At 39.7% G+C, this 144,179-nt stretch overlaps 5 protein-coding genes across 7 annotated transcripts; all 5 read left to right on the forward strand.

Annotated features, from left to right (window-relative positions):
• Window positions 1-727: 727 nt before the first annotated feature.
• On the forward strand, window positions 728-17,858 carry LOC142204708 (calpain-5-like). 2 transcript variants are annotated; one of them, XM_075276019.1, is made up of 13 exons: window positions 728-881; window positions 2,114-2,505; window positions 2,744-2,878; window positions 12,473-12,687; window positions 12,771-12,960; window positions 13,787-13,980; window positions 14,067-14,144; window positions 15,771-15,966; window positions 16,114-16,236; window positions 16,322-16,518; window positions 16,978-17,099; window positions 17,173-17,306; window positions 17,686-17,858. In XM_075276019.1, exons 2-13 carry the CDS (start codon window positions 2,350-2,352, stop codon window positions 17,854-17,856), a joined length of 1,911 nt encoding a protein of 636 aa, XP_075132120.1. In that variant the 5' UTR covers window positions 728-881; window positions 2,114-2,349; the 3' UTR covers window positions 17,857-17,858. The 2 variants fall into 2 exon arrangements, with proteins under 2 accessions (XP_075132120.1, XP_075132121.1); XM_075276020.1 differs by lacking the exon at window positions 728-881 and having other exon boundaries at window positions 2,036-2,505.
• A 118-nt stretch (window positions 17,859-17,976) lies between these two features.
• LOC142204709 (uncharacterized) lies at window positions 17,977-29,987 on the forward strand. Of its 2 annotated transcripts, none has more exons than XM_075276021.1 (4): window positions 17,977-18,058; window positions 19,515-19,853; window positions 26,975-27,086; window positions 29,325-29,987. In XM_075276021.1, exons 1-4 carry the CDS (start codon window positions 18,007-18,009, stop codon window positions 29,956-29,958), a joined length of 1,137 nt encoding a protein of 378 aa, XP_075132122.1. In that variant the 5' UTR covers window positions 17,977-18,006; the 3' UTR covers window positions 29,959-29,987. The 2 variants fall into 2 exon arrangements, with proteins under 2 accessions (XP_075132122.1, XP_075132123.1); XM_075276022.1 differs by having other exon boundaries at window positions 29,328-29,987.
• Window positions 29,988-48,403: 18,416 nt separating this feature from the next.
• On the forward strand, window positions 48,404-54,247 carry LOC142204711 (2-acylglycerol O-acyltransferase 2-like). Its single transcript, XM_075276023.1, has 6 exons — window positions 48,404-48,532; window positions 51,288-51,466; window positions 51,716-51,920; window positions 52,104-52,278; window positions 52,372-52,571; window positions 53,742-54,247. The coding sequence occupies exons 1-6, from the start codon at window positions 48,439-48,441 to the stop codon at window positions 53,894-53,896; spliced, it is 1,008 nt and encodes a 335-aa protein (XP_075132124.1). The 5' UTR covers window positions 48,404-48,438; the 3' UTR covers window positions 53,897-54,247.
• Window positions 54,248-57,974: 3,727 nt separating this feature from the next.
• Window positions 57,975-82,897, forward strand: LOC142204712 (diacylglycerol O-acyltransferase 2-like). The gene is made up of 9 exons (XM_075276024.1): window positions 57,975-58,082; window positions 59,815-59,888; window positions 60,388-60,483; window positions 60,615-60,722; window positions 62,011-62,081; window positions 62,761-62,965; window positions 64,028-64,202; window positions 64,368-64,570; window positions 82,627-82,897. The coding sequence occupies exons 3-9, from the start codon at window positions 60,411-60,413 to the stop codon at window positions 82,779-82,781; spliced, it is 990 nt and encodes a 329-aa protein (XP_075132125.1). The 5' UTR covers window positions 57,975-58,082; window positions 59,815-59,888; window positions 60,388-60,410; the 3' UTR covers window positions 82,782-82,897.
• A 25,295-nt stretch (window positions 82,898-108,192) lies between these two features.
• On the forward strand, window positions 108,193-134,140 carry NAT16 (N-acetyltransferase 16 (putative)). The gene is made up of 4 exons (XM_075272481.1): window positions 108,193-108,291; window positions 128,142-128,502; window positions 131,845-132,069; window positions 132,247-134,140. Exons 2-4 carry the CDS (start codon window positions 128,305-128,307, stop codon window positions 132,796-132,798), a joined length of 975 nt encoding a protein of 324 aa, XP_075128582.1. The 5' UTR covers window positions 108,193-108,291; window positions 128,142-128,304; the 3' UTR covers window positions 132,799-134,140.
• Window positions 134,141-144,179: the final 10,039 nt, after the last annotated feature.

Raw genomic sequence — 144,179 nt, forward strand, 5'->3', positions numbered from 1 at the left:
TATGCCTCTGTTTTGCTTTGCTCAGCAGTTTTGGAGTAATTCTGGGTATTTCTCCTCATTATACACATATGGCGTTACGCTTATTCTTTATCGCGCTCTTTAGATGTCTGCGCTCGGAGAGAACAAAAAAAACCAAACCTCGATCCTTAAGGAATTGCCGACCATTTCCGGATAATTTAGCTGCTGATTGTGACACTTGTGTGTTCCCGGAGGAAGATGCTCAACAGGATGCTGCTAATAACTTTCTACCGAGCCTTAAAAGCCAATCCTTAATGTTTAATGAAGTGTCCTCTAGGGGTTCGGAGTGGGCCAGAAGGTCTCCAGTGTACAGCCCCGTTCATGTAGATTCCTCGTCTGAAGATGTATCCAGATCTGAAGGAGGAATATTGTCTGATGATGCCGACGCGGTAGACCGAGAGGAATTCTATCTATGCTGTAAATCAGTCAGGGATATAAAGTTGCGGAATCTCAAGTTACTTTATGTTGTTATGACTAAATGCAAGTCAATTCCGGGCCGTCCAACCTTAAGGGATTTTTAGGATTTCCGAACTGGATGAGACTGGGAGATACATGACAAGATATTGGATGTGTAGTAAGATGATTCCTGGTATTAGTGACTTCTACGGTCTAGTCATTCCCCGGACATGCGTCCTCACTACAGGTGAATCACAGTTGGGTGTCGCCCTGCCCAGACCTGATTTTTTTCTTTACGTGACAGCTCCTCGTGTCACTCGCCTACATGATGTTTGGCTGTTATTGATGTGTGCACGTCCTCTGCCGCCATCTCCAGAATGACCTCCTCTGGTGTCCTCACCAGCCTGAGCTGTTCCTGATCATGACATCTCTGTATCTCTTCTATCTGTCCATCCTGTGGGGTTGCTGTAAGTCTCCATCACGTCTTATTAGCCTCACTATCCAGCCGTGTCTTTGTTGTGTTGTCTCTGCATGTCCTATGAGTATACATATCTCCTCACTTATACCTCTACAACTGTGTAGTAACCTTTGTCCAGGCGTCTACATTCTCCCTTCCTCCACAAAAACAAATAGTAACGCTGTAAAAGTAACCTGGTGAATATCTCCATACTGCTTGTCTCTGCACGCTGCAGGTTCCTTAGCCTCCTCCTGTATGTCTTCATAGGCACTGTCCACCTGAACCACTCTACAGTTTTTCTGAGTGGACTTCTCATCTGTCTTTCTTTCTTCAGGTGGACTACTCTTCAGTCCAGTCTTCGGTGAACTGCTCTTCCAACTTTCTTTCTTCAGGTGAACTACTCACCTGTCGTTCTTCCTTTGGGTGGACTACTCTTCTGTATTTTTTCCTTCGGGAGGACTACTCTGTCTTTCTTCCTTTGAGTGGACTACTCTTCTGTCTTTCATCCTTCAGGAGGACTACTCCTCTGTCTTTCTTCCTTTTGGTGGACTACTCATCTGCCTTTCTTCCTTTGGGTGGACTACTCTTCTGTCTTTCATCCTTCGGGAGGACTACTCCTCTGTCTTTCTTCCTTTGGGTGGACTACTCCTCTGTCTTTCTTCCTTTGGGTGGACTACTCCTCTGTCTTTCTTCCTTTGGGTGGACTACTCTGTCTTTCTGCCAGTCTTTGGGTGAACTACCCTTTGGTCTTTGTTTGGGTGGAGTTCCTCCCATCTATCTTTCTTTGGGTGGGCTACTCTTTTATCTTTTGGCCTTTCTTCAAGTGAATTACTCCTTTGTCTGTCTTCCTTTCTTTGCATGGATTACTCCTTTGTCTGTGTTTGGGTGGACTACTCCTTTGGCCTTCTGCCTGTGGTTGGGTGAACTACTCTTCGATCTTTCTATGGGTGAACTACCATCTGTCTTTCCGCCTGTCCTTAAGTGGACTACTCATTGATAGTTTAGTCTGTCTTCTGGTGGACTAAGTATGTATCTGTCCTTCAGGTGGACTTTTTAGCTGTCTTTGTGTCTGTTTTACGGTCTATCACTCATCCACCTTTCTGCTTGTTTTTGGGTGGACAGTTCATCTGTCTTTCTACCTACTTGGGTGGATGGCTCTTCTCTCTTCCTGATTGTCTTTAGGTGTTTCTGATATCTCTGAAGAACTGGCTTAGCAAGTTCTCTTTACCTTCACACCCACAGACTTAAAGAATGGCACAAAGCATCAAGGTCTTATAGCTTTGAAACAAAAATGAAGAAATCTTGAACCTTAGGCTGGCATTGTCAAGCTAATGCATTGTGTTATTGACATCTTTAAAAGAATCCAAGGAATTTATCTTCAAAAAACGTCATCTCAGGACTTGGCCTCACTTGACCCGGCGCAGGAGAGTTCCTGGTAGAAGATTTCCATAACTATATGGTGGGGGATTGTCCCCACAATGGTGGTTCATTTCCAAGATCAACGCTATGACATTCTCAAGAAACAATGCCGTCAGCGAGGAGGTCTCTTTGAGGACCCCAGCTTCCCTGCAAATGACAGTTCCCTTTACTATAGCAGGAGTCCTCCAAGAGTTGTGGAGTGGAAACGACCCCAGGTAGTTATGACATTGTTTTATGGATGCTACTATGTCTCTATCTCCCTTTACAACTTGCTTGTACTGTTCCCAAGGCCTTTGCAACAATGGTGGTCCTCTGGTTCTTCTTCTACCCAATACCAATAAAGTTCAACCTCAAGTTGTTGGTGGAAACAAGTCTACCCACGAGTCTACTCATCAGATTTGGGAAAGCTACCTCGTAGATACATCTTCTACTAATGTTATCTCTTTTCTCCAGGATCTTGTTCAGTCACCTCGTCTGTTTTCTGAAAGTGGCATCAGCCCACGGGACTTGCAGCAGGGCAGTCTGGGTAACTGCTGGTTTGTAGCAGCAGTTTCTTGTCTGGCTGGAGATCCATCAATTTGGAAGAAGGTAAGATACTTCCCCGGGGACGTCATCGAACTTCAGCAAGTAGGGATCAGCTTACCCTTTGCGAGCCCTCCATTCTCTCCCATGATCTCTATAGGACATTGTCAAATGATCCCTGATTTTGGTAGGACAATTCCTATGTTATTCTATCTACTAGAACATCATGAAGGTTTCACTCTTGCATCATGGTCATCATGATATGAGACAGTTTGGGTGGCAGGGTAGTTGCTTGGTCTGAACAATACTTGGAAGTGTTGGTAATAGATAATGATGTGTTATATTTTCACAAACCAATTATTTAAAGGAGATGTCCGGGAATAAAGAAAACTTGGCCGCTTTATTTATAAATGGCTACACCCGTCCATGGGTTGTCTCTGTTATTCCACCTCAAATACAATGAGGTGAACAGAGCTGAGCCACAACACCGTACTTTCTACTCTTGCCCACCATTGGTGAGATTTTTCAGAACCTTGGTTCCAGAAATGTTGAGGACACTGGGTACAGTGGGAATTCTGGGACCTCCCAATAATGGGGCATGGTGGTCTAGAACAAGAACTTGGAAGTTCTCTAGGTCTCAGAACAATGGCGCCCTGACACTTTGGGGTATCTTATAATTGGGGCACAAGGGTGGATGGATATCTTTGATCCTTTGAAACTTGACTTTTAGATCAAGAACCTACTGGAACTTGGGTCCTCAGAACAATGGCGTATTTATGTCCAAGACCAGATGTGTAACTACCGATAGTTCTTGAGGGCCATTTAAAGATCTCCTAAAATGATGTACCACTTATAATCTTGATGTCTTCTTATTTCGCACATGATGTACCAGGACCTTGGTGAGATTGGCTATGTTCCTGATTTTTATGAATTCCTTTAAGGCTGGAACCCTAACAGGGTCTGGACTGGCTTTTCACATAGATATAGCTTTTGGTGGGACCTAATGTTAGACACCCCTTGACCTTCTGCCATGACCAGGTGGGAATTTTCTGCCCTTGTTCTGTTCCGTCTTCTAAACTGAAAGCGTATTTAGAAATTTTTCAATGTGTTGGAGATGCACAGTGCGGGAACTGCAAAATTGTTGAGAAACTGGTTCCCCGGTTCTGTCACATGTAATGACTCGTCATGCACTTGTTGGGTGGGATTCTTTCAATATATAGACACTGTCGCAACATTTAATAATAATGCAGAGATACCCTATAAAACCGCTGCTCATCACAGCAAATAATGAAGTGGATAAGAAATGGAACGATCTCACCAACATGTGTAGATGGGAGTCTCACTGTGCCGGCACATCACAAAGGAGAACAGAGGTCCCTATATTTACCTGCCAATTCTGACCCTCAAACCCTCACACCTCCTCCATCCACGTCACCAGTTTTAGGCCGGTTATACAACTCCTCCCCCGCTGACATTCATCCACCATAACATTGCTAAACAATCACATAGCGATCGACAGTTCGGCCCTAAAGGTGGCTACAAAGGGAACCCCATAATAGATCCCCCTACTAGAACACCACTCCCAAGTATTAGGGCCAGATTACCCCGGAACAATAGTCCCATATAGAGTCAAATAATAGATCAAGGCATCATAAATGAAGACCCCAGAGAGGTTTAGGGTCATACTGAGGGTCAGTTTGGTACTGCTCTTGTAAGGGCGGAGTGTTTTGGGGTTTGAGGGTCAGCTTTGGAGGGTGAATATAAGGACCTCTGTTCCCATTATTTGCTGTGATGACCCCTGTGTTATAGGGTATCTCTGCAGGGACCGGTGCCTGTATATAGATCATGTTATTTCTACAGCGTATCAGTGAGTATTCTGTACTCCGGGTACAACGATGATGCTAGAGATCTTTGCTGGTTTATTTATGGGATTCTTTGAAAAAGTCTCAGAGTCCCACTTGTATTCCTGAAAGGTCACTCAAGGTCTTGTTTACTACATGTCATGATGGGAAGAAACCAGGAGACCGCAGGATCTAATAATATAGAGCATGCCTGTATATACTGTATATAGTTATATATGTACAGCTGGTATAACCTGGGTATATACTGTATATAATTCTATATGTACAGCCAGTATAACCCGGGTATCTCCTATATATAATTATATATGTACAGCCAGTATAACCCGGGTATCTCCTATATATAATTATATATTTACAGCCGGTATAACCTGGGTATATCCTACTAATATTATAAATGTGAAAGTTTGTGTGTTTGGATGTTTGTGAGTTTGGATGTTTGTTCCTCAATCACGCTAAAACGCCTGGACGGATTTGCGTGCAATTTTCCACAAACATAGTTTTCCCTCAGGATTGAGTCACAGGCTACTTTTGGTGCCACTAAACAACATGGCTTCCTAGCAGGAGACTCACAAAAGCAGGACTCCTAGCCCCAGCTATAGACTCACACACACTGCCTGGCATTTCCTGCCTCAACCTGCCTGCACACTCCTTACTGTCTCCTCAGGAGTCGCCCTCACTCTACTCACTCACATTTACATATAGCTTTCCACTATACATACACAATACAACACATCACATTGTAATTACATGTATCTCCTATCACTGCTATATACAGTACCTGATACATATATACTCCTGTACACAGGCTGTATATAATATATAATTACATGTATCTCCTATCACTGCTATATACAGTACCTGATACATATATACTCCTGTACACAGGCTGTATATACTATATAATTACATGTATCTCCTATCACTGCTATATACAGTACCTGATACATATATACTCCTGTACACAGGCTGTATATACTATATAATTACATGTATCTCCTATCACTGCTATATACAGTACCTGATACATATATACTCCTGTACACAGGCTGTATATACTATATAATTACATGTATCTCCTATCACTGCTATATACAGTATCTGATACATATATACTCCTGTACACAGGCTGTATATACTATATAATTACATGTATCTCCTATCACTGCTATATACAGTACCTGATACATATATACTCCTGTACACAGGCTGTATATACTATATATTACATGTATTACCTATCACTGCTATATACAGTACCTGATACATATATACTCCTGTACACAGGCTGTATATACTATATAATTATATGTATTACCTATCACTGCTATATACAGTACCTGATACATATATACTCCTGTACACAGGCTGTATATACTATATAATTACATGTATCTCCTATCACTGCTATATACAGTATCTGATACATATATACTCCTGTACACAGGCTGTATATACTATATAATTACATGTATCTCCTATCACTGCTATATACAGTACCTGATACATATATACTCCTGTACACAGGCTGTATATACTATATATTACATGTATTACCTATCACTGCTATATACAGTACCTGATACATATATACTCCTGTACACAGGCTGTATATACTATATAATTATATGTATTACCTATCACTGCTATATACAGTACCTGATACATATATACTCCTGTACACAGGCTGTATATACTATATATTACATGTATTACCTATCACTGCTATATACAGTACCTGATACATATATACTCCTGTACACAGACTGTATATAATATATAATTACATGTATCTCCTATCACTGCTATATACAGTACCTGATACATATATACTCCTGTACACAGGCTGTATATACTATATATTACATGTATTACCTATCACTGCTATATACAGTGCCTGATACATATATACTCCTGTACACAGGCTGTATATACTATATAATTACATGTATCTCCTATCACTGCTATATACAGTACCTGATACATATATACTCCTGTACACAGGCTGTATATACTATATAATTACATGTATCTCCTATCACTGCTATATACAGTGCCTGATACATATATACTCCTGTACACAGGCTGTATATACTATATAATTACATGTATCTCCTATCACTGCTATATACAGTACCTGATACATATATACTCCTGTACACAGGCTGTATATACTATATAATTACATGTATCTCCTATCACTGCTATATACAGTACCTGATACATATATACTCCTGTACACAGGCTGTATATACTATATATTACATGTATTACCTATCACTGCTATATACAGTACCTGATACATATATACTCCTGTACACAGGCTGTATATACTATATAATTATATGTATTACCTATCACTGCTATATACAGTACCTGATACATATATACTCCTGTACACAGGCTGTATATACTATATAATTATATGTATTACCTATCACTGCTATATACAGTACCTGATACATATATACTCCTGTACACAGGCTGTATATACTATATAATTATATGTATTACCTATCACTGCTATATACAGTACCTGATACATATATACTCCTGTACACAGGCTGTATATACTATATAATTACATGTATCTCTTATCACTGCTATATACAGTGCCTGATACATATATACTCCTGTACACAGACTGTATATACTATATATTACATGTATCTCCTATCACTGCTATATACAGTGCCTGATACATATATACTCCTGTACACAGGCTGTATATACTATATATTACATGTATCTCCTATCACTGCTATATACAGTACCTGATACATATATACTCCTGTACACAGGCTGTATATACTATATATTACATGTATTACCTATCACTGCTATATACAGTACCTGATACATATATACTCCTGTACACAGGCTGTATATACTATATAATTACATGTATCTCCTATCACTGCTATATACAGTACCTGATACATATATACTCCTGTACACAGGCTGTATATACTATATATTACATGTATTACCTATCACTGCTATATACAGTGTCTGATACATATATACCCCTGTACACAAGCTGTATATACTATATATTACATGTATCTCCTATCACTGCTATATACAGTGCCTGATACATATATACTCCTGTACACAGGCTGTATATACTATATAATTACATGTATCTCCTATCACTGCTATATACAGTGCCTGATACATATATACTCCTGTACACAGGCTGTATATACTATATAATTACATGTATCTCCTATCACTGCTATATACAGTGCCTGATACATATATACTCCTGTACACAGGCTGTATATACTATATAATTACATGTATCTCCTATCACTGCTATATACAGTGCCTGATACATATATACTCCTGTACACAGGCTGTATATACTATATAATTACATGTATCTCCTATCACTGTTATATACAGTGCCTGATACATATATACTCCTGTACACAGGCTGTATATACTATATAATTACATGTATCTCCTATCACTGCTATATACAGTGCCTGATACATATATACTCCTGTACACAGGCTGTATATACTATATATTACATGTATCTCCTATCACTGCTATATACAGTGCCTGATACATATATACTCCTGTACACAGGCTGTATATACTATATAATTACATGTATCTCCTATCACTGCTATATACAGTGCCTGATACATATATACTCCTGTACACAGGCTGTATATACTATATATTACATGTATCTCCTATCACTGCTATATACAGTGCCTGATACATATATACTCCTGTACACAGGCTGTATATACTATATAATTACATGTATCTCCTATCACTGCTATATACAGTACCTGATACATATATACCCCAGAAGCACTGCAGATCCCCTATATTCAGTAGACACAGGGAGACCTAATGTGTATGTGTGTCACAGTCATTTTCTACTTTGAGGGCAGGTTCACACCAGCGTTCAATCTCAGTTATGCAGGTTTCTGTTTCCTGCCCGAGAAACATTCATGGGTTTGAAAAGTGTCCGCCGGTGAGCATCTTCTGCTCTCCGCATTGAAACCGTTTTTTTTTTTTTTTTTTTTAGTCGGACATGCAGGACTTTGTGTCCAGTAAAAAACAAAACGGTTTCGCCATGGGCAGCAGAAGACGGCTCACCCACAGACACTGAATGTCGGTTTCTGTCTTCTGCTGACAGAAAACGGAAACCTGCATAACTGAGATCAGGTGCTGGTGTGAACCCGCTGTTAACTTTTATTTATTTTATTTTTTATTATATTTTTTTAAAACTTTTTTTAGCCCCCCTTGGGGGACTTGAACCTGCAGTCATTTGATTGCAAGTTCCATAGACGGCAATACAAGTGTATTGCCGTCTATGGGAGATTCTCTGCATTACTATTACGGCTGATCATAGACCAGCCGTAATAGTAATATAGCGATGACAGGCCTGGGAGCCTTCATTAGGCTCCCGTCTGTCGTCGGAACAGGTCGGCTACTGCGATATCGCCGCGCAGGAGCCGGCCTGCAACTTTAAAGGTACGGGGCTGGCCGGAGGGGGGAGGACATCTCCGGAGGGCACCTCCGCTGTAACGCTTATAGCGGAGATGCCATAGCTTATGCCTACAATCAGAGATCGCAGGAATAAGCTTCAGCATCTCTGTTGTAAGCGTTACAGCGGAGGTGCCGGATTCTATGGCGACCGCTCTGCAGAGCAGCGCCATTACGTTTACAGCCCGGCATCCGGACCCGGCATCCAGACACCGGGGCGGGTGCCGGGGCCCACAGCATCCCCACGCTCCTGCCAGGAGCGCGGCGATGCTGTACATTAAAATCTGCAGAAGTACTTACGGTACTTCTGCTAGCAGGCCAGGAAGCAGCCACACGCCGGGTGCGGGCCTGAGTTTACGTGGCTACGTCACCCGGCGTGTGATGGAGCGGTGGGGGGGCGGAGTCTGCTATCTTGGCCTGCTACCAGAAAATTACCGTAATGACCCGAATATAAGCCGAGGAGCACTTTTTCAGCACAAAAACTGTGCTGAAAAACTCGGCTTATACTTGAGTATATACGGTAATTATATATGTACAGCCGGTATAACCTGGGTATATACTGTATATCATTATATATGTACAGCCGGTATAACCCGGGTATATACTGTATATAATTATATATTTACAGCCGGTATAACCTGGGTATATACTGTATATCATTATATATGTACAGCCGGTATAACCCGGGTATATACTGTATATAATTATATATGTACAGACGGTATAACCCGGGTATATACTGTATATCATTATACATGTACAGCCGGTATAACCCGGGTATATACTGTATATAATTATATATGTACAGCCGGTATAACCCGGGTATATACTGTATATAATTATATATGTACAGCCGGTATAACCCGGGTATATATTGTATATAATTATATATGTACAGCCGGTATAACCTGGGTATATACTGTATATAATTATATATGTACAGCCAGTATAACCTGGGTATATACTGTATATAATTATATATGTACAGCCGGGATAACCTGGGTATATACTGTATATAATTATATATGTACAGCTGGTATAACCTGGGTATATACTGTATATAATTATATATGTACAGCCGGTATAACCCGGGTATCTCCTGTATATAATTATATATGTACAGCTGGTATAGCCTGGGCATATACTGTATATAATTATATATGTACAGCCGGTATAACCCGGGTATCTCCTGTATATAATTATATATGTACAGCCGGTATAACCTGGGTATATACTGTATATAATTATATATGTACAGCCGGTATAACCTGGGTATATACTGTATATAATTATATATGTACAGCTGATATAACCTGGGTATATACTGTATATAATTATATATGTACAGCCGGTATAACCCGGGTATATACTGTATATAGTTATATATGTACAGCCGGTATAACCTGGGTATCTCCTGTATATAATTATATATGTACAGCTGGTATAACCTGGGTATATACTGTATATAATTACAGTCCTATGAAAAAGTTTGGGCACCCCTATTAATCTTAATCATTTTTAGTTCTAAATATTTTGGTGTTTATAACAGCCATTTCAGTTTGATATATCTAATAACTGATGGACACAGTAATATTTCAGGATTAAAATGAGGTTTATTGTACTAACAGAAAATGTGCAATATGCATTAAACCAAAATTTGACCGGTGCAAAAGTATGGGCACCTCAACAGAAAAGTGACATTAATATTTAGTAGATCCTCCTTTTGCAAAGATAACAGCCTCTAGTCGCTTCCTGTAGCTTTTAATCAGTTCCTGGATCCTGGATGAAGGTATTTTGGACAAACAATTCAAGTTCAGTTAAGTTAGATGGTCGCCGAGCATGGACAGCCCGCTTCAGATCATCCCACAGATGTTCAATGATATTCAGGTCTGGGGACTGGGATGGCCATTCCAGAACATTGTAATTGTTCCTCTGCATGAATGCCTGAGGATTTGGAGCGGTGTTTTGGATCATTGTCTTGCTGAACTATCCATCCCCGGCGTAACTTCAACTTCGTCACTGATTCTTGAACATTATTCTGAAGAATCTGCTGATACTGAGTGGAATCCATGCGACTCTCAACTTTAACAAGATTCCCGGTGCCGGCATTGGCCACACAGCCCCAAAGCATGATGGAACCTCCACCAAATTTTACAGTGGGTAGCATGTGTTTTTCTTGGAATGCTGTTTCTTTTTGGACGCCATGCATAACGCCTTTTTGTATGACCAAACAACTCAATCTTTGTTTCATCAGTCCACAGGACCTTCATCCAAAATGAAGCTGCCTTGTCCAAATGTGCTTTTTCATACCTCAGGCAACTCTATTTGTGGCGTACGTGCAGAAACGGCTTCTTTCTCATCACTCTCCCATACAGCTTCTATTTGTGCAAAGTGCGCTGTATTGTTGACCGATGCACAGTGACACCATCTGCAGCAAGATGATGCTGCAGCTCTTTGGAGGTGGTCTGTGGATTGTCCTTGACTGTTCTCACCATTCTTCTTCTCTGCCTTTCTGATATTTTTCTTGGCCTGCCACTTCTGGGCTTAACAAGAACTGTCCCTGTGGTCTTCCATTTCCTTACTATGTTCCTCACAGTGGAAACTGACAGGTTAAATCTCTGAGACAACTTTTTGTATCCTTCCCCTGAACAACTATGTTGAACAATCTTTGTTTTCAGATCATTTGAGAGTTGTTTTGAGTAGCCCATGATGCCACTCTTCAGAGGAGATTCAAATAGGAGAACAACTTGCAATTGGCCACCTTAAATACCTTTTCTTATGATTGGATACATCTGGTTATGAAGGTCAAAGCTCACTGAGGTTACAAAACCAATTTTGTGCTTCAGTAAGTCAGTAAAAAGTAGTTAGGGGAATTCAAATCAATAAAATGATAAGGGTGCCCATACTTTCGCACCGGTCAAATTTTGGTTTAATGCATATTGCACATTTTCTGTTAGTACAATAAACCTCATTTCAATCCTGAAATATTACTGTGTCCATCAGTTATTAGATATATCAAACTGAAATGGCTGCTGCAAACACCAAAATATTTAGAACAAAAAAGGATTAAGATTAATAGGGGTGCTCAAACTTTTTCATAGGACTGTATATATGTACAGCTGGTATAACCTGGGTATATACTGTATATAATATATATGTACAGCCGGTATAACCTGGATATATACTGTATATAATTCTATATGTACAGCTGGTATAAGTTATACATCTTCTTGTACGTTGTCATATTGATCATGCTGGTCTGGTCTTGTTTTGTATTCTTCTACCACAGGTTATACCTTCTCCTACAGAACAAGATTGGCCTCACACTGATGGAGGTTCCCCACATTCCGGCATCTTTAGGTTTCGATTTTGGCGCTTTGGCCGTTGGATAGAGGTCGTCATTGATGACCGTCTGCCAACATCTGGAGGGGAGCTGATATTCTGTCGGCCTGGTCAGAAGGGTAATGTGTTCTGGTGTCCTCTACTTGAGAAGGCTTATGCCAAGTAAGTTTTTCTTTGCTCTTGTGGTCTCTGGTCTCTTGACCCATCCTGGTTTCTAATCTGTGTATTATTGGGATCTCTTATAGACTCATCGGAAATTATGAAGCCTTGGATGGAGGAAGCACGGCTGAAGCTCTCATTGACTTTACTGGTGGAGTCTCCGAGGCCATTAGTCTTTGTGAGGGGAATTATGGAACGGATGAAGAAAAGAAGAAGCTGTTTAAGTCTCTTATGAAAGCCCACTCTCGGGCATCTCTCATATCGGCCGCCATTAGGGTAAAAATACTCATGGTGCCATCTTGGCCAGGTTGAGCAAAGACAATGGGTGCTTCCAATGATCAGGCCAGATTTTGGTTGTGGAGATGGATGAGGAGATTCGATAGGATGACCATTAGTCTACGTAGTTGGGAGACATGATGCTCCTAAGATTCTGACTATTTTAGTAGAAATCTTAAGAAGTCTCCATGATGGTTGTGGAGAATTGGGCAATGGTCGGAAGGGTAATAAAGACTTTCAGTGATAGGGTTGAAAATAAAATTGGTAAGAGAGCATAATGGATGATCGCCATGAAAAATTGGGTTTGTAGATGGACATAATACGTTTTTGATCAGACTGAAAATTGGGCCCATTAGAAGAAGATAATGATGGCTTCAGATAAGGTTTGAAGGAAAGGTAAAGATCAGGCCTGAATTCCAAAAATTGAGCTGAGTAGGAGATGATGATAACAGCCAACAGCAGCTATGGACATATAGATAGAGTTATAGATGGAAAAATTAGGGTTAGACCCGAATCAAGTCATAGAGAAGAGATCATGAGAGATCCTGAACCTCGAACCAGAATGAAGTCATGGGAGATACAATAACAAGAGTGGGTAGTCATCCATGTAGAGGAGATGATGAGTACTTAATGTTGAGTGTTTCCAAATGAAGCTTTGTAGGAAGTCCCAAATGGAATGGATAGGTCCAATGATAGGGACAAATAATGAGCATTCCCAATAATCTGGTCAAGAATCCAGGGATCCAGGGTCCTCACGAAGACCAGATGTCCTCATACTATGACCTGATTGTTTCCCTGGTAAAAATAGCTTTTTCTTTCAATTCAGCCAACCTCAAGTCAAGCTTTTGAAGAAGTCCTTTCCAGTGGCCTCGTCACAGGTCACGCCTACAGTGTTACCGCCATTAGGAATATCAACTTGCACTCTGGACTGTTCTCCCTCTTTCGGACGCATAAATTAAGGCTCATTCGTTTACGAAATCCCTGGGGAAGCGGAGAGTGGAAGGGAGCCTGGAGTGATGGGTGAGGGCTAAACTGAGCCACAGAATAAATCTATGGACTGTAAGTCGAAATCATTTGATGTGAACACAAACTATCTGTTTTTGTAGGTCAGAAGAATGGAAGAAAGTGAGTCGAAGAGAAAGAGAAAAGTTGGGAGTCACTGTTGATGATGATGGAGAATTCTGGTAAATGTTGACTGTCAATGGGTGGCTCAGTGGCGTAAGTACTGCCGTAATGGCTGCCACAGGGCCCGCAAATTCAGAGAAGCCTGTGGGCCATTGCTACTTTTTTTTTTTTTAATAGGCCGTTACCTGCTCAGTAGTAAAGGTAAAGGTCCCACTTAGGGGACCTTTACTACTCATCCTTCCTCGACTGTTTCTTCTGACTTGATAGTGATTTTAATGAGAATTAGTTGTACAATGAGTAGAAAAGGAGCCCTCAGCTCACTAACTTGTCATTCATCTTGTAGACCTTGTGGTCACTATGTGGGTATAGTGTATACACTGGTCACCTCTTGAACCCCCACTTCAGGAAACATGGCTCATCTGATGGTTGTTTATTGGTTGTATCCAGCAGAGAACGTGGAGATGTTGCCATGTATGCATATTGTCCTATATGGGTCCTATATTACCCAAGCTACTGGTTAAAGTGCGGCGCTTAAGCTCCCACTTTGGTAAGTCTACAGTACCTGGAGCTAGCCGCAATACACTCCATCAACGCCTACATCTACCTGAAGCAACTACTGTTGTGCGAGGTCACCACACGCTCAAACCCTAGATACCGTATGTTGAGCAGGGTGTGTGAGCAGCAGAGACCTTTGATGAAGTTCCATCTACAAAACCCAAGGGTTCCTCAAAGTCAGCTCCCTCAGTTTCTGCACCATGAGTTTCCATGGGTGGCAGAGTTATGGCTAGAGGCACAGGCATGGATAGGGGTAATGTGTAGGGGCAAAAGCAGTGTGGATGTGGAGGCAAGCTAAGCAGCAAAAACTGGGGGTACAAGCAGAGGCATGGACTGGGGTGATGTCTAGGAGCAAAAGCAGTGTGGATTTGGAGGCAAGCTAAGCAGCAAAAACTGGGGATACAAGCTGAGGCATGGACTGAGGTGATGTCTAGGGGCAAAAGCATTGTGGATGTGGAGGCAAGCTAAGCAGGGAAAAAGGTGGCTAGAGTCAGAGGCATGTCCAGAGTCACAGGACAGCTGCATGACAGAAGCTAGGCCTGAGCCAGCAAGGCCCAAGATGCTCTCTTTTCTAGCCTCTTTAGAAAAACTCCCCCATCAAGTCTAAGGAAGACATTGGCTTGGCAGCCCTTCATAACTCCCATTGACCAATGGAGAAGGCCTGTGGGATCTCCTCTTTTTGAAATAGGGAGTCAAGTGGGGAAGTTCTTGAATTTTGTGGTGGTTCCATCTCATGGTTCATCTTCCACCCATGCGATGAAGATGTGGTGAAGTGAAGTATACACTGGTCACCTCTTGAACCCCCACTTCAGGAAACATGGCTCATCTGATGGTTGTTTCATGGTTGTATCCAGCAGAGAACGTGGAGATGTTGCCATGTATGCATGTTGTCCTACATTCAAGTCTAAGGAAGACATTGGCTTGGCAGCCCTTCATAACTCCCATTGACCAATGGAGAGGGCATGTGGGATCTCCTATTTTAGAAATAGGGAGTCAAGTGGGGAAGTTCTTGAATTTTGTGGTGGTTCCATCTCATGGTTTATCTTCCACCCATGCAATGAAGATGTGGTAAGGTGAAGAGGAGGGGTGCGGTGTTTATTGGTTCTTATATAGTCCATACTCTTTACTAGGATGAGTTGGGATGACTTCTGCTCGCACTTCACTGACGTCACCCTCTGCCGACGAGTCAACACTCATCTTCTCAGCACTCAAAAGACCTGGAAAGAAGAATCAGCTTTTTCAGCTTGGAAAAAACATTCGGATCCACTGAAGGACAGGAGTGGTGGCTGTCCAAATAACCGGGACACCTACCTACACAACCCACAGGTATATAGACACATCACAATTACTTAGCAATCCCAATCCTATCAAGAGCTCAATGCCAGAAAGCACCAGAAAAATGGAGAGAGTAACATAATGTCATAATAGTATAGAAAATCTAACGTTGTCAATATGTCTCCCGTTGTGTTGCAGTTTTGCTTTGATGTCACGTTGGACCAGGACAATGTTCTCATCTCTTTGGAGCAGGAGGATCGACGAACCGAACGTACTGCAGGAGGCGGCGAAAACCTGCCCATTGGATTTTTCGTCTTTAAGGTGCCATAGAGTGAATTTAGTGGTTTACCCCATGCTATATCCCAGTCTGCTGGTCTTTATCAATCACTTCTCCTTCTCCTTCCAGGTGGAGATAAATCGCAAGTACCGTATACACTGCATGGCCACCAAAATGACTTCTTCAACATATATAAACTCTCGCAGTGTCTTGGTCCATACTGAACTCCCCAAGGGCCGCTATGTCATCTTACCAACCACTTTCCAACCAGGGTTGACTGGTTCCTTCCTTCTACGAGTGTATACAGACCGTGCAAGCCATCTTAGGTGAAAAATTTTCCAGGGAATTTTTTCAAAGTAGCAATCCTTTTGGCCATATGGGACATGTTGGGGCTACAAAGTGGTTCTACCGTATTATGTACATACATCCTTGGGCCCTCCATGGCTCAGTATACTATTTTGTTGGAATAGACTACAAACCTATTGGAGTGAGCTTTCTATATACCACTACCCACCAGGGACTATATACCATTGAGCACTGGAAATACTGCTTACGATTGACCATTGCGCTTAAAAGCCAAAATGGGTCCACTATTTACAATTACAGTATATACCACCCAATCAGCAGGGACACTAAAAATTGAGATCTACCATTGGCGTACCAATGGGTCACCATAAACTGTGAAGATATCCCCTTAAAAACCATAAAAAACCTCCATATACATTCTATTCTAGTATATTAAATCATGGGAAAATATGTGAAAATGACTGAATTTTTGCTCACAGGGAACTGACAGGAGATGCTCCTCAGCCGTCCTGTATGTCCTTCCTGGTGGGCGCTCCACGAGTGGTCACGTCTATCACTGTATACGCAGGATCAGGACTGTCAGTGCCAGGAGGAGGCGGAGGTACAGTCCTATTTCTATTGCACCATTTTTAGACCTTTTTTGACCATGTATTGACCACTCTGGTTCCTTCCAGACCCAGCTGTCTATGCTACAGTGAATTGCGAGGGCAAAAAAGTCACCTCAAGAACAGTCAAAGGCCAGAACCCAGAGTTTGACCTGAAAGCAATATTCTATCGCAAACATGTAAAGCGGCCTATTATTGTGCAGGTTGGTGTAGTGTGTCCTACGTTTATGTATTTTTTGGTCACGCCAACAGGTCTTCTGGATGTTCTCCAGATTGGAAACCATACACAATGGAGATTCATCAGGGTAGAGGGGCTTTATAGTGTATGAATGTCTTATCAACCTTCTGAGCTCTTTTCTATGAAGAACCTTGTAAAAATGGTGGGGACGCCATTTTGGAAGCCCCATTTTAATGGTCCAGATGTCTACGTAGGAGTAGAAGACATCTCCAAGACCACAATATCACCCAACTCTAGTCCAAAGGGATTGTTCCTCTTCCTGGGCCCTAAATTATCCACAAGGTCTGTTCTTGAGGGCCACTAGACCAGGAACTTTTACTTCACAATGCTATGATTTATTTTAGGTTTGGCTGTCTCGCTGGACCAGAGACACCCTTTTGGGCAGTGTATCCATCCCTTGCACCATTGGAGAGTCCAACCAAACCTCAGTCCTGAGACTGCAGAGGAAAGATGTGACATCTGCTGGATATGTCATGGTGGAGATGTCGAGCAACTCAGACCTGACTGCACTCTGACTCTTTGATGTCTTGGTTTCTTTTCTTTGTGTTACCTTGTACTTTCTATCGGTAGCTCTGGTTTTGTCTCCCCCTCTTTCCTGTTCTACAGTATTGTCTGTCAGCACTTCCTTTCCCCTTCTCAGTACGTCTTATCTACTGCGTCTGAAGATGAGGAGACTGCTGCTTGCACTCCTCTACTTTCTAGATCGAGTGGGTTCAGGTAAGAAATTGTCGAATTGTTTTATTTTGTTTTATTATCTTACACATCGGACAGTGAGTTGTAGAATATCAAATACCATTCGCCAATATCGGGATATGTTGAGTCTAATGTTCTACTGATGGTCCAACCATTGAGACATTTGCAGTCATAGAGCTATGCGGGGGTTCTTGACTTAAGCCCATATCTCATGAATGGGGACAGCTCAACCTGATAGGAAGGTAGCAGTAGTGAAGATTTTGGGGGGGATCTAATACAATTTCGGGTACTGGAATGCAAGAACTTGAAGCTACAACTCTGAAGTTTAGAATGGCTTTGTTGGGACATCGAATGTGTCCTTATAACCTTTCAATCTAAGCCCAATATTTGCCGTATTTTCACCTTGCTGAACAAGACCCAGTTCTTTCCCTATTTCTTACTTATCTCTACACAAGGCCCAGTCTTGCCTCTTATCTCTACCTTCCCAAACCCAGCCTAGCTCTTGTTCAATCTCTACTTTCCCAAACCCAGCCTAGCTCTTGTTCAATCTCTACTTTCCCAAATACGGCCTAGCTCTTGTTCGATCTCTACTAGGGTTGAGCCGATCTTGAGATTTCAGGATCAATGTTAAAATCTGATTTCTGATCATTCGCAGCCGATCCCGATCGTGAAATTTGCTCGATCGCCGATCGGGATCCGATCTTTCCTGATCCCTCAACCCTAGTCAATGCTTTTCTATGGGAGAAGTCACTTTTAGGGTTGAGCCAATCTTGAGATTTCAAAATCCCATTTCCGATCATTTTCCAGCCGATCCCGATTGTGAAATTTGCTCGATCGCCGATCGGGATCCGATCTTTTCCGATCTCGCTCAACCCTAATCTGTACTGTTCCAAACACGACCTAGCTCTTGTCCTATCTCTGCACTCCCAAACAAGGCCCAGACCTTGCCCTATCTCTATTCTCCCAAACAAGACTCAATTTTTACCCTTTCACCACATTCCCAAAGTAGACCCAGTTCTTGTCCTATTTCCACCCTCCCAAATAAGACCCAGCTCATTCCACATCTGTGTTGGATTTACAGCAATATCTTTGGTGTATATTATAGTGTAAGGATGATGCCCCTAGTATCCACCATTGTCCCCACTGCCAGCTACAATATATTGACCTTCCACCATTTTGGCCAGTATGAGCCACCAGTGTACGACACTGCCTCTATGTCAAATTTATCCCCAAGTACATGCCACATTGTTAGCCACAATGTCCCTCCATTGTCGGCCATAATGAACCCTTAGTGTAAATGGAGGAGATAAACCAAGATGTCCATGTGCAGATTCTTTCCGAGAATTCCCATAGACCATGCTTGGCCTCTACGACTCTCCTCTCCTTAAGGACTCTCCTTAATAAGACTCCGTACCTGTATTACTAGACAATGTTCATACACTCGTGTAAAATTATATTGTCCTCTTTATTTATTGACCAGAACAACAACCATCTTCTCTTCTTGATCTAAACCTCACCGAAAAATCACCCAATTCCTACCTGGTCTTCTGCACCCACCACATCTCTGAGGAACGAGTGATCCAGGTACACTGGAAGGAAAAGTTCACCAATGGGACATACAGTGTCATGGCCGTGCTAAACCCACACTGGGGGAATTACACAAAATTTCCTTATCAGGAGGCGGTGAAGTTACATAAAACGGAAGGCAAGACCTACATGATGGAGATAATAGCCCTGGAGATATGTGTCTGCTGTGAAGTTGTCACCTTCCCATCCGGCAGTATATACGAGAAGTGTCTGAGCATCGAGGAAGACACCGGTAAGACGGTCAAAAAAAGTCTATAATGTAGTAGTGTATGAGTCGCCGATCTTACACTGAATATGTTCCTGGGAACACGAGCATTTGACCAACCACCATTGAAGACATATGGGCAACTTATAGTGTGTGGAGACTGTGTATAACCCCTGATCGCCGTAAGCTCCTTATACAACGGCCATTGAGGGGACGTCTCCTGTCCACCATCTTGTTATGGCACTAAATAAGAACAAGGCTCAAGATATGGTTGTTCTAACATTGGGACTGATCGGGGACCAATAAAGTTGGTCTACATAACTCCTTAGATATTAAGCCAGTGATGGTGGTGACTTATGAGGCCAGTGTTGGACTCTGAGGACCAACAACAACCCCTAGTAAGTAGACCACGGTACGCTTCAAATTTGGGTGTCCTCTGCTGGACCATTATGGTGTTAGAGTCCCGGTCCAGCAGAGGATCCTCTAGTACCCTGGTGGGCCAGTCTAAAGTGTTTGACAGTGCTTTACGATGGCCCCCAAAGACTACCATAACCATTAGTCTATAAGACCATGCTGGAGCTGCCGACTAGTAGAGATACATTGAAAAAGTAAGGAGAAAATCCAAAAACCTTTATAATAAATAAAACCACATATTAGGTTTTGTCACAATCAGAAAGCCCTATGGAATAGCGTTGCGATGTTATATTTACTGCATGGTAAATGGTGAAAATTGTGTCATTTTTGGGTTATTGCTCCAAAAAATAAATTTATTCCAATGGAATAAAGTTAAAAATAATAGTATTAAAAATTGTGAAATTGCAGGTTTTTTTTTTCAATTCTATGAAAAATAATTAATGAAAGCTAATTAATAAATGTATTAAAAATAGTGCATTTAAAAAAACGCAGTATATCCGGCAAGAAACAAACCCTTATACAGCGACATGGAGGGAAAACTGTAACAAGGTATTACACTAGAAATGTGACGATAATAGAAGATTAAAAAAATAGATTGTTCATTACATGCAAAATCTGTGTGGTATTAAGGGGTTCATATATACACCGCAAAAAGCTTCTGGTATATATATTAGGCCCATTAAGAAGTGTCTTTTGGCCTAACCCAGACTGGTATATGTGAGCATATCATGTGTTCAGTTATATAGAAAAACAAAACAGACTATACTATGCTATACTATACAGAGGGTCAGAGGTAAGTGACACCCATTACAGGTATCCAACATGGTGCATGTAAACCTATAATGGAAGTCTCAAATACTCTTTATACAGATCCTTCCAACTACTGATTCTTATGTGCATGAACATAACTACTATAATACTGCCCCCTATGTACAGGAATATAACTACTATAATACTACTCCTATGTACAAGAATATACCTACTATAATACTACTCCTATGTACAAGAATATAACTACTATAATACTGCTCCTATGTACAAGAATATAACTACTATACTACTGCTCCTATGTACAAGAATATAACTACTATAATACTACTCCTATGTACAAGAATATAACTACTATAATACTGCTCCTATGTACAAGAATATACAGTCCTATGAAAAAGTTTGGGCACCCCTATTAATCTTAATCATTTTTAGTTCTAAATATTTTGGTATTTGCAACAGCCATTTCAGTTTGATATATCTAATAACTGATGGACACAGTAATATTTCAGGATTGAAACCAGGCCATAGAATATACCAACGCAACCAACCGACCCGAAATCAAGACACTGCTCACAAACTTCCATACAAACACCTATCAGCCAGACCAACAGGGAGTCACCAGAGCTGTGAAGGATCTCAAGTACATCCTACAGACCACAGCAGAACTAGCAGGCCTGAAACGAACCAAACCCATAAGACAAACCAACAAACAGTCCCACAAATGGTTCGACAGCGACTGCAGAGCACTACGCCATACCCTAAGAACAGCCTCCAACCAAAAACACAGGGACCCCAACAACAAGGAGGTGAGGGAAGCCTACAACAATCTATGCAAGCAATACAAGGGCACCCTCAGAGAGAAGAAACAGAGGTACCTCTCCCACAAAATCGAGCAACTAGAGGACTCCCTCCAGGACAGCTCATTCTGGGAGACCTGGCACCACATGGGCACAAAGCCCAAGAAAAACTCTCTCCACATCCAAAATGGCAATATCTGGCTCAACTACTTCAGAGGTCTCTACAAAAACATCCCAGAAGAAGAACTAACTCCAGAACAGCAACAGATAATCACCAAACTGAGGGACATGGAGAAAGTCATCAAAGACTTCCAGAACCCTCTGGACTCACCAATCACCATAAAAGATATACAGGAAAGAATTGTCCTGCTGAAAGGCAAAAAGGCCAGTGGCCCTGACGGCATCCTACCAGAGATGATCAAATACAGCCCTCCAGCAATACACGCGGCACTGGCAAAGCTATTCACCCTCGTGCTCAATGCTGGACACTTCCCCGAAGACTGGAACAAAGGGCTCATAACCCCCATCTACAAGAATGGGGACCAATATGACCCCAACAACTACAGAGGGATCTGCGTCAGCAGCACGCTGGGGAAACTGTTCAACAGCATCATCAATAACAGAATCCTCACCTTCCTCACACAACACGGGGTCCTCAGCAAGAGCCAAGCAGGGTTCATGCCAAACCACCGCACCACAGACCATATCTACACCCTGCACAGCCTCAACAAGACGCACGTCCACAACACCAGAAGAGGCAAGATATTCGCCTGCTTCGTGGACTTTAAGAAGGCGTTTGATTCAGTATGGCACCCAGGCCTACTCCTAAAACTCCTCGAGAGTGGAATAGGAGGAAGAACGTACGACGTCATCAAGAGCTCCTACACCGGAAACCAGTGCAGTGTGAAGGTGAATGGGAAAAGGACAGCATACTTCCAACAGGCCCGAGGGGTCAGACAAGGCTGTAGCCTGAGCCCAACGCTCTTCAACATCTATATCAATGAACTGGTTACAGCCCTGGAGGCCTCACCAACCCCAGGCCTCACCCTGAACGACCGGGAGGTGAAGTTCCTGCTGTATGCCGATGACCTCCTACTCCTGGCCCCCACCGAGAAAGACCTCCAAGAAAGCCTGTCAGTGCTGGAAAAATTCAGCACCACATGGGCCCTACCCATCAACCAGAAGAAGACCAAAATCATGGTATTCCAGAAGAAGGGCCACAATAAAGCCTCCACCACCCCACAATTCACACTGAACGGCTCCACACTGGAGAAAACGAACAGCTACACCTACCTGGGGCTGGAGCTCAGCCAATCAGGAAGCTTCAAAGCAGCAATAGAAACCCTGAAAGCAAAAGCCTGCAGAACCTTCTACGCCATCAGAAGACAACTGTACCACCTCAAACCACCGGTGAGGGTCTGGCTGAAGATATTTGACGCAGTCATCACCCCGATCCTTCTCTATGGCAGTGAAGTTTGGGGCCCAGCCACCTACCCAGACCAGTCAAAGTGGGATTCCAGCCCAACAGAGAACTTCCACCTGGAGTTCTGCAAATACCTGCTCCATGTCCATCGCAACACCTCCAACATAGCCTGCAGGGCAGAGCTAGGCAGACTCCCCCTATGGCTCACCATACAGAAGAGGGCGCTAGCTTTCCAGGCACACATCCAGGTGAGCAAGCCTGACTCCTACCATCACCAAGCCTGGCTAAGCCACCTGAGCAAACCAGACATTCACCAACCAAACAGCAGCCAACCACCAAACCAAAAACACCAACAGATGATAACCAAGGCCGAAATAAAGGCGACCACAGAGGCAAACAGAGAGCGGTACATTGAAGAATGGAGAAATGAAATAAATAACTCCAAGAAACTCACCGTGTACCAATCCCTACAAAGGGACTACACCATGGCCACCTACCTGGAGAGAATACGCCACCCCAAGCACAGACAGACCCTGAGCCGGTACAGACTGAGCGCCCACAACCTAGAGATAGAGACGGGGCGATACAGGCAGACGTACAAGCCACGGGAGAAGAGACTGTGCCAGCACTGTGACCAGGGGGTCCTAGAAGACGAGACCCACTTCCTGCTACACTGCACCAAATACTCAGCTGTGAGGGCCGTCTACTACCAAAGACTCTCTGCCCACATCCCAGACTTCAGATCTGCAGACGAGAAGAGGAAACTCTACATCCTACTGGGAGAAGAAGAAGCCACTGTGGAGATCGCTGCCCAATACGTGTCCAGCTGTCACCAAACCAGAGGAAGATGAGACTCCATGGACTGTTATATTTATCCCAAAACACCCGCCCCGCCCCCACCTCCCCATATAGCAGTCACCAACGAAGAGGAAGACGAGACTCCACGGACTGTTATACCCCAAACCAACCGCCCTGCCCCACCCCACCTCCAACCCCCCCCCCCCCATATAGCAGTCACCAACGAAGAGGAAGATGAGACTCCATGGACTGTTATAACCCAAACCCCCCCCCATACCCACCACCCACCCAACCCAACTCCCCCCCCCCACACACTTTACTAGCTTTGGCAATGCCAAATACCTATTCGGACGTGCCAATAAAGCATTTTTTGATTTGATTTGATTTGATTTGAAATGAGGTTTATTGTACTAACAGAAAATGCGCAATATGCATTAAACCGAAATTTGACCGGTGCAAAAATATGGGCACCTCAACAGAAAAGTGACATTAATATTTAGTACATCCTCCTTTTGAAAAGATAACAGCCTCTAGTCGCTTCCTGTAGCTTTTAATCAGTTCCTGGATCCTGGATGAAGGTATTTTGGACCATTTCTTTCTACAAAACAATTCAAGTTCAGTTAAGTTTGATGGTCGCCGAACATGGACAGCCCGCTCTCAAATGATCTGAAAACAAAGATTGTTCAACATAGTTGTTCAGGGGAAGGATACAAAACGTTGTCTCAGAGATTTAACCTGTCAGTTTCCACTGTGAGGAACATAGTAAGGAAATGGAAGACCACAGGGACAGTTCTTGTTAAGCCCAGAAGTGGCAGGCCAAGAAAAATATCAGAAAGGCAGAGAAGAAGAATGGTGAGAACAGTCAAGGACAATCCACAGACCACCTCCAAAGAGCTGCAGCATCATCTTGCTGCAGATGGTGTCACTGTGCATCGGTCAACTATACAGCGCACTTTGCACAAATAGAAGCTGTATGGGAGAGTGATGAGAAAGAAGCCGTTTCTGCACGTACGCCACAAATAGAGTTGCCTGAGGTATGAAAAAGCACATTTGGACAAGGCAGCTTCATTTTGGAAACAAAAATTGAGTTGTTTGGTTATAAAAAAAAGGCGTTATGCATGGCGTCCAAAAAGAAACAGCATTCCAAGAAAAACACATGCTACCCACTGTAAAATTTGGTGGAGGTTCCATCATGCTTTGGGGCTGTGTGGCCAATGCCGGCACCGGGAATCTTGTTAAAGTTGAGGGTCACATGGATTCCACTCAGTATCAGCAGATTCTTGAGAATAATGTTCAAGAATCAGTGACGAAGTTGAAGTTACGCCGGGGATGGATATTTCAGCAAGACAATGATCCAAAACACCGCTCCAAATCCTCAGGCATTCATGCAGAGGAACAATTACAATGTTCTGGAATGGCCATCCCAGTCCCCAGACCTGAATATCATTGAACATCTGTGGGATGATTTGAAGCGGGCTGTCCATGCTCGGCGACCATCTAACTTAACTGAACTTGAATTGTTTGTCCAAAATACCTTTATCCAGGATCCAGGAACTGATTAAAAGCTACAGGAAGTGACTAGAGGCTGTTATCTTTGCAAAAGGAGGATCTACTAAATATTAATGTCACTTTTCTGTTGAGGTGCCCATACTTTTGCGCCGGTCAAATTTTGATTTAATGCATATTGCACATTTTCTGTTAGTACAATAAACCTCATTTCAATCCTGAAATATTACTGTGTCCATCAGTTATTAGATATATCAAACTGAAATGGCTGTTGCAAATACCAAAATATTTAGAACTAAAAATGATTAAGATTAATAGGGGTGCCCAAACTTTTTCATAGGACTGTAACTACTATAATACTACTCCTATGTACAAGAATATAACTACTATAATACTGCCCCCTATGTACAATAATATAACTACTATAATACTGCTCATATGTACAAGAATATAACTACTATAATACTCCTCCTATATACAAGAATATAACTACTATAATACTGCTCCTATGTACAAGAATATAACTACTATAATACTCCTCCTATATACAAGAATATAACTACTATAATACAATACTATCTCCTATATACAAGAATATAACTACTACAATACTGCTCCTATGTACAAGAATATAACTACTATAATACTACTCCTATGTACAAGAATATAGCTACAATAATACTGCTCCTATGTACAAGAATATAACTACTATAATACTACTCCTATGTACAAGAATATAACTACTATAATACTACCTCCTATGTACAAGAATATAACTACTATAATACTACCTCTTATGTACAAGAATATAACTACTATAATACTACCCCCTATGTACAAGAATATAACTACTATAATACTACCCCCTATGTACAAGAATATAACTACTATAATACTACTCCTATGTACAAGAATATAACTACTATAATACTGCTCCTATGTACAAGAATATAACTACTATAATACTACCTCCTATGTACAAGAATATAACTACTATAATACTGCTCCTATGTACAAGAATATAACTACTATAATACTGCTCCTAGGTACAAGAATATAACTACTATAATACTGCTCCTAGGTACAAGAATATAACTACTATAATACTGCTCTTATGTACAAGAATATAACTACTATAATACTGCTCCTAGGTACAAGAATATAACTACTATAATAATACTCCTATGTACAAGAATATAATTACTATAATACTACCTCTATGTACAAGAATATAACTACTATAATACTACTCCTATGTACAAGAATATAACTACTATAATACTACTCCTATGTACAAGAATATAACTACTATAATACTGCTCCTATGTACAAGAATATAACTACTATAATAATACTCCTATGTACAAGAATATAACTACTATAATACTACCCCATATGTACAGGGACATAACTGTTCCTTATTGTATTGTTTCCCACAGGTGTGTACAAGTTCCCTTATGCGGTATTTGGTATATTACTGGTTGGCGGATTCTTTGTTCTCGGCTCCATTATCCTGATATGTCATATCTGCTGGATGAGGAAGAGTTATCGGTAAGATTCTGTCTTGTAGATAAGGTGATGTTTTCTTCTAATGTTGGAGTTTGTAGCATACGAAGATCCTACATTGTCCAACATGATCCCCAAGACATATCACCCCCGGACCATGTACTCACGGTTAACAGTCACCATTGTACGTTGTCTGATGTCTGTTTTTCAGTAGTGCCCTTATAATATAACATTAATGTTTTTTTGTTTTCATTTTTTTAAAAATTTTTTGTAGGAAAATACTACATTTCCTCTATTTCTTTACAGACAATCGATTATTCTATTTTTCTCTGGTGGAGGGAAACCACCGTATACACACATCTGTGTGCACAAATAGATACATATCTGTAGACACATATATGTAGAAAATAGTAACAAATACATGTTCATTACACACATATACACACTGTACCCATACTGACCTTCTGTTAGGGATTTGCTAGGACAGCAATTCCCCAGTAGCTGCTGGAAACCCTGGGAAGGGGCACAAGAGACAGTGAGCCCTAAGCTGAAGCCCCACCACTGTCCCTTCCTGCTTGCCTGGTCCTATCCTATGCAATAGGCGGCAACTGGGCGACGGGCCCTCCCTATATACGTGACACACAAAACGCAGACAAGACAATCAACAACAAAGGGAGGTCAGCTAGCCCGGGTTCGGTAACAGTCGAGCAATGCAGTGCCAAATCGGAGTCCAAAGGAATAGTCAATAGGAAAAGACAAAGTCAGGATTTAGCAACATCAAGAGAAAAGCCAGCACGCACGAGGCAATAGCAGGCACCAGTGTGAATGTGAGCCAAGCATAAATAGGGAGGAAGAACCCGCCCTGGAGTTGATAGGCGGATAGGCTGTCAATCACAGGGCAAGGCTAAACTAACTATTAGAGGAGCAGAGGGAGATGAAGGTGCAGGCAGACGGGTGTGGTGGAAAATCAATTACCAAACTAGAGCCGTGTTCACAGAGTGCAACCAAAAACCCTAAGCAAGGAATCAAACTGCACACGCCTCCTGCACCACCGCATGCGAGCAGAGGGTGGCGCAGTGACCCAAACAGGCAGAGACGTTACACCTTCTCTGCTGGACTGGTCACACACAGACCACTTCGGCATATATCCTCCGCTTCCCTTCCCTTATACTGACATTCACTCTGTAATCTCTGCTACATCTGCCCTAGAGATGGACTCTAGGTCACAAGTATCAGATCACATGTGTCAGTAGAAATCCAAATACAGGAGGATTGAGCAGAAGGGAAAGACAAGGTAGGTTGAGGCTCATACTGCAGCTAGATAGGAAGTTTCTATCATAGCTCAAGTGCTTTATTAACAAAAGTACATGCCATTACGTCTCCTAATATGTCCTGCACTGTCCTGGGGGTATTTCTGACATGCAGCATTATAGAGCAGATTCTCCTCTACTTACTGTGTGCATATTATGCCAGCTAGCTTCCATCCTCCAGCTCAGGGAAAACTGCAAACTATAGCAGAGCATACAGAGGGAAGACTGATGAAAATGGAAGATATACATGATACAGTGGCCAGTATTGTACACACAAGGACCAGAAGGCCACCTGATATGACAGATTTGCTTTCAATTGTGGCCAAGTAAAGCAAATAAATACAATAAAATTCTGCTAAATGACTCCCTGAAATATTTGCTCTGCTTTACGTGGGCCGCTTTGGTTATCATGTGGTTTATATTACCTTTCCGTTATAGCTCTGGTCGGCCTTAACACTAAAGCTTCTCATGAACGGAAACCACCGTGTGCATCGCTGTCATCTCAACTACAATGCTGAGAGTAGACTTAATGGAGAGGTGACCTTGCATAGGTAGCTTCTTCTCCACTCAGGTCTATGGACACTAAACGTGAGCTCCATGTTCAGGAACATCCATCCCACTTTTGGCAAATTTACGTAAATTCTGCCGCATTGGTGACCCATTATGCAGGATTGTCCCACCAAAGTCGGGACTAGTTGTATAAATCCAGACCTACATCATCCATAAAATATAACTCCCTTTACTGGTGGCTACAGACTAGGGTTGAGCGATCGGGATCGGGAAAGATCGGATCCCGATCACGATCGAGCAAATTTCAAATCGGATTTCAAAAACGATCCTGAAATCTCAAGATCGGCTCAGCCCTACTACAGATCTTTACGTGCGAGTTCCTTATCTAGGTGTACCTCTATTATATAATGTCTCTGCCCCGTTATAATGCGCATTCTTTGGTTAACCTATACTATTTCCATAGTAGGGTCTTCAATTTAAGAAGCGCACGGTGCCCAGAATGGAACAGAAGTCAGAGATCGCAAGTGCCCTACAGAAGAACGTCACCCTCTATCAACCTTGCCTATGATCCTCCTCATGACCCTGATCTACTTAGGTCTCATCTCCAGCATCCACCTCCAACCATCCAACTACCTTCTGAGGACCTACCAGCAAGAAACCCTACTATGAACAATCATTGGGCTCCTGAAGATCCTACACCTCTTAGTGCCCCACCTCTGAGGAACCATGCTGTACGTGAGCCACACCAAGTCTATGGTAATATCCACCACTGCAACAGGAAATACCCCAAAGTCCGCCATCTAAAAAGCCTGCAGATTGAGACGACCCTAAACCAACATCCTCAGGATGTGTTCCCATATGAAAGTTCTGCTTCTTCATCGACCATAACACATTACCATACCAAATCGTGCCCTTGGTTATTCGAAGGTACATCCCGTTCATCAGAAGATCTTGCTTCTCCACGTTCCTCCAGGTTAAGTGTTCCGAGGACACCAGATTCTCCCTTCACGACCCTCAATCCCATGTATCATAGTGGGGCAGGTTGGTGTTCCCATCCCAACAATGGCCATCGAAAGTATGAACATTCGATGATCTAATGAAATTTTTTTTGACTTGAATCACTTTTTTTTTTTTTAGGAATTTTGTAAAATTTTGTAAATATACGTTGGCTTTGAAAGTTCATCCAACAGTCAAACATCCGAGACTTTGGGAGTTGGAGTCCAGTCTTTACAACCCTTATGTTTTTTCTATAAGTTTCTCATACGAATCGTATTGGCAATTTTGGCCAAGAACATGGAGTACTGGACCTATAGAACTATCGAAGACTGGTCGGAAATGACCACCTTGATGAACCTTGTGAACCTACTTGGTGAATCAGATGGCCTCCTCCTTTCAGGACTGATGTGTTGACCATTCGCAGTGGTGGAAATAAGACTCCAACTCATAGATCTTCTGTAAAAGGGGTTTTCTGGTCCCACATGAATTTTCCATACTGATAACCATTCCACAAGATAAGTCATCAGCATGTAATTTTTGAGGGACCCCCATCAGTTGTTCCACTTGTGGCTGGGAAACCCCTATTAAAGTACTTCAGGACATTTTGGATGGGTGACACCACCCAAACGGTGTAGTCTCTAGTCAACATAATGGCATCCCTCCTATTTAGTGGACGGACTGATGAGTCATATCAATACACACCACCTCCAGCCCCTCTGGCCCAGAGACCATAGTGGCAGACGCCATTTTGTGTGTATCTTGGTGTGTTATGTAGGGGTCAGTGGTGGAGGATCGATGGGTTTGACCACCAAAGAACTGGCTTGGCCATTTACGGTAGAACAACCATGGACTATGGAACCCAGCGGAGGAAACCTAATATATTTTCCCTGGACACTCGTTCTATTCAGCTGAATTCTTATTGTACTAATAAAATTTTGAACTGAATCTCAAATTTTTGTCTACTTGGCTTTGGGTATAGGGCATGAAGCAAAATATGTCAATATTAAAGGGATTCTATCATTAGAATCCCTTTTTTAATTAATACCATGTAGGAATAGCTTTAAGAGAGGCTATCCTTCCATTACCTTTAGAATTCTTCTCCGCACGGCCCTTCCGTAGATATCCCGGTTTATCTCGGCATAAAACTCTCCAGCGCTGCCTCCATCTTCTACAGCCACGCCTCTTCACCGTGTCTTCTGCGTTGTCTTCTTACGGCGATCCTGTCTTCAGGATGTAAATCTGGCGCATGCGCAGTCATCTCTGCTATCAGGCTTTAGGCAGAGCCTACTGCGCATGCGCATGCGCCGGATTGGCCATTTTGCTGTGGCCGCTTACAGGCACAGTACGCTGGGCCACAGTAAAATGGCCGAACAGACATGCACAATCGGCTCTGCCTGAAGCTCGATGGCAGAGCTGACTGCGCATGCGCCGGATTTAAATCCTGAAGACAGGATCGCCATAAGAAGACACCGCAGAGGGCATGGCTGTAGAAGATGGAGGCGGCGCTGGAGGGTTTTCGGACAGCACAGGTGATGCCCCCTGTGCTGTTTGAGCACTGGGGACGCCCCCTGTGCAGTCTGTAGACTCATTAGCATACCGAGAAAAAACGGGATTACTACAGAACGGCGACACGGAGAAGAATTCTAAAGGTAGGAGAAGAATCGCCTTTCTTAAGGCTATTCCTACGTGGTATTAGTTAATAAAAGGGATTCTAATGATAGTACCGCTTTAAAGGGGATCTATCAGCACCAACTCCAACTCTTTGCATCCTTCACCTGGTGCCGATACCGTGAGGAGGAATCGGTGCCTTCCACTCCCTATATGGTACCATATTGTTTATAGTGCCATACCATGACCACATACAAGCACCGCATTCCCCTGCCCTTTTATATTGGTGGCGACCTCTGCCGTGGCAGTCTGTATATAGTGGCTGCCACCTAGTGGTGCATGTGTGAACAGCAGCAGGAGCAGCACGCCAGCAGTGCACCTGTATAAACTGCACCATCCTGTCCTCTGCACACCCTAAAAATATCGCTCATACAACAACTGACCACAAACCTCTTGTGTCGAACCCCCCCCATTTCCTTCCAGTGACCCAGAATGCAGTGCACTCCCCTCATGACGCCCCCCACCCCATGTAACCTGCGCCTCCTGACATCCTGTCTTCTCAGGACCCTAAAAATATCTCTGACTGTTTACGATGTTCACAAACCTGCACCAACCGCAAACCTCATATCTTCAAAAATGTCTTCTCCCCCCTCCTCTATTTCCTTCCACTGACCCAGAATCCGCTACAATACTGCCCCCCATCTGGGGTATTCAGCGGTGTACTAAGTAGTGCCATTGTGTGCACATACGTACATGTCCCATATATCAGAAGTGACATACACACAGATGTAGCAATGCTGAGCTTGTTATCTCACAGGCCATAGATCCACCTGCAGTCCCATGTAAATCCTGATTGCTGTATCGCCATCAGTGGTGCCGCTGCGTCACAGCACCCATGCCTAAATACGTGTTATTCGGCTGCTCTCACCCACGCTCGCTGCTATTTTTGCATCCCTGCTTTATCACTTCCTCCCTATTTAACTTTGCTCTCATTGCCACCTCCCCCTCCCCCAACCTGCTCCCCCTTTATCAAGTTCATGATTTCACCACCATTTAGTCTCCGAGACGCTGTGTTGTAATGTAATGTTAGGAGACGCAAGGAGGAGGGGGGAGAAGAGAAGGAGGAGGGGGGAGAAGAGAAGGAGGAGGGGGGGGAAGAGAAGGAGGGGGGGGGAAGAGAAGGAGGGGGTGCAGAGGAGGAGGAGGGGTGCAGCATAGGAGGATGGGTGCAGAGGAGGAAAAAGAGGGTGCAGAGGAGGAGGAGGGGTGCAGCATAGGAGGATGGGTGCAGAGGAGGAAAAAGAGGGTGCAGAGGAGGAGGAGGGGTGCAGAAGACGAGGGGGAGCAGAGGAGGAGGAGGGGGGGTGCAGAGGAGGAGAGGGGTGCAGCAGAGGAGGAGGGGGGGTGCAGAAGAGGAGGAGGGGGGTGCAGAAGAGGAGGGGGTGCAGAGGAGGAGGAGGGGGGTGCAGAGGAGGAGGAGGGGTGCAGAGGAGGAAGGGGGCGAAGAGAAGGAGGAGGGGGGTGCAGAGGAGGAAGGGGGCGAAGAGAAGGAGGAGGGGGGTGCAGAGGAGGAGGGGGTGCAGAAGAGGAGGGGGGTGCAGCAGAGGACAGGGTGCAGAGGAGGAGGAGGGGTGCAGAGGAGGAAGGGGGCGAAGAGAAGGAGGAGGGGGGCGAAGAGGAGGGGTGCAGAGGAGGAGGGGTGCAGAGGAGGACGGGGTGCAGAGGGAGGCAAAGAGGAGGGGTGCAGAGGAGGAGGACGGGGTGCGGAGGAGGAGGAGGGGGGTGCAGCGGAGGAGGGGGTGCAGCAGAGGAGGAGGGGGACGAAGAGAAGGAGGAGGGGTTGCAGAGGAGGAAGGGTTGCAGAGGAGGAAGGGGTGCAGAGGAGGAGGAGGAGGGGTGCAGAGGAGGAAGGGGTGCAGAGGAGGAAGAGGAGGGGTGCAGAGGAGGAAAAAGAGGGCGCAGAGGAGGAGGGGTGCAGAAGAGGAGGCGGAGCAGAGGAGGAGAAAGAGGGTGCAGAGGAGGAGGAGGGGTGCAGAGGAGGAGAGGGGTGCAGCAGAGGAGGAGGAGAGGTGCAGAGGAGGAGGGGGCGAAGAGAAGGAGGAGGAAAGGTGCAGAGGAGAAGGGGGAGAAGAGAAGGAGGAGGGGGGTGCAGCAGAGGAGGAGGGGGGTGCAGCAGAGGAGGAAGGGGTGCAGAGGAGGGGGATGCAGCAGAGGAGGGGGTGCAAAGGAGGAGGGGGCGAAGAGAAGGAGGAGGGGGTGCAGAGGAGGAGGGGGTGCAGGGGGGGTGCAGCAGAGGAGGAAGGGGTGCATAGGAGGAGAGGTGCAGAGGAAGAGGGGGCGAAGAGAAGGAGGAGGGGGTGCAGCAGAGGAGAAGGGAGGCGAAGAGAAGGAGGAGGGGGGTGCAGCAGAGGAGAAGGGAGGCGAAGAGAAGGAGGAGGGGGATGCAGCAGAGGAGGGGGTGCAGAGGAGGAGGAGGGGGTGCAGCAGAGGAGGGGGGATGCAGCAGAGAAGGAAGGGGTGCAGAGGAGGAGAAAGAGGGTGCAGAGGAGGAGATGCAGAGAAGGAATAGAGGGGCACAACAGAGGAGGGGGCACAGAGCCAGAAGAGAGGGGCACAACAGAAGAGAAGGGGGTGCAGTGGAGGAGGAGGGGGTGCAGACCTTCTGGGGTAGATGAAGATGTCGCTGCTGCACTCTATAAGAATCCTCAGATTATATAACATGAGGTGCCAGGGGCAAGATCTGCAACTTCCCATTCAGAACAGTAATGTCTTCTTATATGTGAGGGGGCCTCAGCACTCCCTGCAGATACTCCCCTGTATGTCAGACTCTACACCTGCATCCATAACTAATAGTCACAGCCCCGCCTCTGCTGCAAACATCATAGTTACATAGGTGTAAAAGGTTATAGGGGCAGTACATGACCAGTATATGGTTACTGTATAGCGGTATTATTAGGACATTATAGGTTGGTAATATGTGATCATCATATGGCGGTATTATTAAGACACTTTGTGGTGGTAATATGTAGTCATCATACGGTGGTATTATTAGGACACTATCTGGAGGTAATATTAATATGTGGGTATGATATGGTGGTATTATTAGGAAATGATGTGTACATAATATCTGGCCATGATATGATGGTATTATTAAGACACTATATGGTGCTAATATGTGGTAATTATATGATAATAATATTAAGCCACTACATGGCGGTGATAAGTGGTTATGATATGGTGGTATTATTAAGACACTATACCTGTATGTTGGTATTATTAGGAAATGATGTGGATGTACTATGTGGCCATGATATGGGGGTATTATTAAGACAGTATATGGTGGTACTATATAGTCATGATATGGTGGTTTATTAGGACATTATGTGGAAATTTTATTGTAATATTATTAAGACATTACATGACGGTAATATGTGGCCATCATATGGTGGTATTAGTAAGACACTATGGTGGTACTATATAGTCATGATATGGTGGTATTATTAGGACATTATGTGGAAGTAATATGTGGTCATGATAGAGTGTTATTATTAAGGTACTATGGGGAGGTAATATTAATATGTGGTCACGATACAGTGATATTATAAATACACTATATGTGGCTAATATTAATACGGTGGGAATATTGAGGCACTGTGTGGAGGTAATATGTAGTCATGATACAGTGGTACTATAAATACATTATGGCGAGGTAATATTACTATGTGGTCATGATACAATAGTATTATAAATACACTTTATGGGAGTAAAATTAGAATGGTGGTATTATTAAAGCACTGTGTGGAGGTAATATGTAGTCATGATACGGTGGTATTATTAGGACATTATATGGAGGTAATAGGTGGCCATGATTGTTGATATTATTCAATCACTATGTGGTCTGTATTGCCTTGGTCCCCGGTGTGTTTGCTATGCGGCCCCCCCTAGTTGTAGTCCTAGACCCAGAGAAGCGTACAACTGTACCAGTCCTATAATACCCCTATATCTCCCTGTACACTGTCCACACAGCAGACCTCTGCACAGTTTAGTAGACAGGGCCCGGATTGGCGGCCTGACATCGATCCTAAAGTATGCTGTTTGTCTGGTGATTATCCCAAGGGCAGGATCTGATGGACGGCTGCAGCATATGAGGGATTACAGTGGATTTGACACATTATAATGTAGATGATCTTCTACTGACCCTGACAAAGCCGCAGATAAAGTGTGATTTCCACTCAACTGGGCAGGAGCAAAACAGAGAGAGGAAAAGAGATCCAAAAATAACGTCATATACTGGTGACAGCGTGTAAATATACCGCCTGTTGAGAGATACAGGTACAAGTACAAAGATATCACAGCGAGAATAACTGGTAGGGAAAGGGAGAAAGGTTTTATTACTTGTCAATAGAGGGCAGTAACATAGTGGTTGTAGGAGCAGTATTATAGTAGTTATATTCTTGTACATAAGAGCAGTAGTATAGTAGTTATATTCTTATACATAGGAGGTAGTATTATAGTAGTTATATTCTTGTACATAGGAGCAGTATTATAGTAGTTATATTCTTGTACATAGGAGGTAGTATTATAGTAGGTATATTCTTGTACATAGGAATGGTATTATAGTAGTTATATTCTTGTACATAAGAGCAGTAGTATAGTAGTTATATTCTTGTACATAGGAGGTAGTATTATAGTAGGTATATTCTTGTACATAGGAGTAGTATTATAGTAGTTATATTCTTGTACATAGGAGCAGTATTATAGTAGTTATATTCTTGTACATAGGAGGTAGTATTATAGTAGGTATATTCTTGTACATAGGAGTAGTATTATAGTAGTTATATTCTTGTACATAGAGCAGTATTATAGTAGTTATATTCTTGTACATAGGAGGTAGTATTATAGTAGGTATATTCTTGTACATAGGAGTAGTATTATAGTAGTTATATTCTTGTACATAGGAGTAGTATTATAGTAGTTATATTCTTGTACATAGGAGCAGTATTATAGTAGTTATATTCTTGTACATAGGAGTAGTATTATAGTAGTTATATTCTTGTACATAAGAGCAGTAGTATAGTAGTTATATTCTTGTACATAGGAGGTAGTATTATAGTAGGTATATTCTTGTACATAGGAGTAGTATTATAGTAGTTATATTCTTGTACATAGGAGCAGTATTATAGTAGTTATATTCTGGTACATAGGAGGTAGTATTATAGTAGGTATATTCTTGTACATAGGAATGGTATTATAGTAGTTATATTCTTGTACATAAGAGCAGTAGTATAGTAGTTATATTCTTGTACATAGGAGGTAGTATTATAGTAGGTATATTCTTGTACATAGGAGTAGTATTATAGTAGTTATATTCTTGTACATAGGAGCAGTATTATAGTAGTTATATTCTGGTACATAGGAGGTAGTATTATAGTAGGTATATTCTTGTACATAGGAGTAGTATTATAGTAGTTATATTCTTGTACATAGGAGCAGTATTATAGTAGTTATATTCTTGTACATAGGAGTAGTATTATAGTAGTTATATTCTTGTACATAGGAGCAGTATTATAGTAGTTATATTCTTGTACATAGGAGCAGTATTATAGTAGTTATATTCTTGTACATAGGAGTAGTATTATAGTAGTTATATTCTTGTACATAGGAGTAGTATTATAGTAGTTATATTCTTGTACATAGGGGGCAGTATTATAGTAGTTATATTCTTGTACATAGGAGTAGTATTATAGTAGGTATATTCTTGTACATAGGAGTAGTATTATAGTAGGTATATTCTTGTACATAAGAGCAGTAGTATAGTAGTTATATTCTTGTACATAGGAGGTAGTATTATAGTAGTTATATTCTTGTACATAGGGGACAGTATTATAGTAGTTATATTCTTGTACATAGGAGCAGTATTATAGTAGTTATATTCTTGTACATAGGAGCAGTATTATAGTAGTTATATTCTTGTACATAGGAGGTAGTATTATAGTAGTTATATTCTTGTACATAGGAGGTAGTATTATAGTAGTTATATTCTTGTACATAGGGGACAGTATTATAGTAGTTATATTCTTGTACATAGGAGTAGTATTATAGTAGGTATATTCTTGTACATAGGAGTAGTATTATAGTAGGTATATTCTTGTACATAAGAGCAGTATTATAGTAGTTATATTCTTGTACATAGGAGCAGTATTATAGTAGTTATATTCTTGTACATAGGAGGTAGTATTATAGTAGTTATATTCTTGTACATAGGAGTAGTATTATAGTAGTTATATTCTTGTACATAGGAGTAGTATTATAGTAGTTATATTCTTGTACATAGGAGTAGTATTATAGTAGTTATATTCTTGTACATAGGAGTAGTATTATAGTAGTTATATTCTTGTACATAGGAGCAGTATTATAGTAGTTATATTCTTGTACATAGGAGTAGTATTATAGTAGTTATATTCTTGTACATAGGAGCAGTATTATAGTAGTTATATTCTTGTACATAGGAGTAGTATTATAGTAGTTATATTCTTGTACATAGGAGGTAGTATTATAGTAGTTATATTCTTGTACATAGGAGTAGTATTATAGTAGTTATATTCTTGTACGCAGGAGTAGTATTATAGTAGTTATATTCTTGTACATAGGAGTAGTATTATAGTAGTTATATTCTTGTACATAGGAGTAGTATTATAGTAGTTATATTCTTGTACATAGGAGCAGTATTATAGTAGTTATATTCTTGTACATAGGAGTAGTATTATAGTAGTTATATTCTTGTACATAGGAGTAGTATTATAGTAGTTATATTCTTGTACATAGGAGGTAGTATTATAGTAGTTATATTCTTGTACATAGGAGTAGTATTATAGTAGTTATATTCTTGTATGCAGGAGTAGTATTATAGTAGTTATATTCTTGTACATAGGAGTAGTATTATAGTAGTTATATTCTTGTACATAGGAGTAGTATTATAGTAGTTATATTCTTGTACATAGGAGTAGTATTATAGTAGTTATATTCTTGTACATAGGAGTAGTATTATAGTAGTTATATTCTTGTACATAGGAGCAGTGTTATAGTAGTTATATTCTTGTACATAGGAGGTAGTATTATAGTAGTTATATTCTTGTACATAGGGGCAGTATTATAGTAGTTATATTCTTGTACATAGGAGGCAGTATTATAGTAGTTATATTCTTGTACATAGGAGCAGTATTATAGTAGTTATATTCTTGTACATAGGAGGCAGTATTATAGTAGTTATATTCTTGTACATAGGAGCAGTATTATAGTAGTTATATTCTTGTACATAGGAGCAGTATTATAGTAGTTATATTCTTGTACATAGGAGCAGTATTATAGTAGTTATATTCTTGTACATAGGAGTAGTATTATAGTAGTTATATTCTTGTACATAGGAGCAGTATTATAGTAGTTATATTCTTGTACATAGGAGTAGTATTATAGTAGTTATATTCTTGTACATAGGAGTAGTATTATAGTATTTATATTCTTGTACATAGGAGCAGTATTATAGTAGTTATATTCTTGTACATAGGAGTAGTATTATAGTAGGGCAGGGCAGGTGATATCTGCCAGCACTATGTATCAGTTACAGACTCTACATCGTTAATAGAACATTTTTAATTAACATAACATCTTCCCCACCCAGTTCTAGTGGAATCCTTGTACTTGATCTTCTCTTCCACATCCATGACAACAGCTATATTGAGAGTGTAGACTGCAGAGTTTTCCTGCTATTAGAGAACAGAGCGTTGCGGGATGTTAAATGGCGGGTACAGAATTAGAGCTGGGCTGCCATGTGTCTGACAGCAGGGGCAGCTAAATTGTGGTCTGTTTTCAGTGGCAACAAGTAGAAGATATCTAGCAACCTTGTATCTAAATAGAGAAATATCACATGCACATTGCAGGTATTCAATGTTGTCCCCATGGATCAGACCATCACTGGTCTAGAAGATATCACCTATCCCATAGATAACTGTTATGTCCTTATCATATTCATCTGATGTCACGACGTAGATAACAAGTAGAGATGAAGAAGATCCAAGTGAGAAATTATGTAGAAGATAGGATGGCTGTACCGAGCAGGGTCTATTCAGGTCTATTCAGGTGGGTGACTGGGTGACTCAACTTCATAATTCCAATGATGGTAAATTTTTGCCTCCACTTTAAGAATGAAAGAGCCGGTCTGGGCTGGCAAGTGAAATCCCGAGCGGACTAAGAGGACATGAACATAAAGTGTTGGGTAATGTGAGCAGAAAGGCAGACTAAGAAAATAGACAAAGGCTCTGCCTCGAATGTTGGGTGATGAAACCAAGATTATACCACCAAGACGTTGTGATGAAACTGGATCTATGAGACCGATATAGAGGATTGTTTAGTAATTCTGCACTGCACATGTCGACTTCATCACCAGTCTTACCATTGTTACTGCCACATGAGCCGCGAGCCGCCATATGCTATAACATAAGCTTTACTCAACCTCAGGCATTTTCTAAAGAAACACAAGCTGACCTAGAATTACAGTATTAAGGTGTGATTATATATGTGGGCGGCGAGGTGGTGGTGGGGGGGGGCGATATTTCTGGGTCACAGATACTGCTGTATTGTCCGGAAGGGCAAGGTCACATGACCTCAATAATTATAGAGCGGCTAGAGAAAGTTCTCAAGGTTTTGTAGAGTCGGCGCAGAGAGATGTCATGGAGATTACCTGGGTTATAGCGTTTCTTCTGTCAGGTGAACAAACAACAAAGACTTATTGACAATTTTATAATTGTTTTAAATTCCTCTTATGTATATAGTGATATGGAACATGCTGGTATAACCTGGGTGTATACTGTATGTAATTCTATATGTACAGCCATTATAATCTGGGTATATACTGTATATAATTATATATGTACAGCTGGTATAACCTGGGTATCTCCTGTATATAATTATATATGTACATCTGGTATAACCTGGGTATATACTGTATATAATTATATATGTACAGCTGGTATAACCTGGGTATCTCCTGTATATAGTTATATAAGTACAGCTGGTATAACCTGGGTATATACTGTATATAATTATATATGTACATCTGGTATAACCTGGGTATATTCTGTATATAATTATATATGTACAGCTGGTATAACCTGGGTATATACTGTATATAATTATATATGTACATCTGGTATAACCTGGGTATATACTGTATATAATTATATATGTACAGCTGGTATAACCTGGGTATATACTGTATATAATTATATATGTACAGCTGGTATAACCTGGGTATATACTGTATATAATTATATATGTACAGCTGGTATAACCTGGGTATCTTCTGTATATAATTATATATGTACAGCCGGTATAACCTGGGTATATACTGTATATAATTATATATGTACAGCTGGTATAACCTGGGTATATACTGTATATAATTATATATGTACAGCTGGTATAACCTGGGTATATACTGTATATAATTATATATGTACAGCTGGTATAACCTGGGTATATACTGTATATAATTATATATGTACAGCTGGTATAACCTGGGTATATACTGTATATAATTATATATGTACATCTGGTATAACCTGGGTATATACTGTATATAATTATATATGTACAGCTGGTATAACCTGGGTATATACTGTATATAATTATATATGTACAGCTGGTATAACCTGGGTATCTCCTGTATATAATTATATATGTACAACTGGTATAACCTGGGTATATACTGTATATAATTATATATGTACAGCCGGTATAACCTGGGTATATACTGCATATAATTATATATGTACAGCTGGTATAACCTGGGTATATACTGTATATAATTATATATGTACATCTGGTATAACCTGGGTATATACTATATATAATTATATATGTACAGCTGGTATAACCTGGGTATCTCCTGTATATAGTTATATAAGTACAGCTGGTATAACCTGGGTATCTCCTGTATATAATTATATATGTACAACTGGTATAACCTGGGTATATACTGTATATAATTATATATGTACAGCCGGTATAACCTGGGTATATACTGCATATAATTATATATGTACATCTGGTATAACCTGGGTATATTCTGTATATAATTATATATGTACAGCTGGTATAACCTGGGTATATACTGTATATAATTATATATGTACATCTGGTATAACCTGGGTATATACTGTATATAATTATATATGTACAGCTGGTATAACCTGGGTATATACTGTATATAATTATATATGTACAGCTGGTATAACCTGGGTATATACTGTATATAATTATATATGTACAGCTGGTATAACCTGGGTATCTTCTGTATATAATTATATATGTACAGCCGGTATAACCTGGGTATATACTGTATATAATTATATATGTACAGCTGGTATAACCTGGGTATATACTGTATATAATTATATATGTACAACTGGTATAACCTGGGTTTATACTGTATATAATTATATATGTACAGCTGGTATAACCTGGGTATATACTGTATATAATTATATATGTACAGCTGGTATAACCTGGGTATATACTGTATATAATTATATATGTACATCTGGTATAACCTGGGTATATACTGTATATAATTATATATGTACAGCTGGTATAACCTGGGTATCTCCTGTATATAATTATATATGTACAGCCGGTATAACCTGGGTATATACTGTATATAATTATATATGTACAGCTGGTATAACCTGGGTATATACTGTATATAATTATATATGTACATCTGGTATAACCTGGGTATATACTATATATAATTATATATGTACAGCTGGTATAACTTGGGTATCTCCTGTATATAGTTATATAAGTACAGCTGGTATAACCTGGGTATCTCCTGTATATAATTATATATGTACAACTGGTATAACCTGGGTATATACTGTATATAATTATATATGTACAGCCGGTATAACCTGGGTATATACTGCATATAATTATATATGTACAGCCGGTATAACCTGGGTATATACTGTATATAATTATATATGTACAGCTGGTATAACCTGGGTATATACTGTATATAATTATATATGTACATCTGGTATAACCTGGGTATATACTGTATATAATTATATATGTACAGCTGGTATAACCTGGGTATATACTGTATATAGTTATATAAGTACAGCTGGTATAACCTGGGTATCTCCTGTATATAATTATATATGTACAACTGGTATAACCTGGGTATATACTGTATATAATTATATATGTACAGCCGGTATAACCTGGGTATATACTGCATATAATTATATATGTACAGCCGGTATAACCTGGGTATATACTGCATATAATTATATATGTACAGCTGGTATAACCTGGGTATATACTGTATATAATTATATATGTACATCTGGTATAACCTGGGTATATACTGTATATAATTATATATGTACAGCTGGTATAACCTGGGTATATACTGTATATAATTATATATGTACATCTGGTATAACCTGGGTATATACTGTATATAATTATATATGTACAGCTGGTATAACCTGGGTATATACTGTATATAATTATATATGTACAGCTGGTATAACCTGGGTATCTCCTGTATATAATTATATATGTATAGCCGGTATAACCTGGGTATATACTGTATATAATTATATATGTACATCTGGTATAACCTGGGTATCTCCTGTATATAGTTTTATAAGTACAGCTGGTATAACCTGGGTATCTCCTGTATATAATTATATATGTACAGCTGGTATAACCTGGGTATCTCCTGTATATAGTTATATAAGTACAGCTGGTATAACCTGGGTATCTCCTGTATATAATTATATATGTACAACTGGTATAACCTGGGTATATACTGTATATAATTATATATGTACAGCTGGTATAACCTGGGTATATACTGTATATAATTATATATGTACAGCCGGTATATCCTGGGTATCTCCTGTATATAATTATATATGTACAGCCAGTATAATGTTCTTTTAAATCATCATTGGTCTTATTCTTTCAGGTTCGGTGTGGTCTTGGAAGGTCTCTCAATGGCCAGAATCTGTTCATGTATGTAAAGGAGATTCAATTGTCCTTCGCTGCACTATTACCCATCACGTAACTTCTCCATCTGCTGCTACTTTCTTATGGTTTTGGAAGGATGTCACTATCTATGAGTTCAATGATAAGCAGGGCATCAAGGAGAACAATATAACAATCTTGGGTGACCCTCGGGTGTCCCTCAAATCAGATTTGTCAGGAAGTAGTCTGATGACTATTGGTGATGTGACTCCAGAGGACAATGCTCTTTTTAGTTGTGCAGTGATAATCCACAGCCCTCTACCTATCACCAACAAGAAAGGTAATGGGACTCTGGTCAGTGTGGTGGAATGTCCTTTCACAGGTGGGTATCAACATATTTCTGTTATGATGGACATTTTATGAGCCTCCTTGCTCAGGAGTCCCCATGTATTTTATTATTATCTAAATGGACTCAAATTTTCTCCAGTTCCTTCCAAAGTCCAATAGTGTTACCCACTAACCAGAATTAATGATCACATTCCTGGTTCTCTACAGCCATGAATAGGTTCATGGTTACATCCCTGGTGATCTAGGGCTGGTGATGAAGTTCATAGTTGCATCCTTGGTGATCTAGGGCAGTGATGAGATTCTTGGTTACATCCTTGTTGATCTAAGTTAGTATTGAAGTTCATGGTTTGAACCCTAATGATCTAGAAAATTGTTGAGGTTCATGGTTATATCTCTGGTGATCTTGGGTAGCTTTGAGCTTTTTGGTTAGATCCTTGATGACCAAGCCAAGTTATGAGGTTCATAGTTGCATCCCTGGTGATCTAGGAAATTGTTGAGGTTCATGGTTATATCTCTGGTGATCTTGGGTAGCTTTGAGCTTTTTGGTTAGATCCTTGGTGACCTAGCCAAGTTATGAGGTTCCTATTGAATCCCTGGTGATCAAGGGCAACAATGAGGTTGTTGGTTACATCCATGGTGATTAATATCAGTGAAGAGGATCATTGTCTAGGGCAGTGATGAAGTTATTGGTTTCAACCCTGGTGATATAGGGCATAGTTGACACTTTTGATTACATCCATGGTGATTGAGATCCACGATGAGGTTCATGGTTTCATCTCTGGTAATCTAGGCAGTACTAAGAGTCATGGTTTCATGCCTAGTGAACAATGGTAAGGTTAATGGTTTCATCCATAATGATCTAGGTTTGTGATGAAGTTCCTGGTTCTATCCCTGGTGATCTAGGGCAGTGATGAGTTGAATGGTTTCATCCTTGGTGACCTAGGCCAGTGATGAGGTTCATGGTTACATCCCTGGTAGTGTAAGGCAGTGATGAGATCCATTTTTTTCATCTCTGGTGATCTAGGGCAGTGATGAGGTGCATACATTATGATCTAAGCGATTGATGAAGTTCATAGTTCGATCCTTGGGTGATCTAGGGCAGTTATGAGTTTCACGGTTACATCCCCAGTGACCTATAGGGCAGTTATGAGGCTTGTGGTGACATCTTTGATGATCTAGGAGTTATGACGTTCATACACTTGGTAGTGTAGGATAATGGATGGGTTAAAGTGGTTATCTCAGGACTGCATCTCCTTTCCATAATTTCTATTGGACCATCACCATCCCAGAATCTTTGGTCTTCAGACAACTCAAGACCAGTTTCTTTTTGAGGTATAACTTAAAGAACCTAGGAGCTTATGAAAAATCTGTTCTGGGTCCCCCAACCCTCATGTTCCATTTAAAGAATTATTGTCTTCCTATACAGTGGACGGGCCATCAGCGACCAAGATCAGGCCAACCTCTTCACCACCTGAATTCCATTTTTGGATAGACAGTAGAGGATCTTGCCCTGCTCTCCTGACTTCATGGGATTGTGTTTTAGGAGCAGCATGAACTAGAAGGACCACTGGTCCTCCAATGGTTGCCAATATCAACTTGCCTTTGATAACAATGTTGTTCTCTTGAATATGGAACTCCATATAAGTCACCTCCTGACTGCAGAAACAGTTGCTATACAATGACATCTATGGGCCCCAACACAGTTCTCAAAAAGATGCCCCTAACTGGTTAAAAATGTTCCCATCCTGGTTGTTTTTCGGAAATATCCTCCCAAATCCACAGAGGATCTTGGGTTTAACCAGGTATGAGTTTGTGTATGCCTACATGCCATCCTGTTCTCATATGCACCCATCACACACAATGCCGTGGACTGGGCTAGATGCCAGACACGGCTGATTGAACGCATTAGGTTGGCACAAGCCTCTCCTGTTGATCTGACCTGGGGCAGCAGGATGAGATGTGCCTCTCTGATGACTTGTTTACGAGGCCGATCAATGGGGGCGAGTTATAAAAGGAAAGACATTTACACTATAATACTAAAAAGGTCAACATTTTTTTTAAAAAACATCTCAAAGTTTTGGGTTTTTTACTCATGTAGTAGAAATTTCCATCTTGAAGGAACTTTTCCCGGGACTTAAATATTGATGACTTATGCTTAGGATTGGTCAGATGGGCCAATGAGGAGAATGTTCCTCTTATGGTAAGAGGATAAAAACTTGGACCGACCCATGATGGGATTGATGTACCCACCTAAACCTATTGATATGATCCTGGTCATGAGCTATAGCCTTGGAATACCATAAACTGGTGGTTCCTCTCTTCTTCTCTGAGGAACGTTACCCCACACATGGTACCTATCCTAATGACCATTCCCACCATAATTTGTAGTGCCTATATGTAGAGCATATTGTCTATTGCTTAGTTATTTCTCTCTCTTTTTTAGGAACCTCATCATCTCCTCTGGATAATTCGACTTTTCCAACATCCCACCCCAATGTGATGTCTCCCCTCGTACTCCTCCGCCTCATTCTCTTTCTCACCTTTGTGCTTATAGTCACCTTTATTTATTTGTGGAGCTGGATCTATGTGAAATTTTGGTTGGACTAAAAGTAATGGTTGCCCCCTTTTCCCTTACCCTGTTCTATATCAAATGTTTATTTAATTTTGTAACTTTTTACTGTTGTCACTAGTGATGAGCAAACTGTTTTTGGAATGAACCAGATTTGTCCTGAATTTTCTTAAGTTTTGGACTTGACGCTGACTTGATCTCTGAGGGTTCCTCACTGTGGGGTCTTCAGACCCTGGAGTATAATAGATGGAGGCTCAGGCTGGACATCCTCTTGGTGTCCGGTGATCCCTCGGGATCCTCTTCCAGGCTCCTAGGTGATGCCATGCATCATGGGACCACTGAGGCCCAATTACAAAACCTAGCAGTCCCCTGGGTTGCATGACCTTACCCAGGAGACCACAAGAGAACCCTGAACTTCTTGAGGAGACTATAACTGTTTATTATGTGTCCTAACCTTCACTTTTTATACTCCGACCCCAGACAATAGCACATCTGGTTTGGGCTGAACAAGTTCAACCCCAAACTAATTTTTGGACAGAATCCATGAACATCGTAATGAATCTTAGATCCCTCAGTGACTTTTGATCTTCTACAAGTAGTGGTACAACGGCGGCACTACTATGACTAAAACACCAAGATATCTTTATGAGGAGGCAAAGTCCATGCCGTAATTTTTGCAATTATTGTGGATGTTTTTGAGGTTCTCACTAATGAGATGTTACGATTTTACGGCCAATCGCAGTTGACCAAGTATCGCCAAGTCCAAGCCTAACGGTAACTACTTAGCAAGCAGGGCACCATTTTGTATGCCGCAGAATCCTAAACACAAACACATACAAAAAAGTCACATGCCTACACATGAATATCCGCGTCCGCCATCTTGAGCACCTGGCAACACTGGCTCATTATTGTCAGTAGACCTTGGAAATGTTTCACAATAAGGCCTAGCTCTTGTAACATGTTTCCCAAATAAAGGGAGTATGGGATGGAGGCGGACAACCGAACCGTCTTATCAGGAGACCTTGATAATAAGCTGTGAGAAGACCTTGCTGAACAATAAGACATTCTAATGAATCAGCTTCTTATCATATACTGAATATATTCCCTTAAAGCCATAGACACAATCACTGTCGATTGATTCTCAAGCCATTTTCTAATATTTTTCCACCACGCATTCCCTTGGTCCTCTGGGTTCAATGGCGGCTGGTTGTTCCTTTTCGATAATCCTAGAGGATAAATACCTAATTGATGGGGGGTCTGACTGGTGAGACCCTCACCCATTATGAATTCAGCCAGACCCCAGCCAGCCTGAATATAGGGGTGTCACTTGGTGGACATACAAACCCACACTCCTATTCTCTTCGATGGCAGTGGCAAAGATGGATGAACTACAGTACTCAGTTATCTATGGCGCGCCCATTGAAGACAATAGGAGTGTGGGTTTTAATACTATTTAGCCCCCATAGGTGCATGTGAGGACTAGCCCCAGCTTTATGATGCCAACATGGCCAGTTGGGTATCTCTTCAGTGCCATGGCCATCATATACATTGGCTTGTCCATGACCTTATCAGTATTAGTTGTGGAGCGTTACGTCCATAAGATCAGCCTCATATCCGCCTGCTGCACCTGACCACCAGGTCTTCTATTCATTTGGCACAGGACTAATCTAGTTCCATGCCGGATTCTAAAGAATTTGAATGTGTTCTGTGAACTTTTATGTGACTTCTTACAGTCTGTGAAATGTCTTGCAGTCTTTCGTCTGCTCTTCTCCCCTCTTGGCTCTGCTTGGTGTCCGTCTCTGCTCTGCTACATCTTCTGCCAATGATTTCTTAATAGCTTATAGATGGCATTAGCCAATGACAGGGGTGATATCAGGAGGAGGCGACCTTGTGGCATTGGGCCCTTGTGTCTCAGACAGAGGGGCCCCCAGGGAGTGGTGGTACACTTATATATTGCAGGGATTAGACTGCTCGTCCTCTCTTATCCCCTGTATCTTCCTGTACCCTGTCTATAAGAACCATGTGGATCCAGTTTGCCCCTTTAAGTGTCCCCCTAGATAGGAGACTGCAGACGGCCGCAGTGCTACAGTGGACCTTCTCCTTCTTGGCTCTGGGTGAGTTCTGACGTCCATTCTACTCTTCACATTAATCATTGTCTTAGGGAGAAAACTGTAGAAATTTCCAGTAAAAAATGGTCTTGGCTAATGTCTTGACAGATTCCATATAATTCTATTCTTGTACTGATCTGGAGTCATATCATGCACCGTCCTCTAGTTGCATCCAGAGCTGCATTCAAATTATGCATAGAGTGTATTGTAGGTAATGTAGAAAAGGCCATGTCACACATTACATTGCACTGTGGGCTCTATATTAGCTCCATTAGGGATTGTTCACACATACACGTCATAGAAGCAAATCCTGAGACGCTATATAAGTATCTAATCTAATTGTCATTTAACTCTTGAAGTGCTGATGCTCACTTGCAGTACCTCTCCTAACCACATCGCCACTCTCATCTCCTTTTTTCTGTCACATCTCAGTCATTCATTCTTTCTCATTTTGTTTTGTTTCTCTCCTCTCTCTTATCGCTCTCATCTTTCTCAATCCTCCATTTCTCTTCTCTTACTCTAACCCCATCTCTCATCCCCCTCTCTCACTTTACTCTCCCAACACTCTCCCTTATCTCTCTCTTGTCATTTTCTCTCAGCTTTCTCTCATCTTCATGTCTCTCTGATCTTTCTTATCCCCCTCTCCTTTCTCATCTCTCTCATCCCTCTCTCATTTTAGTATCTTATCCCTCTCTCTTATCTCTCTCATGTCTTCATCTCTCATCATCTCTCTCTAATCTTTCTTATCCCCCTCTCACCTTTCCCATTTCTCTCATGTTTCTGACTCTTTCTCATTCTTATTCCTCTCTCTTATCTCTCTCATCCCCCTCTCATATTTCTCTCTCTTATCTCTCTCATCCTCCTCTCATATTTCTGCGTCTTATCTCTCTCATCCCCCTCTCATATTTCTCTTATCTCTCTCATCCTCCTCTCATATTTCTGCCTCTTATCTCTCTCATCCCCCTCTCATATTTCTCTTATCTCTCTCATCCCCCTCTCATATTTCTGCCTCTTATCTCTCTCATCCCCCTCTCATATTTCTGCGTCTTATCTCTCTCATCTACATCTCATATTTCTGCCTCTTATCTCTCTCATCCCCCTCTCATATTTCTGCCTCTTATCTCTCTCATCCTCCTCTCATATTTCTCTCTCTTATCTCTCTCATCCTCCTCTCATATTTCTGCCTCTTATCTCTCTCATCCCCCTCTCATATTTCTCTTATCTCTCTCATCCCCCTCTCATATTTCTCTTATCTCTCTCATCCCCCTCTTATATTTCTGCGTCTTATCTCTCTCATCTCCATCTCATATTTCTGCCTCTTATCTCTCTCATCCCCCTCTCATATTTCTGCCTATTATCTCTCTCATCTCCATTTCATATTTCTGCCTCTTATCTCTCTCATCCCCCTCTCATATTTCTGTCTGTTATCTCTCTTATCCCTCTCTCATATTTCTGCCTCTTATCTCTCTCATCCCCCTCTCATATTTCTGCCTCTTATCTCTCTCACCCTATTCTCCTATCTCTCTCTTATCTCTCTAATCTTCCTCTCATATTTCTCTCTCTCATCCCTCACTCATATTTCTGCCTCTTATCTCTCTCATCCCCCTCTCATATTTCTGCCTCTTATCTCTCTCATCTCCATCTCACATTTCTGCCTCTTATCTCTCTCATCCCCATCTCATATTTCTGTCTGTTATCTCTCTTATCCCTCTCTCATATTTCTGCCTCTTATCTCTCTCATCCCCCTCTCATATTTCTGTCTGTTATCTCTCTTATCCCTCTCTCATATTTCTGCCTCTTATCTCTCTCACCCTATTCTCCTATCTCTCTCTTATTTCTCTAATCTTCCTCTCATATTTCTCTCTCTCATCCCTCGCTCATATTTCTGCCTCTTATCTCTCTCATCTCGCTCTCATATCTCTCCCTCTCATCTCTCTCATCCCCCTCTCATATTTCTGTCTGTTTTCTCTCTCATCCCTCTCTCATATTTCTGTCTCTTATCTCTCTCATCCCTCTCTCATATTTCTGCCTCTTATCTCTCTCATCCCTCTCTCATATTTCTGTCTCTTATCTCTCTCATCCCACTCTCAGATTTCTGCCTCTTATCTCTCTCATCTCTATCTCATATTTCTGCCTCTTATCTCTCTCATCTCCCTCTCATATTTCTGCCTCTTATCTCTCTCATCCCTCTCTCATATTTCTGCCTCTTATCTCTCTCATCCCCCATTTCTCTCTTATCGCTCTAATCTTCCTCACATATTTCTTACTCATTTCTTTCATCCTTCTCTCTTATTTTTGTCTTTCTCATGCCACCTCATCTTTTTGTCTATCTCTAATCCCTCTCATCCCTTTCTCTCATCTCTTTCACCTTCTCTGTTTTCTTTCTCATGTCTTACCCTCTCTCATCTCTCTCATTCCTTCTTCTACCTCATTCCACTTTCATCTCTCACAACCTTTTCTCTCTCTCTCTCTCTCTCTCTCTCTGATGGTGTTGTAGTACCATGCCTGATCACAAGGTTCTGTTAATGTAACCTATTCATATGCCGCACAAAGTGCTCTTCCATCCATGTTTAGCGCAATACTAGGACTCCAGTCTATAGTGTGGTGGAGGGGAGGGCTGATACTTGGTTCACACTCACACCTCCCAGTAGTTCTGCACTTATTGGGGGTTCCCCTTTATTCTGTAGATTGTATACTGCATGCATTGACAGACCCCTGGCCATTGAGCCCCTTCTTAATGTTTCATCTCCTAATTTTTCAGCACAGTGTTGCCTAGTTCTCTACATCCTCCTGGTTTGCTCTCAGTACTGGGTCTTGGCCATCCTCTACTCTGTATGGCTGTATATAGACTGGGACACCCCATCCAAAGGTGGCCGGAGGTCGGAATGGGTGCGAAGCTGGACCGTATGGAAATATTTTGCCAATTATTTCCCTATGAAAGTGAGTAGAACCAAACTGACCAAAAAAGATCTACTGATATGTCTACTATTAACCCCTTATAGACCCCCTTATTTGTTCTTATTGTGGCTCTGAGGGGTCTTTCTTCTGAGTTGTCTCTCTTTTGGGCACCATGTAGGGCTGTAGGATCTTTCATAGACATGAGATATTAGAAGGCTGATATAGGTAACCAGGTGACCTAAGAAACCTAGATCTTAAAAATAACAGTCTTCTCTGTGGCCTGTCTTGCAGCTGGTCCGGACAACACCCCTTGATCCTCACCACAATTATATTTTTGGATTCCATCCACATGGGGTTCTTGTGGTTGGAGCATTTGGAAATTTTTGCACCGAAGGAACAGGATTTTCAAGTCTCTTCCCAGGCCTCACTCCACATCTCCTTATGTTACCAGCCTGGTTCCGAGTCCCATTCTTTCGGGAATATATCATGAGTGGGTGTAAGTTGACTACCCCAATCATCTTCTTATAATCCCTACACTGGTCTTGGTCCTCTCTAGTTGACATCTTTCCAATTCTCCACCCATCCCTGTCCATCACTGTCTCCTCCCATACGTTGACCTCTCTTGAGGTCCCTTTTCTAGGCATCTCAACATCTTTTCATGGTCTGTCCTCAATTTTAGGTCTTGTGTCCTCCGACAAAGGAAGTGCTTCTCACATCCTCAATAAGAAGAGTTCTGGGCAAGCTGTGGTCATAGCAGTTGGGGGTCCTCCTGAAGCTCTAGATGCGAAACCTGGAGAACTAACCCTTCAGATCCTGAAGAGAACTGGGTTTATAAAACTGGCCTTGACCCATGGGTAAGCAAATTGGAAAGTAAACATTAGATATATGATCAAAGTGGGTCCTGTACTTGGGTGTAGAATACTCATGTTCCTCTTTGTTCCATCCAGGGCTCATTTGGTGCCAGTGTTATCATTCGGAGAGAACAACCTCTATTATCAAGTCAACAATCCACCTGGGTCTCTGCTTCGAAACACCCAAGACAAGCTGCAAAAGATAATAGGCCTAGCATTACCACTGTTCCATGGCCGAGGAGTGTTTCAATATAGTTTTGGGCTACTTCCCCATAGAAGACCAGTTTACACAGTGGGTAAGTAGAATACTTATCTAGATCATGGTGGATGTTAATGTCATCTTTGAGTAATTTTATTGTTTGACCAAACAATGTTCTAGAACCCCATACACCAATGATGTGCTGTTGTGGAACCCCAAACAAACTAATGGCACTCCTCTAGACCCAAAGACCTAAATAATATGTTGTTCTGAAGACCTTTTATTCTTTGGGGTTCCCTAAGTATCCTTGTACTGTAGAATCCCAATGTTCAGGATGATATTGTTTGTGAATCTCCACTAGTCTAGGTTTCCCAAGTTTCAACATTGTTCTAGAATCCCTGACGTCAAGTTGACATTCTAGAACCACAAATACCAATTCACTATTTTCCAGATTTTCCCAAGTGTCTGTGCTACACGTGTGCCACAAAAGGTTCACTGTGCCACCATATGGGCAGATATGCTATACCGATATACTATACTGCCATATATGCTTGAAATACTGAGTAGGCAAGCCCCCCCCCCAAAAAAAAACAAAAAACAAACAAAGACCCTCAATAGACTCCACTTGCCAGATTTGAAGCCCCAATACCGTTCCACGATCATATCCCTAACTAAACTGAGACATTAGACCCCTAGATCCAGACCCTAAAATGAATCCAAACCCCTTACTTACCATTTCTCATTCGTGGATCCTCCTCATTTCCAAAATCAGACCGATACAGTGTCCTGATGTGGCTGGCATCAAGATCTTGGTTGTGGTAGTGCTTGGCATTTAATAGGAACCTGGGGGCAAGAGTAGTAAGCGATAAGACTGCTATCTATGGGAGTGAATCCAAAAGATAACAGTTGACACACCGGGCCACCTTGAGTCCCCGCTACACCCTTGCCCAAGGGTTCTTCTGAAAACACTCATTAATTTACTCAACACTGTCTTAACAACCCTCATTTTCATCAGCAACACATCAATGTCAGCTCTTCATATCACGGTGGTGTAGATAAGGTCATGGGGTCCCACAGGGATCAATGCCAAGTCAAGCCCTTTAGTCAGGGAAGAGGGCCCACACACTAGCTTCAGATGTTTTCCAGGATCTCAGCTTTGCGTTGGGAGACTCCTGGACATAAAGTAAAAATCCAAGGCCTACCGGGCCCTACAAAGAGTTATGACATATTTCATGTTGTATGTCCTCCTGTCTACTCTCTGTTTCAGTGGGGTCTCCTATCCCGGTGGTGAAGAACCCTTCGCCGTCTTCTGAGGATATTGCGTCCCTCCACGCACTCTATGTGGAGAAGTTGAAGGATCTATTTGAGACCCACAAGACGAAGTATGGAATTGATAAAGAACGTAAACTCGTGCTCTGCTGAGATAGCTAAGGGGTGGCTATGAAGTTCTCAAGATGGTTGAGTCTACGCTAATATTGCGTTTATGGAGGGAAGTTCCTTGAAGGATCCCTGGAAGATCTTCGTTCCTGTCTACTGTTGTAGATGACCTTATGGATCATCCGTATGCAAATATCATCAAATATGCTTTGTATCATGGTAGTTTCAGCTCATGTTAGTGCCTTTTTGTGGACTTTAGACGAACCATGTGTAGATCGATGTTCTTATTTTTATAGACTCTCAAAAGCGCTTGAGAACTTTTGTCTTCCACCAATCCACCAGTTCCACCAGTTTATGGTGAGGCTATGTGACTGCCAGACACCTTTGGTATCCTGATGTGGATAATCTGGGCCCATTCCTTGACACAATGGACCACTATGTCCATCATATACCAGTGGGTTAAGTTTATACACTTTTCACAACTTTCTACCTTTCTAAAGGTTTGTGTTCACCCCACTGGTCATTGGCCCTCGAGCACTGTACTAATACCCATCTCATCTGATACGGTAGGATTACCGTCGGCCCTTGTTTCTGAGACTCTCTGAAGGTACCTCCACCACGTTACACGTGGTAGGTGATAACCTTGGGGTCAGGAGCTTCAAGTTGTGGTTTCTTGCTCCCAAGGTCATACAACTGGGGCCTCCAAAAAGTTCAAAAATTCACCAATTATTGTAAGCCCTTGAGTTGTAATTCTTAGAAGATTGCTTTCATGTGTAGGGCCCACTTTATGCTTTTATTTGGGGCCAGATCAACTTATTTTTGAATGTTTTTTTATCTTTTTTTTATTTTTGTACAATTACAAATTTAGAAGTTTTTTTTCCTTGTGCTGGAATTAAATTATGAGAAGGAGGCTACATTCCCATGTGTATGTCTGATTTTTTTAGTTTCCATAATTTACCTATTCCCCCATCTCCCAAAAGATTAGTTGGGGCCATTCGGGCAAAATGCACTCAATGTAATCTGCTTTTCGTCATGTAATCTGGTGCCAGAGGTAAGAATCAGTCAATAAGAAGGACATTGAAAGAGGACACCCAAAATACAAAGTGCGTGAGGTGTGACAGGGAAGGACCGAGACTATGGAAACTCTGTGGGTAGATAAACACTATTTGTGTCACTGGGCCGGGGCTAGATGGAAAGTCATAGTCTATAGTAGGGATATATTTAGTGGCACGCAACTCTATATGCGTGTTATGTCGGTGACCCAACTTTATGTTGTGTCGTAAGAAAAAGTTGCAAAAATTTTTGAAACTTTTTGAGTTAAAATATCTCTTCCTCCAGAAAAAAAAAGGAGTTGTACTTGGTCCCTTATAGACCTGAGGGTCTAATTGTATATAGAACAATACCAGTACACCGCCATCCTGATGAAAAGTCCAGTGGCTGAGTGAAGGGGTATAGCGGTATGTGAATCCCCCTTTATAATTATCACACGTTTTTCAAATAACTCTACTATCCTATGCTCAAAAAGCAACCTGTCAAATAATAACCCCATATAATGCTAAATACTACCACTCTGTAGTGACCAAATAATACCACCATTTACTGTCTAAATAAAAAATCTTATAGTATCCAATAAAACTGTAGTGAACAAATAATACTACAATTAAATGTACAAATAATACAGACATATAGTGTTTAAATAATACCACACTGTAGTGACTAAATTATTCCAATATATGCTGTCCACATAATACCACCATATAGTACCCAAATAATACCATATATTGACCAAATAACATTATCATCCATGCATAAATGACAATACCATCTTTTCCCATGTTAACAATACTTCACAGTCCATTACAGTCCATCATAGTGACTAAATAATACCATCAAATAGTATCCAAATAATACCATCATATACTGTCCAAATAATACCATAATATACTGTCCAAATAATACTATCACATAGCATCCAAATAATACCACCACATAATGTCCAAATAATATCATCATGTATTGTTCAAATAATACCACCACATAATGTCCAAATAATATCATCATGTATTGTTCAAATAATACCACCACATGGTTTCCAAATAATACAGCCATATACTTTCCAATTAATACCATTACATAGTGTTCAAATAATACTGTGATACTGTATATTGTCCGAATAAAGCCGTCACGTAGTGTACAAATAAATACAACACATAATGTCCAAATAATACCGTTATATATTATTCTGCTTACTTATATAGCGCCATCATATTCCGCAGCACTTTACAGATATTGTCAGTCACTGTCCCATATAGGGCTCACAATCTACATTCCCTATCAGTATGTCTTTGGTGTGTGGGAGGAAACCAGAGTACCCAGAGGAAACCCACGCAAACACGGGGAGAACATACAAACTCCTTGAAGATGTTGCCCTTGGCAGGATTTGAACCCAGGCCTCCAGCGCTGCAAGGCTGCAGTGCTAACCACTGAGCCACGGTTATATATTGTCCAAATAATACCTTCACATAGTGTTGAAATAATTCCGCCACTTACTGACCAAATAATACTACCACATAGTGTCCAAATAATATTGTCATATATTTTCCAAATAATAGTATGACATATTGTATAAATAATACCACCACATAGTGTCCAAATAATACCGTCATATATTATCCAAATAATACTGCCTTATAATGTCCAAATAATACTACTACCTAGTATCCAAATAATCCCATTGTATATTGTCCGAATAATACCGTTACATAGTTTCCAAATAATACCACCACATAGTGTCCAAATAATACATCATACATTGTCCAAATAATACCGCCACATAGTGTTGAAATAATACCATCACATAATGTCCAAATAATACCGTCATAGGATATACAAATAATACCGCCATATATTGCCTGAATAATTCCATCACATAGTGTACAAATAATGACACCACATAATGTCCAAATAGTACCGTCATATAGTGTCCAAATAATACCACCACATAATGTCCAAATAATACTGTTACAGAGTGTACAAATAATACCGCCAAATATTGTTTGAATAATACCATCACATAGTGTACAAATAATACTGCCATATATTGTCAGAATAATACCATCACACAGTGTACAAATAATACTGCCATATATTGTCTGAATAATTTCATCACATACTGTACAAATAATACCACCACATAATATCCAAATAGTGTCTAAATAATACCATTACATAATGTCCAAATAATACTGTCACAGAGAGTATAAGTAATCCCGCCATATATTGTCTGAATAATACCATCAGATAGTGTACAAATAATACCACCTTATAGTTCCCAAATAACAATACTGTGTAGCACAGAATAATACCGTACACAACACATGCTCCTTGTGTACATAAGCCTTGTAACCAGCAATGCTCTTCCAGTCTTTATGACCCAGTTCTCTGCTGCCAAGTCATACAATAATCTTCTGATCTCCAGCGGACAGACGTCCAAGGGTTAAATGAGCTGTGAGCAATGTGTTTGAGAAACGTATAAGGGCAGAGTTCAATAGGACAAGCCGAAAACAATAGAAAACAGTGGGGACGAAAATCAGAAGTGTGCCCCGAAAATCAGAAGTGTGCCCATGAAGGAAACAGGAGCCAATGAAGGTCTTAAAGGGCCATGTACCTGCTATATGGGCAGCGACCTCCCCTGGGGGCAGAAGGTACTGCGGGGTCCATCAGCCATGCTCAGTAGGCTTTCCATTGACTGGTATGGCTGATAACAGAGAAGAATAGATGCAACTGTACATAAATACTGTCCCTTTAAATGTACATTCTAATAAAAAATATATTTCTAGGGGGTCTTAGATGTCCCCTTGTCCTGCCATTGTGGACATGGAGTGGTCCCAGGGTCACACAGATCCCAGCATGTCACCACATTCAGCGCCTTCAGATGGCTGATACTGAGGTTCTCTGGCAGACAAAGGGTTAAATAAAGGCTACCTGGACCCCTGGGGCTGTGGCGACAAAAGGGTTAAACGGCAGAGCGTTCCCGGGTCACAGTCCTCGTAGTCCATCAGTAACATGAGCAAAGTCCAGAGCATCTGATAGAGAGATATAGGCGGCTGCTGAGAGCGCTGTGCACAACACACTCACATATAGTGCCGCTATATACTGTGCACAGCATGAATACAGCAGGACACAGGTGAGAGGACGACTGCGGAATATATCAGGCGGAACCTACACCCAGGTGAGAGGCGCTATATATACTATACGCTGTACAGGTGGGAACAGGTGGTGACAGGTGACGGCAAATACGACAATATACAAGGGACTCCAATTACTGTGTGCAGGTGACGTCTCTATATACAAGTGTCATCTCTATATACAGGTAACATCTCTATATACTGGTGATAACAATCATTGTGTACAGGTGACATCTCTATATTCAGGTGACATCTCTTTATACAGGTGACATCTCTATATTCAGGTGACAGCTCTATATACAGGTGATAATCATTGTATACAGGTGACATCTCTATATACTGGTGATATCTCTATATACAGGTGACAACAATCATTGTGTACAGGTGGCATCTTTATATTCAGGTGACATCTCTATATACAGGTAATAACAATCATTGTGTACAGGTGACATCTCTATATACAAGTGACATCTCTATATACAGGTGACATCTCTTTATACAGGTGATAACAATCATTGTGTACAGGTGACATCTCTATATACAGGTGATATCTCTATATACAGGTGATAACAATCATTGTGTACAGGTGACATCTCTATATACAGGTGACATCTCTATATACAGGTGACATCTCTTTATACAGGTGACATCTCTCTACATAGGTGACAACAATAATTTCTGCATCAATTTGACCTAAAACGCCATCAGATATTCAGACAAGTCCTTCAAGCAGATATCGAGAATCTAATCAAATAAATATGTCAAAAATATTCAACTTGGTCACTAATTTATAGAAGAAAATGGTCCAATATCACCTATCTGTGAGGGGAAAGTATGTGAATCTTCAGGATAAGCAGATCATTAGAAGGTGAATTTATAGTCTGTTTTTTTTCTGGATAACATCCAGGTGTGAACGGGCAACCTGTTTTATTTAAAGGGATCTATCAAACCCTGGTCTTCCATCGCATTAGTAACATGGCACAAACAAAGGAGATCATGAGGACCTCAAAAGAAGAGCTGTTGATGTTCATCAGGCCGGAGAAAGATACAAAACCAACACTAAAGAGTTTGGAGACTCCACCAATCCATAGACAAATTGTGTACCAGTTCAAGACAATTCTTACCCTTCCCTGGAATGGTTGACCCAAAAAGATCACACCAAGAGATAGGTGAAGAATAGTCCTCAAAGTCACAAAGAAACCCAAGGTCATTTCTAACCAACCATGGTGTGCATGGCAGGACGGCAAGGAACATTGCTGAACATCTGAAGTTTTACCAAAAATCACCTGGACCACCCAAAAGGTTATTGGGACAACGTTCTTTGAACGGACGAGACCAAAGCAGGTCTTTTTGACTTGAGAAGTCAAATGGGAATGTTAATGGGAGGAACCCTCCAAGATAACAGAGTTGAAGTTCTTTTGTAAGAACGAATTGGTGAAATTCCCCCAAATTGATGTCCAGGATAAACCAAGAATCACCAGGAAATGTTCAGATGCAGTTATGGCTGACCAGATACGGAAAGCAAGGGTTCACATACTTTTGATATTCACAGATCCTTTTAATCTCTAAATCCATGACTGTGTCCAATATTTTTGACTCATTTCTTTGATTTGGTTCTCTTTTTATGCTCTTAGGCCAAATTTATGGAGAAATATTGAAACTTCTGAAGGGTTCACAAACTTTCAAATGACCATTGTGTACATGTGATAATTTTTGAGTGCAGGTGATCCCTCTGGTAATATCTGTGATTATAATATGACATACATGTATTTTCAGGTGACATCACTCTGGGAGTTTCTACAGTAAGGTTGGCCAACCTTATTGCTCAGAAGACATCTCTTCATGTTCAGGTAATGGTCCAATTTTAGGTGGTTGAGGCCATTTTGGTCCTTGAGGTTGTTGAGGCCTTTGAGACTTCCCTATAATCTTTGTCCATTGGCCCACCTACTATAACTTGTTCTATGGAGGAGTGTTGTAGGCCATAGGAAGGGCATTGTCGAGATGGGTGGTATGTCCAATAATCTAATATTTTGCACAATTTCTTGGATAGGTTGTCTATGTTGGCCCTATTGCCCTTTTTATAGGCAAAGCCAACCTCGGCAATGTTGCCCGCTTTCTAGGGGCTTCAGTCCGGTTCTGTATAGAACTCAATGTGATATAATGTCCTTGGGATAAATACAACTGTCCAAGACTGGACAGAAGACCATCTAAGGTGGCCTAAATTCCCACCAAAACTGAACTGAATGTATGTAAAAGGAAAGGTCTTTGGGAATACTGATGAAGGGCGCCATATTTATGAGCTAGATGACTGATCATAACCGATCCTATGGCTGGTGTTTCTATGGGCAGGTGACACAAGGAGAAGGTCCAGGATGGAGGACTCTGTGAGAAAACATGTCATGGCCATTAGTGTTTTCCAGTGGGTGCTGACATTTCTTCTAATGGGTGAGTAGGAATAAAGTCTACAACAACACCATCTGATGGTCAAATCAGACTGGATAAGGAACTCAAAAACGTGCCGTGACCAGTCTTTGCCTACATAATATATGTGAATTATTAATTTGTCTTCTCCCCAGGGACATTTTTCACAATTCTCCTTGTGTACTTGTTGTTCACCTCCTACTGGATCATACCTGTGGTGTATTTCACTTGGCTGATAATCGATTGGGACACTCCAATGAAAGGTATCTTCCTGGATCCAATTCCTCTACAAATCACCTAGAAATAGGATGAACCTTGTAGGAAATATCCAAAAACATAAATGTGATGGTCATCGATTTTCTGAAACAATATTTTAGTGATAAAGATCTAGGCCTTAGGGTCAAGGGATTGGCTCAAGTCACCTCCTAATAGGATCATCTTCTGCTGGCCCTTTGGCAGTTCCTTATTATCTCAGAACCTTGGCCCAACAGAAGATCCTTTGGTTCTCCCGTTTGACCAGTTACAGCCAACATTGAGCTTAAAACACCCACATTTAAGGAATGGTCATATTGCCATGGATCGATTTTAAAATCCAATTTCCGATCCTTTTCCAGCCAATCCCGATCGTGAGATTTCCTCGATCACCGATCTGAATCCAATCTTTTCCGATCCCGATTGTTCAACCCTAGTCAATGCTTCTCTATGGGAAAAGTCACTTTTAGGGTTGAGGCGATCTTGAGATTTCAAAATCCGATTTCCGATCCTTTTCCAGCCGATCCCGATAGTGAAATTTCCTCGAAATTTCCTCGATCCGATCCCGATTGCTCAACCCTAATCACCACTGATTAAGCTTTGGCAAAATTTCATGTCAAGAGAACCTTGAAGGAATTTGGGAACTATGATTGTAACGTTCCACAGAACATATGTGACTTCAGAACCCTTAAACCACTGGTTGGAAATTTCTATGACACAGAAGAACCTCTGGTATATTTTGCATATAAGGCCCACCTTGGTCAACATAATAAATCGGTCATTTTAACCGACCAATGGTAGAGCTACGTAGTCCAAAACAAAGTCAGCCATGTTTGAAATTTTTGCCCATGGAATTTTGTCCATGGAAGTGGACAGTAAAGGGGTCACTTGATTGGTACATGGATCATCCATGAAAGAAGACCTCACAAGACCTTTCCAATCCTTCTTTACATATCACATTAGGGTTGAGTTGGAAGGCTCTTAAACACATTAGTTGGTCGGTGAAACCAAAACTAGTAGGCTCAATGAAATTTTACCTAATGTGTAAGGGGGTCTATAACTTATTATATGGAAACTGTGAGCAATGGTAACACTCAATAGCATCTTCAACATGTGTCTTGGCAATTGTCTACCAGATTACGTATATTTAACCATCACGTTCTACATATTGTGCATGGACCTCAGCTCATGTATCCCAATGATATCCCCAGACCTAAACACATCTACTGTAGAAGTGGTATACCCTTTACCTAAAATGCTGGTAAGATTTGTCACATTCTTCTTGGTCTTTCCCAACAGGTGGTCGTAGAGTAGAATGGGTGAGGAGATGGACAATCTGGAAGCATTTCAGAGATTACTTCCCCATAAAGGTAACCTGTACCATCTAACTATAACCTTCACCATTGGGGCCACCATGCTGGTATCTCCTTATGGTGACCCTATGGATGGTGTTTCTTCAGATTCGTGATTTTGGTATTTGTCTCCATCTATCTGGTTGATGTTCATCGTCTATATTCTTTACCTTCAGGTCTTCTGGTCAAAATTGACTTTTCCATTAAGTTGAGTCTTCTCCTAGTGTGTCCTTTAGCTTCATGGATGACCATATAATCCATGGACTTTTTGAGTCTTCTAGAGTAGGAGCCACTTTTTTTTAGCCCATTACCTCCTAGGATTCAGTGGACAGAACTCCCTCTATGTGATCCATGTGTCCTAGAAAAGAGTTACCATGACTGGACAATCCCTCCAATATTTCTGTTCATACACAAGTCAATGGTAAGAAATTTTTGGCCTATTAGTAGATGTTGGATGGTTGAGCTTTGATGACTAGGTTGAGGTCTAGCTAGGCTTTCCTTCACAAAGATTTGCTGCCCTAGCTCTGCATCTTAATACCTTAGCCAAGTCATAGTGACTAATTTGGCACCGGTTTCCCTTCCAGTTACGCCCTTGAGATTAGGCAACATTTTTGATTACGTTATTTTTATCTTTTTTATCTAATTTACGGCCTTCTTTATGTAATGTTATATCTGTATCTTTGTTCAACTCCAACAGCTCGTTTCCGCTGCTCCCCTCAGTCCCGACAGAAATTACGTTTTGGGGGTTCACCCCCATGGGATCCTTGCCGCTTCATCTTTCTGCAATTTTGCTACTGAGGCCACTGGTTTCTCTGAAATATACCCAGGGGTCCGCCCATGGCTGGCTGTTCTGGCAGGGGTCTTCAGGTTGCCTATATACCGTGACTATATCATGTCAGCAGGTGAGAAGACTGTAGGCACAACCATGTCTAGAGATGACCTTTCACCATCTCCACCAACTTCACCAACTTCATATGCATCCTTAAATAGGTGTCGCTCCACTGAATTTGCTGCATTTGGAATTTTTTTCTCTAGCCCCCTACATTTCAGATCAATCATACTCTCTACTGGTCAGGTGGGTGGGCCTTGGAGGTGGTGAAAGGTTCTCTGTAATGGAATCTAAAATAGCAAATAAAGTGCAACATTATTCTGATTCTATAAGTAAAATTTTATAAATTTGTAAATTTTAATTCGTATTTGGTGTTCAGAGTCATAGACCTTAGTCCAATAAAGCCATGTACCAGCCATGAACACCAGGTGGCGATGTAGAGTTCTCTCAATCAATCATTGTATAGTGTAATTTGTACTTTATTCTAAGGCAGTAATTCTATATACCATAGTATATACTATACACTATATTGGACCTATGTGATCACTTATTTATTAATAAGAATTTTATTACTGATTTCTAAAGATGGAAGCTTACAAGATCTGTTTCAAGGAATATTCCTAAAGTTCGGCCCTATGGTTCATTTAGGGTAGTGCTATTATTATATAGTAGGGTCTTCTCAGACCCTAAAGTAGAATAAGCGGAAGCCCAGGGGAGGTGAATAAAAATAAGAAACAGTTATACTCACCTCTCCTAGGCATCCTTGCAGTGTCTGGTGGTCTCCCAGCATCCTCTTCAGGGGCCATAGCATCATGATGTTGGCATGCAACACATTACCACTCTGATTGGTCCGTTCATGTGGCAGAAGAGGACTGAAGAGGATGCCATGGGACCGCCAGACACCCTGTACAGGGGAGGTAAGTCATTTTTACTTACCTACCCTGGTCCACCGGTGGAGACAACAGCGTATATTAGTGGTGTGTGGTTGAGAAACCCCAAAAGCAGGTCGAGCCTGAAAATTTTTGGAAAATTAAGATCAAACCCAGTTTTAACTAAATTGGTTCACTCATCCCTAAATTGGTCTCTTATAAACCTCGTCAAGGCCGTATTATTATTTATCTTCCCTCTTGCCTAGGAGTTGCCCCAGTGAGTAAAGACAGCCTGAAATACCTCCTGTCCTGCTGTGGTACCGGCAACGCGGTCTTCATTGTAGTCGGAGGAGCGGCAGAGTCCTTGAAGAGCAGTCCTGGAGAACATATAGTAACTTTGAACAACAGGAAGGGCTTTGTAAGACTCGCCTTGGAAAATGGGTAAGTAAAACGGCCTATAAAACTGCAAAAATTGGATAATCAAAAAATGGGAGGGGCTTTGCCAGGAAGTAGGTGTGGACAGTTAATGGGGAGGGGTATAATATTTTTAGAGGTGGGGCCAGAGGTGTTTTTGCATCTGCTATTTCACTTTTTTTCTGATTTCAGGGCGGACCTGGTCCCGGTTTATTCTTTTGGCGAGAATGATATCTACGAACAAGTGCACTTTGCCCCGGATTCCTGGGGCTGGAAACTTCAGCTTCTATTTCAGAAACATGTGGGCTTTGCCCCCTGTCTATTTAAAGGCACGGGAGTGTTTGGGGAGGGCAGCTGGGGTCTCAATCCGTTCCCCCGTCCACTCACCACCGTTGGTAAGTAATAGCTGATGGTTAGAGAACATAAAGGACAATGTTACAATTCATTTCCAATCTGTGATCACAGAATTTTTTTTTGTGGTGGACAAAATCCAATTGTTCTTCACAGAATTCACAGAAATCATATTGTGGTGCTGTTTATTTTGTGTGCACGCAATTCATTTTGTGCCACAAAATTTATTTTCGAGTCCAAAATGATATTTGTTCACAAAAAATATTTTTTGTCGCTTACAATTCATTTTCTCAGACAGAATTCATTAATGTGACCACAGAATTGCAAAATAAATCTCGTGCACAGAAAATGACATTTTGTAACAAACAACAGTAACCAGAGTCCTTTAGTCACGTGAATGGGATCGGAACAATGAATTTGGGACACAATGTTATATTTTTTACAGAATGTGATTTTGTGAAACACAATGTTATTTTGTTGAATATAATATGATGTTGGTGCACATAATGTTATTTTGTGACATATAATGTTATCTAGTTGCACATAATGCAATGTTGTTGCACAGAATTTCACAAAGAATCTTATTTTCTGACAACGTAACACAGAATTGTATTTTGTAAGCCATGATCTGGTAATACCAAACCCATTGGGGGATTTATTGATTTATTCTACATAGTCTCAGCCTGCTGCTACTTGCACCTTCTCTTCATAAATCAGACGCCGCCCCTCCCCCTCCCGTGCGCCAGAATGGAATTCCTTGCTAGCCAGGAACTGGTGTAGATTTCCTAGTTAATTTTCTGGTGTGAGTTATAACACATTTTTTTGGGCTTAGGCGCCCCATGGCCTGTCTCTCCCCACCCACTTTCACAGAAGAAAGGGCCACATCCACCAATTTAACTCCCATCTACTCCAGGACAGTGGTGCACGCGAGTTGATCAATTACCCCCCATTAGGTCACAAAATAAATTTCTTTGCGACAAAATATTTGGTGATCGAAAAATTGGTTCTGTATAATGAATTATGAGAGCACATACATTGTGTAAGTTTTGTGCACAGAATGTATTTTGTGTTACATTTTTTTGTTTTATTGTTCATTTGCAAAACGCCATTGAATAATTCAGTTCGGCGACTACTTATGTTCTGCTTCGGAGAGTTGTGAGCGGTGCAGGGTTTGTGTCAGTTACTCTAATGCCATGTCATGGAGGAAACAGGCCGCCACCTTCTCTAGCAATGACCCGGCCACTGCATGGAGGTGTGCTGGTTAAGAGCTGGCCAGTTTTCAACATCACTTGGTGAGATGATCTGCAGTCTACCCAGCTATGCTGGTGTACTGTATGTCTAGGTAAGACCTTCTGTTACCTGCCAGGCTGAGCTGGTGTTCTGTATGTCTGGGTGAGACGCTCTGCGGCCTGCCAGGCTAAGCTGGTGTACATGATGGCTGGGTGAGACGCTCTGCGGCCTGTCAGGCTAAGCTGGTGTACATGATGGCTGGGTGAGACGCTCTGCGGCCTGTCAGGCTGAGCTGGTGTACATGATGGCTGGGTGAGACGCTCTGCGGCCTGCCAGGCTGAGCTGGTGTACATGATGCCTAGGTGAGACGCTCTGCGGCCTGTCAGGCTGAGCTGGTGTACATGATGCCTGGGTGAGACGCTCTGCGGCCTGTCAGGCTGAGCTGGTGTACATGATGGCTGGGTGAGACGCTCTGCGGCCATGCCAGGCTGAGCTAGTGTACATGATGCCTGGGTGAGACGCTCTGCGGCCTGTCAGGCTGAGCTGGTGTACATGATGGCTGGGTGAGACGCTCTGCGGCCTGCCAGGCTGAGCTAGTGTACATGATGCTTGGGTGAGACGCTCTGCGGCCTGTTAGGCTGAGCTGGTGTACATGATGCCTGGGTGAGATGCTCTGCGGCCTGTCAGGCTGAGCTGGTGTACATGATGCCTGGGTGAGACGCTCTGCGGCCTGCCAGGCTGAGCTGGTGTACATGATGCCTAGGTGAGACGCTCTGCGGCCTGTCAGGCTGAGCTGGTGTACATGATGCCTGGGTGAGACGCTCTGCGGCCTGTCAGGCTGAGCTGGTGTACATGATGCCTGGGTGAGACGCTCTGCGGCCTGTCAGGCTGAGCTGGTGTACATGATGGCTGGGTGAGACGCTCTGCGGCCTGTCAGGCTGAGCTGATGTACATGATGCCTGGGTGAGACGCTCTGCGGCCTGCCAGGTTTGAGCTGATGTACATGATGCCTGGGTGAGACGCTCTGCGGCCTGTCAGGCTGAGCTGGTGTACATGATGGCTGGGTGAGACGCTCTGTGGCCATGCCAGGCTGAGCTGGTGTACATGATGCCTGGGTGAGACGCTCTGCGGCCTGTCAGGCTGAGCTGGTGTACATGATGGCTGGGTGAGACGCTCTGCGGCCTGCCAGGCTGAGCTAGTGTACATGATGCTTGGGTGAGACGCTCTGCGGCCTGCCAGGCTGAGCTGGTGTACATGATGCCTAGGTGAGACGTTCTGCGGCCTGCCAGGCTGAGCTGGTGTACATGATGGCTGGGTGAGACGCTCTGCGGCCTGTCAGGCTGAGCTGGTGTACATGATGCCTGGGTGAGACGCTCTGCGGCCTGCCAGGCTGAGCTGGTGTACATGATGGCTGGGTGAGACGCTCTGCGGCCTGTCAGGCTGAGCTGGTGTACATGATGGCTGGGTGAGACGCTCTGCGGCCTGCCAGGCTGAGCTGGTGTACATGATGCCTAGGTGAGACGCTCTGCGGCCTGTCAGGCTGAGCTGGTGTACATGATGCCTGGGTGAGACGCTCTGCGGCCTGTCAGGCTGAGCTGGTGTACATGATGGCTGGGTGAGACGCTCTGCGGCCTGTCAGGCTGAGCTGGTGTACATGATGGCTGGGTGAGACGCTCTGCGGCCTGCCAGGCTGAGCTGGTGCACATGATGCCTAGGTGAGACGCTCTGCGGCCTGTCAGGCTGAGCTGGTGTACATGATGCCTGGGTGAGACGCTCTGCGGCCTGTCAGGCTGAGCTGGTGTACATGATGGCTGGGTGAGACGCTCTGCGGCCATGCCAGGCTGAGCTAGTGTACATGATGCCTGGGTGAGACGCTCTGCGGCCTGTCAGGCTGAGCTGGTGTACATGATGGCTGGGTGAGACGCTCTGCGGCCTGTCAGGCTGAGCTGATGTACATGATGGCTGGGTGAGATGCTCTGCGGCCTGTCGGGCTGAGCTGATGTACATGGTGCCTGGGTGAGACGCTCTGCGGCCTGCCAGGCTGAGCTGGTGTACATGATGCCTGGGTGAGACGCTCTGCGGCCTGTCAGGCTGAGCTGGTGTACATGATGCCTGGGTGAGACGCTCTGCGGCCTGCCAGGCTGAGCTGGTGTACATGATGCCTAGGTGAGACGCTCTGCGGCCTGTCAGGCTGAGCTGGTGTACATGATGCCTGGGTGAGACGCTCTGCGGCCTGTCAGGCTGAGCTGGTGTACATGATGCCTGGGTGAGACGCTCTGCGGCCTGTCAGGCTAAGCTGATGTACATGATGCCTGGGTGAGACGCTCTGCGGCCTGCCAGGTTTGAGCTGATGTACATGATGCCTGGGTGAGACGCTCTGCGGCCTGTCAGGCTGAGCTGGTGTACATGATGGCTGGGTGAGACGCTCTGCGGCCTGTCTGGCTGAGCTGGTGTACATGATGGCTGGGTGAGACGCTCTGCAGCCTGCCAGGCTGAGCTAGTGTACATGATGCTTGGGTGAGACGCTCTGCGGCCTGCCAGGCTGAGCTGGTGTACATGATGCCTGGGTGAGACGCTCTGCGGCCTGTCGGACTGAGCTGATGTACATGGTGCCTGGGTGAGACGCTCTGCGGCCTGCCAGGTTTGAGCTGATGTACATGATGCCTGGGTGAGACGCTCTGCGGCCTGCCAGGCTGAGCTGGTGTACATGATGCCTGGGTGAGACGCTCTGCGGCCTGTCGGGCTGAGCTGATGTACATGGTGCCTGGGTGAGACGCTCTGCGGCCTGCCAGGTTTGAGCTGATGTACATGATGCCTGGGTGAGACGCTCTGCGGCCTGCCAGGCTGAGCTGGTGTACATGATGCCTGGGTGAGACGCTCTACGGCCTGTCAGGCTGAGCTGGTGTACATGATGCCTGGGTGAGACGCTCTGCGGCCTGCCAGGTTTGAGCTGATGTACATGATGCCTGGGTGAGACGCTCTGCGGCCATGCCAGGCTGAGCTGGTGTACATAATGCCTGGGTGAGACGCTCTGCGGCCTGTCGGGCTGAGCTGATGTACATGATGCCTAGGTGAGACACTCTGCGGCCTGCCAGGCTGAGCTGGTGTACATGATGCTTGGGTGAGACGCTCTGCGGCCTGCCAGGCTGAGCTGGTGTACATGATGGCTGGGTGAGACGCTCTGCGGCCTGTCAGGCTGAGCTGGTGTACATGATGCTTGGGTGAGACGCTCTGCGGCCTGCCAAGCTGAGCTGGTGTACATGATGCCTGGGTGAGACGCTCTGCGGCCTGTCAGGCTGAGCTGGTGTACATGATGCCTGGGTGAGATGCTCTGCGGCCTGCCAGGCTGAGCTGGTGTACATGATGCTTGGGTGAGACGCTCTGCGGCCTGCCAAGCTGAGCTGGTGTACATGATGCCTGGGTGAGACGCTCTGCGGCCTGCCAGGCTGAGCTGGTGTACATGATGCCTGGGTGAGACGCTCTGCGGCCTGTCAGGCTGAGCTGGTGTACATGATGCCTGGGTGAGACGCTCTGCGGCCTGCCAGGCTGAGCTGGTGTACATGATGCCTAGGTGAGACGCTCTGCGGCCTGTCAGGCTGAGCTGGTGTACATGATGGCTGGGTGAGACGCTCTGCGGCCTGTCAGGCTGAGCTGGTGTACATGATGCTTGGGTGAGACGCTCTGCGGCCTGCCAAGCTGAGCTGGTGTACATGATGCCTGGGTGAGACGCTCTGCGGCCTGTCAGGCTGAGCTGGTGTACATGATGCCTGGGTGAGATGCTCTGCGGCCTGCCAGGCTGAGCTGGTGTACATGATGCTTGGGTGAGACGCTCTGCGGCCTGCCAAGCTGAGCTGGTGTACATGATGCCTGGGTGAGACGCTCTGCGGCCTGCCAGGCTGAGCTGGTGTACATGATGCCTGGGTGAGACGCTCTGCGGCCTGTCAGGCTGAGCTGGTGTACATGATGCCTGGGTGAGACGCTCTGCGGCCTGCCAGGCTGAGCTGGTGTACATGATGCCTAGGTGAGACGCTCTGCGGCCTGTCAGGCTGAGCTGGTGTACATGATGCCTGGGTGAGACGCTCTGCGGCCTGTCAGGCTGAGCTGGTGTACATGATGTCTGTGTCAGTCGCTTAGTGGGTGTAATTCTAGGTTATGGTAACATTAGACGCAGATTCTGTGTCATCCGGCTGCAGAGATACCCAGGGACGCAGAACACAGAGATATATAGAGGACAATGACATAGAGAGGGGGGAGAAGGCACCGCCAGAGGCAGAGAGGGCAACGACCCAGGGAGGGTAGAGGGGGCACACCGCAGCCTGGCGGAGGAAGGAGGGGGGTAGAGAGGAAGAAAAGGAGAAGGAAATAAAAGGAATGAAGAACACAAAGAGAATGGCACAGAGGACAGAGAGAGAGGCAGGGGAGGGGACGGCGAGAGACAGGAGGGGGAGTGAGAGGAGAAAATCTGTTATAGCAAGTGGGGGGAACAGATGGAAGAGACAGACACCGGAGAAAAGGGAAATGTACAAACAGGGAAGATGCTCATAGGAATGAGGGGGTATAATAATGGAGGGAGGGGTGTTATATACTGTATCTATATAGGGGAAAGGGCTGCACGACTCCAACAAAATCATTAATAGGATTACTCATAGTGACTCATATAATCTGTACAGACCTGAGAAAATCCCAAATTATTATTACCTGTTCACTAATCACCATAAATAGGAAAATCCCCAAAATACATAAAAATATATAAGATTCCCAGAATGCATCAGAATAGTGCAAGGAATGTCGTATTATATTTCTACTGGAAGGAGTGTATAGCATCATTGTCAACACCTACTAAGTAATGACGTCTCCATTAGATATCTACTGTAGTTACTATAATACTGCTCCTATGTACAAGAATATAACTACTATAATACTGCTCCTATGTACAAGAATATAACTAATATAATACTACTCCTATGTACAAGAATATAACTACTATAATACTGCTCCTATGTACAAGAATATAACTAATATAATACTACTCCTATGTACAAGAATATAACTACTATAATACTACTCCTATGTACAAGAATATAACTACTATAATACTGCTCCTATGTACAAGAATATAACTAATATAATACTACTCCTATGTACAAGAATATAACTACTATAATACTACTCCTATGTACAAGAATATAACTACTATAATACTGCTCCTATGTACAAGAATATAACTACTATAATACTACTCCTATGTACAAGAATATAACTACTATAATACTACCTCCTATGTACAAGAATATAACTACTATAATACTGCTCCTATGTACAAGAATATAACTACTATAATACTACCTCCTATGTACAAGAATATAACTACTATAATACTACCTCCTATGTACAAGAATATAACTACTATAATACTACTCCTATGTACAAGGATATAACTACTATAATACTGCTCCTATGTACAAGAATATAACTACTATAATACTACCTCCTATGTACAAGAATATAACTACTATAATACTGCTCCTATGTACAAGAATATAATTACTATAATACTACTCCTATGTACAAGAATATAACTACTATAATACTACCTCCTATATACAAGAATGTAACTACTATAATACTGCTCCTATGTACAATAATATAATTACTATAATACTGCTATGTACAAGAATATAACTACTATAATACTGCTCCTATGTAAAGGAATATAACTATTATAATACTGCCCTCAATGAACAAGAATATAACTACTCTAATACTACTCCTATATACAAGAATATAACTACTATAATACTACTCCTATATACAAGAATATAACTACTATAATACTACCTCCTATATACAAGAATGTAACTACTATAATACTGCTCCTATGTACAATAATATAATTACTATAATACTGCTATGTACAAGAATATAACTACTATAATACTGCTCCTACGTACAAGAATATAACTACTATAATACTGCTCCTATGTACAAGAATATAACTACTATAATACTGCTCCTATGTACAAGAATATAACTACTATAATACTGCTCCTATGTACAAGAATATAACTACTATAATACTGCTCCTATGTACAAGAATATAACTGCTATAATACTACTCCTATATACAAGAATATAACTACTATAATACTACGTCCTATGTACAAGAATATAACTACTATAATACTGCTCCTATGTACAAGAATATAATTACTATAATACTGCTATGTACAAGAATATAACTGCTATAATACTACTCCTATATACAAGAATATAACTACTATAATACTGCTCCTACGTACAAGAATATAACTACTATAATACTGCTCCTATGTACAAGAATATAATTACTATAATACTGCTCCTATGTACAAGAATATAACTATTATAATACTGCTCCTATGTACAAGAATATAATTACTACAATACTGCTCCTATGTACAAGAATATAACTACTCTAATACTACTCCTATGTACAAGAATATAACTACTATAATACTGCTCCTATGTACAAGAATATAACTACTATAATACTGCTCCTATGTACAAGAATATAACTACTATAATACTGCTCCTATGTACAAGAATATAACTACTATAATACTGTTCCTACGTACAAGAATATAACTACTATAATACTGCTCCTATGTACAAGAATATAACTACTATAATACTGCTCCTATGTACAAGAATATAACTACTATAATACTGCTCCTATGTACAAGAATATAACTACTATAATACTGCTCCTATGTACAAGAATATAACTACTATAATACTGCTCCTATGTACAAGAATTTAACTACTATAATACTGCTCCTATGTACAAGAATATAACTACTATAATACTGCTCCTATGTACAAGAATATAACTACTATAATACTGCTCCTATGTACAAGAATATAACTACTATAATACTGCTCCTATGTACAAGAATTTAACTACTATAATACTGCTCCTATGTACAAGAATATAACTACTAAAATATTGCTCCTATGTACAAGAATATAACTACTATAATAATACTACTCCTATGTACAAGAATATAACTACTATAATACTGCTCCTATGTACAAGAATTTAACTACTATAATGCCACTGTTATGTACAAGAATATAACTACTATAATACTACTCCTATGTACAAGAATATAACTACTATAATACTGCTCCTATGTACAAGCATATAACTACTATAATACTCCCTCCTATGTACAAGAATATAACTATAATACTGCTCCTATGTACAAGAATATAACTACTATAATACTGCTCCTATGTACAAGAATATAACTACTATAATACTACTCCTATGTACAAGAATATAACTACTATAATACTGCTCCAATGTACAAGAATATAACTACTAAAATATTGCTCCTATGTACAAGAATATAACTACTATAATAATACTACTCCTATGTACAAGAATATAACTACTATAATACTGCTCCTATGTACAAGAATTTAACTACTATAATGCCACTGTTATGTACAAGAATATAACTACTATAATACTGCTCCTATGTACAAGAATATAACTACTATAATGCCACTGTTATGTACAAGCATATAACTACTATAATACTACTCCTATGTACAAGAATATAACTACTATAATACTGCTCCTATGTACAAGCATATAACTACTATAATACTCCCTCCTATGTACAAGAATATAACTATAATACTGCTCCTATGTACAAGAATATAACTACTATAATACTGCTCCTATGTACAAGAATATAACTACTATAATATTGCTCCTATGTACAAGAATATAACTACTATAATACTACTCCTATGTACAAGACTATAATTACTATAATACTACTCCTATGTACAAGAAAATAACTACTATAACACTACTCCTATGTACAAGAATATAACTACTATAATACTACTCCTATGTACAAGAATATAACTACTATAATACTACCTCCTATGTACAAGAATATAACTATAATACTGCTCCTATGTACAAGAATATAACTACTATATTACTGCTCCTATGTACAAGAATATAACTACTATAATACCACTCCTATGTACAAGAATATAACAACTATAATACTACTCCTATGTACAAGAATATATCTACTATAATACTACTCCCATGTACAAGAATATAACTACTATACTACTGCCTCCTATGTACAAGAATATAACTACTATAATACTGCTCCTATGTACAAGAATATAACTACTATACTACTGCCTCCTATGTACAAAAATATAACTACTATAATACTGCTCCTATGTACAAGAATATAACTACTATAATAATGCTCCTATGTACAAGAATATAACTACTATAATACTGCTCCTATGTACAAGAATATAACTACTATAATACTACTCCTATGTACAAGAATATAACTACTATAATACTACTCCTATGTACAAGACTATAACTACTATAATACTGCTCCTATGTACAAGAATATAACTACTATAATACTGCTCCTATGTACAAGAATATAACTACTATAATACTGCTCCTATGTACAAGAATATAACTACTATAATACTGTTCCTACGTACAAGAATATAACTACTATAATACTGCTCCTATGTACAAGAATATAACTACTATAATACTGCTCCTATGTACAAGAATATAACTACTATAATACTGCTCCTATGTACAAGAATATAACTACTATAATACTGCTCCTATGTACAAGAATATAACTACTATAATACTGCTCCTATGTACAAGAATTTAACTACTATAATACTGCTCCTATGTACAAGAATATAACTACTATAATACTGCTCCTATGTACAAGAATATAACTACTATAATACTGCTCCTATGTACAAGAATATAACTACTATAATACTGCTCCTATGTACAAGAATTTAACTACTATAATACTGCTCCTATGTACAAGAATATAACTACTAAAATATTGCTCCTATGTACAAGAATATAACTACTATAATAATACTACTCCTATGTACAAGAATATAACTACTATAATACTGCTCCTATGTACAAGAATTTAACTACTATAATGCCACTGTTATGTACAAGAATATAACTACTATAATACTACTCCTATGTACAAGAATATAACTACTATAATACTGCTCCTATGTACAAGCATATAACTACTATAATACTCCCTCCTATGTACAAGAATATAACTATAATACTGCTCCTATGTACAAGAATATAACTACTATAATACTGCTCCTATGTACAAGAATATAACTACTATAATACTACTCCTATGTACAAGAATATAACTACTATAATACTGCTCCAATGTACAAGAATATAACTACTAAAATATTGCTCCTATGTACAAGAATATAACTACTATAATAATACTACTCCTATGTACAAGAATATAACTACTATAATACTGCTCCTATGTACAAGAATTTAACTACTATAATGCCACTGTTATGTACAAGAATATAACTACTATAATACTGCTCCTATGTACAAGAATATAACTACTATAATGCCACTGTTATGTACAAGCATATAACTACTATAATACTACTCCTATGTACAAGAATATAACTACTATAATACTGCTCCTATGTACAAGCATATAACTACTATAATACTCCCTCCTATGTACAAGAATATAACTATAATACTGCTCCTATGTACAAGAATATAACTACTATAATACTGCTCCTATGTACAAGAATATAACTACTATAATATTGCTCCTATGTACAAGAATATAACTACTATAATACTACTCCTATGTACAAGACTATAATTACTATAATACTACTCCTATGTACAAGAAAATAACTACTATAACACTACTCCTATGTACAAGAATATAACTACTATAATACTACTCCTATGTACAAGAATATAACTACTATAATACTACCTCCTATGTACAAGAATATAACTATAATACTGCTCCTATGTACAAGAATATAACTACTATATTACTGCTCCTATGTACAAGAATATAACTACTATAATACCACTCCTATGTACAAGAATATAACAACTATAATACTACTCCTATGTACAAGAATATATCTACTATAATACTACTCCCATGTACAAGAATATAACTACTATACTACTGCCTCCTATGTACAAGAATATAACTACTATAATACTGCTCCTATGTACAAGAATATAACTACTATACTACTGCCTCCTATGTACAAAAATATAACTACTATAATACTGCTCCTATGTACAAGAATATAACTACTATAATAATGCTCCTATGTACAAGAATATAACTACTATAATACTGCTCCTATGTACAAGAATATAACTACTATAATACTACTCCTATGTACAAGAATATAACTACTATAATACTACTCCTATATACAAGACTATAACTACTATAATACTACTCCTATGTACAAGAATATAACTACAATAATACTGCTCCTATGTAAAAGAATATAACTACTATAATACTACTCCTATGTACAAGAATATAACTACTATAATACTACTCCTATGTACAAGAATATAACTACTATAATACTGCTCCTATGTACAAGAATATAACTACTATAATACTACCCCCTATGTACAAGAATATAACTACTATAATACTGCTCCTATGTACAAGAATATAACTACTATAATACTGCTCCTATGTACAAGAATATAACTACTATAATACTGCTCCTATGTACAAGAATATAACTACTATAATACTGCCCCTATGTACAAGAATATAACTACTATAATACTGCTCCTATGTACAAGAATATAAATACTATAATACTGCCCCTATGTACAAGAATATAACTACTATAATACTGCTCCTATGTACAAGAATATAAATACTATAATACTGCCCCCTATGTACAAGAATATAACTACTATAATACTGCTCCTATGTACAAGAATATAACTACTATAATACTACCTCCTATGTACAAGAATATAACTACTATAATACTGCTCCTATATACAAGAATATAACTACTATAATACTGCTCCTATGTACAAGAATATAACTACTATAATACTACCCCCTATGTACAAGAATATAACTACTATAATACTGCCCCTATGTACAAGAATATAACTACTATAATACTGCTCCTATGTACAAGAATATAAATACTATAATACTGCCCCTATGTACAAGAATATAACTACTATAATACTGCTCCTATGTACAAGAATATAAATACTATAATACTGCCCCCTATGTACAAGAATATAACTACTATAATACTACCTCCTATGTACAAGAATATAACTACTATAATACTGCTCCTATGTACAAGAATATAAATACTATAATACTGCTCCTATGTGCAAGAATATAACTACTATAATACTGCTCCTATGTACAAGAATATAAATACTATAATACTGCCCCCTATGTACAAGAATATAACTACTATAATACTGCTCCTATGTACAAGAATATAATTACTATAATACTGCTATGTACAGGAATATAACTACTATAATACTGCTCCTACGTACAAGAATATAACTACTATAATACTGCTCCTATGTACAAGAATATAATTACTATAATACTGCTCCTATGTACAAGAATATAACTACTATAATACTGCTCCTATGTACAAGAATATAACTACTATAATACTGCTCCTATGTACAAGAATATAACTACTATAATACTGCCCTCTATGTACAAGAATATAACTACTCTAATACTACTCCTATGTACAAGAATATAACTACTATAATATTGCTCCTATGTACAAGAATATAACTACTATAATACTGCTCCTATGTACAAGAATATAACTACTATAATACTGTTCCTACGTACAAGAATATAACTACTATAATACTGCTCCTATGTACAAGAATATAACTACTATAATACTGCTCCTATGTACAAGAATATAACTACTATAATACTGCTCCTATGTACAAGAATATAAATACTATAATACTGCCCCTATGTACAAGAATATAACTACTAAAATATTGCTCCTATGTACAAGAATATAACTACTATAATAATACTACTCCTATGTACAAGAATATAACTACTATAATACTGCTCCTATGTACAAGAATATAACTACTATAATGCCACTGTTATGTACAAGAATATAACTACTATAATACTGCTCCTATGTACAAGAATATAACTACTATAATACTGCTCCTACGTACAAGAATATAACTACTATAATACTGCTCCTATGTACAAGAATATAATTACTATAATACTGCTCCTATTTACAAGAATATAACTACTATAATACTGCTCCTATGTACAAGAATATAACTACTATAATACTGCTCCTATGTACAAGATTATAACTACTATAATACTGCCCTCTATGTACAAGAATATAACTACTCTAATACTACTCCTATGTACAAGAATATAACTACTATAATATTGCTCCTATGTACAAGAATATAACTACTATAATACTGCTCCTATGTACAAGAATATAACTACTATAATACTGTTCCTACGTACAAGAATATAACTACTATAATACTGCTCCTATGTACAAGAATATAACTACTATAATACTGCTCCTATGTACAAGAATATAACTACTATAATAATACTACTCCTATGTACAAGAATATAACTACTATAATACTGCTCCTATGTACAAGAATATAACTACTATAATGCCACTGTTATGTACAAGAATATAACTACTATAATACTGCTCCTATGTACAAGAATATAACTACTATAATGCCACTGTTATGTACAAGAATATAACTACTATAATACTACTCCTATGTACAAGAATATAACTACTATAATACTGCTCCTATGTACAAGAATATAACTACTATAATACTCCCTCCTATGTACAAGAATATAACTATAATACTGCTCCTATGTACAATAATATAACTACTATAATACTGCTCCTATGTACAAGAATATAACTACTATAATATTGCTCCTATGTACAAGACTATAACTACTATAATACTACTCCTATGTACAAGACTATAAGTACTATAATACTGCCTCCTATGTATAAAAATATAACTACTATAATACTGCTCCTTTGTACAAGAATATAACTACTATAATATTGCTCCTATGTACAAGAATATAACTACTATAATACTACTCCTATGTACAAGAATATAACTACTATAATACTACTCCTATGTACAAGAAAATAACTACTATAACACTACTCCTATGTACAAGAATATAACTACTATAATACTACTCCTATGTACAAGAATATAACTACTATAATACTACCTCCTATGTACAAGAATATAACTATAATACTGCTCCTATGTACAAGAATATAACTACTATAATACTGCTCCTATGTACAAGAATATAACTACTATATTACTGCTCCTATGTATAAGAATATAACTACTATAATACCACTCCTATGTACAAGAATATAACAACTATAATACTGCTCCTATATACAAGAATATATCTACTATAATACTACTCCCATGTACAAGAATATAACTACTATAATACTGCTCCTATATACAAGAATATAACTACTATAATACTACCTCCTATGTACAAGAATATAACTACTATACTACTGCCTCCTATGTACAAGAATATAACTACTATAATAATGCTCCTATGTACAAGAATATAACTACTATAATACTGCTCCTATGTACAAGAATATAACTACTATAATACTACTCCTATGTACAAGAATATAACTACTATAATACTACTCCTATGTACAAGACTATAACTACTATAATACTACTCCTATGTACAAGAAAATAACTACTATAATACTACTCCTATGCACAAGAATATAACTACAATAATACTGCTCCTATGTAAAAGAATATAACTACTATAATACTACCCCCTATGTACAAGAATATAACTACTATAATACTGCTCCTATGTACAAGAATATAAATACTATAATACTGCCCCTATGTACAAGAATATAACTACTATAATACTGCTCCTATGTACAAGAATATAAATACTATAATACTGCCCCCTATGTACAAGAATATAACTACTATAATACTACTCCTATGTACAAGAATATAAATACTATAATACTGCCCCTATGTACAAGAATATAACTACTATAATACTGCTCCTATGTACAAGAATATAACTACTATAATACTGCTCCTATGTACAAGAATATAACTACTATAATACTGCCCCTATGTACAAGAATATAACTACTATAATACTGCTCCTATGTACAAGAATATAAATACTATAATACTGCCCCTATGTACAAGAATATAACTACTATAATACTGCTCCTATGTACAAGAATATAAATACTATAATACTGCCCCCTATGTACAAGAATATAACTACTATAATACTGCTCCTATGTACAAGAATATAACTACTATAATACTACCTCCTATGTACAAGAATATAACTACTATAATACTGCTCCTATATACAAGAATATAACTACTATAATACTGCTCCTATGTACAAGAATATAACTACTATAATACTGCTCCTATGTACAAGAATATAAATACTATAATACTGCCCCCTATGTACAAGAATATAACTACTATAATACTACCTCCTATGTACAAGAATATAACTACTATAATACTGCTCCTATGTACAAGAATATAACTACTATAATACTACTCCTATGTACAAGAATATAACTACTATAATACTACCTCTTATGTACAAGAATATAACTACTATAATACTGCCCCTATGTACAAGAATATAACTACTATAATACTGCTCCTATGTACAAGAATATAACTACTATAATACTACCTCCTATGTACAAGAATATAACTACTATAATACTACTCCTATGTACAAGAATATAACTACTATAATACTGCTCCTATGTACAAGAATATAACTACTATAATACTACTCCTATGTACAAGAATATAACTACTATAATATTGCTCCTATGTACAAGACTATAACTACTATAATACTACTCCTATGTACAAGACTATAAGTACTATAATACTGCCTCCTATGTATAAAAATATAACTACTATAATACTGCTCCTTTGTACAAGAATATAACTACTATAATATTGCTCCTATGTACAAGAATATAACTACTATAATACTACTCCTATGTACAAGAATATAACTACTATAATACTACTCCTATGTACAAGAAAATAACTACTATAACACTACTCCTATGTACAAGAATATAACTACTATAATACTACTCCTATGTACAAGAATATAACTACTATAATACTACCTCCTATGTACAAGAATATAACTATAATACTGCTCCTATGTACAAGAATATAACTACTATAATACTGCTCCTATGTACAAGAATATAACTACTATATTACTGCTCCTATGTATAAGAATATAACTACTATAATACCACTCCTATGTACAAGAATATAACAACTATAATACTGCTCCTATATACAAGAATATATCTACTATAATACTACTCCCATGTACAAGAATATAACTACTATAATACTGCTCCTATATACAAGAATATAACTACTATAATACTACCTCCTATGTACAAGAATATAACTACTATACTACTGCCTCCTATGTACAAGAATATAACTACTATAATAATGCTCCTATGTACAAGAATATAACTACTATAATACTGCTCCTATGTACAAGAATATAACTACTATAATACTACTCCTATGTACAAGAATATAACTACTATAATACTACTCCTATGTACAAGACTATAACTACTATAATACTACTCCTATGTACAAGAAAATAACTACTATAATACTACTCCTATGCACAAGAATATAACTACAATAATACTGCTCCTATGTAAAAGAATATAACTACTATAATACTACCCCCTATGTACAAGAATATAACTACTATAATACTGCTCCTATGTACAAGAATATAAATACTATAATACTGCCCCTATGTACAAGAATATAACTACTATAATACTGCTCCTATGTACAAGAATATAAATACTATAATACTGCCCCCTATGTACAAGAATATAACTACTATAATACTACTCCTATGTACAAGAATATAAATACTATAATACTGCCCCTATGTACAAGAATATAACTACTATAATACTGCTCCTATGTACAAGAATATAACTACTATAATACTGCTCCTATGTACAAGAATATAACTACTATAATACTGCCCCTATGTACAAGAATATAACTACTATAATACTGCTCCTATGTACAAGAATATAAATACTATAATACTGCCCCTATGTACAAGAATATAACTACTATAATACTGCTCCTATGTACAAGAATATAAATACTATAATACTGCCCCCTATGTACAAGAATATAACTACTATAATACTGCTCCTATGTACAAGAATATAACTACTATAATACTACCTCCTATGTACAAGAATATAACTACTATAATACTGCTCCTATATACAAGAATATAACTACTATAATACTGCTCCTATGTACAAGAATATAACTACTATAATACTGCTCCTATGTACAAGAATATAAATACTATAATACTGCCCCCTATGTACAAGAATATAACTACTATAATACTACCTCCTATGTACAAGAATATAACTACTATAATACTGCTCCTATGTACAAGAATATAACTACTATAATACTACTCCTATGTACAAGAATATAACTACTATAATACTACCTCTTATGTACAAGAATATAACTACTATAATACTGCCCCTATGTACAAGAATATAACTACTATAATACTGCTCCTATGTACAAGAATATAACTACTATAATACTACCTCCTATGTACAAGAATATAACTACTATAATACTACTCCTATGTACAAGAATATAACTACTATAATACTGCTCCTATGTACAAGAATATAACTACTATAATACTACTCCTATGTACAAGAATATAACTACTATAATGATTTATGATCTAAAATATAGATTTTTATTAACCCTTTGTTCCATTCTATACAGTAGGTAAGCCTATCCGAGTACCGCATTGTCCGGTCCCATCAGAACAGGACGTGGATCAGTATCATGGACTTTACATAGCAGGACTTCAGGAACTGTTTGATGAGTACAAGGTCTCCTGTGGACTGTCATCGTCCGTCAGTCTCAAAATCATCTGACTTTTTGGCCCTTTGGATTGAGAAACAAAACCATAGAGACCAGAGGGACTTCTGGGACTTCATCTTCTCATGGACTTTCTTCTAAGCTAGGAGATGTGTGATATGTCTTAGTCTGTGAATAAATCTTTGTGAGATCTGTGCTGGTCCTCACTTTTCTTCCTTAAACTATATTGAGCTGTTGTGAGTTCTTCGAAGTCGACACCAATCAACTGATTGAACCTTCTTGTTGTAAATTTAAGTATTTTCCAAACTATAGTTTTTTTGGTTTGTCCTAAGGGGGCGCTGTTACTTCATCATACATTGATTGTAATGACGGATCTAGACATGGGATTACTATTTTGGGTATCAGTAAAATCACACCCATCTGCGACTTATCACTTTTTGGCTTTTAGGCCATCTGTAGACTCTGTTTATGCTAGTAGTAGGACAGGCCCACGTGGAAGAAGGGTATAGGGTTGTAAGGTTTAGGTCAAGAATTTGAGGGCATTCCTTGAGTGGAGAGTGATGGATGTTAATACACTAGTCCTTGACATTTTTAGGACTATCTGCTTCAAAGGGTTGTAGATTGTTGACCTTGGTCTTTTGGAGAGGACTTGAGGTAGACTACTTTCTGTATGGACATGTTGTGTATTGAACTTGAAGATTTTTGATGATCAATTAGAAATACCACAAAAAAGTTATGAATGGACGTCTCTAGGAGAGACATCCAAAGATTGTCCACATTTAGAAGACTTAAGTCTGGATAAGTAGTGTCCTACCAATCCCTGGATGGGACCATGTACCAAAAACATAGAGGAGGTCAACTCTTTCTTCATCTTGATGTCAACATTTAGAAACATAAATCTCGGAGGGCAAGGTCAAGATTTCAGATTGGTGGCAAAGTCAACGGTAGTCAACTTGTGGTCAAGACACCAACCCATCCCATTTTCAGAAATCTTATCCCAATGGCTCGAATCTTGGTCATATTAGATGAAAAATCTTTATGTTAAGTCATGGTGGCTTTGGGTGGAAATAACATATGGGTATGACCAGCCTTGCATGTCGTTGCCCACGAAAAGAATGACCAAGAAACATGTCCATGACATACAACCATGAGGTCCATTGATTTCTATTCTCCTTCGGAGGAGGCCACAAAATGTATGGTATGAATCTAAAAAAGTTCTTCAAGTTCATATTATGCCTCTTCCAGATGACCAAGTTATCTTCCCCCACATAGTATGGTCCTTTATCTTCTCATCAAATGGTTTAGAAGAAAGGGGTTAGGACTTGTGGAAGATATAGTAGCCCAGAGGCCTAAACATTTCAATGTATGGGCCTCAGATATTTTGATGGTGGCCTGACTCTACCTCACGTTTAGGTTCCTTCACAAACACTTGACTTCCTAGGTGGCCAATATTTAACTACGTGTAGCAACACATGGGACCAAAACTAGTCCCAGGACGTTCTGTTGTAGACCCGTCTGTTCTGGATCCTTCTCTCTTAGGTAGTAGGGCTTTGAAATAACACAAAAAAACTATTGGTGCTGTTGTGTCCTATCTATGATCTGAGGCCTGAGGGAAACATGGGAGTAAACAGAAAAAGCCAAGGAATAATCTGAAGATAAAGAACTTCAAGATGACTTGTGGATCAGCCAGGAGTAGAGGATTAAAGATCAACACTGATAAAGGGGTCTAAGGTTTGATAAGGATTAAAGGTGAGGAGATGATAAAAGACCAAAGGCTGAGAGATTGCCATGTTTACTGGCGGAACATTCCAGGCTGATAGTAGGCAGTAGAAGACTTCTTAATAAAGGGGACGGATACACCACCATATCTCTCTCAAGAGATTTCAGGATACCTTTGTCTCCTTGAGACCTTCATTATCTTCTTCATGGCCAAGACCATCAGCAATCATTACTTTTAACCCTATGCTGCCCTAGACAACCATGGATGATTACTTTAACCCTTTCCTGCCCTAGTCCAGAAGAGATATTGGCATTACATCCTTATTGCCCTGGACCACCAGGGATGTTTACTTCAACCCTTTACTGCACTAGACTACCATAGATGATTAATTTAACCCTTTACTGCCCTAGGCGACCGGCCATATTGGCATTAAATCCTTACCCCTCCCTTATTTACCCCTTTACTTCCAGAGACCCCGAGGAGCGATAACTTTAACCCTTTCCGACCTCGTCTTCCAGAATATTCTGGCATTATATCCTGATTGCCCTAGATCACCAGGGCTCATTGCTTTAACCCCTTTAACCCTAGACCACCAGGGATGATAACTTTAACCCTTCACCACCCTAGACCACCAGAGATGATTACTTTAACCCTTTAGTGTCTTACACCACCAAGGAGGTTTACTTTAACCCATTACTACCCTAAACCGCCAAGGACACTGGTATTACATCTTATTCAACTGAGGCGACAAGGGACTCAAACATGAATGTTTTTCCTAGACCACCAGGAATGATTACATTAACCCCTTACTGATACTGCCTCAGCCCACCAGGGGTAATAAGATCCCCAGGGATTCTTATATTAACCTTTTATTTTTACAAACTCCATGGTAGGCTGACATTAACCTCTTCACTACATCAGACCAGGACAGATGCTTGCATTCACTTGCCATTATTAACACTTCCCTGCTCTAGACCACCAGGGATCCTTACATCATCGCCTTAGTGCCGTACACCACCAGAGACCACCAAAGAGGATTATATTAAGTGCTTCCATGCCATGAACTCCTGGGAATGCTAACATTAACCCCTAGTTAACCTAAAGCACTACAGATTCTGTCGTTAACCCTTTATTAATGTTGACATTAACCCCTTCACAACACTAGACCACAAAGGATGCTTCCATGAACCCCTTTTGCCTCCTACATGACCAAAAACTTTAGAATTGGTTTCTTCCTTACACCAGACCAATAAAGAAGCTGACTTGAATTTTTTTCCGCCAGGGATCATCACATTAACCCCTTAGTGCCTTAGATCACCGGAGAAGATTACATTAACTGCTTCCCTGCCCTTGACCACTTTACTACCCGGTAGCTCCAGGGATCCTGACATTAACCCCTTAATGACCTATATCACTAGGGATCCTGACATTAACCCCTTAATGACCTATATCACTAGCGATCCTGACATTAACCCCTTAATGACCTACATCACTAGCGATGTTGACATTAACCACTTCACGGCCCTAGACCACTAGGGATGCTTGATCCTTTCCATGCCTGAGACCACCCAGGACACCGCCATTACCGTGTCACCTGCTGGAGGCCACCAGAGATCATAACATGATCCACTTAGTGTCTTAGACCATCAGAGGGGATTACATCAAATCTTTCCTTACACTTGCCAACTGGGAATGTTGACTTTAACCCCTAACTGCCCTAAACCACCAGAGATTCTAACTTTACATTGCAGTAACCCTTTCCTTGCCCTAGAGGACCAAAAACTTTAGTATCGACCTCTTCAAAACACCTGATGGCCAAGGGAGCGTTGCTATTAACCCTTTTACTCCCCAAGGGATTTTAGACAATAAAAGGTCTTGAGGGAACAATGGTGATGATGCACGACTATGTTACTATACCCGTGGAGTATAAACCGGACAAGGTCATCTGTGTATAGGGTCTGGAGTACGGGGAAAGACGGGTATCAGGAGCTGCCATTACTCATTAATAAGATCCTGTTTCCAAATTCATTATTGAAAAGCGGAAAGAGACTCAGACGAATCGAGTGTCATATTCTGAGGACAGAGCCCGGTGCCAGCCATTAGCGCACCCAGTGCCAGCTGCCCATGTACTCTACAGGTCTACGGTAGGGAAACTTATATTTCTGCATTGTGTGGTTGTTTTTAAAGGAACCCTACCCCGAAACATGAGAAGGAGCAAGAGATAGATATAAGCCTGATGTCACTGATAACAGAGAGCAATAGCTTGTATTAATCTGCAGATGGCATTAGAAAAAGAACTTAAACCAGCCATACATGGGTTAATCTGCTACACCAACATTCTGATATTCCCCCAATTCCATCTACAACCCCTCGGACCCCGAGTGATGAAATACTCGAGGAGCGGTCCTTTAATTAACCCTATAATACTGTTACATTGTATCCAATAATCTAGAACACAAGATAATCCAGAAGCCAGGAAGAGTCGCCCAAGGAGTGGGGTTAGCAATACTCAGCTAGAATTGTCAAATACTTTGGATGTTTTAGGGTTAATAGGTTGAAGGCCATTTTGATAGGAGGTTTTAAAAAAAATTAGATACAAGTGGGAAGTGCCAGAAAGCAATAGGGTACAAGTGGGAGGTACAAAAACGCAAGTCAAGAAGCATTAGAGTACAAAGAGGGAGGGGACACAAAGCATTAGGGTACAGGGGAGAGGTCTGGGAAACCATTAGGGTACAAGAGGGAGAGGTGCAAAAAAGTATTATAATACAAGTGGGAGGGATCACAAAGCATTATAGTACAAATGGAAGGAGCCAGGAAGCAATATAGTATACATGGAAGGTGTCAGGAAGCAATATAGTATACATGGAAGGTGTCAGGAAGCAATATAGTATACATGGAAGGTGTCAGGAAGCAATATAGTATACATGGAAGGTGTCAGGAAGCAATATAGTATACATGGAAGGTGTCAGGAAGAGCGATCGGGAAAGATTGGATACCGATCGGTGATCAAGCAAATTTCACGATCGGGATCGGCTGGAAAATGATCGAAAATCGGATTTTGAAATCTCAAGATCGGCTCAACCCTACAGTATATATAATATACAATTAAAGTTGAGTGATCAGGATCGGGAAAGATCGGATTCCGATCGGTGATCGAGCAAATTTTACAAAAGCGATTGGCTGGAAAATGATCAGAAATCGGATTTTAAGATCGATCCTGAAATCTCAAGATCGGCTCAACCCTAGTTAAAGTACAAGTGGAAGGTGCCAGGAAGAATTAGAGTAAAAGTGGGAGGTGTCCAAGAAGGATTAAGACCCAAGTGGAAAGTGGGTGCAAGTGGGAGGTGCCAAGCATTGGAGTACAAGTGGGATGTATCTATGATGATTACAAAAGAAGTCGGAGGTGTCAGTGATCATTGGAATAAGTGCTAGATGTAAGATCTCTGAAGGCTCCACAATTGGGTCCGGTCATAAAGCAGGGTCAATGGACTCCAATAACTCCATCAGGTCCAACAATGTTTAAAGTGTAACCAAACTTTTGAAGCTCTTTTGATTTTCTGGGGGCTTTGATTTATGTCATTAATACATTTCCCTAGGAGTCAGGGGGCAGGTTCTTGTGTAAGGCAGAGAAGCTGAAGCTGGAAGGGTCACTCCAAATAGTTATAGGCCATTATGACACCTAGAAAAGGGAATTTGGTCTCCTACGAGAAGCAAACATTTGGTGTCCAGACCGTGAAGAAGACCACAAGTACATCGAGGTGCTCGCTATGACGTTCATTTTACATTCTTGCAGTTATTGGCAGTAAACTGTCGATTGTCCATGTCCATGTCTATCAGGTCTGGCACGTTATGCTTCTCAGACCATACTCGTCATTTTATGGACATGTTGCTCTATTCAACCTCCCAAGGGCCAAAGATCTTACAAAATCCTAAAATCATCTTCTGTGATTCTGTCTATGACACTGGTGGGGTCCATTGTCCTTCACTGATGGGGTCCATTGTGATTGGAATAATTTCAGTGGTGCCTCATTTTGATTATTGATCACCTAATCCAGACATGGTTGAAGAAGCTTACTAGAGGAACCCATTAATGTTGACCCTGACTCATGGTCCTCCACGAGGTCAACTTTTCCTAAGTCAATAATGCTATTAGGTAGATTTCCCCTTCAAAGGCCATCTTTTTTTCTGAAATTATAATTTACATAATTGTCATGTCCTCTACCAGGGTGTCTCGTGCTTGACATCTTCTGGTCTAAAGGTATTCAAAGCCACTTGAGCGTGTAGACATTTCTTGTTTGTCAAGGTCAGGGGTTCTATAGTGCGAGTGACAGGAATCAGTGACAACATGAGTAGAGTGACAAGTTCCAGACCATCTAAGTGACAAGAGATTTTTCTGAATCGGTGACTTTGTTGCTCTTCCGATGACACTTTTATTTACTCCTCTAGTCATTCATATGCAATCCATCATGGAACACATCAGTTTTAGACTTATTCTCAAGGGAAGTCATAATCAAACCCAATCACTTTTGTTTGGGTTGCACTGACCTGCCAGAGTACCAAAGAACCCCAAATAAATGAGAGCCTAAAGGGTCTAGCAGAAGACAACTGCTTAGAATCTAGAGTCTTTGTTTGCATGCAAGATCCTAATATCATCTACTATGGTTTGGAAGAAGACACCAGTGAAGTTTACTGTGCGTGGAATATTTTCAGTTTTGACCATTTTGCTAATTGCATTAGAGATGGTGGCCCTCTCCATGGATGGTTGAAGAAGCACACTGCAGGACATCATGGAACCCAAGTGGTCCATGTCTCAATTCCTAAACACTCACTGAGGTCAAAATGTGGGCTAAAGAAAGTTTTTGAAAGGGTTTAGATCAAAGCTCTATGAGGGGTGGTCAAGTTCTACTACTCAACTGAGCCATGGACCTTACCACGTGAACAAGACATAAAAGGTTCTTCTACAAAGTGTTACCACCATATCAGAGTATTAATGCTTTCCTTTACCAAACTTGAGGGTCAAAATCATGAAAAGATTCTCAGCGGATTACATCCACTTCATCACTTGCAACTCCTTGAAGACCCTCATAGAGCTTTGATCTAAACCCTTTCAAAAACTTTCTTTAGGCCACATTTTGACCTCAGTGAGTGTTTAGGAATTGACACATGGACCACTTGGGTTCCATGATGTCCTGTAGTGTGCTTCTTCAACCATCCATGGAGAGGGCCACCATCTCTAATGCAATTAGATGGAAACCCTATTGGGCATGCCGATAGTGAGGTGGGCAACATGACTCTTGGAAAGCGTCCATTAGTGGTGGTGCTAGACAACTCCAGACAAAGAGATCGTGATCTTCTGGTGAACCTATGTCTACAGATCTTCTGGGGAACCGTATGGAGATACTCTTCTCATAATACCATAAAGGGCAGCCATGGAAAGAAGACAACAAGTGTGGAAGTTCATGGACATTAGAGACCTGTTGACAGTGCCATCTTCCAGTACTTTAGTAAAAGGAGCTTCTGAGGTGACAAAACGACAATTTATGGGAAGATGTTTTTAGTCAAGGGGTCACCATACAGACCTTTATATATGGGCCATCCTGTTTGGATTCTTCTTGGTAGACTTGCAAGCTTAATGGAGCCAACGTGGGAGGTTTGGCCTCATTTACCGATGGGATCAGACTGGGTATTGCCAAAGGTGGAAACAGAGAAATGGTGAGACTTTACGGAAAACTTTTTACCTATATCTGACAAGGGCTATGGTGAGGGAACTTAGGGTCCCATTCACAACCACTTTCCACTGCACTCATGAACAATGACCCCTCTGGAACATCACTCCTCCATGCCTTAAGATTTTCACCCTCTCTTCCAAAAACTCTCCCACTGGTCCGTCCAGGCTTCAGTAGAAACAACCGAAGATGTGAAATATAATAACCTGGTAATTATCGCTTCTATAAAAAAAGGACACTTAAGATAAGACTTCCATATTGTCTGGGGGTTCTCAGAAGAGCAAATGTAGGCCGAGCGCCAATCCGACAGCACTGTATACATAACACCGACCAAAAATAGCCTGACAAAAACTCACTTTCTTAAAGGGGCAACAAACCTAGAAATAAAACGTCTTTTACTAAATTTAGAAGTAAAAATAAACCACCGCTTGGTTCTTCCAAGAACTTACATAAGGGGTAAAATATAGCTAAATAAGACAACTCTGAATATTGTCTACAAGTCTAAACTATGTCTTGTCCTCCAAAAACTGAGTACTTCGTATGATCTAACACTGGAAGGGAGGAGACAAAGTGACACGTATAGGAGATTTATCTCACCTCTATGTACGGTAAATAAACAAGGAAGGGTCTACTCAACCCCCAGAACAATAAATGGTTATGTTTAGTCACAACAATATAAATACAGTAGAACAGTATAGATACAGGAGGGCAGTATTATAGTAGTTATATTCTTGTACATAGGAGCAGTATTATAGTAGTTATATTCTTGTACATAGGAGTAGTATTATAGTAGTTATATTCTTGTACATAGGAGTAGTATTATAGTAGTTATATTCTTGTACATAGGAGGTAGTATTATAGTAGTTATATTCTTGTACATAGGAGTAGTATTATAGTAGTTATATTCTTGTACATAGGAGCAGTATTATAGTAGTTATATTCTTGTACATAGGAGCAGTATTATATTAGTTATATTCTTGTACATAGGAGCAGTATTATAGTAGTTATATTCTTGTACATAGGAGTAGTATTATAGTAGTTATATTCTTGTACATAGGAGCAGTATTATAGTAGTTATATTCTTGTACATAGGGGTAGTATTATAGTAGTTATATTCTTGTACATAGGAGCAGTATTATACTAGTTATATTCTTGTACATAGGAGTAGTATTATAGTAGTTATATTCTTGTACATAGGAGCAGTATTATAGTAGTTATATTCTTGTACATAGGAGCAGTATTATAGTAGTTATATTCTTGTACATAGGAGCAGTATTATAGTAGTTATATACTTGTACATAGGAGCAGTATTATAGTAGTTATATTCTTGTACATAGGAGTAGTATTATAGTAGTTATATTCTTGTACATAGGAGGTAGTATTATAGTAGTTATATTCTTGTACATAGGAGCAGTATTATAGTAGTTATATTCTTGTACATAGGAGCAGTATTATAGTAGTTATATTCTTGTACATAGGAGTAGTATTATAGCAGTTATATTCTTGTACATAGGAGTAGTATTATAGTAGTTATATTCTTGTACATAGGAGGTAGTATTATAGTAGTTATATTCTTATACATAGGAGTAGTATTATAGTAGTTATAGTCTTGTACATAGGAGGTAGTATTATAGTAGTTATATTCTTGTACATAGGGGTAGTATTATAGTAGTTATATTCTTGTACATAGGAGCAGTATTATAGTAATTATATTCTTGTACATAGGAGTAGTATTATAGTAGTTATATTCTTGTATATAGGAGTAGTATTATAGTAGTTATATTCTTGTACATAGGAGCAGTATTATAGTAATTATATTCTTGTACATAGGAGTAGTATTATAGTAGTTATATTCTTGTATATAGGAGTAGTATTATAGTAGTTATATTCTTGTACATAGGAGCAGTATTATAGTAGTTATATTCTTGTACATAGGAGCAGTATTATAGTAGTTATATTCTTGTACATAAGAGGTAGTATTATAGTAGTTATATTCTTGTACATAAGAGGTAGTATTATAGTAGTTATATTCTTGTACATAGGAGGTAGTATTATAGTAGTTATATTCTTGTACATAGGAGCAGTATTATAGTAGTTATATTCTTGTACATAGGAGTAGTATTATAGTAGTTATATTCTTGTACATAGGAGTAGTATTATAGTAGTTATATTCTTGTACATAAGAGGTAGTATTATAGTAGTTATATTCTTGTACATAAGAGGTAGTATTATAGTAGTTATATTCTTGTACATAGGAGCAGTATTATAGTAGTTATATTCTTGTACATAGGAGTAGTATTATAGTAGTTATATTCTTGTACATAGGAGGTAGTATTATAGTAGTTATATTCTTGTACATAGGAGTAGTATTATAGTAGTTATATTCTTGTACATAGGAGCAGTATTATAGTAGTTATATTCTTGTACATAGGAGTAGTATTATAGTAGTTATATTCTTGTACATAGGAGTAGTATTATAGTAGTTATATTCTTGTACATAGGAGGTAGTATTATAGTAGTTATATTCTTGTACATAGGAGCAGTATTATAGTAGTTATATTCTTGTACATAGGAGTAGTATTATAGTAGTTATATTCTTGTACATAGGAGGTAGTATTATAGTGGTTATATTCTTGTACATAGGAGTAGTATTATAGTAGTTATATTCTTGTACATAGGAGTAGTATTATAGTAGTTATATTCTTGTACATAGGAGGTAGTATTATAGTGGTTATATTCTTGTACATAGGAGTAGTATTATAGTAGTTATATTCTTGTACATAGGAGTAGTATTATAGTAGTTATATTCTTGTACGTAGGGGCAGTATTATAGTAGTTATATTTCTGTGAATAGCAGGCAGATATATGGTATGTTATATATATTTGTGTACATGAGGAGGGTATTCTCGCTGTTTTGTGCCGGTGCTGGCGCTGTTTTATAGTATGTAGCTCTGGAGTAGTGAGGTGAAGCTGCTTCTTGTCATAACAACTGCTGAAAGGTTCTGGAAAGTTTTACAATTCCTTGCAGATCTCTTCTTGTGCTGGGAGCTGTTGTCCCTTCCCCCGCTCCTCCTGATACTTCTCACCACTCGGTGGGGTATAATGATCTGCACTGAGGGGAGTCTGGAATTGTCTTCAGATTATAATGTTTGTAGTAAATGCGCCTCTATTATAGTAATGAGTCTGCCGCATCAATGACATCATTAGTCGGTGTGGTTACATCTTAGGTGCCCCCTGCTGATGGTGACTCTGTGACTCTGCACCCCCCCCCCCTCTGATATTACATGGATACGCAGCATATCCTCTTCTCCTGCAGGGCGCTGTATTCGCACTTTCTCCTTCTGTTTCTATTTTTTCCTCCATCATTCCTCTTGTCACATTCCTCTCCTTTGTGCCCTGCAGATTTCACGCCCTCGTGTATTCCCTGCGCTGCGTTACATGAGTCACACGCCCGCTCTGCCGTGTCCTTATCGCTCTCGCTCTCTATATACATGTTTATATATCTGATGGCTTCCAGCTACACTGTACTGGGCACGGACCCAGCATGGCTATGGCTCCCAGTATTCATGGACGCTCTCGAGCAGCCCCCTCCTCCATCTAACACATACCCTTAAAGGGAATGTGGCACCAACAATGACCAACTTATAAATCAAATTGTAACATTCAACATATTTTGTTACATTTTCCACATTGTTTCCCATTCACTTTACATCCGATAACACCTCTATAGATAACACCACTGACCCATCATGACATCACTACTGATGATGTCACAGCTTATCTCCTCCCCCTTCCTGCACTGAGCATGTCTAGAAAACGCTCCCATAGACCTCAATGACTCCGCTCCAGACCTTTGCTACCTATGGCCATGTCTAGGCTGTAAAGCAGATCCCTAAATGCTGTGAAATCAGGCAAGATGACCCATAATCATGGACAGAAAATAGAACAAGGAAAACTATAATCAGAGAATAAAAACAGATGAGATAAAAGTGATTGATAAATAAATAAAAATGGTGACACCTTCCCTTTAAAATGTGTAAATTAACCATTAACGGGCACCGTGGGGTTGTCACACAGCTTTTCTTATATATACACTCACCGGCCACTTTATTAGGTACACCATGCTAGTAACGGGTTGGACCCCCTTTTGCCTTCAGAACTGCTTCAATTCTTCGTGGCATAGATACAACAAGGTGCTGGAAGCATTCCTCAGAGATTTTGGTCCATATTGACATGATGGCATCACACAGTTGCAGTCGCAGATTTGTCGGCTGCACATCCATGATGCGAATCTCCCGTTCCACCACATCCCAAAGATGCTCCTCTATTGGATTGAGATCTGGTGACTGTGGAGGCCATTGGAGTACAGTGAACTCATTGTCATGTTCAAGAAACCAGTCTGAGATGATTCCAGCTTTATGACATGGCATTGCATTATCCTGCTGAAAGTAGCCATCAGATGTTGGGTACATTGTGGTCATAAAGGGATGGACATGGTCAGCAGCAATACTCAGGTAGGCTTTGGCGTTGCAACGATGCTCAATTGGTACCAAGGGGCCCAAAGAGTGCCAAGAAAATATTCCCCACACCATGACACCACCACCACCAGCCTGAACCGTTACCGATACAAGGAAGGATGGATCCATGCTTTCATGTTGTTGACGCCAAATTCTGACCCTACCATCCGAATGTCGCAGCAGAAATCGAGGCTCATCAGACCAGGCAACGTTTTTCCAATCTTCAATTGTCCAATTTCGATGAGCTTGTGCAAATTGTAGCCTCAGTTTCCTGTTCTTAGCTGAAAGGAGTGGCACCCGGTGTGGTCTTCTGCTGCTGTAGCCCATCTGCCTCAAAGTTCGACGTACTGTGCATTCAGAGATGCTCTTCTGGCTACCTTGGTTGTAACGGGTGGCTATTTGAGTCACTGTTGCCTTTCTATCAGCTCGAACCAGTCTGGCCAGTCTCCTCTGACCTCTGGCATCAACAACGCATTTCCGCCCACAGAACTGCCGCTCACTGGATGTTTTTTCTTTTTCGGACCATTCTCTGTAAACCCTAGAGATGGTTGTGCGTGAAAATCCCAGTAGATCAGCAGTTTCTGAAATACTCAGACCAGCCCTTCTGGCACCAACAACCATGCCACGTTCAAAGGCACTCAAATCACCTTTCTTCCCCATACTGATACTCGGTTTGAACTGCAGGAGATTGTCTTGACCATGTCTACATGCCTAAATGCACTGAGTTGCCGCCATGTGATTGGCTGATTAGAAATTAAGTGTTAACGAGCAGTTGGACAGGTGTACCTAATAAAGTGGCCGGTGAGTGTATATATAAACTGCTGTATGATACAGAATTGCATCACCCTCATGCTACTGCTTTTGCTGTGCCGGTGTCAGTCTTCACTGCGGCTCTGGAATTCTATTCGTGAATGAGGAAGCTGCAGGTGAGCAGTACATTGTATCAGCAATGTTGCACTGGGGGTGAGAGGCATATATTGATGTGTTTGGTCACTCCTTGGGCACTATGTTCTGTGTACCCCCCTATAGCTTGGTCCCTGGAATACATATGAAAAGGAGTTTTCCAACAGAGAGGTGATAAGTGTCTGAGCTTGGGCAATACCAACTATTGGGGTCCAGGGAATACAACTAGGGTCAGCCTCATAAGATAAGATAAGATAATCCTATAATAGTCCCACAATGGGGAAATAGAAGTAAATGGAGTCCCGGCCACATAGTCATTATATTCCATACTGGAGGGAGGAGGATGATGGGAGCGATGATCCATATTAGCAGATACCGCCGCCGTCACCTTGTGTCCCGATACCTGGAGAGCGTCGCACCTGCTGACTCTATGCAAATTCAGCTTCTTCATTTGCATCATGAAAATCCATTTTTAAAACTGCAAACCCGTGAGGACGGCTCAGGTTACCCACACAACCTGCCGCATGGAAAATCGCCGTAGCCATAGGGAATGCAAATGATCCAGACGTAGCGTTAACCCTATATAGACAGACCTATAGAATCCACCTATGGAATCGATTGCCTGCTCTATGCTCCATTTGCTTCCAAAGCTGCATTCACCATTTTGCAGTTTCCTAAAGGCACAGCAGCCCCTTCTCGTTCAGCGTCTTCATAAACACAACTTTTTGCTGACTTACATCCCATTTCGACGCCGACCAATGTGCAATGATCTGGTTTCATAGGGTTAACCACAGGACCTCAAGTCTTTGTGCACCCAAAGACCCCCCAACTCCCCTGCTGGTTCAGTGTCTGCAGAGGACAAGGGCTGAGAGTAATGGAGTGTGTGCACATCCCCAATGCATCAAAGGGATTGTCTCACTCCCATATGTTTTAGCAATGCAGTAGCTGATCGGTAGGGGTCCGACACCCATCCCCCACGTCGTTCTGCTGCTGTATACAGTGCAGTTCTTAGCACCCTCATGACTCTGTATACTGTAGCAGTGACACAGATCCTATACAGGAACATAGCTGCCCCTAGCTGTATACCATATATACATATCAACACATCAGTGTGAGGTCCATGTGACAAATCCCCATATCCACCGGATAGGATACAAGGTGCTGATCTGTAGCGATATGACTGCTGTGACCAGCGATGACCCCCATTCTTGAGACGGTTGGGGTTACTAGCGGTCAGCATGCCACCAATCAGCAAGCCTACCCTTGAATCAACCAGAATACCCCTATAAGCTCTATAAATACAGTTCTGAGTAAATTGCAGATTTTGGTCGCAGCTTTGAGTGTGACTGGAGACATCTCACTGTTTCCTGTAGTCTCTCAGGCTTACATCTCCTCAGTCTCCTCCTGGTTCAGTAGTGACACCCCCTTACCACCAACATGTAGGTTGTATATTGTAAGCTCCTAACTTATCCCTAGTTGATAAATGCTAAAATTCGGTTTGTCTGAAGCCGCCACTAGGGGGAGTCTAAGAGCTTATCACTTTATATAATAAGCTCATAAGCTCCTCCTATTGGATAACTGGTAAAATTCTGTCTAGAGTCATCACTAGGGGCAGATGAAGAGTTTACGCCTATCACCTAATAATGAGTTTAAGGTGTAAATTATATGCGTTGCGCTCCTAACCTCTCCCTAGTGGATAAATGCTTCAATTCTGCCTGAAGTTGCCACTAGGGGGTGTTTTAGAGTATACTACTGACTATTTCAATACTGAGTTCAAAGTGCAAGCTGTAGGCAGTAAGATCCTAACCTTACCCTAACCTCCCCCTAGTCACCACTAGGGGGAACTTAAAGGGATTCTACCATTAAAACCTTTTTTTTGTGGATAAGACGTCGGAATAGGCTTTAGAAAGACTATTCGTCTCTTACCTTTAGACGTGGTCTCCGTTGCACCGTTACTTAGAAATACCGTTTTTTACCGGTATGCAAATGAGTTCTCTTGCAGCAATGGGGGCGGGCCACAGCGCTCAAACAGCAATGGGGGCGTCCTCACCGCTGCCAGAGAAGTGTCTCCAGTGACGCCTCCTTCTTTGTCCGCAGCGTCATCTTCAATGTCTTCTTCTGGCGCAGGCTCGTAACTTCTAGCAGAGCAGACTGCGCAGGCGCACAGGTCACACAGTATTGTTAGCAGCCATTTTCCCGTGGCCTGTGCGCCTGCGCAGTCTGCTCTGCTCAGCTAGCAGAAGACATTGAAGATGATGCTGCGGACAAAGGAGGAGGCGTCGCTGGAGACACTTCTCTGGCAGCGGTGGCGACTCCCCCATTGCTGTTTGAGCGCTGGGGCCCGCCCACATCGCTGCGAGAGAACTCATTTGCATACCGGTAAAACCCGATATTCCTAAGGAACGGTGCGGCGACCACGTCTAAAGGCAAGAGACGAATACAGTCCTATGAAAAAGTTTGGGCACCCCTATTAATCTTAATCATTTTTAGTTCTAAATATTTTGGTATTTGCAACAGCCATTTCAGTTTGATATATCTAATAACTGATGGACACAGTAATATTTCAGGATTGAAATGAGGTTTATTGTACTAACAGAAAATGTGCAATATGCATTAAACCAAAATTTGACCGGTGCAAAAGTATGGGCACCTCAACAGAAAAGTGACATTAATATTTAGTAGATCCTCCTTTTGCAAAGATAACAGCCTCTAGTCGCTTCCTGTAGCTTTTAATCAGTCCCTGGATCCTGGATAAAGGTATTTTGGACAAACAATTCAAGTTCAGTTAAGTTAGATGGTCGCCGAGCATGGACAGCCCGCTTCAAATCATCCCACAGATGTTCAATGATATTCAGGTCTGGGGACTGGGATGGCCATTCCAGAACATTGTAATTGTTCCTCTGCATGAATGCCTGAGGATTTGGAGCGGTGTTTTGGATCATTGTCTTGCTGAAATATCCATCCCCGGCGTAACTTCAACTTCGTCACTGATTCTTGAACATTATTCTCAAGAATCTGCTGATACTGAGTGGAATCCATGCGACTCTCAACTTTAACAAGATTCCCGGTGCCGGCATTGGCCACACAGCCCCAAAGCATGATGGAACCTCCACCAAATTTTACAGTGGGTAGCAAGTGTTTTTCTTGGAATGCTGTTTCTTTTTGGACGCCATGCATAACGCCTTTTTTTTTATAACCAAACAACTCAATCTTTGTTTCCAAAATGAAGCTGCCTTGTCCAAATGTGCTTTTTCATACCTCAGGCAACTCTATTTGTGGCGTACGTGCAGAAACGGCTTCTTTCTCATCACTCTCCCATACAGCTTCTATTTGTGCAAAGTGCGCTGTATAGTTGACCGATGCACAGTGACACCATATGCAGCAAGATGATGCTGCAGCTCTTTGGAGGTGGTCTGTGGATTGTCCTTGACTGTTCTCACCATTCTTCTTCTCTGCCTTTCTGATATTTTTCTTGGCCTGCCACTTCTGGGCTTAACAAGAACTGTCCCTGTGGTCTTCCATTTCCTTACTATGTTCCTCACAGTGGAAACTGACAGGTTAAATCTCTGAGACAACGTTTTGTATCCTTCCCCTGAACAACTATGTTGAACAATCTTTGTTTTCAGATCATTTGAAGTGGGCTGTCCATGCTCGGCGACCATCAAACTTAACTGAACTTGAATTGTTTTGTAGAAAGAAATGGTCCAAAATCCCTTCATCCAGGATCCAGGAACTGATTAAAAGCTACAGGAAGCGACTAGAGGCTGTTATCTTTGCAAAAGGAGGATGTACTAAATATTAATGTCACTTTTCTGTTGAGGTGCCCATATTTTTGCACCGGTCAAATTTTGGTTTAATGCATATTGCGCATTTTCTGTTAGTACAATAAACCTCATTTCAATCCTGAAATATTACTGTGTCCATCAGTTATTAGATATATCAGACTGACATGGCTGCTGCAAACACCAAAATATTTAGAACTAAAAATGATTAAGATTAATAGGGGTGCCCAAACTTTTTCATAGGACTGTAGACTTTCTACAGGCTACTCCGACGTCTTATCCGCAAAAAATTGTTTTAATGGTAGAATCCCTTTAAGAGCTTCCTGCCTACTGTTGCGTGTGAACAGTAAGCTCCTAAGCGTCCCCTAGTGGTGACTACAGGCAGTTGGATTTTTCTGCGTCTATGTAGTGGCTTTGGCATTACGTGTGCATGTAACCTATATAACGCCATATACATATACAGCCGCCGATTCCTGCACACGGTATAATAAATATACTTTACCAGATGTTTTATCCTCTCCCTTCCCCCGTGCCTTTGGTGTGTGGTGTATAATCTGATAATATTTTATGGCCGGTCATATTTGTACAGTCTTCCTCTAGTAATCTGGCTGGCGCTCTGCCGCTCACCTTGAGTGCCCTAGAGTGGTGCCAGCCTGTGCGTCATCCCCTGGCAGCGCCCGCCCCCTCCTGTACTGATGTCACCACCTAGCTATGCCAGTCAGCCTCGTCACATGTCCTGTGGTCCTCCCTGATGCTACACGATCATTATACTGAGTGGCGGCCATGACAGTCCTCCAGCATGAACCCCTATATAATATATAGGGCATAACTCTGTGCTCTTTGTCAGTAAATGCGCATTGCCCAAAAGCAGGGGCGGGTTTGTAATATCAGGAGCTTCCTTATCGTGCCCCCTTTTTACTGTCTACACTGTATACTGCCCCCTTATTTTGTTGGCCCCCACACCGTATACTAAAGGGGGGTCACAGTAACCGGGCCCAGAAGTCACGGGGCACACCACCAAGGGCTGGTTAAACTTCTTTTGTCTCCTTTCTGAGTTCCCTTGATGGCTGGCATCCTAAATTTATTTGGTGCACTGAACAGACAAGATTTATGATGCACGGGCTTCCACTGTCAGAAAGGAGAAAATTAACCAATGATGGTTGTGAGAAGACGTTGTGCAGTTGGGCCAAGCACTAGGACCCCAGCTCCTGTCAGTATTGCTCTCACCATACGTCCATCACTCTAGGGGTCAGTGGGGTCCACCACATGTCCTGTACTATGGCCTAGCATGGATCCAGTATGTCACTGGAAGGTTCTTTGTCACCCAGTATAAAGTTGTCTCCCCGGAAATGAACAACCAGTATGAACAATCCGTGTCTAGTCACAAAGCTGAACCTGGAGTTTTATTTGGAGGACAAGTTTGTCAACCAAAAGTGATGAAATCTGACCTTGTCATGCCACTATTTTGGCCCGCAGAGAGATGGGTGGGGGTCACCTGACTCACGCAGGGCTTTCCTCTTGTGAAACGCGGCTTCCGTTGCCGAGATATCGTTGTTTTTGTGGTGGGGCCACCAGGGAGCTGCTGTTTACCTCTTAGTCAGTCCCGTTGTCGCACTTACTGCACATTACTACAGCTTGGTATCCGCTGATTATCGGTTGTGCCACCCTAGGACTGTTACATGATATCAGTGTCTGTGATATTCTCTGTGTGTTGTATCTCTGCAGACCTTGTATATTTGCTCCATATTGCTGCAGTGTATATGTTTGCAAATTTAACATCGTGTCTCCATCTGGGTTGGGATATATATATATATATATATATATATATATATATATATATATATATTTTTTTTAAATGTAGATTGTGAGCCCCAACATAGAGCTCACAATGTACATTTTTTTCCCCTATCAGTATGTCTTTTTTGGAATACGGGATGGAAATCCATGCAAACACGGGGAGAACATACAAACTCCTTGCAGATGGTTTTTTACCCTTGGTGGGATTTGAACACCAGGACTCCATTGCTGCAAGGCTGCAGTGCTAACCACTGAGCTACCGTGTGGCCCCCCGGGTTGGGTTATATTAAGGGTTGTAGCCCAGGGTCTGAGGTTACATGGGGACCTGACAGCAAGTAATAGCATATTTGCCCCATTGTAATCCAACCTCATGATTCTGAATGACCCATGTGATCACTGGTTCTACTCTGGGACATAATACTGTGTGCAGGGGCCACTATGGGACATAATACTGTGTGCAGGGGCCACTATGGGGGATAATACTGTGTGCAGGGGCCACTATGGGGCATAATACTGTGTGCAGGAGCCACTATGGGGCATAATACTGTGTGCAGGGGCCACTATGGGGACATAATACTGTGTGCAGGGGCCACTATGGGACATAATACTGTGTGCAGGAGCCACTATGGGGACATAATACTGTGTGCAGGGGCCACTATGGGGCATTATACTGTGTGCAGGGGCCACTATGGGGACATAATACTGTGTGCAGGGGCCACTATGGGGCATTATACTGTGTGCAGGGGCCACTATGGGGCATAATACTGTGTGCAGGAGCCACTATGGGGCATAATACTGTGTGCAGGGGCCACTATGGAGGATAATACTGTGTGCAGGGGCCACTATGGGGACATAATACTGTGTGCAGGGGCCACTATGGAGCATAATACTGTGTGTAGGGGCCACTATGGGACATAATACTGTGTGCAGGAGCCACTATGGGGCATAATACTGTGTGCAGGGGCCACTATGGGGACATAATACTGTGTGCAGGGGCCACTATGGGGCATAATACTGTGTGCAGGGGCCACTATGGAGGATAATACTGTGTGCAGGGGCCACTATGGGACATAATACTGTGAGCAGGGGCCACTATGGGACATAATACTGTGTGCAGGGGCCACTATGGGGCATAATACTGTGTGCAGTGGCCACTATTGGGTATAATACTGTGTGCAGGGGCCACTATGGGACATAATACTGTGTGCAGGGGCCACTATGGGACATAATACTGTGTGCAGGGGCCACTATGGAGGATAATACTGTGTGCAGGGGCCACTATGGGACATAATACTGTGAGCAGGGGCCACTATGGGACATAATACTGTGTGCAGGGGCCACTATGGGGCATAATACTGTGTGCAGGGGCCACTATGGGGGATAATACTGTGTGCAGGGGCCACTATGGGGGATAATACTGTGTGCAGGGGCCACTATGGGGGATAATACTGTGTGCAGGGGCCACTATGGGACATAATACTGTGAGCAGGGGCCACTATGGGACATAATACTGTGTGCAGGGGCCACTATGGGGCGTAATACTGTGTGCAGGGGCCACTATGGGACATAATACTGTGTGCAGGGGCCACTATGGGGGATAATACTGTGTGCAGGGGCCACTATGGGGCATAATACTGTGTGCAGGGGCCACTATGGGACATAATAATACTGTGTGAGGGGCCACTATGGGGGATAATACTGTGTTCAGGGGTCACTATGGGGGATAATACTGTGTGCAGGGGCCACTATGGAGCATAATACTGTGTACTGGGGCCACTATGGGGGATAATACTGTGTGCAGGGGTCACTATGGGACATAATCCTGTGTGCAGGGGCCACTATGGGACATAATACTGTATACAGGGCCATTATGAGACGTTATACTGTGGAAGGGTCACTATGGGACATTATACTATGGAGGGACCACTATGGGACATTATACTGTATACAGAGGCCACTATGGGACATTATACTACGGAGGGACCACTATGGGACATTATACTGTATACAGAGGCCACTATGGGACATTATACTACGGAGGGACCACTATGGGACATTATACTGTATACAGGGGCCACTATGGGACATTATACTGTCACAGATATCTCTGGCATGACATTGGAGGAGAGTGCATCCTGAACAGCCTGGGGACCATGGTACCCTTAATCCGTCCCTGTTGGTATCATTGTGTCACTTTCGATCAGTATTGCTATGAATTACATTGTATCACTGCTATACTGTGTGTGTCACTGCTGTAGTATAATATATGTAACTCTTATGACACTGTATCACTTCTATCACTGGGTGATACACAACACAGGGAACCCCCTTGGACCCAGTACAGGTGGTGGGTGACAGAAGGATACTGTCTGTGGTGACCTCCATGCGGGAGAACAACTCCCACCCCATGTATGGGACCTTGATGGGACTTGGCAGCACTGTAAGTGACCGTCTGCTTCACCCCAAGTGTGAGAAGGAACTATCGGAGGTCCTTCCTCCCAACCACGGTCAGGTTACATAATCTAAATCAGACCAAGCGAGAACAATCCACACAGAGAACTAAATGATCCTGAAGTTGTGATATCCCTCCTACTATCTTTTGTGCCTACTATCACTGTAATGTCTCTACCGTGGAGCTTTTTATACTTGTATTTTATATTATTGCTGTATTATCCATGCTGCTGTAACACACTGAATCTCCCCCATGGTTGGACTATTAAAGGATTATCTTATCTTATCTCATTTTATCTTAAGTCCATTAGGGCTTTGTATAGGGATTGATTGTTCAGGATATTGGATTCTATGGCCTATTCTTAGGTTTGGCCATATATATCTGAACGGTGGGGGGTCGACAGCTGGTCCCCGCATGGATGATCTATATGGAGCTGCTGTCGACACCTGTACTATATACAGCTCTGTGCCCTGTATATCACAATATCACTAATACAACCCCAAGTCTAAGAATATTGGGACACTGTGTAAAATGTCAAGAAAACTGCAATGACTTGGAAATCTCATCTATTAGGTTATTCCTAATAGAACGTGCAAGACATCTCAGAAGCTAAGACAGTGTTAACAAATAGCTGGAAAAGTAGGTATTACTAATGAAAAACTGGAGCACAAGGGACAAGGCCAGTCATTTGGATCATTGGGTCCTCAGGATGTTCGGTATCAGTAGTAGAAATCTCTGTGTGGAATGGAATAGCAGAACATTGTCTGTGAACAGTTCTCTGTACAATCCACAATTGTAAGTTAAAGCTGTATCCTGCAATGATGAAGCCCTAAGTGTATCACATCATCAATATTATGTTGTATCACTACATGGTACCTTCCCCCACTGGCCACTGCCTACCCCACAACCTGTGATCACTAAATTGTTTTGCTCTATTTGCCTCCCCCCATTGCCATTATGTAGTTATCTTGTTATATCACTTATTGAGACTTCTTTTGTTTGCCCCCTGCAGACAGATCTCCCAGTAGGGAGGTGTGGACAAGATCTTATCAAGTCTCTCACTTCCATTTGAATAGGAAGGCTCTTGTGCTCTTGGGAGCCTTTGTAATGTAAATTCCTGTAAATCCCTTTAGTATATGTGCAATGTGATAGGTGATGTAGAAGTCTATTTCCACATCGTGCCTGCTCATTGTTTACCCCATGTGAGTACAAAGAGCTTCTGTTCCTAAATTGGTTCCTACATGGCCATGGCTAAGTTTGTGCTTGCAGATCCATGGATTTACCATTTGGCAATGTACAAAAATTCCCATATGGGAGATGACCCTGTGTAAGTTTCTGATGTCACCCTGACGCTAGGTTCACACTAGCGCCTGGAGTCCGTTCTCAGCTTTCCGTCTTCTGCATGCAGTTTTGTGCAGGAAACGGAAACCGGGCGCAGTTATGAACGAGCCCTGACTTGCTTTCTAAGTCTTATTCACAATCGAAACATCATCAGCAAAGTCATTGTCTTCCCTGCTCATCAGGACTATAGAATCCCAGCACACCCACATCATTTCCGTCTCCAGATTTCCCCCTAGTGCCCCTACCAGAATCATTACCCCTGACACTACTGCCTCCACCTCCATTATTCACGTCTTACTCTACTTGCAAACGGTAGTAACTGTTCTCATCCAGCTCCTCAAAAAGAGGAGGAAGACTGCCCTGACTAGGAGAAATAGCTTTCTGGCAGCTTCTAGGGATCTGTGTTAGTGAAGATGAAGAGATGAAACCCATGGTTGTCAGTTCAGAAAAGGTTCTGTGTTAAATCACATGTAGGACAAGGAGGAGGACGAACACACGGAAGCCTGACTCAAGATCACATCACTCTGGCATGCAATATTCCTCCATCAAAATGTCATCTTCATTCTCCGGAAGGAAGCACAACAATCCTGAAGCTACTGGAGGCGCAACTAAAACCTGTAGGTATTGGTTGAAAAAAAAAATCCTTAACAAACAAAGATTTTTCAGACTACATCAGTGTTTTGCCATTAGAATGGCACTTTGTATGTATAAAACAGAAAACACAATATCTGTAAAAAAAAATATATATATAACAAAGATTTTTCACTAACAGTATCAGTAACTGACACGGTCAAAAAAAAAATCCCAAAAACTGCTCAATTGCAAATAAAGTTTTAAGAAAATTAGGTTACCACCAATAAATGGGGTAAGTGTCCAGTGTGTATATGGCGGTATTCACAGACTCACAGCACAGCGCAGAAACTCTCCCTTCTCCCCCTCTTATGATTTTTCTGCATCTCTGCCTAAAATGGATTCATCTAAGTAACTTTATTCCACTTCTCCTTGTCCTGTGTTTTTGCAGTTGCCATGGTTTTCCAGTATAAGATGGAGCTATTGCTCTGGATCATGATGATAATGAGAGCAGGAGATTCTCTCAGCTGGAACATATCCCGAAATGGCATTGTCTTCCTCAGCTAAAATCTTATATTGTATCTGTGACATCAGCACTGCACGATCTCCGCCGAGGACTCATTTTTGGTTGAGAGAGTGTCAGGTTATATCAGGTGATCCCAGAAATACGGCCAACGTCACACACACGAGTCACCTCTGTATATTGGGCTAGCACACTAGAAAAACCAAAAAAACGCTGCAGTAACGGAGATGCTTTTTTTAGATTAGCGACGGCTGCACTTCAGCATAGAAGAAGAAGGTGACTGTTACATTGTATTATTAAGGATATTAGTAACTATATATCCCGGCCGATACATTGTATCCATCATGTGACTGTTACATTGTATTATTAAGGATATTAGTAACTATATATCCCGGCCGATACATTGTATCCATCATGTGACTGTTACATTGTATTATTAAGGATATTAGTAACTATATATCCTGGCCGATACATTGTATCCATCATGTGACTGTTACATTGTATTATTAAGGATATTAGTAACTATATATCCTGGCCGATACATTGTATCCATCATGTGACTGTTACATTGTATTATTAAGGATATTAGTAACTATATATCCCGGCCGATACATTGTATCCATCATGTGACTGTTACATTGTATTATTATGTAATATCGGTATGTGTATATCCCTGTTCATACATTGTATCCATCATGCGATTGCTATATTCTATTTTTGAGTAAAACTAGTTTACATATGTCCTGGCTGATACAATATAACAATCACATGATGGATACAATGTATTATTATTATGTAATATTAGTATGTGTATGTTCTGGTTGATACATTGTATCCATCATGTGACTGTTACATCGTATTAGTATGTAATATTAGTATCTGTATGTCCTGGCTGATACATTGTATCCATCATGTGACTGTTATATTGTATTATTATGTAATATTGGTATCTGTATGTCCCGGATGATACATTATATCCATCAGGTGACTGTTACATTGCATTAGTATGTAATATTGGTATCTGTATGTTCCAGCGAAGATATTGTATCCTTCATGTGAATGTTACATTGTATTATTATGTAACATTAATATCCGTATGTCCCTGTTGATACATTGTATCCATCATGTGACTGTTATATTGTATTCTTATGTGATATTAGTATCTGTATGCCCCGGCTGATACATTGTATCCATCATGTGACTGTTATATTGTATTATTATGTCAAATTAGTACCTCTACATCCCGGCTGATACATTGTATCCTTCATGTGACTGTTATATTGTATTATATGTCATATTAGTATCTGTACATCCCGGCTGATACATTGTATCCTTCATGTGACTGTTATATTGTATTCTTATGTGGTATTAGTATCTGTATGTCCCGACTGATACATTGTATCCATCATGTGACTGTTATATTGGATTATATGTCATATTAGTACCTGTATGTCGCGGCTGATACATTGTATCCATCATGTGACTATTATATTGTATTCTTATGTGATATTAGTATCTGTATGTCCCGGCTGATATATTGTATCCTTCATGTGACTGAGATATTGTATTCTTATGTGATATTAGTATCTGTATGTCCCGGCTGATATATTGTATCCATCATGTGACTGTTATATTGTATTCTTATGTGATATTAGTATGTGTGTGTCCTGGCTGATACATTATATCCATCACGTGATTGTTACATTCCCATTACCAGGATTATTTCACATTGTGACATTTTTTTCTGCATTTTTTTTTTGCCACCTGTTTCTTGATTTGCCCTTCATCTTTGCTCTTCTTAGCGGGCACCATTGATAGAGGAGACAGGCCGGGTGCCCCTCAGTGATGCCTGGTACAGACAGTCCCTTTCTTTTCTGTATCCGCAGTGGTGGGGGTCTGACACGTGCTATCACCCAGAGAACAGGCACCCCTTCCTCTCCCTGATCAATGCTCCACCATCTCAGTGGCCAGCATCTCTCGCTATCCCTGTGCCCATTTCATGCCCAGCCCTCTGAATGGTAGCTGGATGTGGGAGGGATGCAGGGATAGGGAGAGAGATGGAGGGAGGGTGAGAGAGATGGGGGGGGGGCTTTTCTTTCTTCCATAGAGGGGGAGGGGAGCAGCAAAAGGATTTCAGACTGGGGAGGGCACATGGAGATGATATAGAGAGACAGATGCACAGAGACTAGGAGAGAGAAAGACGTAGGAAGAAGGACGCACACCTCCAATTCATTGGTAACATTGCTTATATTCTACCTACCTTGTGCATGTATATATGGATGGTGGGCTCTGTATACGAGGAGGACGAGGGGGTGTATGAGCCCTGATATCTGGAGACTATAGGAGGAGGTATGTGACCTGCATGGAAAGGGATGAATATGGAGAAGTGACAGCTGCGCATCGTGATGGAGGGCACAAAATCCTGTGTATAAGGAGCAATAGCAATGTATGAAGGCTGGCAGGTGTCAGTGTATGCGAGAGGGGGTCTGGGGGTACGGATGTCTGTGTATAAGGAGAGCTCTGCGTGTCCTGATGTCTGTCTATTAGGAGAGGTCTATGTGTCCTGATGTCTGTCTATTAGGAGAGGTCTATGTGTCCTGATGTCTGTCTATTAAGAGAGGTCTGCGTGTCCTCATGTCTGTCTATTAGGAGAGGTCTATATGTCCTGATGTCTGTGTATAAGGAGAGGTCTGTGTGTCCTGATGTCTGTGTATAAGGATTGGTCTGTGTGTCCTGATGTCTGTCTATTAGGATTGGTCGGTGTGTCTTCATGTCTGTCTATTAGGAGAGGACTGCGTATCCTCATGTCTGTGTATAAGGAGAGGTCTGTGTGTCCTCATGTCTGTCTATTAGGATTGGTCTGTGTGTCCTGATGTCTGTCTAGTAGGATTGGTCTGTGTTTCCTGATGTTTGTTTATTAGGATTGGTCTGTGTATTGGGATTGGTCTGTCTGTCCTGGTGTCTGTGTATTAGGATTGGTCTGTGTATTAGGATTGGTCTGTGTGTCCTGGTGTCTGTGTATTAGGATTGGTCTGTGTGTCCTGGTGTCTGTGTATTAGGATTGGTCTGTGTATTAGGATTGGTCTGTGTGTCCTGGTGTCTGTGTATTAGGATTGGTCTGTGTGTCCTGGTGTCTGTGTATTAGGATTGGTCTGTGTATTAGGATTGGTCTGTGTGTCCTGGTGTCTGTGTATTAGGATTGGTCTGTTTCCTGGTGTCTGTGTATTAGGATTGGTCTGTGTGTCCTGATGTCTGTGCATTAGGATTGGTCTGTGTATTAGGATTGGTCTGTGTGTCCTGATGTCTGTGTATTAGGATTGGTCTGTGTATTAGGATTGGTCTGTGTATTAGGATTGGTCTGTGTGTCCTGATGTCTGTGTATTAGGATTGGTCTGTGTATTAGGATTGGTCTGTGTATTAGGATTGGTCTGTGTGTCCTGATGTCTCTGTATTAGGATTGGTCTGTGTTAGAGATGAGCGAGTACTATTCAAAACAGCAGTCCTGCCGCTTAACCCCCTGCGTGCCGGCTGCGTCCATTCATTCCTATGGGTGCCGTTTCGAATAGTACTCGCTCATCTCTAGTCTGTGTATTAGTATTGGTCTGTGTGTCCTGGTGTCAGTATGAGCTGAGGGTTAGTATATAGGGGGTCACTTAGTATACAGAGATAGTTGATATGTCTCTGGCTCCCCTAGTGGTGGTCACCTGCACCTACAAGTTCATCTTTCCCTTCTGGGCAGGATTTCCCTCTGCATTTTAGGTGGGGTCATAGCTCAAAGGTCATGGAGAGGAACATGAGAGCACAGGGGGCTTCTGTCCTGGGGACATAACCAGATATTTAATGCAGATCCCATTTTCATTGTCTTATGTTTTTCTCTTCATGTAATATCATTTCTTATTCTCCAGACACATCCAAAGCTGCATTTACATGTCCAAGCACCCCCTGCTGGTTCAGTAGCTATACACTGTATACACTCTGCACACTCAGACTACACAAGGACTCATCATTGTTGTAGTTTGGGTACGCCGCTTGTCTGCTTCCAGCGCCTATCAGCTAAAACTGTCATTGCAGCTTTGGAGGTGACTAGAGTCCAAGAAGGAACAACATAACATCTTGGCTCAATGTTTGCGCTCTTTTATTACATTGTATTTGTCAGTCTTGACTGTAATTCTAGCATTCTATTCCTGAATATCAGGATGAACACTATTCAGCAGGGCACAGCATTGTGCGAGGATACAATGGAAGACAGATAAGCCCTGGTGTTTGTTGGTAAGCGATGCTGCACGTGTGGCTGCCAGCGGTGACGTCTCCTGGAGCAGGCTAGGTGTGACATCACTGCCGACTGTGTTACTGAGTGTGACCTCATCTTACAGTAATTGGTGTTCACTGTATGCGGTGTGACAGCGGGCGCGATCACGGGGTGAGATGTGCTAGAAAGATGGGACACGCTTATCTCCGGGCCTATGTACTAATCACAATAGGTTATATTTAGTGTGTCCTGTATGTAGTGATATGTGCAAGTGCTATGGGGGTGAGAACTGTGCCGCCATACTACGTCTGTATATTAGGTTTCATGGAGGAAGTATTATAGTAGTTATATTGTACATAGGAGCAGTATTATAGTAGTTATATTCTTGTACATAGGAGGTAGTATTATAGTAGTTATATTCTTGTACATAGGAGTAGTATTATAGTAGTTATATTCTTGTACATAGGAGCAGTATTATATTAGTTATATTCTTGTACATAGGAGCAGTATTATAGTAGTTATATTCTTGTACATAGGAGTAGTATTATAGTAGTTATATTCTTGTACATAGGAGTAGTATTATAGTAGTTATATTCTTGTACATAGGAACAGTATTATAGTAGTTATATTCTTGTACATAGGAGCAGTTTTATAGTAGTTATATTCTTGTACATAGGAGGTAGTATTATAGTAGTTATATTCTTGTACATAGGAGGTAGTATTATAGTAGTTATATTCTTGTACATAGGAGCAGTATTATAGTAGTTATATTCTTGTACATAGGAGGTAGTATTATAGTAGTTATATTCTTGTACATAGGAGCAGTATTATAGTAGTTATATTCTTGTACATAGGAGGTAGTATTATAGTAGTTATATTCTTGTACATAGGAGGTAGTATTATAGTAGTTATATTCTTGTACATAGGAGTAGTATTATAGTAGTTACATTCTTGTACATAGGAGCAGTTTTATAGTAGTTATATTCTTGTACATAGGAGGTAGTATTATAGTAGTTATATTCTTGTACATAGGAGGTAGTATTATAGTAGTTATATTCTTGTACATAGGAGCAGTATTATAGTAGTTATATTCTTGTACATAGGAGGTAGTATTATAGTAGTTATATTCTTGTACATAGGAGTAGTATTATAGTAGTTATATTCTTGTACATAGGAGCAGTTTTATAGTAGTTATATTCTTGTACATAGGGGGCAGTATTATAGTAGTTATATTCTTGTACATAGGAGGTAGTATTATAGTAGTTATATTCTTGTACATAGGAGGTAGTATTATAGTAGTTATATTCTTGTACATAGGAGTAGTATTATAGTAGTTATATTCTTGTACATAGGAGGTAGTATTATAGTAGTTATATTCTTGTACATAGGAGTAGTATTATAGTAGTTATATTCTTGTACATAGGAGCAGTTTTATAGTAGTTATATTCTTGTACATAGGAGGTAGTATTATAGTAGTTATATTCTTGTACATAGGAGTAGTATTATAGTAGTTATATTCTTGTACATAGGAGTAGTATTATAGTAGTTATATTCTTGTACATAGGAGCAGTTTTATAGTAGTTATATTCTTGTACATAGGGGGCAGTATTATAGTAGTTATATTCTTGTACATAGGAGGTAGTATTATAGTAGTTATATTCTTGTACATAGGAGGTAGTATTATAGTAGTTATATTCTTGTACATAGGAGTAGTATTATAGTAGTTATATTCTTGTACATAGGAGGTAGTATTATAGTAGTTATATTCTTGTACATAGGAGTAGTATTATAGTAGTTATATTCTTGTACATAGGAGTAGTATTATAGTAGTTATATTCTTGTACATAGGAGCAGTTTTATAGTAGTTATATTCTTGTACATAGGGGGCAGTATTATAGTAGTTATATTCTTGTACATAGGAGTAGTATTATAGTAGTTATATTCTTGTACATAGGAGGTAGTATTATAGTAGTTATATTCTTGTACATAGGAGGTAGTATTATAGTAGTTATATTCTTGTACATAGGGGCAGTATTATAGTAGTTATATTCTTGTACATAGGAGGTAGTATTATAGTAGTTATATTCTTGTACATAGGGGCAGTATTATAGTAGTTATATTCTTGTACATAGGAGTAGTATTATAGTAGTTATATTCTTGTACATAGGAGTAGTATTATAGTAGTTATATTATTGTACATAGGAGGTAGTATTATAGTAGTTATATTCTTGTACATAGGAGCAATATTATAGTAGTTATATTCTTGTACATAGGAGCAGTATTATAGTAGTTATTTTCTTGTACTAGGAGCAGTATTATAGTAGTTATATTCTTGTACATAGGAGTAGTATTATAGTAGTTATATTCCTGTACATAGGGGAAGTATTATAGTAGTTATATTCTTGTACATAGGAGCAGTATTATAGTAGTTAAATTCTTATACATAGGAGAAGTATTATAGTAGTTAATTTCATGTGTGTAGGGAGATTATAGTAGTTATATATTTGTACATAGGAGTAGTATTATAATAGTTAAATTCTTGTACATAGTGGCAGTATTATAGTAGTTATATTCTTGTACATAGGGGAAGTATTATAGTAGTTATAGTCTTGTGTGTAGGGGGATTATAGTATTTATATATTTGTATATAGGAGTAGTATTATAGTAGTAAAATTCTTGTACATGGGGGCAGTATTATAGTAGTTATATTCTTGTACATAGTAGCAGTATTATAGTAGTTATATTCTTGTACATAAGGGCAGTATTATAATAGTTATATTCTTGGACATAGGAGTAGTATAGTAGTTATATTCTTGTACATAGGGTCAGTATTATAGTAGTTATATTCTTGTACATTGGAGGTAGTATTATAGTAGTTATATTCTTGTACATAGGAGTAGTATTATAGTAGTTATATTCTTGTACATAGGGTCAGTATTATAGTAGTTTTAGTCTTGTACAAAGGAACAGTATTATAGTAGTTATATTCTTGTACATAGGAGTAGTATTGTAGTAGTTATTTTCTTGTACGTAGGGACAGTATTATAGTAGTTATATTCTTGTACATAGGAGCAGTATTATAGCAGTTATATTCTTGTACATAGGAGGTAGTATTATAGTAGTTATATTCTTGTACATAGGAGCAGTATTATAGCAGTTATATTCTTGTACATAGGAGCAGTATTATAGTAGTTATATTCTTGTACATAGGAGTAGTATTATAGTAGTTATATTCTTGTACATAGGGGGCAGTATTATAGTAGTTATATTCTTGTACATAGGAGGTAGTATTATAGTAGTTATATTCTTGTACATAGGAGGTAGTATTATAGTAGTTATATTCTTGTACATAGGAGTAGTATTATAGTAGTTATATTCTTGTACATAGGAGGTAGTATTATAGTAGTTATATTCTTGTACATAGGAGTAGTATTATAGTAGTTATATTCTTGTACATAGGAGGTAGTATTATAGTATTTATATTCTTGTACATAGGAGTAGTATTATAGTAGTTATATTCTTGTACATAGGAGCAGTTTTATAGTAGTTATATTCTTGTACATAGGAGGTAGTATTATAGTAGTTATATTCTTGTACATAGGAGTAGTATTATAGTAGTTATATTCTTGTACATAGGAGTAGTATTATAGTAGTTATATTCTTGTACATAGGAGCAGTTTTATAGTAGTTATATTCTTGTACATAGGGGGCAGTATTATAGTAGTTATATTCTTGTACATAGGAGGTAGTATTATAGTAGTTATATTCTTGTACATAGGAGGTAGTATTATAGTAGTTATATTCTTGTACATAGGAGTAGTATTATAGTAGTTATATTCTTGTACATAGGAGGTAGTATTATAGTAGTTATATTCTTGTACATAGGAGTAGTATTATAGTAGTTATATTCTTGTACATAGGAGTAGTATTATAGTAGTTATATTCTTGTACATAGGAGCAGTTTTATAGTAGTTATATTCTTGTACATAGGGGGCAGTATTATAGTAGTTATATTCTTGTACATAGGAGTAGTATTATAGTAGTTATATTCTTGTACATAGGAGGTAGTATTATAGTAGTTATATTCTTGTACATAGGAGGTAGTATTATAGTAGTTATATTCTTGTACATAGGAGGTAGTATTATAGTAGTTATATTCTTGTACATAGGAGGTAGTATTATAGTAGTTATATTCTTGTACATAGGGGCAGTATTATAGTAGTTATATTCTTGTACATAGGAGTAGTATTATAGTAGTTATATTCTTGTACATAGGAGGTAGTATTATAGTAGTTATATTCTTGTACATAGGGGCAGTATTATAGTAGTTATATTCTTGTACATAGGAGTAGTATTATAGTAGTTATATTCTTGTACATAGGAGTAGTATTATAGTAGTTATATTATTGTACATAGGAGGTAGTATTATAGTAGTTATATTCTTGTACATAGGAGCAATATTATAGTAGTTATATTCTTGTACATAGGAGTAGTATTATAGTAGTTATATTCTTGTACATAGGAGTAATATTATAGTAGTTATATTCTTGTACATAGGAGCAGTTTTATAGTAGTTATATTCTTGTACATAGGGGGCAGTATTATAGTAGTTATATTCTTGTACATAGGAGTAGTATTATAGTAGTTATATTCTTGTACATAGGAGGTAGTATTATAGTAGTTATATTCTTGTACATAGGAGGTAGTATTATAGTAGTTATATTCTTGTACATAGGGGCAGTATTATAGTAGTTATATTCTTGTACATAGGAGGTAGTATTATAGTAGTTATATTCTTGTACATAGGGGCAGTATTATAGTAGTTATATTCTTGTACATAGGAGTAGTATTATAGTAGTTATATTCTTGTACATAGGAGGTAGTATTATAGTAGTTATATTCTTGTACATAGGGGCAGTATTATAGTAGTTATATTCTTGTACATAGGAGTAGTATTATAGTAGTTATATTCTTGTACATAGGAGTAGTATTATAGTAGTTATATTATTGTACATAGGAGGTAGTATTATAGTAGTTATATTCTTGTACATAGGAGCAATATTATAGTAGTTATATTCTTGTACATAGGAGCAGTATTATAGTAGTTATTTTCTTGTACTAGGAGCAGTATTATAGTAGTTATATTCTTGTACATAGGAGTAGTATTATAGTAGTTATATTCCTGTACATAGGGGAAGTATTATAGTAGTTATATTCTTGTACATAGGAGCAGTATTATAGTAGTTAAATTCTTATACATAGGAGAAGTATTATAGTAGTTAATTTCATGTGTGTAGGGAGATTATAGTAGTTATATATTTGTACATAGGAGTAGTATTATAATAGTTAAATTCTTGTACATAGTGGCAGTATTATAGTAGTTATATTCTTGTACATAGGGGAAGTATTATAGTAGTTATAGTCTTGTGTGTAGGGGGATTATAGTATTTATATATTTGTATATAGGAGTAGTATTATAGTAGTAAAATTCTTGTACATGGGGGCAGTATTATAGTAGTTATATTCTTGTACATAGTAGCAGTATTATAGTAGTTATATTCTTGTACATAAGGGCAGTATTATAATAGTTATATTCTTGGACATAGGAGTAGTATAGTAGTTATATTCTTGTACATAGGGTCAGTATTATAGTAGTTATATTCTTGTACATTGGAGGTAGTATTATAGTAGTTATATTCTTGTACATAGGAGTAGTATTATAGTAGTTATATTCTTGTACATAGGGTCAGTATTATAGTAGTTTTAGTCTTGTACAAAGGAACAGTATTATAGTAGTTATATTCTTGTACATAGGAGTAGTATTGTAGTAGTTATTTTCTTGTACGTAGGGACAGTATTATAGTAGTTATATTCTTGTACATAGGAGCAGTATTATAGCAGTTATATTCTTGTACATAGGAGGTAGTATTATAGTAGTTATATTCTTGTACATAGGAGCAGTATTATAGCAGTTATATTCTTGTACATAGGAGCAGTATTATAGTAGTTATATTCTTGTACATAGGAGTAGTATTATAGTAGTTATATTCTTGTACATAGGGGGCAGTATTATAGTAGTTATATTCTTGTACATAGGAGGTAGTATTATAGTAGTTATATTCTTGTACATAGGAGGTAGTATTATAGTAGTTATATTCTTGTACATAGGAGTAGTATTATAGTAGTTATATTCTTGTACATAGGAGGTAGTATTATAGTAGTTATATTCTTGTACATAGGAGTAGTATTATAGTAGTTATATTCTTGTACATAGGAGGTAGTATTATAGTATTTATATTCTTGTACATAGGAGTAGTATTATAGTAGTTATATTCTTGTACATAGGAGCAGTTTTATAGTAGTTATATTCTTGTACATAGGAGGTAGTATTATAGTAGTTATATTCTTGTACATAGGAGTAGTATTATAGTAGTTATATTCTTGTACATAGGAGTAGTATTATAGTAGTTATATTCTTGTACATAGGAGCAGTTTTATAGTAGTTATATTCTTGTACATAGGGGGCAGTATTATAGTAGTTATATTCTTGTACATAGGAGGTAGTATTATAGTAGTTATATTCTTGTACATAGGAGGTAGTATTATAGTAGTTATATTCTTGTACATAGGAGTAGTATTATAGTAGTTATATTCTTGTACATAGGAGGTAGTATTATAGTAGTTATATTCTTGTACATAGGAGTAGTATTATAGTAGTTATATTCTTGTACATAGGAGTAGTATTATAGTAGTTATATTCTTGTACATAGGAGCAGTTTTATAGTAGTTATATTCTTGTACATAGGGGGCAGTATTATAGTAGTTATATTCTTGTACATAGGAGTAGTATTATAGTAGTTATATTCTTGTACATAGGAGGTAGTATTATAGTAGTTATATTCTTGTACATAGGAGGTAGTATTATAGTAGTTATATTCTTGTACATAGGAGGTAGTATTATAGTAGTTATATTCTTGTACATAGGAGGTAGTATTATAGTAGTTATATTCTTGTACATAGGGGCAGTATTATAGTAGTTATATTCTTGTACATAGGAGTAGTATTATAGTAGTTATATTCTTGTACATAGGAGGTAGTATTATAGTAGTTATATTCTTGTACATAGGGGCAGTATTATAGTAGTTATATTCTTGTACATAGGAGTAGTATTATAGTAGTTATATTCTTGTACATAGGAGTAGTATTATAGTAGTTACATTATTGTACATAGGAGGTAGTATTATAGTAGTTATATTCTTGTACATAGGAGCAATATTATAGTAGTTATATTCTTGTACATAGGAGCAGTATTATAGTAGTTATTTTCTTGTACTAGGAGCAGTATTATAGTAGTTATATTCTTGTACATAGGAGTAGTATTATAGTAGTTATATTCCTGTACATAGGGGAAGTATTATAGTAGTTATATTCTTGTACATAGGAGCAGTATTATAGTAGTTAAATTCTTATACATAGGAGAAGTATTATAGTAGTTAATTTCATGTGTGTAGGGAGATTATAGTAGTTATATATTTGTACATAGGAGTAGTATTATAATAGTTAAATTCTTGTACATAGTGGCAGTATTATAGTAGTTATATTCTTGTACATAGGGGAAGTATTATAGTAGTTATAGTCTTGTGTGTAGGGGGATTATAGTATTTATATATTTGTATATAGGAGTAGTATTATAGTAGTAAAATTCTTGTACATGGGGGCAGTATTATAGTAGTTATGTTCTTGTACATAGTAGCAGTATTATAGTAGTTATATTCTTGTACATAAGGGCAGTATTATAATAGTTATATTCTTGGACATAGGAGTAGTATAGTAGTTATATTCTTGTACATAGGGTCAGTATTATAGTAGTTATATTCTTGTACATTGGAGGTAGTATTATAGTAGTTATATTCTTGTACATAGGAGTAGTATTATAGTAGTTATATTCTTGTACATAGGGTCAGTATTATAGTAGTTTTAGTCTTGTACAAAGGAACAGTATTATAGTAGTTATATTCTTGTACATAGGAGTAGTATTGTAGTAGTTATTTTCTTGTACGTAGGGACAGTATTATAGTAGTTATATTCTTGTACATAGGAGCAGTATTATAGCAGTTATATTCTTGTACATAGGAGGTAGTATTATAGTAGTTATATTCTTGTACATAGGAGCAGTATTATAGCAGTTATATTCTTGTACATAGGAGCAGTATTATAGTAGTTATATTCTTGTACATAGGAGTAGTATTATAGTAGTTATATTCTTGTACATAGGGGGCAGTATTATAGTAGTTATATTCTTGTACATAGGAGGTAGTATTATAGTAGTTATATTCTTGTACATAGGAGGTAGTATTATAGTAGTTATATTCTTGTACATAGGAGTAGTATTATAGTAGTTATATTCTTGTACATAGGAGGTAGTATTATAGTAGTTATATTCTTGTACATAGGAGTAGTATTATAGTAGTTATATTCTTGTACATAGGAGGTAGTATTATAGTATTTATATTCTTGTACATAGGAGTAGTATTATAGTAGTTATATTCTTGTACATAGGAGCAGTTTTATAGTAGTTATATTCTTGTACATAGGAGGTAGTATTATAGTAGTTATATTCTTGTACATAGGAGTAGTATTATAGTAGTTATATTCTTGTACATAGAAGTAGTATTATAGTAGTTATATTCTTGTACATAGGAGCAGTTTTATAGTAGTTATATTCTTGTACATAGGGGGCAGTATTATAGTAGTTATATTCTTGTACATAGGAGGTAGTATTATAGTAGTTATATTCTTGTACATAGGAGGTAGTATTATAGTAGTTATATTCTTGTACATAGGAGTAGTATTATAGTAGTTATATTCTTGTACATAGGAGGTAGTATTATAGTAGTTATATTCTTGTACATAGGAGTAGTATTATAGTAGTTATATTCTTGTACATAGGAGTAGTATTATAGTAGTTATATTCTTGTACATAGGAGCAGTTTTATAGTAGTTATATTCTTGTACATAGGGGGCAGTATTATAGTAGTTATATTCTTGTACATAGGAGTAGTATTATAGTAGTTATATTCTTGTACATAGGAGGTAGTATTATAGTAGTTATATTCTTGTACATAGGAGGTAGTATTATAGTAGTTATATTCTTGTACATAGGAGGTAGTATTATAGTAGTTATATTCTTGTACATAGGAGGTAGTATTATAGTAGTTATATTCTTGTACATAGGGGCAGTATTATAGTAGTTATATTCTTGTACATAGGAGTAGTATTATAGTAGTTATATTCTTGTACATAGGAGGTAGTATTATAGTAGTTATATTCTTGTACATAGGGGCAGTATTATAGTAGTTATATTCTTGTACATAGGAGTAGTATTATAGTAGTTATATTCTTGTACATAGGAGTAGTATTATAGTAGTTATATTATTGTACATAGGAGGTAGTATTATAGTAGTTATATTCTTGTACATAGGAGCAATATTATAGTAGTTATATTCTTGTACATAGGAGCAGTATTATAGTAGTTATTTTCTTGTACTAGGAGCAGTATTATAGTAGTTATATTCTTGTACATAGGAGTAGTATTATAGTAGTTATATTCCTGTACATAGGGGAAGTATTATAGTAGTTATATTCTTGTACATAGGAGCAGTATTATAGTAGTTAAATTCTTATACATAGGAGAAGTATTATAGTAGTTAATTTCATGTGTGTAGGGAGATTATAGTAGTTATATATTTGTACATAGGAGTAGTATTATAATAGTTAAATTCTTGTACATAGTGGCAGTATTATAGTAGTTATATTCTTGTACATAGGGGAAGTATTATAGTAGTTATAGTCTTGTGTGTAGGGGGATTATAGTATTTATATATTTGTATATAGGAGTAGTATTATAGTAGTAAAATTCTTGTACATGGGGGCAGTATTATAGTAGTTATGTTCTTGTACATAGTAGCAGTATTATAGTAGTTATATTCTTGTACATAAGGGCAGTATTATAATAGTTATATTCTTGGACATAGGAGTAGTATAGTAGTTATATTCTTGTACATAGGGTCAGTATTATAGTAGTTATATTCTTGTACATTGGAGGTAGTATTATAGTAGTTATATTCTTGTACATAGGAGTAGTATTATAGTAGTTATATTCTTGTACATAGGGTCAGTATTATAGTAGTTTTAGTCTTGTACAAAGGAGCAGTATTATAGTAGTTATATTCTTGTACATAGGAGTAGTATTGTAGTAGTTATTTTCTTGTACGTAGGGACAGTATTATAGTAGTTATATTCTTGTACATAGGAGCAGTATTATAGCAGTTATATTCTTGTACATAGGAGGTAGTATTATAGTAGTTATATTCTTGTACATAGGAGCAGTATTATAGCAGTTATATTCTTGTACATAGGAGCAGTATTATAGTAGTTATATTCTTGTACATAGGAGTAGTATTTTAGTAGTTATATTCTTGTACATAGGAGTAGTATTATAGTAGTTATATTCTTGTACATAGGGGGCAGTATTATAGTAGTTATATTCTTGTACACAGGAGCAGTATTATAGTAGTTATATTCTTGTACATAGGAGGTAGTATTATAGTAGTTATATTCTTGTACATAGGAGCAGTATTATAGCAGTTATATTCTTGTACATAGGAGTAGTATTATAGTAGTTATATTCTTGTACATAGGAGCAGTATTATAGTAGTTATATTCTTGTACATAGGAGTAGTATTATAGTAGTTATATTCTTGTACATAGGAGTAGTATTATAGTAGTTATATTCTTGTACATAGGAGCAGTATTATAGTAGTTATATTCTTGTACATAGGAGTAGTATTATAGTAGTTATATTCTTGTACATTGGAGCAGTATTATAGTAGTTATATTCTTGTACATAGGAGCAGTATTATAGTAGTTATATTCTTGTACATAGGAGCAGTATTATAGTTGTTATATTCTTGTACATAGGAGCAGTATTATAGTAGTTATATTCTTGTACATAGGAGCAGTATTATAGTAGTTATATTCTTGTACATAGGAGTAGTATTATAGTAGTTATATTCTTGTACATAGGAGCAGTATTATAGTAGTTATACTCTCGTACATAGGAGCAGTATTATAGTAGTTATATTCTAGTACATAGGAGTAGTATTATAGTAGTTATATTCTTGTACATAGGAGCAGTATTATAGTAGTTATTTTCTTGTACGTAGGAACAGTATTATAGTAGTTATATTCTTGTACATAGGAGCAGTATTATAGTAGTTATATTCTTGTACATAGGAGTAGTATTATAGTAGTTTTATTCTTGTACATAGGAGCAGTATTATAGTAGTTATATTCTTGTACATAGGAGTAGTATTGTAGTAGTTATTTTCTTGTACGTAGGGACAGTATTATAGTAGTTATAATCTTGTACATAGGAGCAGTATTATAGCAGTTATATTCTTGTACATAGGAGGTAGTATTATAGTAGTTATATTCTTGTACATAGGAGCAGTATTATAGCAGTTATATTCTTGTACATAGGAGGTAGTATTATAGTAGTTATATTCTTGTACATAGGAGCAGTATTATAGCAGTTAAATTCTTGTACATATGAGGTAGTATTATAGTAGTTATATTCTTGTACATAGGAGCAGTATTATAGTAGTTATATTCTTGTACATAGGAGTAGTATTATAGTAGTTATATTCTTGTACATAGGAGCAGTATTATAGTAGTTATATTCTTGTACATAGGAGGTAGTATTATAGTAGTTATATTCTTGTACATAGGAGTAGTATTATAGTAGTTATATTCTTGTACATAGGAGCAGTATTATAGTAGTTATATTCTTGTACATAGGAGCAGTATTATAGTAGTTATATTCTCGTACATAGGAGCAGTATTATAGTAGTTATATTCTTGTACATAGGAGCAGTATTATAGTTGTTATATTCTTGTACATAGGAGCAGTATTATAGTAGTTATATTCTTGTACAGAGGAGCAGTATTATAGTAGTTATATTCTTGTACATAGGAGGAGTATTATAGTAGTTATATTTTTGTACATAGGAGCAGTATTATAGTAGTTATATTCTCGTACATAGGAGCAGTATTATAGTAGTTATATTCTTGTACATAGGAGTAGTATTATAGTAGTTATATTCTTGTACATAGGAGCAGTATTATAGTAGTTATTTTCTTGTACGTAGGGACAGTATTATAGTAGTTATATTCTTGTACATAGGAGCAGTATTATAGTAGTTATATTCTTGTACATAGGAGCAGTATTATAGTAGTTATATTCTTGTACATAGGAGCAGTATTATAGTAGTTATATTCTTGTACATAGGAGTAGTATTATAGTAGTTATATTGTTGTACATAGGAGCAGTATTATAGTAGTTATATTCTTGTACATAGGAGCTGTAGTATAGTAGTTATATTCTTGTACATAGGAGTAGTATTATAGTAGTTATATTCTTGTACATAGGAGTAGTATTATAGTAGTTATATTCTTGTACATAGGAGTAGTATTATAGTAGTTATATTCTTGTACATAGGAGTAGTATTATAGTAGTTATATTCTTGTACGTAGGAGCAGTATTATAGTAGTTATATTCTTGTACATAGGAGTAGTATTATAGTAGCTATATTCTTGTACATAGGAGATAGTATTATAGCAGTTATATTCTTGTACATAGGAGCAGTATTATAGTAGTTATATTCTTGTACATAGGAGTAGTATTATAGTAGTTATATTCTTGTACATAGGAGATAGTATTATAGTAGTTATATTCTTGTACATAGGGGCAGTATTATAGTAGTTATATTCTTGTACATAGGAGATAGTATTATAGTAGTTATATTCTTGTACATAAGAGTAGTATTATAGTAGTTATTTTCTTGTACATAGGGACATTATTATTATAGTTATACTTTTGTACATCTGAGTTGGCATTCTAGCAGTTATACTATTGTGCATAGGGGGCAGTATAATATTAGTTATTTTCTTTCACAGTCATTATTTTTGTAATTGTTTTCTTGTACACAGTGGGCCGTGTATAACTAGTTATTTTCTAGTCTTTTCTGTCTTCATATATCTTTTTTTGCCATCTCCACCATCTCTCACCCTATAATAGTTTGTAATTTGCTATTTTCCGGTATCTGACAAATTGCGGCTTATAATTACCGCCTGTCACTCAGTGTATTATTAATGACTATTTCCAGCGAACAGATGAATCTCATTTCAGTGCACATATCTGACTGATTTTTGGTGGGAAAATAGTTCTAGAACTTTGTCGTCTGCTCCCTGCAAATCTCTCTGTTTACTGCAGCGTAAACTCCGTCTCTATGTAAATCTTCATTTTCCCACATTTGCTTATATTTTTGTATGTTTAGGGTTAGATCTTTCTCCCAAGTCTGGGATTCGTTGTGAACATTCTGTATTTGCTAAATACTTTTCACAATATTTGACTTGACGTCTTGTCTGTGCATATAGATATGTCAGACAATATGTTTTTTTTGCTGTCAATGGGAGACCCAAAGCCTCATCGTGTGAAGAGTTAAAACATATCACAATTAGGGTTGAGTGATCGGGATCGGAAAAGATCGGATCCCGATCGGCGATCGAGTAAATTTCATGATCGCGATCAGGTTCTGATCCCGCCTAAAAAAGATCGGGAATGGAATTCCGATCCCAATCGCTCAACTTACCTGCACAGATCCACTGCTGCTGCCGTTCCCCGTTCTTCTCGCTCCTCTTCTCTCTCATTCACATACCTTCAGAGCGCCGTGCGCGCCCCCGCCTCCCTAGGCTAGTGTTAGAGATGCTGGGAGAAGGCGGGGCTTGTGACTTAGGAGAGTGTAGGCGGGCACTGGGAGGGGAGACTTGAGTGATGCACTCACATCTCCCCGCCCTGTATCCGCCCACACCCTTCTAAGTCACAACAAGCCGTGCACCGCGCTCTGAAGGCATGTGAATTAGAGAGAAGAGGATCGAGAAGAACAGGGAGCGGCAGTGAATCTGTTCAGGTAAGCGGCCACCTAGGGGGCTAAGTAGCTGGCAGATTTTTTTTAAATCACTACACAGTCTGGAGTCCAAAAATTAAAGCATTCGATTTTTGGACTCCATGCTGTCAAATTCCAATTTTATCAAAATTTGTTCAAAATTTTGCACCCTATGATATTATGTTTGCCCTAAATGAAATACCCATATTGTATCCCTTTAAGGTCCAACGTTCTTTAAGGATCTATTTATAGTGGTTGGAGGTTTCTTTTTCCTACACAGAGATCCAAATCCACAATAAAAAAACTTTTGATTTTAAAACTATATAAGAATCTAAAATGATGCCTAAAGTTTGGTACAAAATACTGACATAAAAGAAGAGCAAGAAAGAAAATGGGGAGCAAAGATAGAAAAAAAATTAAGCAACTTTAAAAAATATTAGGGAACTTTAACAAAAATGTAGTTAATAATTTTAAATGATCTATATATAATGAACAAAGGTCAATAGACTTAAAAAATATACTAAAATTAAAAAATTGAAAATAAAAATTAACATAAAATCCAATAAAAAATAATTGATGTTAGATATGATTAAAGAAAAAAAATAACATAAAACAAATTATAAAAAAAAAAAAAAAATTGATAAAATGATAAAATAACTTTGTAATGAATTATCTGAATTCTAATCCAATTTTTAGTTTGCCATCGGAATCCCATGCCTGTATATATCTATATGTATACCGTATATATAGGAGATTTTTGGTTTTAGCTTTCCTGACATCTCAGCACTCAAACTCCCCGTGTTCTGCCCATTCCCTAATTTTGTCCTAATCTCTCCCCGAAATAGAACATCCTGTTCTGAATATTGTATTTTTCATAATTTTGTACGGTTGGCAAATTTATCAAGCTGGCTTCTTACACCCACTCCTGAATCATAATGAAGAAATTAAAAATAAAAATCCTGTGGGGTTTCGCTGAGAGCTTCGAGAGGGTTTACAAAGCTAATATATTCCATCGTGATCCTCTCTCTTGACAATTTCGTAGTTAGGCGTCAGAAGATGGAGACTTGTTTACACAACGCCGGTCTTCTCCTGCCAGATAGATTCAGAAATTCATCATGTGGGAAAATCACAGGGTGACAGTCAGTAATGAAGGTTGTCACTCTCAAAATGATGGGTAATTTGTCATCTACTCAAGAGGAGGGGGTCTCAAAGTTTTAAAGGTCTTTAATTTAAGTTTTATTTAGTTTTTTTAAATGTTGGTACCTAGAGATGAGTGAACACTAAAATGTCCGTGGTTCGAAATCTGATTCGAACAGCCGCACACTGTCCGACTGTTCGGATTTCGAACCCCATTATAGTCTATGGGGGGAAATACTCGTTTCAGGGGTATGCAAAATTCAATAAAATTATACTTACCAAGTCCACAAGTGACGGTTGGGCTGGATTCTCCTTGAAGTCTTCTCCATGCAGTGTCCCCGCGGCATCTTCCGGCTGGAATTCACTCTGCCTAGGCATCGGGCCTAGGTAGAGCCGACTGTGCATGTGCGGTCGGCTCTGCCCGGCCCGACGCCTGAGCAGAGCTGACTGCGCATGCTAGGGCATGCCCGCGCATGCGCAGTCGGCTCTGCCTAGGCCGGATACCTAGGCAGAGTGAATTCCAGCCGGAAGAAGACGCGGGGACACTGCATGGAGAAGACTTCTAAAGGTAAGAGAAGAACCAGCGTTGATTAGCAGAATGTATAGCATCGAACCTTAAACTTCAAACAGCTAGTAGTGTTCGATCGAGTACGAGTATTTCAAATACCGTAGTATTCGATCGAACACCTACTTGATCGAACACTACTCGCTCATCTCTATTGGTAGCCTATAAATGTTTAGAAAACGTTTCTAAATTGGTCCTTTAGAATTTTGTTGCTGTTTAACTTTTTGAAAAAATTTTACGACCTTGATGCACTTTGCCATATATGTATGTCATGGATTGCACTGTTTGGTGGCTTTATGGTGTACACTTAGGAGGAAGCTGGCATAGGTGTAAAAGCTGTGCCTACAATCACTTGTTGGAGTCTGGCTATGGTTGACGCATGGGCCATATTGGTCAGTATCAGAGTTCTGATCCTTGTGGTTTATACTGAATTTCCCCATGGTGGGACTATTAAAGGATTAACATATCTTACAGTATATCATATCCTAACAGTAGTAACTTGGCGCATCCATGGAGCTTAAAAGATTGAGGAACTTACATTGATGGCTTCACAACCCAATTGCAATGTTCCAATGGATTACCATGACAGCCGAGGTCTAACAATGTTATGGTCTAATAGATTGTCCATCAGTTTAAAGAAAATCTGCCTCATTTTTGTAATAACAGTTAACCGATAAATGATACAAAATCTCCCACATGCTGGTGCTAGTAGGGTTGATCCGATCTTGAGATTTCAGGATCGATTTTAAAATCCAATTTCCGATCATTTTCCAGGCGATCCCGATCAGGATCGTGAAATTTGCTCGATGGCCAATCAGGATCCGATCTTTCCGGATATCTCAACCCTAATTGTATATTATATATACAGAAGGGTTGAGCCAATCATGAGATTTCAAAATCCAATTTCCGATCATTTTCCAGCCGATCCCGATCGTGAAATTTGCTCGATCACCGATCGGGATCCGATCTTTCCCGATCCCTAGGTGCTAGTTAAAAATGTTAACAATCCACAAAAAAACAAGCCCCCAAACAACTACATTAAATGTAAAATTAAAAAAAGCGTGAAAAAAATTGTAAAAAATTATTTTTGGTGTAATTTTTAATCCATTCTTTTGGAACCCTTTGTTATAGCCTTTTGAAGCGCAATATAGTCACAACCCATCGATAGGTGCAGTGCTATTTTTGGGAGAAAGTAACTATGGTTTTCTAATACTCGACAACCCCTTAACGTATTGTTGGTTTCTCCCTGGATGGGTCCTATGTTCAAATTTGCATCATGGCTTTCATTAAATGGGCCATGACAACCACATTGGAATTATCTTCAAATAGCCCCCAACAAATTCTAAGATCTTTATGATCTACAATAGGGTCATCAGTAGGGTTGAGCGATTGGGGTTGGGAAGGATCAGATCTCAATCGGTGATCGAGCAAATTTCACGATCGGGATTGGCTGTTAAATTATAGGAGATCGGATTTTAAAATTGATCCTGAAATCTCAAGATCGGCTCAACCCTAGTCATCAGAATTCCATTACATTTCTAATATTTTTGACGCATCAAAAAATAAGGGAACCTCAATCATAGAAAAATAAAATAATATCCCAGTATGAACATTCACCACTAGCTCCAGTTATTCCACAGCATAAATCTGATTTCCCCAGCCATTAGTTTCTATGGATGACCCATAATATTATATGCCACAAAATACCGTGCTTCACCGCACACGCTCTACTACTCTCGAGCATGAAGACTCTATCGATTCCCACTGGCTGAGATATTGATTAGATTTTTTTGATTAATTGATCCTTTGAAGGCTGAGTGAGCAAGGAGAGATGGAAGTCATGGCATGAACAGAGAAGTTGGAAATCATCTAGTACCCATGTCCTACAGTCTAGAGTCACTCTAGACTTGGCCTGTGTATCCATCGCAGGACCAGTCACCCTACATAGAAGTCAATGGAGCCAAGTGGTCCAATTTAATTCCCATTGAAAAATGCAACAAAGCTGTAGAGCATTATGGCCTATGAAAAGCCATAAGTGGAGATTTAGGCAAAAAATAATGTTACCAATATTAAGTGTTTGTTTTTGCATATTTTCTTTTTGTCTTTCTGTGATTTTTTTTCCCCATAGATCTCCAGTGATATCTTGCTACGAAGATTCATCTTACTCACCATCTCAAGTTCAACCAGTGACTTCTTCTTGCTCGGCTTACTGTTGGCAGTGGTCTCCATCGCTACTTCCGTGGCTCCTTCACTCACTTTCCGTTGGCGTTTCTGGCTCTTCTGGCATCCACATGAAGATTGAAGCTATCCCCGGTGCCCCCCAGGATGGGGATTTGGAATTTGTGCTGGCCACCGAGAAGGAATTTGAAGAGATTGTCTCCATGTCCCATGGGATCTATGGAGGATTGGATTATCTGCCAAGTCGATACCACAGTTGGATCAAAGAGAAAGACCGAATGGTTGTTCTAGCCAAGAAGGAAGGAGATGTTGTAAGGAAACACGATGGTCGAAAGACACCTCTACTTTCCATAACACTGAGCTACTGGGCACCTATCCTGCCCTGTTGGTTTAACGTATTGCTTATACCAATGGGTATACGTTGACTAACATCACTGTCTGCTGTCTCTGTCCATGGATACTGTCCTGTCCCTGAGCTAATTTCTTCATGCATTGATATGGACTTTAGGAGGCCACAAGGGCCATTCACACAGCCATTGGTGCAACGCAAAGAACTTGGTGTATGATTCATCGAACTTTGATCAATATTTCGCCCGATTTGCTGTGTCAATGGTCCTTCCAGTCAATAGATGCCATTAAATGGCATTAAACCCAACGAGAGAACAGAAAAAGACTGAATGCCCAAATTAATCCACAACTGCACAAAATGTCATCGCTCTCTATCAATTTTTTGAAAAAAAAAAAGTGCACTTCCCTACTTTTTTTTCCCCATTTTTTTGGCCAATTAAAGCAATCTGGATTATCGAGGGGAAACTTGGATTCCCCTTCCCGAGCCACCCGCCCTTTTGCTGGTTGAACTTGATGGACTTATGTCTTTTTCAACTATATACAATGTAGTTATCTATATTTGTACAAAAAAAAGTCATCAAAAATGCTGGTGGTTGGCAAATTCGTAATTACCTTTATATTCCATGACCAGTCATGATGGAATACATGACCATAAAGTTGCCTATATACCTGTAGGGTTTGCCAAATCCTAAAAGGTGGTCCAGTATTTTAACATATCTGCTCTCTTTGGATGAAGGAAGCCTCCATATGCTGGACACCCCATTGGTCACCCCAAAGGATATGCAGCGCTGTAATGTTTATCTCCAGTTGCTTGCAATACCATCTACAGGAGAATTAGAGCCATCATTGATAAATCAGTAGATCCTTTGAACTCTTTTTGCCTTCCATGGACGGAACATGGACTTAGCTTGGAAGCCATCATTGGCTTGGCTCTAGTTAGGCGAAGAGGGTGGTCCTGAGAAGGCGAGTCTAGATTATTGCATAAATGGACCACACCGAACCTATAGAAATTAACCACCATGATATCAACAAATACCATCATCAATATCTTATTGTGGGCTTGTGCCACCCACATGGATGTAGCTTTCTAAGAACCTGACTGAGAAAGATCAGATTAGCATCTATTTTATAAATCCCCAAAGGAATACGTTGTAGGAGACCAAGCAAAAGAAAGTGGGGAGCACAAAAAGAGCCTATTGAATGGGCATCCACCATTTTAACTAGACATGCTGCCTATACTCTCATAGTGGTGGCAACTTCAGTTAGTGTATAGCATTTGAGAATTTATACAGTCATGAGGGAAGGAAATACGCCTGTTGGGACATAAAAAAAAATCTGGTCCTTAGAAGGTCTTAAACGTCTTAGGTAAATGAACAATGACCGTGATAAATAAATAAGGACATGGTGCAACTTAGCAAAAACTAGGCCAACATACAAAACTAGTGTGTGAAGTATGCCCTACTGCTTACATAGGAATATAGAGGGTAAGTACCAGCCAGGTACTGATAATCAAATGCCCCTGATTAATTGACCACCCCTGTTAAAGTAGAAGTTTTGGCGGTTTGCTGATCTGAAGCACTCGGGCGTATGTTAACCCAATGCCAAGGAGGACAGAAATCAGCAATGATCTTAGAGAAGCTATTCCTGCTGCTCATCAATCTGGGAAAAGTTATAAGGCCGTTTCTACACAGTTTGATGTCCATTATTCTATAGCGTGAAAGATTATGCTCAAGTGGAAAAAATTCACGACAGCTGACAATCTCAGGAGGACATCCCAGCAAATTCCCCCCAAGATCAGACTATGTAAGGATCAGAGAAATTAAAAAAACCTAAGAGCTACGGTCCTCAACGTGTTAAGTATTCATGTTCATGACAGTCCGATAACAAAAATACTGAACAAGTATGGCTTGTGTGGAAGAGTTGTCAGAAGAACACAATAGCATGGCTTAAAGAGGACCTTTCATGTCCTTCATGTCCTCCTGAATTATCGGCTTTCCCTTTCTGTGCCCCGGGGCTAGAGATGTTGGTGCCGATAGTTTCGGCATCGCTCTCAACCCACCATCAGTAGGGCGTTCCTGACATTCTAGCTGGGCTGTGAGGAACGCCCTGTCCTCCCAACAGTACTCGTCCATAGCCCTATACAGTCAGAGGGGGCGTTGCTTACTGCCCGGCGATAATGCTGAGCTGTGAGGAACGCCCGCCCCCACAGTACAAGTCTATGGACGAGTACAGTTAGGGGGAGTCGTTCCCCTCAGTGAGCAGAAGGACACGAAAGGTCCTCTTTAAGTGTGTAAAGTTGCATCTAAAATTCTGGAACAATGTCCTTTGGAGTCATACCGAATGTCAAGTATGGTGAATCTGTTCCACTTTTTGGCGTAAAGAACTAGCCGGGGCCTATGTGAGAATCATCAGCTGTGTCACATTCATTATAATTTGCTCCACTTTTGTGGTGTAAATACTAACATAACTCTGCACCATCTTTAAGCTGACATAAGTTTCAACAATGTCCCGATGGAGGATGATCCTATTTCATGAAGAGGCCTGCACTTTGTCATGAATCAGGAGAGTCCTCCACCATCATGACAGGAATATAATATACCCGTCTTGATGAATCTGTCCCCTTGACACAACCATGATAAACTCCTCTGTAAATATTTTGTAGTCAATTGTGATGCCATCTACCTAGCATCTAAAGCATGGCCAGAACTGGGTCAAGGAACAAGACAATTATCCTAATCATAACTTGGACATCTACAAGAGAATATCTGAAAAAGGAAAGAATCGAGTTGTTCCGATGACCCAAAGTCCAGACCTTAATCCAGTTGAAATACTATGGTTGGACCTCAAGAGAGCTGAGAAGAAACAAATGCCCCATACCTCGGTGAACTGATAGAACACTGTAAAGAAAAGTGGGCCAAAATTTCTCCGGAATGAGATGAGAGACTAATAAAGTCATCCAGAAATCCATTATTTGAAGTTATCGCTACTATTGGTGGTCCAGCAAGCTATTGATTCATGGGGTGGACTTAGATTTTCACACATGGCTTCTCCATTTTACCTTCATAGTTGACCAATAACATGGAGGAATCTGTTGTGTTTTCATCGGAGGTTGGATTTACCTAATTTTAAGACCTTCTAAGGACCAGATGTATTTCTATTGTGCCCTGATATGTAAAACCATAGAATTGAAAGAAGGTAGACTTTCCATTTCTGGTGACTGTATGTTCTCAAGAACATCAGCTCATAGCTTATAGCATAGGTTTTCTTATTGCGTAGAGATGCTAACATTTTCTCTTCAACCCTAGATTGGCCTCCTTTCTATGTTTATTGTGGATGGTGGGGAGACAGCTCTTCTTGAAGGACTGCGAGTGGCGCCATGGGAGAGAGGCAGAGGTGTTGCAGGGGTTCTGCAGAGATTCTGCTGCCAGTTGGTGAAGCATCGATACCCAAGCGTCAAAGTCATGAGGCTGACACGGGATGACAAGTTATCTCCAAAGGAGCTTAACAAGTATAGGGTCATTGCTAAACAGGTATGTCCATGGTATGGTGGGACAAGGTGATGGTGGACAACACTTCTAGTATGATGCTTCTTCCTAGGAATGTAGCAGTAGCATAATAATAACAATATTTTTCTCTTTTTCTTTTTCCCTTTTCCCCACTTTCTGTCCATGTTGACATTCACATGCCATCTCACATTTATCACACAGGGCATACTGCTTGTCCGTTTCAATGCACCCGAGTTTTCCTCTCGTTTATCCTCCATACCACTACCTGCAGGGCCATCTCGTCCATCTCCACCCATCCTCCTGTCTCCTGACGAGGTCCATGCAGTTTTCCTGGAGCGTGGTGGCCTACTGAAAGATCTACTGCCCAACCAGACTGTCATCCAGGACTGGCAACCATTCCAGGCCCTACCTGGGAATCATGACCTGCTTCGTCGCAAGTCCATTCGCTGGATGACAGATGATAAAGTTCGGCCCCGGGTGGCCACTCTCTGCACCCCACCATTCCCTGTTCCGGCGGGGCCGCTCTGCTTCTACCTCAACATTGATGTCTTCGGTTCCGGTTTGCGTGGGACACAAGAGCAACTATTATCTCACCTAGCTGCTCATGTCCCCCTGCTGCCAGGAGATGTAAAATGTCAGCTCTTCCTGCCTCCAAATATGTGGAGGCCCATGGCTGATTTTTGCACCTCCGTGCTGGGTTTCCAGCTGGACAAAGGTTACACTGAGCAATATCTTCTAGAGTCAGATATTTAGAGGGACTAACAGGCCCCTAAACAACCCCCCTCCCCTTACATAAAATGAGGGAGGGAAGTAAACCCAATCCGCATTAGAATAGCCACTTCCTATAGCGGAGCCCACCCATTAGATGTACATTGCACCTAGCCCCTTACTTGCTCTTCACCGCAAATATACATTTGCCCGTGTATGTAATAAGGAAATCGTACATCATCTATATTTTACTCAACAATATATATTGTTGTGTGTAGAGTAAAAGGGGTCATAGGATGCTGAATATCACGATAGATTGTCATAACTGGCTCCTCGTGGGTGGGGCTTCGAAAGCATGTGGGTGTGGCTAAGTGTTGATTGGGTGAAATTTGTCCCCTCTGTAATGTAAATTCTATGGAGAGATACCTTTCCCTTTCGTACTGTTCTGCTAACATTGCACTATACGTATATGTGTACGTGTGTGTATATATATATTTACTAATATATACACAATATATATTTATACAGGGGGCTAGGGGAAGTGTAAGGTATAATAAAGGGGGAGGGGTAGGGGATTTTATACTCTGCACTGAGATTTCTGAGTGTGTGTGATAAAATATTTCTATATTTATTGCACTTTTTTCAGATGGAGGGTAAGGCTGATGCCATGCACTGTGTATATATACATACATACACATACACGGTTTATATAGTGTAACCGCAGCTGTTTAGATGTGATATTTATCTGTATATGAGAGATATGTAGAATTATGCAATAATTTGCACTGCACATTCTGACGTTATAGTGGACCTGACTTCTGCACATACCGGTGGCGGCCATTTTGTGGATCAAAATGGCTTCCTATATAATAGTATGGGCAAAAGGATACATTTTAGCACACCTGCTGAAGGGTCTGAGCTTTGTAGGTGCCTACTAACCCTGGTTTAAGTAGATCTAGACGGGGGGGTTTCATGAGGCCTGTGATAGGCCATTGGCAGGTGTATATAATATTAATGGATAATGTTAGTTTATAGATTTTATGGCATATTAACATGCAGTGGCCATATATGGCATTCTATAGACTCTCAATGACAATACCAGCCTTGCACCATCAGAAAAGCACTTAATACTCAGTTGCAATCATTACTATAAGATAGGACAACCTTTTTTTTATTTTAGGACCACCCCCGAGGATGACTTCATTATGACAAGTTACCTTGTTGGGATCAAAATCACCATTTAAGTGCTTGACTGCTGCAGGGAAAGCTAAGCATTGCATGGGACCCACTTAAAGGGGACCTATTATCAACTCTACCAGCACCAACTCCAGGAATCCTTTAATAGGCTCCTCCCCACCAATTTTGTTGCAATCAGAATTTTTTCTTTAACCCCCCACCATTCCCCATGAGCAACTGGTGCTGTTATTTTTAGGACTCTTTATACTAATTAGGCTCTCTATGGTCAAGTGGGCATTTATGCACTGGAGATTATAGTCGAGTACCACCTACTTGACTGTAGGGGGCCTAATTAGCATATTGGGTGCTTAACCTAACAGAAATGATTGCTCGGGAATGGTGGGGGCTAGAGAAAAAATTCCAACTGCGCTGGAATCAGTAGAGTGAGGCCTATTGAAGGATACAAAGAGTTGGATTTGGTGGAGGGGTGAAAGATCCACCTTAAAAGCGCCCATGCATTTTAGTAGGTAGTAGGGAGTTGAGAACTTTTATTGACAAGGTTGCTCAGTGGGGACCACCCTATGTTGTCTGATCTAACCAATCTTAGCGTTAATGTGAACATTCCCTGGCAGTTACATATAGATAACATTAGATGTCGCTACAATGTAACCCACCCCGTAGGGATCACTGGCGCCCCCTTCATCCCTGATATATGACGTTCCTTTCTGTTGCAGCTATACATAAGTAACGCATTACTGAACTTGATGTATGCTTAAATATCGTGTTGCTTTGTATAATAATATGGATTTACTTGACATGCTACTAATATTTGCTATGAATCCTAATGCAGCTATTGCTCTCTGTTATCTCCCATTTGTTACGTATAGAGCCGGGCTGCTATGTCTTCCAGTCTTTCAACAGGATGAAACGGCTTCCTCTCACAAGAACATCCCCCTCCATCCACTCCCTCAACAATACCAGTTTTATCTCAAGCCTAGCCAATATCTATCCTGAGGCCCACCCACTCCTCATCTCATGTGCTCCTTAAAGGGTTACTCCGCTTTATAAAAATGGTATATAAAGACAAACACCATTTTTGAAGACCCTAATAACATGTCTACACAGGCTCTGGCTTCTAAACATCAATATTGAAGAGGAATCCAACCAAAGAATTGCTATTGGCATAGATGGATTTAGGAATTTGTAAAAATTAAAGGGGAACTCCACCCAAAGGTAAACACCCCCTGATTTTTATTAAAATGTACTTAACTATATCACTTTTACTTGAGCAGCCAATTTAAATTTGGTATTTATGAACCCCACTCCCCCTAGGTTTCAGCAAAAGTAAATCCATTATATATGAGTAGAACAAGTAAAGTTGTCACAGCCCCTCCCCTCTCACTAAAGTCAGTGAAGGGTCGCATAATGTTAGTTTGAAGCAAATTTTTGGAAAACTCTACCAACAAATAGTTTTAGCTGTTAATTTGGATATTCTCCTTTGCTTAAACTTCAGATAAATTTAATCTATTACATATAATTAAAACAAATCAAGTTGTCATGGCCCCGCCCTTCCCATTAAAGTATATAAAAGGGAACATAATGCTGCTCAAAACAAATTAATAGTTTATTGCTAATAATCTGTTTATTCTCCTCCCCTTAGATTCCAGCAAAGTCAATCCATTACATGGGGTTAAAAACCAAACAAGTTGTCACAGCCCCGCCCCTCTCACTTAAGTCAATGAAAGGTCACTGCTTAAAGCAAATGTGCTGGAAAATTCTACCCAAAATTTAATTTTATGCATAATTTGGTTATTCTCCAAATTCATGAGTAAGGACAAGCTTTAAAGGGGCTGTCCAGGGTTAAAACAAAGATGGAGACCTCCTCCTAATAACAGCGCCACTCCTGTTCACAGGTTGTTTGTGGTTTTGCAATTCAGCTCCATTTACTACAAATGAAGTGAGTGGCAATACCACATGTTGGTCAAAGGTGGCCCACTTCCTTTAAAAAAAGTCAACATGTTATTTTAATCCTAGACAATCCCTTTAAGAATAAAAAAACCCTCTTTGTTAAAACTAAAGACTATACTAAGCAAAATGTTCAACGATTTTTTATCATTTTCATGCATTTTTAGCTTAAAAATTTTAAAACGTAAACTTTTAGTTTTTATAAAATTGAATTGAAAATTGAAAAAACTTTAATGCAAAAAAAAATAACTTATTCTACTGACTATACTGTCTAAAATGGCAGACCTAACTTTCTAAGGATTGTCTAACTTTTTGCCATACCTATCTGGGGCAATTTGACATGATCGAGTAGGGATCACCAATATTGCCCCTTCCACCTTTCCCCTTCATTAACTGCAGCGCTGATGAGAAGCAAAGGGGTGACGCTGTTGCATTGCAGCTTATGGAAATCTGTTAGAGTTGATGAAGTGGTGAAATGTGGTACTGCAAGTGATTAAAAATGGAAATGTAATTTGCAATAACTTCTGAAAAGAGCATCATGAAGAAATTAGGGAGGGATCATATTCATCAGCACGAAGGACATTATAATATTATATAACGGGACGGACCATTTTCATAAGGGTACAAACAATCTACATTATGTACTAACCTTTGACTGTGTATTTCACATTTCGGATGCAGTTTGTGGTCATTTCTCTTCCATATTTCTAAGTTGGCACAAATGTGATATTATATATGTGATCAGCAAAATGACTTGTGTCCATACATCAGCTCCCCATGTCTGTACACTGCTGTAATATCTGACCCCTCAATCTGCAGTAATGTGAGCAAACCCCCCCAGCTCCATAATAACTGAATATTACCATCTCCTGTGTATGCACTTACTGACTACTGAACCACATAAACTGCTTCCTGTAAACCCGACACCGATCTGATAATTCACTGTATGATACATATGATATATAGTCCTGGAGGTAATCATGTGATCAACCGAAAGAGAGGGAGAAGAAGCTGTCTATATTAACATCCAGTCTATTGAGGTATGTATTCCCATCCATAGAGGCAGAAAAGTATAAGTACTATAATATTGCCTATGTATACAAGAATATAACTACTATAATACTACTCCTGTGTACAAGAATATAACTACTATAATACTGCCCCCTATGTACAAGAATATAACTACTATAATACTACTCCTATGTACAAGAATATAACTACTATAATACTTCTATGTACAAGAATATAACTACTATAATACTGCTCATATGTACAAGAATATAACTACTATAATACTGCTCCTATGTACAAGAATATACCTACTATAATACTAGTCCTATGCACAAGAATATAACTACTATAATACTACTCCTATGTACAAGAATATAACTACTATAATACTACTCCTATGTACAAGAATATAACTATTATAATACTGCTCCTATGTACAAGAATATAACTACTATAATACTGCCCTATGTACAAGAATATAACTACTATAATACTGCTCCTATGTACAAGAATATAACTATTATAATACTACCTCCTATGTACAAGAGTATAACTACTATAATACTGCTCCTATGTAAAAGAATATAACTATTATAATACTGCTCCTATGTACAAGAATATAACTACTATAATACTGCCCTATGTACAAGAATATAACTACTATAATACTGCTCCTATGTACAAGAATATAACTACTATAATACTGCTCCTATGTACTAGAATATAACTACTATAATACTGCTCCTATGTACAAGAATATAACTACTATAACAATGCTCCTATGTACTAGAATATAACTACTATAATACTGCTCCTATGTACAAGAATATAACTACTATAATACTACCGCTATGTACAAGAGTATAACTACTATAATACTGCTCCTATGTACAAGAATATAACTATTATAATACTGCTCCTATGTACAAGAATATAACTACTATAATACTGCTCCTATGTACAAGAATATAACTACTATAACAATGCTCCTATGTACTAGAATATAACTACTATAATACTGCTCCTATGTACAAAATGTATTTGCTGTAATACAGCTTCTATGAACAAGAACATAACAACTATAATACTACTGTGTATAAAATATAACTACTATAATATGACCCCCCTATGTTCAAAAATATACCTACTATAATACTGCCTCCAATCATGTACCAGAATATAACTACTATAATACTGTCTGCTGTGTGCAAAAGTATAACTACTATAATACTACCACATATGTATAAGAATAAAACTACAATAATACTGCCTCATATGTACTTTACAAAAATTACCATAACACTGCCTTTTATACAAATAAACATAAGTACTATAATACTGCCACCTATATACATGGGGAGAATATACAATCTCCTTGCAGATGGTTTTTTTTCCCTTGTTGGGATTTGAACACCAGGACTCCAGCACTGCAAGGCTGCAGTGCTAACCACTGAGCCACCATGTGCCCCCTAGTTGTTATATTCTTGTATATAGGGGCAGTATTATAGTAGTTATATTCTTTTATATAGGAGCAGTATTATAGTAGTTATATTCTTTTACATAGGAGCAGTATTATAGTAGTTAATAACTACTATAATACTGCTCCTATGTAAAAGAATATAACTACTATAATACTGCTCCTATGTAAAAGAATATAACTACTATAATACTGCTCCTATGTACAACATAACTACTATAATACTGCCTCCTATGTACAAGAATATAACTACTAGTTATATTCTTGTACATAGGAGGCAGTATTATAGTAGTTATGTTGTACATAGGAGCAGTATTATAGTAGTTATATTCTTGTACATAGGAGCAGTATTATAGCAGTTATATTCTTGTACATAGGGGCAGTATTATAGTACTTATATTCTTGTACATAGGGGCAGTATTATAGTAGTTATATTCTTGTACATAAGAGCAGTATTATAGCAGTTATATTCTTGTACATAGGGGGCAGTATTATAGTAGTTATATTCTTGTACATAGGAGTAGTATTATAGTAGTTATATTCTTGTACATAGGAGTAGTATTATAGTAGTTATATTCTTGTACATAGGAGCAGTATTATAGTAGTTATATTCTTGTACATAGGAGCAGTATTATAGTAGTTATATTCTTGTACATAAGAAAAGTATAATAGCAGTTATATTCTTGTACATAGGGGGAAGTATTATAGTAGTTATATTCTTGTACATAGGAGTAGTATTATAGTAGTTATATTCTTGTACATAGGAGTAGTATTATAGTAGTTATATTCTTGTACATAGGAGGCAGTATTATAGTAGTTATATTCTTGTACATAGGAGTAGTATTATAGTAGTTATATTCTTGTACATAGGAGGTAGTATTATAGTAGTTATATTCTTGTACATAGGAGCAGTATTATAGTAGTTATATTCTTGTACATAGGAGCAGTATTATAGTAGTTATATTCTTGTACATAGGAGGTAGTATTATAGTAGTTATATTCTTGTACATAGGGGGTAGTATTATAGTAGTTATATTCTTGTACATAGGAGGCAGTATTATAGTAGTTATATTCTTGTACATAGGATTAGTATTATAGTAGTTATATTCTTGTACATAGGAGGCAGTATTATAGTAGTTATATACTTGTATATAGGAGGCAGTATTATAGTAGTTATATTCTTGTACATAGGAGGCAGTATTATAGTAGTTATATTCTTGCACATATGAGTAATATTATAGTAGTTATATTCTTGTATATAGGAGGTAGTATTATATTAGTTATATTCTTGTACATAGGGGCAGTATTATAGTAGTTATATTCTTGTACATAGGAGGCAGTATTATAGTAGTTATATTCTTGCACATATGAGTAATATTATAGTAGTTATATTCTTGTATATAGGAGGTAGTATTATATTAGTTATATTCTTGTACATAGGGGCAGTATTATAGTAGTTATATTCTTGTGTGTATAGGGGCAGTATTATAGTAGTGTAGTCTGTTTTGTAATATAGTAGCAATTTTCTTTTCATTCTTGTTCCCATATGACATCCTCCATTTTTTTTCTGGCTGGGCTTGGTCTTGGTCCTTGACTTGTCCTACTGATTATCCTGTTCTCTCCCTGACAATTCCTCTTGATCACCATCATTTCCCTTTGCTAGTAGTCTCTCATCAGGAATATGAAGATGTTATTTCAATCATCAGGACACTGTCTTATGTCATACATTACACCTAATAATCTGACAAGTCTTTACCATGTTACATGTACTTGTGCTTCCACTTCCAGTCTCCACATGACTAGTATTTCTCCTGGTCAATGATATAAGAAATACGATGCTGGAGTATAAGCTGGTGCTGATACAGTGTATCTTCCATCCTCCCGTCGGGTACCATCTTCTTCACTGGTGTTATTCATATCCAACATGATATCATGATGTCTCCTGAGTCTGAGCACAATATCATTGATAGGCCATGGCTTCGTCCCAAAGGTTTATAGTTACTATGGTAGAGAAGTGTCCTAATTCCAACCGTCTGAAGCTATAAGGGATATAAGCTTAAACATGAGACCTTGTTTGACCTTGTTTGATCAACCACTGCCAGTATGTTGGTTGTCAGATTGCCCATTTGGTTACACTGTAGGTCTCTGATGACAAGTCTCTAGAGGGCAGACCTCCAAATTTCTACACGTCATGTAGATTGCTGAGACCTCCATGCTATCGAGTTCTGCTCCATACGTAAAGGGTGAAGGTCCCGTCCTTTAGACTTTTCCACCTTCTCCACACCATCAAATTCTTGTTATATTTTCTATGTCACCCGTCTGTACAGATGGCACCACACCTGGTTTCAAAGATTGTCCAAGATCCTACCCAGGCTGTGAAGCACGTTCTCTAGGGGTATAGCCAGGACGGGGTTCACATCTGCCCCCTGGGTAATGAATGCCATTGAGAGCACCAACAAACCACTTTGCCTAACAGGGATAGGACACCAAACATAACCTATTTCCCAGGAGCAAACTCCATGCACACACCCAAGTGTGCCATCTGAGAGGGCATCCGATGGTTCGTTCCACTCTGATGAAATTGGAGCAGGTACTATTCTGCTTCTTATCATTGGAACTGAGCAGATCGGAGGCCCCTATAGAGGTAAGTGCATTATGTAATGATATCGAAACAGGGCCTAAGAGCACCAATGACATTACTTGCATGCCAACATTTGTAGGCAACCATCTGAGAGAACAACACATCAAGGGGCCATTCTCCTGTCTCAAGGGGTCTCTCATTTAGGGGTGGGTAATGACTCCTTTTTGGCAGACAATCACTAAAATGTGTTGACCATGCCTATTCTTGTGACGGCCTGCACAAACTGGGGAAAAATGAATTATTCCATCTTCACCAGTTTTCTGGTATAGATGGGCAATCATGTGATGCATATTTGGTATATGGCCCCTTCTTGCACCAAATGTGTGATACGTTCCTCGTTCTGCTGCCCACTTTCTTCCACGGATGTGGGTGGAAAGCAGAATGGGGATGCCTCGCCTCAACATCTAAGCCAGATCTTGACCGGCATAGACTTCCATCTTGGTGCATTGACTTGCGCCTGATTTAATAAGAGGCCGGAGCATATGCCACTCGTAATAAACCTGCCCCACTGTGCCCACATCACATAGAGGTCAACAAAGAGCTGCCTTGGCTGGGAGAATTTGGAAGCTCTTCTAAGAGTATGGAAGGACTCAATTCTTGGGGAATAGGCAAATATGCTAACGATCCTTAATCCCATATCTCCCAACAAACCTGGAGTCAGTGGGATAGTCCTGGATTCCAGGTGATGTCCCATTGTCCCAGGTGGTGGTAGGTATTCACTGGATGCAACTTATCAGTTTCCAGACCCAGTCTCTTCCCCATTCAGCTCCTGTCTCTGCTCACAGTAGCATGGAAGCAGGTAGGGTGATGTAATGACGTCACTACATCGCGTCTGCTGCTGCTGAGGGGCTGGTAGTAGAGACAGAAGGGGAACAGAGGAGGTAAATTTTAACTTTTTTAAGTTTATTGCAGTGAGGGCAACAGGAATGGCAATATACCATGGGGGCCATAATGAGGGGTAGATTATACTGTGGAGGCCATATGAAAGACAACATGATGCCAGGGGGCCATAGTGTTACATATTGTGGAGACCACACTTGGGGGGCATTATACTGTGTGGGCTACAATGAGCAGGACGTTACATTGGAGGGGTTACAGGGAACATTATATTGTGTGGCAATTATAAGGAGTGGGATGCCATAACAGGGTAACTGAAGGGGCGTTATACTGTGCGGGGGCACAAAGGGACAACAATGGGCAGGCGCTGGAGGTTTGGCTCAGTACCCTGACACATGGGTCTTGTAACGACTACAATCAAGTGCCACAGATAACTGTGATATTGTGAGTCTGGATCTCTGGAGAGGGTGCAGTCCAGGAAATATGGCCGCTACATGGAGAAAAGGCCTAAATTGGCTTTTGGCCCACTAGAGTGTTATAAATCCATATTCCTATGTATGGATACAGTTGGGTTCTACTCAGCTAGGTCGTAATTCACTTCTTTCTATACTTTAACCTGAAGGTAAGTGTGTGTTTATCTGAAAATGAAAAAAACATTCTTGCTTGTCCGTTCTTGATCCCATCCTTCCCACAATGGGTGAAGTCGGAAGTCTCCATAGGCAAACCCTGAACCATCCATAAACTTATTCACTGTCCCTATAATGATATTCCCTGATTCTGCAGGGATTTTTTTTTTTTTGCAGTAGTCTCCTCATTTACATCTCTATAACATAGCTATAGATGACATCACTTGCTTGATGACATAGATGGGTTATGGAGGGGTGACCGTCCTGGACATTTTGTCAGTGACTGCTGGTCCCCAAGGGGGTCACAAAACCAAACAGCTCTTGTCAAACAAGATCACTACTAATGGTTGAACAACAGGAACCTCCGTTAGAGGCTTCACAAAGGCGCTAGGTAAAGCTGCCAGGCAATAGATGGTAGTAGGGGCTACCTAAGAGGAACTCTAAAAGATGAGCCCAGTATGATGAAGTTCGGCTCAGTGAAGTTCTGTGGTAAGTAGGGTTGAGCGATCAGGATTCGGAAAAGATCAGATTCCGATCGGCGATTGAGTAAATTTCACGATCGCTTTCAGAATACCGATCCCGATCTTTTCCAGCGGGATTGAGGTCGGAGGTTATCTCAAGATCGGCTCAACCCTAAAAGTGACTTTTCCCACAGAGAAACATTGACTAGGGTTGAGCGATCGGGATCAGAAAAGATCAGATCCAGATCGGCGATCGAGCAAATTTCGGGATCGAGATCGGCTGGAAAATGATCGGATTTTAAAATCAACCGGCTCAACCCTAGTGGTAAGGTTCAATACTTACAAGGGGTATGCATTAGAGATGAGAGAACACCAAAATGTTCAAAGTTTGAAATCCGATTCGAACAGTCGCTCACTGTTCGACTGTACGAACGGGTTTTGAACCCCATTATAGTCTATGGAGAACATATACTCGTTAAGGGGGAAACCCAAATCCGTCTCTGCAAGCTAACTTTTTCCAATAGGAATGCATTGGCCAGCGCTGATTGGCCAGTCTACAGAATTCGGCCAATCAGCGCTGGCTCTGCCGGAGGAGGCGGAGTCTAAGATTGCTCCACACCAGTCTCCATTCAGGTCCGACCTTAGACTCCACCTCCTCCGACAGAGCCAACGTTGATTGGCCGAATTCTGTAAACTGGCCAATCAGCGCTGGCCAATGCATTCTATTGGCGTGATGAAGCAGAGCTGAATATGTGTGCTGAGCTCAACTACGCTGGTGGTGTAGCCGGGAGTTCAGTGCACGGCCAGCTCTGCTATGCCGGAGATTGAGCAGAGTTGGCCGTGTGCTCCGGTGGTGTAGCAGAGCCGAGGGTGCAGAAGGGTTCAAGTGCACCCTCGGCTCTGATGTAGCAGAGCTGAGTGTGCACAAGGGTTAGAGCGCACACTCCGTCCGGAGATGTAGCCGTGCTGATGCTGTCAACACTGCTACATCTGATATCGGAACACAATGGAGACTGCTGTGGACTCCACAGCAGTCTCCATTGTGGTCCGATCTGAGATGTATCAGTGTTGACAGCATCAGCACGGCTACATCTCCGGATGGAGTGTGCGCTTGAACCCTTGTGCACACTCGGCTCTGCTATATCAGAGCCGAGTGTGCGCTTGAATCCTTCTGCACCCTCGGCGCTGCTACATCAGAGCCGAGGGTGCACTTGAATCCTTCTGCACCCTCG

The sequence above is a fragment of the Leptodactylus fuscus genome, chromosome 5 (genome assembly GCF_031893055.1).
Source record: "Leptodactylus fuscus isolate aLepFus1 chromosome 5, aLepFus1.hap2, whole genome shotgun sequence".
In the NCBI taxonomy this organism is placed as follows: Eukaryota; Metazoa; Chordata; class Amphibia; order Anura; family Leptodactylidae; genus Leptodactylus; species Leptodactylus fuscus.

Bases quoted from the DNA above. Each gene is read 5' to 3' on its own strand.
- LOC142204708 (XM_075276019.1), top strand. From the start codon at position 2,350: ATGGTGGTTCATTTCCAAGATCAACGCTATGACATTCTCAAGAAACAA. The intron at 17,100-17,172 runs GTACAGTCCTAT...GGTTCCTTCCAG, and splicing joins AGTGCCAGGAGGAGGCGGAG to ACCCAGCTGTCTATGCTACA. The intron at 17,307-17,685 runs GTTGGTGTAGTG...GATTTATTTTAG, and splicing joins AGCGGCCTATTATTGTGCAG to GTTTGGCTGTCTCGCTGGAC.
- LOC142204709 (XM_075276021.1), top strand. From the start codon at position 18,007: ATGAGGAGACTGCTGCTTGCACTCCTCTACTTTCTAGATCGAGTGGGT. The intron at 18,059-19,514 runs GTAAGAAATTGT...TTTATTGACCAG, and splicing joins TCTAGATCGAGTGGGTTCAG to AACAACAACCATCTTCTCTT. The intron at 19,854-26,974 runs GTAAGACGGTCA...TGTTTCCCACAG, and splicing joins GAGCATCGAGGAAGACACCG to GTGTGTACAAGTTCCCTTAT.
- LOC142204711 (XM_075276023.1), top strand. From the start codon at position 48,439: ATGTGGATCCAGTTTGCCCCTTTAAGTGTCCCCCTAGATAGGAGACTG. The intron at 51,467-51,715 runs GTGAGTAGAACC...CCTGTCTTGCAG, and splicing joins CCAATTATTTCCCTATGAAA to CTGGTCCGGACAACACCCCT. The intron at 52,572-53,741 runs GTAAGTAGAATA...TCTCTGTTTCAG, and splicing joins AAGACCAGTTTACACAGTGG to TGGGGTCTCCTATCCCGGTG.
- LOC142204712 (XM_075276024.1), top strand. From the start codon at position 60,411: ATGGAGGACTCTGTGAGAAAACATGTCATGGCCATTAGTGTTTTCCAG. The intron at 62,966-64,027 runs GTGAGAAGACTG...CCTCTTGCCTAG, and splicing joins TGACTATATCATGTCAGCAG to GAGTTGCCCCAGTGAGTAAA. The intron at 64,571-82,626 runs GTAAGTAATAGC...CATTCTATACAG, and splicing joins CCGTCCACTCACCACCGTTG to TAGGTAAGCCTATCCGAGTA.
- NAT16 (XM_075272481.1), top strand. From the start codon at position 128,305: ATGAAGATTGAAGCTATCCCCGGTGCCCCCCAGGATGGGGATTTGGAA. The intron at 128,503-131,844 runs GTAAGGAAACAC...CTTCAACCCTAG, and splicing joins CCAAGAAGGAAGGAGATGTT to ATTGGCCTCCTTTCTATGTT. The intron at 132,070-132,246 runs GTATGTCCATGG...TTTATCACACAG, and splicing joins ATAGGGTCATTGCTAAACAG to GGCATACTGCTTGTCCGTTT.